The following is a 115000-nucleotide window of genomic DNA, read 5'->3' as shown; positions in this document are numbered from 1 at the left end:
TTTTTCACATGACTGTAAATGACATCTACCCATCCTTGTGTCTGTGTCTAAAATTATCAACCCATTCGACCCTGTTTGTTGATTTTATTTATCCTTTGGAAATGTCCGTTATTAGACTTTACAATGCAACAAGATACACGATTGCAACAAGATTTGTGAATGCAACAATATTCGTGCCTCAGCCAATGGTGAGTGGGAGGGGAGGGATGGAGATGCCATGGCATGTGGTGGGTGCCAGAGACGATAATGGCGAGCGCAACGGGGGGGGGGGGGGTGGGGGTGAGGGAGGGTGTGAAGGAGTAGATGCGCAGATCAACTGAAGAGCACTTTGACCGTGACTGCGCTGCCCTGACGAATCCAGGCAGTAGGGAAGAATGGCGGTAATTTGGCCCCCGACTTGTGTTGGGGGGTATAATCACCGCGAAGAGGTGTCCCCGATAGCTGTCGACCTAAGAGTTGACTACATTGCTGTGTTACGACTTTTCCTGTCTACAACTGTTATGCTTAGATCAGGCCAACTTTTGTCCCAATCGCATGCATTTCGTTTTCACAAACATTTGTCTTGATCTTTTAAGGAAGGAAAATAATATAATAATAATAATAATAATTCTAATAATGTCCAACAAGATGATTCCGTGGGTAGCACACTCGTTCTAGAGCTGTCTAGATTCCCGACTAGACTATAAACGGTCAGATTGGTCCTTCTTGGGCAGGGTGCTGGATCTCCAAGCGCATCGTCCCTCAAATGGATGTTCAGCAGGTCTCTTGTATGCTAGCAGTGATTGGTGGTGGACGTGAAAGATCCAGCAGCAGTGATGAGTGTCTGTATGTTATTGCAGTTATCATCCTGAACAATTTCCAAACAGCTACCCTAAACTGACCTGGAGAGGTCTACTTGCCCCTGGAAACACCAGCAAGGCACTTCCGATCACGTGTGAGGTCCTGGATTGATGATTATGATGATTATTGGCCAAGCTCGTGGGAATGCTCAACAGTTTACAGCATCCTTTGAAAAAACTTTACGAACGCACCGGGTTTGCAAGATCCTCGAGCAAGACCCCTTCTTACCAACCTTCAAGTATCCGAAGTGAACCGTTTCGCCGAGCATTTGTGTGACCACGTGACGTGTGAGCGGAGTGCCCCGTACGGTGCGGCCGTGATGGAATGTGTCGGAACGCACAGGCAAAGGGCCGAGCGATGCAATCATGGCGTAGAGAATCGGAATGGCACCGCCAAGCGTGTTATGAGAGCATGCCGAACAGAGTTCATTTCATATAAACGCGTGGACATTAAACCAAAAACATTTTGCCTGTTTGTTCAGGTGAGCGAAGCAAAAGCAATTATGAGCAGAAATTTTGGAATCGGCAAAACTTTTCATTTTGTGGAAATTGGGTTCAAACCCCCTGCAGCAGTCGTACCAAGGTCCGGCACGAGGCAGTGGGATCTCTATGGACTTTTCTCAGCCTTCTGCCCTCGAACGAACTGAACTTGGACCATATATTACAGTCAATCTCAAGCAGGTGCATCCGATGTTTGGGGCAACAGTGTTTCCTGGATGGGGCAACAGCGTTTCCTGGATGGGGCAACAGTGTTTCCTGGATGGGGCAACAGTGTTCCTGGATGGGGCAACAACGTTTCCTGAATGGGACAACTGTTTCCTGAATGGGGCAACAGTGTTTCCTGTATGGGGCAACAGTGTTTCCTGTATGGGGCGACAGTGTTTCCTGGATGGGGCAACAGTGTTTCCTGGATGGGGCAACAGTGTTCCTGGATGGGGCAACAGCGTTTCCTGAATGGGACAACTGTTTCCTGAATGGGGCAACAGTGTTTCCTGGATGGGGCAACACTGTTTCCTGGATGGGGCAACAGTGTTTCCTGGATGGGGCAACAGTGTTTCCTGGATGGGGCAACAGCGTTTCCTGGATGGGGCAACACTGTTTCCTGGATGGGGCAACACTGTTTCCTGGATGGGGCAACAGTGTTTCCTGGATGGGACAACTGTTTCCTGGATGGGGCAACACTGTTTCCTGGATGGGGCAACAGCGTTTCCTGAATGGGACAACTGTTTCCTGAATGGGGCAACAGTGTTTCCTGTATGGGGCGACAGTGTTTCCTGGATGGGGCAACAGTGTTTCCTGGATGGGGCAACAGTGTTCCTGGATGGGGCAACAGCGTTTCCTGAATGGGACAACTGTTTCCTGAATGGGGCAACAGTGTTTCCTGGATGGGGCAACAGTGTTTCCTGGATGGGGCAACAGTGTTTCCTGGATGGGGCAACAGTGTTTCCTGGATGGGGCAACAGTGTTTCCTGGATGGGGCAACAGCGTTTCCTGGATGGGGCAACACTGTTTCCTGGATGGGGCAACACTGTTTCCTGGATGGGGCAACAGCGTTTCCTGAATGGGACAACAGTGTTTCCTGGATGGGGCAACAGTGTTTCCTGGATGGGGCAACAGTGTTTCCTGGATGGGGCAACAGTGTTTCCTGGATGGGGCAACAGTGTTTCCTGGATGGGGCGACAGTGTTTCCTGGATGGGGCAACAGTGTTTCCTGGATGGGGCAACAGCGTTTCCTGGATGGGGCAACACTGTTTCCTGGATGGGGCAACACTGTTTCCTGGATGGGGCAACAGTGTTTCCTGGATGGGACAACTGTTTCCTGGATGATGTTCATAAAAGGTGGTCGAACACCCCTATTTGGTGTATGCTCACACATTGGAAGCAATAACGAACTGTGTTTCGTACGTAGGTACATAATAAATAGAACCTTTATGATTACAGGCAAACATCACCAACCTGCTGCGAGATATCAATTGAGGGTTTGTTTTTTGGTTTTTTGTTTTTATGGACGCATTTACGGTTTTTTATATAAATATTCATTAAGGTTTTTATGTCACAGTTTACAGTTATATAAATTACAATTTTCAAATGCTAGATATTGATTGAGGTTTGTTTTTTTACCGCCGTCCGCAATGGTGGATGGAGGTTATTTTCACCCGTCTGTTTGTTTGTTTTTGTTACTTACGAAAATCGAAGATTTTTCAAGTATATTGGTTGGTCCTGTGCATTATTTTGTCTGTTTGTCTGTTTGTATGTATGTCAGTCGCCTACAGGTCACAATTTTCACGAAACTTCACCAAATAGTAGAGTTGGTCATAAGCAAGAAGCCTATTGTTTCTGGGGTCAAAAGATCAAAATCGGCCAAAGGTCACCAATTTTGTCAAATTTCTAAAATTATCAATTTTCATCCAATTGACTTGAAATTCAATGAGATTTTCATATCAGTCAACTGAATTCAACCAACAAGTATTTTTGAGGTCAACATAGGTCACAAGATCAACATAGGCCAAAGGTCAACAAGTTTTTTTTTTCAAATTCCTAAAATGCTCAATTTTCATCCGATTGACTTGAAATTTGAAAAGGATTGTCATATCAACTAACTGAATTCAACCACCAAATATTTTTGAGATCAACATTGGCCAAAAGGTCAACATAGGCCAAATTTCTAAAATTGTCAACTTTCATCAGATTAACTTAAACTTTGAAGACGATTTGCATATCAGGTCACTGAATTCAACCACTAATTCTATTTGAGGTCAAAAGGATGCTCTACTGAGTGACATAATACTTTGTTCTGTTTTGCCAAGTGTCGCTCTATGAGTGATTTTTCATTTGTTTGTCTGTCCGTGAACAAGATATCTCAAAACGTTGTTGAAGGATTTCGATGTAATTTGATGGAGATGTTGGGTATGTGACAAGGAAGAAATTATTGGATTTTGGTGAAGATTTGAATCCGGATTCGAATCAGACAATTTTTTTTAGTGATTGGTGGTGGACAGCCCTTTGAGCGACAGAGCAGAGCACAAGATCTCAAAAAGGATGTTGAAGGATTCGGACGAAACTTGGTGGACAGGTTTTGGGTGTGACAAGGATAAGTCCATTTGATTTAGGTGAAAATCCGAACACGGATTGGATACGAGTATTTTTTTTACATTTTAAGTGATTCTTCACGATTGAGATGAAGGGCCAAAACGATATATAGCATGATATTTCACAAGGTTGTGGACAAGGGATGACAAAACTTGGTGAATAAGTTGGATAGGTGACAAGAACAAACTGATTAGATTTTGGTGCAGGTCCGAATCTAGATCTGGCCCATCAATGGGATACAAAACATAAACTGCTCAGCCCGGTGGAGATATGTATGCTCTCGACCGAGCACTGCTCTAATTGTTTTTTTACAGACGCATTTACGGATTTTTTGCGTACATTTTCATTTACAGACACTTTCTGATGGTTCTGTGATTTTTTGTATTCCGGAGTATCGGCTTTGATGTCTGTTGGCACGCCAAATTTCAGCTTTCAACATCACCTGGAAGGTGCCAAACATTAATATCAGTTAGTGAGTGAGTCAATATATATATATACAGTCACGTGAAAAAGTAAGTACACCCCATGTAAAGTTTTGACTTTTTCCAGATATTTCAACATGCAGCTATTTGATCTTCATTTCAACAATATTGACAGATAAAGGTGATATAATATAACAAATATCATGAAACATTTACATTTTGTAGTCCATTGTATAATTTAAACAAACATAAATGCAAATTTCACATGTGGAAAAGGTAAGTACACCCTTGGCTCCAATAGGCGGTATTGCCCCCTCAGGGAGAAACAACCTCAAGTAGGCATTTCTTATTACTGTCGACCAGTCTCTGACATCGACTGGGAGAAATTTTTGCCCACTCCTCCATGCAGAATTCTTTCAGCTGTGCGATGTTTGAGGGGTTTCTTGCATGCACAGCTCGTTTCAAATCCCCCCACAACATCTCGATGGGATTTATATCCGGGCTTTGACTTGGCCATTCCAGAACCCTCCATTTCTTTCTTTTCAGCCATTCCTTGGTGGATTTACTGGTATGTTTAGGGTCATTGTCATGTTGCAAGGTCCACCTTCGGTTGAGCTTCAACTTTCCGACAGATGGCCTCACATTATCCTCAAGCACCCTCTGGTACAATGAAGAATTCATAGTGGATTCTATGATGATGAGCTGCCCAGGCCCTGATGCAGCAAAGCTGCCCCAAACCATAATATTCCCACCACCATGCTTTACAGTTGGTATCAGGTTCTTGTGGTCAAATGCTGTCTTTGGTTTTCGCCAAACATGTCTTCTGGTACTGTGGCCAAATAGCTCTACCTTTGACTCATCTGTCCAGAGCACATTGTTCCAGAAGTGCTGGTCTTTGCCGAGGTGTTCATTGGCAAACTTTAGTCTTGCCCTGATATTCTTTCTGGACAGCAAAATGTTCCCTCCTGGCACACCTCCCATGTAGATCAAATGTGTGCAGCCTCTTTCTAATGGTAGACTCGTGCACTTTGACATCAACAGTGGGAAGAACTACCTGGAGGTCCCGTGATGACATTCTGGGGTTCTCAGAGACTTCTTTCAGCATCTTGCGGTCTGCTCTCGGGCTGAACTTGCTGGGGCGGCCTGGCCTGAACAAGTTGGCAGTTGTTTGGAATCTTCTCCACTTGTAGATGATCATCCGGACAGTCGAATGATTGATTTCAAATTGTTTGGAGAACTTTTTAAATCCCTTCCCAGACTCGTAGGCATCTATAACCTACTTTCTGAAGGCCTCAGAGAGCTCTTTTGATCTAGGCATGTTGACGCCGCACACTTTTTTTTTTTTTTGTATACAGAATCGAGGCTCGTGAAATAGCTAACATTTATCATACAAACAAATCAAACAGACAAACAAAATATATAAAAAGAGGGAGCGGTAGACAAGATGGGGAGAGAAGGGGATGCACACAAACACAACATTTGAGAGCAGGGACATCGGGATATGTGTGGGAGGGAGAGGGCTTGGGGGGAGGAGGCGTGGGAAGGGGGGGGGGGGGAGAAGTATAAAATACAAGAACACCAAGGACTTCCAGGGCAGAAGTTGGTATTTCAAAAAAGTGGATTTGGGGTGAAATTAGCGGGGGTAGAAAAGATCAAGGTTTTGGATGGGGGAAGATAAGAGATGGTGGTGAACAGCTGTTTTAAAGACCTGGAGGGAGGAGTGGGATTGAAGAGAGTGAGGGAGTTTGTTCCAGAGGCAGGAGAAAAGAGGCATGAAGGAGTGAAGGTGGGCAGAGAGTCTTGATTTTGGCAGTTTAACCATAAGAGGGTTGCAGGCAGATCTTGTGCGACCTGTAGGAATATTTGGGGGACAGAGCCCAGAGAAAGCTGGGGGAGGGCGGGGCAAGGCCGGAGAGGAGTCGGTAGAGACGGAACGACCACCAACCTGCCTACGGTGAGTGAGTGAAAGGCCCTTGGAGTTAGCTTCATCGCAGGAGATTCCAATGATTCTGAACGCTTTGGTTTCAACAGCGTGAAGACGAGCTAGGTGTGAGGCAGGAGCACCAGCCCAGAAGGGAGAGCAGTATTCCATTGAGCTACAGATGAAAGCCTTGTATGTGGTGAGGAGCTCAGGTGTGCCAAGGAAGGACTTCGCACGACAGAGGATGCCCAGTCGGCGACTGGCTTTGGAGGCCAGATTTGAAATGTGGTTTTCCCAGGAAAGATCATGGCAGATAGTGAGACCTAAAAGCTTGAGTGACAAAACTTATTGGAGAGGATTATTCAGAAAGTGGATGGGAGGGTTGTCCAGTCGGTCTTTTCGGGGAGACATCGTAAGAGTGTGAGATTTATCAGGATTGAAAGACATGTTCCACTTGTCTGCCCAGTCTGTGATTTTGTCCAGGTCTGCCGAGAGTGAGGAGGCTGCAGACTGCCGATCTGAGGGATGAGGAATGGAGCGACAGAGAGTAGAGTCATCAGCAAAGAGATAGACAGGATTTTCAAGAGAGTCAGAGAGATCATTGATGAAGACCAGAAAAAGCACAGGGCCCAGAACACTGCCTTGGGGAACTCCATCCTGAACAGGAAGAGGAGATGAGAGAAACCCATTCAGGGCCACATGTTGACTACGACTGGAGAGGAAGTCCGCCAGCCATGCATGGAGATTTCCATGGATACCAAAGGAGGAGAGTTTGGTGAGCAGAGCGGGGTGCCAGACGGTATCAAAGACACATGATATGTCAAGGGAGACAGCTCTAATTTCTTGTTTGGCATTGAGGACCTCCATCCATTGTTGAGAAAGCAGAAGCAGCATGTCCAGAGTAGAGTGGCCAGGTCTGAAACCAAATTGATGATCAGAGATCAAGCCATTGGAGAAGAGGAAAGATTTCATATCCGAAGCAATGATGGATTCCATGACTATGCTGATAATTGGGAGAAGGCTGATTGGTCTGTAGTTGCTAGGATCTGTTTTTGCACATTTTCTGTGCAAAGCGGTGATGTTATCTGATTTCCAAGCAGATGGCAGATGACCGTGAGCAAAAGAGAGGGTGTCAAGAACAGAGAGAGGGAGTGAAAGAGCGGAAGAGCAGGATTTTAGGACCCATGGGCTGATGCCGTCAGGTCCAGTTGCAGAATCAGAGTCGAGGGTTGACGGAATCTTTTCCACCTTGTCAGGAGGAAAGGACACGGAGTCCAGGAGCAGCTGGGTACGACTGGGTACGGTGGGTACAGAGAGGGATGGGTTTGGTACACAAGATTTAGAGGCAAACACAGAGATGAGGCATTCAGCTTTTTCACATGCGGAGTCAGCCGTGTGGCCGTTTGAGGTGAGGGAGTGGATGGAGGGGGAACAAACACCAGAAACAGATTTGACTAGATGCCACCGGGATTTGGAAGAGGGAGACAGATAAGAGAGTTCGGTCTTGAGAACGGAGAGATATTGTTTCCTGGCTCTCCTGAGGGTGGACACACACTTGTTTCGGGCTTTGTGAAAGGAAATGAGATTTCCCTCCGTTGGATTTGCTTTCCAGGAGACGAAGGCAAGTTGTTTCTGGGCAACAGCCTCACCACAAGATTCCGTGTACCATGGACGGGAGGAAGGGTATGACAACTGAAGACGAGATGGGATAAATCTGTGCATGAGAGAGAGCAATTTACTTTGGAAGAATTCCCAGGATGAGTTTATGTCAGAGGTGGTAGAGATGGGAGACCAGTCCAGATGATTGATGGCTGCAACAACTTCAATTGATGACTTCAACAACAAAGAGCAAACCAAACTTAATGTCTGAGGTTTCAATAAGACAGGTTCCTCCAAGATCCTCTGTAACGATGTTCTACTCATTTGCACCTGAGCTGGTGCACCTGATTCGAATTTTAGGTATTTGAAGTAGTGATAAATGTAGGGGTGTACTTCCTTTTTCCACATGCGAAATTTGCATTTATGTTTATTTAAATTATACAATGGACTACAAAATGTAAATGTTTCATGATATTTGTTATATTATATCACCTTTATCTATCAATATTATTGAAATGAAGATCAAATAGCTGTATGTTGAAATATGTTGAAAAAGACAAAACTTTACATGGGGTTTACTTAATTTTTCACGTGACTGTAGCTATGCTAATTAGGTCGGGCATAAGGATAAATTCCCAGTGTGTAATTGCCCTTGTGATTTTTCCCTTTGTTCTTATAACATTCACTCAGCCAGTCATGCAAATGGCACATTGCCACCACCACCATAATCGCCGACAGTACTCAGACTATGACCCCACCCAGCCTAACATTATCGATGCGCATCAAGAATGGCCATGAGGCCACATCCCGAATGATGATTGGTTGGGACGATTCGACGGCGCTCGGTGACTGGAGTGAGCGTGACGTCAGAGGGGACCTTCGAGAACAGAGGAAGAAAAAGCGAAGCGACCACCATATTCTCCCTCTCTGTGCTTCATCATGAGCGGTTCCAATTTTCCCTCTCTCTGTTCCGGCGTTCGTGACGAGCGGTCGCAATTTTCCCTCTCTCTGTTCCGGCGTTCGTGACGAGCGGTCGCATTTGCACTTTCTCTTGCTGGCTTCCTAGCGAGCGGCCACATTTGTTCGTTCTCTCTCTCCCTGGGCCTTTGGTGCAAGCAGTCACGCCATTGTTCTCTCTCTCCCTGGGTCATCGAAGGATGAGGGATTTCGGCTGCCTCGCGCTGACCGGCTGGCTGCGGAGTGACTTCGCGCCATCGTGCGTTTTCCCGCCCAGGGCCTGGGACCCATTCGACGACCATCAGGGTTCGAGGGCCGTTTGAGGACGCCAGGGAGTACCGGCCAACGCACCACACCACACTTTATTTGATTTCTTTCTCCCTGTACCTGTATTTGTGTCTGATGGAGGGTCCCTCATTTAGGAATTATAGTTTTTACCGCACCATTCATTTCTTTATTGCCTGCATTTTTTTTCGTCAAAAGTTTTAGAACACCTCAATTTTTCCAGTTTTTATTGAAATTTAAGCAATTCAAGTCCAGTGAATAACCTGAAATGGTACAGCACTAAACTGCTCGAGTTAAACAAAAAAAAAAGGTTTAGGTTAGCAAAAACGGGAAAACAATGTAAATTGCACAGTTATATTATAAAGAAAAGGCCTTCTTCAGGAAACAAGTAATGGGTTAACAACTTACAGCTGTTGTGCAGCAATGTAAGTAAATTAAGCCTTGAAAGTTGATGCAAACAATTCCTACAGGTGTCCCAACCTCTGCTGATTACTTGATTACAAACCCCCTGTCTGTATAAAAGCAGTATTGGAACAGACTGTTATTACACCCTCTGAAGCATTATTTGAACAATATTGCACTGCAGGAAGTAGTATATTGCTGTCATAATGGTGAGAAAAGGCAATTAACAAAGGAAGACAGACAGACCATTATAACCCTTAAAAGTTCCCCAAGGTGGTGTTCTGGGCCCTGTGCTTTTTCTGGTCTTCATCAATGATCTCTCTGACTCTCTTGAAAATCCTCTCTATCTCTTTGCTGACGACTCTACTCTCTGTCGCTCCATTCCTCATCCCTCAGATCGGCAGTCTGCAGCCTCCTCACTCTCTGCAGACCTGGACAAAATCACAGACTGGGCAAACAAATGGAACATGTCTTTCACTCCTGATAAATCTCACACTCTTACGATGTCTCTCCGAAAAGACCGACTGGACAACCCTCCCATCCACTTTCTGAATAATCCTCTCCAAGAAGTTCTGTCACTCAAGCTTTTGGGTCTCACTATTTGCCATGATCTTTCCTGGGAAAACCACATTTCAAATCTGGCCTCCAAAGCCAGTCGCTGACTGGGCATCCTCTGTCATGCGAAGTCCTTCCTTGGCACACCTGAGCTCCTCACCACATACAAGGCTTTCATCCGCAGCTCTATGTAATACTGCTCTCCCCTCTGGTCTGGTGCTCCTGCCTCACACCTAGCTCGTCTTCACGCTGTTGAAACCAAAGCGTTCAGAATCATTGGAATCTCCCGCGATGAAGCTAACTCCAAGGGCCTTTCACTCACTCACCGCAGGCAGGTTGGTGGTCTTTCCGTCTTCTACCGACTCCTCTCTGGCCTTGCCCCCCCAGCTCTCTCTGGGCTCTGTCCCCCAAATATTCCTACAGGTCGCACAAGATCTGCCTGCAACCCTCTTATGGTTAAACTGCCAAAATCAAGACTTTCTGCTCACCTTCACTCCTTCATTCCTCTTTTCTCCCTCACTCTCTTCAATCCCACTCCACCCTCCAGGTCTTTAAAACAGCTGTTCACCACCATCTCTTATCCTCCCCCATCCAAAACCTTGATCTTTTCTACCCCCGCTAATTTCGGTCCCCTTGTGTTTTATACCTCTCCCCCCCCGCACCCCCCTTCCCACGCCTCCTCCCCCCAAGCCCTCTCCCTCCCACACTTCTCCCTGCTCTCAAATGTTGTGGTTGTGTGTTGTGGTGTGCCCCTTCTCTCCCCATCTTGTCTTCCGCTCCCTCTTTTTGTATATTTTGTTTGTCTGGTTGATTGTTTGTGAAATAAATGTTAGCTCTTTCACGAGCCTCGATTCAGTATACAAAAAAAAAGAAAAAAGTGTGGGTCTTTCCTTTAAAGAAATTGCAAAGAAAGCCAAGGTGTTAGTGAGTACAGTTTCCTGCACCATCAAAAGGCACTTGGAAATTGGAGGAAACTCTGACAGGAAGAGGTCTGGCAGACCTGAAGCCACAGAATCCGAAGACAAGTTTCTGAGTCAACAGCTTGCGTGATAGGCGGCTCACAGGGCAACAGCTTCAAGCACAGCTTAACACTGGTCGAAGTAAGCATGTCTCAGTTTCAACTGTGAAGAGAAGACTTCGAGCTGCAGGTTTGACAGGTCGAGTGGCAGTAAGAAAGCCATTGCTAAGATGGCAAAATAAGAAAAAGAGGCTTGCCTGGGCCATTTTGCAAGTATCGTGCTCCGCATGACGTCTTCTTGTTTATTTATTTGTTTTCTTGGTTGTTACCTTTGCCACCAAGGTCATGTTTTCACCCATGTCGGTCTGCCTGTGTGTCTGTTTGTGAGCAAGATATCTCAAAAAGTTATGGACGAATTATGACAAAACTTGATGGAAGATTTGGTTCAGTGACAAGTGGAGTGGATATAAATGGCCAGGGGTGAAATACAAAAAATCTTTACAAATTTAATGCATCCCCCAATATTAATTGGATAAATGAAGCTTCATTAAAATGTGTTAAAATGTGCCCACAATTGTATTTTTGGGTTTTGACCTTTTGACCCCACCCTAAGGCCCCAGCGAGGCGGGGCCAAAAATGATGTCGCTCTCGCACATTCTTTCCACGTGGTGATCATATTGTTACAGACACGACTTTGATGTTAAAGTGGGCCGAGCGGAATGGCCGTCGTGTCCGCACAAATTACCCGACTATACTCGACGTTGACGAAGTCGCGCGATGCTGGCTCAATAAGAAAAAGAAGACACCCGGCTGGATTACAACAACACAATACGACACCAGGGGTTCAGTTCTCAAGACCTCCGGAGGAGGTTATATTAAGGCGGAAGGTTAGATTACAACTACAAGAGGGACAGCATAGAAAGACAAGCACTTAGACACAATCTTATATTATTCCCAACAGACGACAGGTAAACAGGACAACGGCTGACTCACACGGGGATTGATGCAAAGGACAGGCGGGTAGCGATGGCTCCAGGTGCACCTGGGCTCAAAGGTCAGAATCGACTCGGTCCGGTCCAGAGATGCGGGGAGGTCGCAGCGCTCGGATGGCGTCTTGTCTGCTCAAGCTGGGGGCGCATCTGACTCAGCGCTCGCAGGTGGCTTTCCTTCTCCAAGCTGGGTGCGCATCTCACGTCACATCCGGCGCGGGGCCGCGTATATCCGGCGGGGAGTGACACGCCCTCGGCTCGTTAGCTCCGCCTCGTGGAATCGGCACGTTGCTTCTCATTGGGTGCGTGCGGGGGGTTTACCAGGCTCCGCCCTTGACGAGGAGCTGACAAGGAGCCCCTTCGTGGTAACCCCGTGGAGCGCATGGTCTATGGCGCTAATCGAGCCGGTGTGAGGACGCATCCTCCCCCGCTCCGCCGCCATCTCCTCTGTTGTTGTTGTAATTGTTGGGGAAGAAGATGGAAGGAGGTATGGGAAAGGTCCTAAACTCACTACTGATGCCATATAATCACATTCTGGTGCAACGAAGAGTCATAATTAGTGGAAACGAGGCCTTAACTGACATAGAATAAGAATAACTAGGAAGATGTCCGAAAGTTGTCTACGTGTGATGCGGTGGACCTGGGCACGACATTTAATGGGGGAATAAGGGGAAGGTCGGCTCTACTGATTGTTATTTACATGCAATGGGACTAGGGAATGGGGGATTGGGGAAAGTTGGGGAGTATTGGAGAAAATAGGGGAATATTTACAAGCGGATATGGAGGCCAAATTCCATATTCGCAACATTGCACCCTTCTCTACCCTCGGGGCGTCCCGACCCGATAAATTTTTACCTACTTTAGTGTGGCACGCAATGTAGTTCCCTCTACTATTAACTCTACCCTGAGTGCGACAGTTTTACAGATATTCACAAATGAGTAAATATGTCCCCCTGCGACGTTGCACCCTTCTCCTCACAGAAACACACCCACAGGATAACCGAATCCGGAAAGAATTCTCAAACTACACATACAGCCGGTAGGGAGCATTATTTACACGACTACGCTGCTATTTACACTACGATCCAGGACCTGTTTTTGGAGGAACACATGCAGATGTTATGCATAGAGAGAGCACGCTTGCCAGCATCGATACACCAACCCACGAGTGCTCTGTGGCCGACGGCCTTTAATAACGTGCAGAGCACCCTTTCCGAGCATCAAAAGCACCACCCCACCACCAATCGGTGCAGTCACCATTGTTCATTGGAATAAAAATAAATTCGACAACCCCTAACCCTGCAGGTGTCTCTTGCTCTTCTTGTGGTGCACTTGGTGTTAACTAAAAGTGGTTCACCTGTATGGCATAGGTGCCACGTTGACCCATAGGTCCATCCCCGGGTGGTGCTTGGCCGCAAACGAACTGCGGTCCATTGTGGGTGGCCACAAACATTGCGGTCCATATGGTGTATCGATCCCGGCAGCAAACAGCGAAAGTGCAGGCCCACAACTGCGCAGCCAGCACACCTCTCTCCTCTCTCTCTACCCCAAAGCCAGATCCTCGGAGGCGGGAGACAAAAGAAGCAGACAAGTGAGTAAGGTGGTAAGGGCGCAAAAGTGCACGCAATGTAAGGTGATGCACACTGGGGGCACATGGGAACCAGGTGAGACAGGTACGTTCCTATCGTATGCCCCCCCCCCCCCACCAGGTAACCTACATGGCCCCTCCCTTACCCCTTACTGTATCCACAAAACACAACACTACCCATAAACATCTACTTTACAAATCAACAAACATCCCTACTGTCTTCCCCGTTCCTCCCATAAACCAAATTCGTCTTCTCTCCCTCCTAACCAATCAAATTTGCCATTTTCAACTCTCATCAAAATTTGCCATTTTCAACTCAACATCAAAATTTGCCATTACCAATTCATCATCAGTCCCTCCTAGGGAGGGAGAGATGGAATCACCCCAATGTCTCATCCACGTCGTGATGCGTCTCACAAATCCTCACAGCAATCTCATTTCCTGCAACAAAACAAAGAAAACACAGGTGTGGAGTCATCATCATCACCACAGGTAAGTGGCTGCGTATGGTGCGACAGGTTCATCAATCCTAACTATTTCCTAAATGACTTTAACAACTTTACACTACCCGGGGTCTTTCTCCGGCCAAACCATTGGCCCTCTTACACTATGGGTTCTAAAAACCAATTCCCATTGGCCAAACTGTGGTGCTTTTCAATTTGGGGTCTCACTCCCCCGATTCATCTCCCGGTGCCCTCGCACAATTTCTGGGCTGTGGCGTGTACCTCTCCCAGCGGGTCTACCCACCTGCACACCTCCACCACTGCGGTTGCCTCCGAGCTTACCTGCTCCTTACCCTAACCTAACTACCTGGGGAAGGCTCTCTGGCACTCTCCCCACTCGGTGCCCTCTCTGGCACTGGGCTACCCGATCCACACCCGGGATCCTCAGGCACCCACTCACAACTACCGGCTCCCAGAGCCCACCTGCGGCCTCACCTGGCCGACATCCTCACAGTGGTGGAGTGCCCAACCAACTACACACACTAACAGGCTACACGCCCAGCCATTTCCACAACACTAATGCACCCATCCACAACACCATTCTGCAACCGCACCACAAATGCCAATATCCAACCACAATTTACCTGCACCCTCTACCTAACACTTACACTACCCGCCCCGGGTACTCGTGAAAGGGGTCCACTCTTCCCCCATCCACACCTTCGCACCATGCACACCACTCCGTACCACTCACTCCAACTCTCTCCACACACCTGTACCTGCACACCTGTGCTCTCACACCTGGTGCCACCTGCACCCTTCTCTCCCCAAGCGCATTCGCGCTGATCCACACACTCACTACTCATACACTGCTCCACACACCTGTCCAGCTGCACACCTGTGCAATCACACCTGTTCAATTCTTACAAACACGGCATCATCTCAGCTAACTACTCCCTTCTGAAACTTGCGCTTCCCAGTCGTCCCTTTAAACTATTGCGCTCCCACGTCATTATCATCCATACTAATCTACCTGCGTCCCCACTACAGGTATCAGTCACTAACTAATCTTAACGTTACCTACTGTCATCTTCTAGGGCCCTATTGATATAACCTAACCCACCCGGGCTAGTTTTCACTGCCATACACCCCATAAGCTATTGCTCCTTTGCCCCCCCACATGGGAAGGGTGGCAAGGATGCCATCCCACCACATCGGGGGCCTCTCACTACCAATTTTGCACATCAAATTTCAACAAATTAAAAATTTGCCAATCATCTGCCAATCACTGTACCATTACCAATCATCACTCTGCCAATCCTTTGCCAATCATCAAATTTCGCCTTTTTCTAATTTCGGGGCCAAAACACTAACCTCATCACCCAGTCTACTCACTACTGCCTCTCGGTGCGCCAATTCCTGTCCAAAGCCCGGCTTCGTAAAGCCAAGCAATGGATGCTGGTTGTTTTGTGCCAGCGGCTGGATGCGTCCGGCACTCGGTGCAGGGACGGGGGCTTACCCGGGCCGAGATCCCACGCATCACCTCGGCGTGGAGCCATCCAATGTCCCGATCTCGACCTGCCGGAATGCCTCAACAAAAAGTGGTCGCCATGACGACCCTTTCTATCGGGCCGCCCGCTCCGCCTAGTGGAGCAAGGACGCGGCCGTTCAAAGCGAGGCCCAGCACGCACCGAGGGCCCGATTCGGCTAAAAGTCGACCTAACCTCTAACCCGTTTAATGTCGATGCTTCACCTGCATGCTTACACCCCGCAGCCCGTTCCTTGCTCACACATCCAGCTGTGCCCATGCTCCTCGTACCCTTCCTTACACACCCAGGTACCCTCATTCCACTCACAGCCTTGGTCACACACCTGACCACCGAACACTTTGGCACACATTCGTTGGTCGCACACCTCACCAATACACCGCTTCGCACCCCCTCCTCGGTCACCTCCTCTGTGACAATCACAGGTGTGCCCTCATTCGCACACCCAACCACGTGCCTCACCACCAATTCCAGCGTGCATTCCCACTCACGCTCTACCATTCCAGGTGTGCATCCTTCCATCCCAGGTGTACATCCTCGCTCACCTGTCACAACTAACTCACGCTCCATGTCACTCTCACTACTCTCACCTCCATTCTTGACAGCGCACTCACCCTTACTCTTGACAGCGCACTCTTTCCTCGTGCACCTGTCCGTCACACACCTTTCTCGCGCACACTCTCCCGTTACACCCTCTGTAACACTCACCACAGGTGGACACTCTTCCTTACTTCTGACAGCGCACTCTTTCCTCATGCACCTGTCCGTCACACACCTTTCTCGCGCACACTCCTGCGCACACTCTCCCGTCACACCCTCTGTAACACTTACCACACCGCGCTTCCATGTGCTCCCTCGCACACACGCTACGACCGACTCACTCTCGCCAGCACACTCACTCCTTGGCACGCACTTTTTCCTCACACACCCCAGAGTCGGACTTTCTCGCACACCTCCTTTTTCGCACACCAGACCTGTCGCACACTTCACCAACGGCCTCTCACGAACACCCGGGTCTATCTCGACCCCCAAGCTTATTAAATCCCCTGGCGCATCATACGCACGACCATATTGGTCACCACTTACACCGGGTCCTCTTCCTCTTCGCTTCTCCTCCATCACCTGCGAATCCCTCATCCGGTTAATGAGCACATCATCACGATCCAAACACAGACTTTGGACCAATTCTTTTATCTCCTCTTTTATCTCTTTCTTATCCCCTCTCCGTCGCTTCTTAATTTCGCTCATCCCTTCTTCCACTTCTTCTAATTTGTGCTTCACCTCTTTTATTCCCCGGTACGTCTCCTCAAGCTCATCCTCTAAGGCTACCTTGACCGTTTCCATGTGCGTCCTCACCTGCCGGTCCGTCGTCTCCATTACCTCTATCACCTCGTCCAACCTCGTTGTCAGTCCCTCACGTACCATCTGACATTCCCTCTTTGTCGCTATTAAGTCGTTTTTTATGTCGTTTTGTGTCGCTTTCAACCCTCCTAATACCGCAGTGTTCCTTTGAACCTGCTCCGTTAGTCCCTTTTGTCCCTCCGTCAGCTGCTCCACCTCCTGCGTCAGGTCCTCTATGCCCCCTTGTAACTTTACAGTCCCCTTTCTCACCTCCTTCTCCATGTGCTCCTTACAGTGCCTCACCTCCTCGCGCACCCCTCCGACCTCCTCACTCACTCCTCTTCTGATCTCCTCTCCCATCACTTGCATCTCCTGCCCAGATGCCACCCTCATCTGCTCCATTTCCTCCCTGTGAGCATCCAGTTTGGTTTCTACCCCCATTCTGACCCCCTCTATCTGCTGCCCCATTTGGTTAACTTCCCTTTCCGCTTGGTCCCTCATGTCCCTCAATTTGCCTTCCATGGTGTTTTCTAACCCCTCTAACCCATTCTTCACTCCCTCTATTTGATTCTCCTGGGCAGCCATTCTATTTTCTACCCCCTCTAACCCCTTTTGCATCCCTTCCATTTGATTCTCTTGAGCGGCCATTCTGTTTTCTACCCCCATTAACCCATGTTTCACCCCTTCTATCCCATTGTCTAACCCCTCTAATTTCTTGTCTAATCCCTCTATTCTACTCCCTAACCCCCCGATCTGCGCCCCCATGTCCTCCCTCAATTTCTCGCTATTGGACCCCATTTGGCCCTCCAATCGCTCACTATTCTTTTCCATAAGGGCCGTCATTTGTATAAAAAAAAGTTCCAATCTTCCCAGCGGCGCTACTTCGGTCGCGGGCACGGTGACCAGCGAGGCGCCTTTTTGCGCGCCCGCTACTTCGTGCGTGACGGCGCTATTTTGCGAACCTGCCGCCCTAGCTGTTTCGCTCTCCTCATGTCCCTCATGTCCCTCAATTTGGTCCTGGACCGACCCTGCCTCACTCTCCCCTACCGGACCCCAGCCGTGTTGATCCGCCATAGCGCGACTTGCAAAATTCGAGTTTCGTAAAACAAATACAAATTTCGCCGTTATAATTTCGCGCGGGAAACGCGCTCCGAATCGATTCTACTTGTTACCAATTTGGGCCTAATAAATTTAGTCCCGGGTTCGAATTCCACTCCTCGACACCAATTGTTACAGACACGACTTTGATGTTAAAGTGGGCCGAGCGGAATGGCCGTCGTGTCCGCACAAATTACCCGACTATACTCGACGTTGACGAAGTCGCGCGATGCTGGCTCAATAAGAAAAAGAAGACACCCGGCTGGATTACAATAACACAATACGACACCAGGGGTTCAGTTCTCAAGACCTCCGGAGGAGGTTATATTAAGGCGGAAGGTTAGATTACAACTACAAGAGGGACAGCATAGAAAGACAAGCACTTAGACACAATCTTATATTATTCCCAACAGACGACAGGTAAACAGGACAACGGCTGACTCACACGGGGATTGATGCAAAGGACAGGCGGGTAGCGATGGCTCCAGGTGCACCTGGGCTCAAAGGTCAGAATCGACTCGGTCCGGTCCAGAGATGCGGGGAGGTCGCAGCGCTCGGATGGCGTCTTGTCTGCTCAAGCTGGGGGCGCATCTGACTCAGCGCTCGCAGGTGGCTTTCCTTCTCCAAGCTGGGTGCGCATCTCACGTCACATCCGGCGCGGGGCCGCGTATATCCGGCGGGGAGTGACACGCCCTCGGCTCGTTAGCTCCGCCTCGTGGAATCGGCACGTTGCTTCTCATTGGGTGCGTGCGGGGGGTTTACCAGGCTCCGCCCTTGACGAGGAGCTGACAAGGAGCCCCTTCGTGGTAACCCCGTGGAGCGCATGGTCTATGGCGCTAATCGAGCCGGTGTGAGGACGCATCCTCCCCCGCTCCGCCGCCATCTCCTCTGTTGTTGTTGTAATTGTTGGGGAAGAAGATGGAAGGAGGTATGGGAAAGGTCCTAAACTCACTACTGATGCCATATAATCACATTCTGGTGCAACGAAGAGTCATAATTAGTGGAAACGAGGCCTTAACTGACATAGAATAAGAATAACTAGGAAGATGTCCGAAAGTTGTCTACGTGTGGTGCGGTGGACCTGGGCACGACATTTAATGGGGGAATAAGGGGAAGGTCGGCTCTACTGATTGTTATTTACATGCAATGGGACTAGGGAATGGGGGATTGGGGAAAGTTGGGGAGTATTGGAGAAAATAGGGGAATATTTACAAGCGGATATGGAGGCCAAATTCCATATTCGCAACAATATTCATATGTGCCAAGTTCGGTGAAATTCTGTTCAGCTGTTTAGGAGGAGATATCGTGACAGACAGACAGACGCAGCCGATCACAGTAACTCCCCATCATTTTTCTAAAATTGTGGGTATAATGAATCTGTCAAGGTAACAAGTGGGGATGGTTGGCAATGAGCGAGGTGTGGCAGGCTCAGGGATATTACCAGAATGTTGAAAAAGAATGGGTAAAGATATTTTTAATTTATTTATTTTTATCTTAAAAAAAAATTGTGGGGTGCACAACACCAGTATAACACCCATCACACACTATCCACGACCAATCGCAATGATGCCAACCGATGCCAACGTGGCTGTGCCATCTGTGTGGTCTTGACCGGACTCCGGACCGGTTCATTAATCGTTAAGGAAATGCGAATGCTTAAAAGGCGTTGCCCATGGTTAGCCGGAGTATAGTCGTTCAATTCGTGCGGTTGAATCAAAATGAAGGGCATCGCACGTTTCCTACATCAGCAGATGGTCCTGGATGTGCAGCGGCCACGGGGTCAGAGGCAGAGGCAGTTCGCTCAGTTTCTTGGGAATGAGACGAGAAACAGATGTATCAATCTCGATACACATCGTAAATCCATTTTTATTCGCTTGTCTAAACGTTCTGCTTGCACAGGGTCATTAACAAAATGTTCAGAATGAAAAACTTTGCAAATAAACGTTTGATTCTACTAATTACACAACCGTCGTAAAAATGTCCCTGCAATGGAGCGTGCAAATGGTGTTGTCGTCCCATTTCATTTAACCGCACATGCACAAGTTGATGTTAGCACCCTTCGATGATGAGTTACAAAATGCATAGAGTGCATGTTGTTGTTCCTCGATGCGAGGAGTACATCGACAAATGGTGTTTTAGAGATTTGGACGAACGAACACCTTTCCAGGATCAATGGTTTCCAAGAAAGTTTTCGCCTTGATCAGGAAAATCCTTTATCAGGAAGATCAGGAACATCATTGATCAGGAAGATCAGTAACATAATTGATCAGGAAGATCAGGAAAATCCTTGATCAGGAAGATCAGTAACATAATTGATCAGGAAAATCCTTGATCAGGAAGATCAGTAACATAATTGATCAGGAAGATCAGGAAAATCCTTGATCAGGAAGATCAGTAACATAATTGATCAGGAAGATCAGGAAAATCCTTGATCAGGAAGATCAGTAACATAATTGATCAGGAAGATCAGGAAAATCCTTGATCAGGAAGATCAGTAACATAATTGATCAGGAAGATCAGGAAAATCCTTGATCAGGAAGATCAGTAACATAATTGATCAGGAAGATCAGAAAAATCCTTGATCAGGAAGATCAGTAACATAATTGATCAGGAAAATCCTTGATCAGGAAGATCAGCAACATAATTGATCAGGAAGATCAGGAAAATCCTTGATCAGGAAGATCAGTAACATAATTGATCAGGAAGATCAGGAAAATCCTTGATCAGGAAGATCAGTAACATAATTGATCAGGAAGGTCAGGAACATCAGTAACATAATTGATCAAGAAGATCAGAAAAATCCTTGATCAGGAAGATCAGTAACATAATTTGATCAGGAAGATCAGGAACATCCTTCATCAGGAAGATCAGTAACATAATTGATCAGGAAGATCAGGAACATCCTTCATCAGGAAGATCAGTAACATAATTGATCAGGAAGATCAGGAACATCAGTAACATAGTTGATCAGGAAGGTCAGGAACATCATTGATCAGGAAGATCAGTAACATAATTGATCAGGAAGGTCAGGAACATCATTGATCAGGAAGATCAGTAACATAATTGATCAAGAAGATCAGAAAAATCCTTGATCAGGAAGATCAGTAACATAATTTGATCAGGAAGATCAGGAACATCTTTTTTTTTCTTTTTTTTTTTGTATACAAGATCGAGGCTCGTGAAAGAGCGAACATTAATCACACAGAAAGACAAACAGACACATAAAACAAATAACATCGGGAGCGGTAGACAAGATGGGGAGAGAGGGGGAAGGACACAAACACAACATTTGAGAGCAGGGACCGAGAGACATGGAGACATCGAGAGATCTGTGGGAGGGAGAGGGCTTTGGGGGGGAGGCATGTGAAGGGGGGGAGGCATGTGAAGGGGGGGAGGCATGTGAAGGGGGTGGGGGTGGGAGAGGTATAAACATATGGACACTGCCAGGATTTCCAGGAAATAAGTTGGAATTTCAAACAAGGTGGATCTGGGGTGAATTAGTGGGGGTAGAAAAGATCAAGGTTATGGATGGGGGAAGATAAGAGATGGTGGTGAACAGCTGTTTTAAAGACCTGGAGGGAGGAGAGGGATTGAAGGGAGTGTGGGAGTTTGTTCCACAGGCGGGAGAAAAGAGGAATGAAAGAGTGAAGGTGAGCAGAGAGCCGAGATTTCGGCAGTTTAACCATCAGAGGGTTGCTGGCAGATCTTGTGCGACCTGTAGGAATATTTGGGGGACAGAGCACAGAGAGAGCTGGGGGAGCAAGGCCGGAGAGGAGTCGGTAGAAGACAGAAAGACCACCTACCTGCCTGCGGTGAGTGAGTGAAAGGCCCTCAGAGATAGCTTCATCGCAGGAGATTCCAATGATTTTGAAAGCTTTGGATTCAACAGCGTGAAGCCGAGCCAGGTGTGAGGCAGGAGCACCAGCCCATAGGGGAGAACAGTATTCCATTGAGCTGCGGATGAAAGCCTTGTAAGTGGTGAGGAGCTCAGGTGTGCCGAGGAAGGACTTCGCACGACGGAGGATGCCCAGTCGGCGACTGGCTTTGGAGGCCAGCTTGGAAATGTGGTTTTCCCAAGAAAGATCATGGCAGATAGTGAGACCCAAAAGCTTGAGTGACAGAACTTCTTGGAGAGGATTGTTGAGAAAGTAGATGGGAGGGTTGTCCAGTCGATCTTTTCGGAGAGACATAGTAAGAGAGTGAGATTTGGCAGGATTGAAAGACATGTTCCACTTGTTTGACCAGTCTGTGATTTTATCCAGGTCTTCAGAGAGTGAGGAGGCTGCAGACTGCCGATCTGAGGGAAGAGGAATGGAGCGGCAGAGAGTGGAGTCATCAGCAAAGAGATAGAGAGGATTTTCCAGAGAGTCAGAGAGATCATTGATAAAGACCAGAAAAAGCACAGGGCCCAGCACACTTCCTTGGGGAACTCCAGCCTGAACAGGAAGGGGAGATGAGAGAAATCCATTCAGGGCCACACGTTGACTACGACCAGAGAGGAAGTCCGCAAGCCATGCATGGAGATTTCCATGGATACCATAGGAGGAGAGTTTGGTGAGCAGAGCTGGGTGCCAGACCGTATCAAAGGCCCTTGATATGTCAAGGGAGACAGCTCTGATTTCCTGTTTGGCATTGAGGACCTCCATCCATTGTTGAGACAGCAGAAGCAGCATGTCCAGAGTAGAGTGACCTGGTCTGAAACCAAATTGATGATCAGAGATCAAGCCATTGGAGAAGAGGAAAGATTTCATATCCGAAGCAATGATGGATTCCATGACTTTGCTGATAATTGGGAGCAGGCTGATTGGTCTGTAGTTGCAAGGATCTGTTTTTGCACCTTTTTTGTGTAAAGCGGTAATGTTAGCTGATTTCCAGGATGCTGGCAGATGACCTTGAGCAAAAGATAGGGTGAAAAGAACAGAGAGAGGGTGAGATAGAGCGGCAGAGCAGGATTTTAAGACCCGTGGGCTGATGCCGTCTGGTCCAGTTGCAGAATCAGAGTCGAGGTTTGACAAAAACTCCTCCACCTTGTCAGGAGAGAAGGACACAGAGTCCAGGAGCAGTTGGTCAGGAAGATCAGGAAGATTGATCAGGAAGATTGATCAGGAATATCAGTAACATAATTGATCAGGAAGATCAGGAACATCCTTCATCAGGAAGATCAGTAACATAATTGATCAGGAAGATCAGGAACATCAGTAACATAGTTGATCAGGAAGATCAGGAAAATCCTTGATCAGGAAGATCAGTAACATAATTGATCAGGAAGATCAGGAACATCCTTGATCAGGAAGATCAGGAACATCATTGATCAGGAAGATCAGTAACATAGTTGATCAGCAAGATCAGGAACATCATTGATCAGGAAGATCAGGAGCATCATTGATCAGGAAGATCAGGAACATCCTTGATCAGGATGATCAGGAACATCCTTGATCAGGAAGATCAGGATGATCAGGAACATCCTTGATCAGGAAGATCAGGAACATCCTTGATCAGGAAAATCATTGATCAGTAAGATCAGAACATCCTTGATCAGAAAAATCAGAACGTCCTTGATCAGGAAGATAATGAACATCTTTGGTCAGGAAGATCAGCAACCAACAAAGCAATGGAGACAAGATCGAGTCGGTGATCGTTCTTCAAACAAAGGTTCCCGTGATGGACTTGATTAAATGCATCACCTTCTGGAATGACCGAAGGTCTGATGAGATGATCACGTGATGCTCAAAGCTCACCTCTTTGGTAGGGATACTCCATGTATCTTTTTGGCATATTTATTGTTTTTCCCATTTGAGTTAAATCTGAATCACAGCTTATGATGATATTCATGATAATTCAAGCTTCTGTACGCATGATAATTCAAATCTTTGAGGGGCCTATGACGACGTCACACCTGTACGAATGAGGGCAGGAAAGTGACGTCATAAATGTTGATGTCGTGGATTGTCGCAATCAAATCTGTGCCTCCTGAGATTCTTTGAGCAAATTCACAGTGTTGAGGTCAGACTGTTTAACGTTCCTCTCTAAACCATCCTTTCCACCCCCCCCCCCCCCCCTGGCTGATTGTGCAGGTAACCTATCTAAGGGATGTTTTCACCCATGTTCGTCTGTCTGTCTTTCTGTGAGGATATGTCAAAAAGTTATGGATGGATTCTGTCGAAACTTGGTGTACAGGTTGGGTGTGTGACAAGGACGAATGCGGTTCTAGTTTTAATTGCTTTCAGACCCCTCCTCACCATCTTGATTTTACTCCATTCAAGGGTCCCCATCATCATATTGTACTAGTTTGTAACTACCTCATCATCATCAATGTACCTGATTCTTTAAAGATTCTTAACTCTTCACAAAAGGCGATAACTCACCTAACCCTTCACGAAAGACACCGTGACGTTTTTAACGTTTACGAAGGAGCATTGATCCTCCAGCTTAACACCCTCCCGATGTGCATAGTCTCACCAGTCACCATGCATGTGAAACACCAGGATGACAGTTTATAGTTGGATCGAGACTTGATCTGTGGCTAGACATCTCATACGTGTGTGTGCGCGTACATCTAAGCTATCCTTCCAGGCCATTATATCTTTATACAGGTTGCATTTTCAAACGGACTCTGTCCTAGGCATCTTTATTGATCCACCAATAGCACGTACAACTTTTATTACTGTTAAAAAACAGCCTCAGCAGCTCAGGCTTAGTTGTCTACAATGTAGAACTCGATCACAGTAAATAGGAAATGTGATCAGAGCAGAATATCCTCAGGACATCATCTTGGTTTTCATCTTTATTTCTGCTACTCAGGCATATGTGTGAGCACAACGTTCCAGCTTCGAATTAAATAATTATTTTATCGTGGAGCTAGAGACAATGTGGTAGACAAAGTAACCGAGAGTGGAGACAAATCCCAAGAGATGGAAATTTGGCATGCCACCGACCAACCGCCAAATACCTTTTCGAGCCACAAATTGAAGGTCTTCGTCTCAAGATCATTTGGATTCTGTCTCTGAAAGTACTCAGTGAGACAGATCACAGACAAGCGTGGCATTGCTGAGGCTGGCATCTCGAACCGTGTCTCAGATGGACATGTCTTGACACCATGTTGCAGACTTGAGACAGGGGTAGTAGGGGTACGTAACCAGATTGGAGATTGGCTGAAGTTGGCAGTAACTGCAAGCGTTTTAAGTGTTGCATCATGGAACCTCAGAGAGGACACACTGATGTGTAATTGCATTTTATCATGGCCTGATGTACAGGATGTAATGGTACAATGTTCATTCTTACACCGGCCAATGTCTGCCGCAAAAAGTCCGTCCAAAATACACATTGGTTTTAAACAATAGTGCCGAGCGTATCTTGAATTCCTTAGCAGCCCACACATTGTGCACTTATGATCATACATCATGGCCTAAAGCAGCCAGGAACATGCATGATTAATGGATAGCTCTCCTGGCCTTCACTCTGCACAGTTCCAAAGCAAACTCAAATGCCCTGGAAAAGTAGCGAATGCTGAACTCACAGGAGTTAGGAAACAAGCATTTTTAAAAAACAAAAAAACTTTACAATCACTTAGCCTAGTGTATACAAAATGCCTCCAGATTTATTAAAATATAAAAACAAATAATAAATGATGCGAGAACGGTTGTTAGATCCGGAATTACAGAGTACGCAAATATACAGGGACGACGCCGCACGGCAATGCATAATACAATTTTGTGTTTGGGTCGAACGTGGAACTCATGGGACGATAAAAACAACCAAATGGGTGTCGAAAGTAAAACTTATGGTAAAACCACCAACATATAGCAATTATACTTGATAGTTTGAACAAAGTTGCGGACTCCTCAAATTGGGGACTTGAGTACGAGGGGCACTCAAAAAGTTATACGAACGAGAAACTCACAATAGTCCAAAAACACAGCTGAGGTTTCATTATTTCTTTACTTTCAATATAAGTATGCATAATTAGTGTAAAATATGCTGTTACCTATCATGTAGACATATATTGAGTTTACTTGACCGACCTTTTTTAGTCCATTGCAGGAGGACATAGTCCATCCTATTCGATTTGAGGCCGCCATTGTACTGCAGTAAACATTTCGGTTTTATCTGTCCATCGAAATCTTTGGTCTACCTTCCACTTCTTCCTCCTTTATGGGTTGTCAGTTTGCATTTTTTGTTGTCCGCAGGTTGTCCATTCTACTTGCTAGATGTCTGGCCCGGTTCCATTTCAGCTTCTGGATTGTGAGCGGAATGTCATGGAATGGTCTGTCCAGAAAGGTAGTGGCAGTGGACGGAGTGCATAGATTTAAATTGGAATTGGATAGGTACCTGGATGCATTGGAGATGTAGGGGTATTGGGGTATCGGCAGGTCTTGTAGAGAGCTTTGTGTGGATGGGTGACGATACCGGGGTTGGTGCAGCGGAGACATGATCGGACAAACGGCCCCCTCCTATGCCACAGTTCCTCGTGCTTTTCCTTGTGTAATTTTGTTTTATGTCTGATCCTCTCCTTTGGTTGTATTAACATATTTGAAAAATCCCCATAACGTTCAGCGCGTCTCGGACGATTTAGTGCGAGTGTCTCATCCGTACAACTTTTTGAACACGCCTCGTAGTCACTCACTCCAGAGCAGAATCACACAGACCCCTTGTGTTGCAACCATTGTACGCCACCTGTTTATCACCTACTTAGCCATTATGTAATTATTCTTTCTCTGCACACATATCACATACATACATTTGGAAATATTGTCGATTAAGTGTACAACTAGGTTTTATCTGATCGTTAAAGCCACCGGTAAGCACTACATGTTTCAGTTCAATAAAACCTCGAAACAAAAACCTATATAGAAACACTTTTTCTTGCAAGGCTGTCCTATAGTCTGGTCGTTGTCCAAAATTCTTGTGCTGCAGTTGACTTTAGGTCAGGGCAAATACTTGACAATTGTTCACACAAGTCAGGCCTTATAAACAATGTGCCATTCAAAATCAGCCTCATGAAGTCCAGTCATGAGGCTTCTGCCCCGAACAGTACCAACAAAGGCTTAATTAAGCCTCCTGGCCTGCTTAGGCTTGGCCGCCCTAGGAGTCCGGGTACGGTGACGCCTCCTCCTCTTCTTGCTTTCTTGTCCGAGCGCCCACTTTCCACTCGAGCCCTTGCGTCCGGACCTGCCTTTACGGACCCACGCAGCTTTACAGCCAACATTCTGACAGAAATCCTGGAGGTGCTGAGACGTTCCCAGAAGGTGCATGACCCCTTTAAACCATGGCTGTGATACGGGGGCCCGGCCTACCGGCGAGGCAGTGCAGGGCTGCCGAGACGAGGCCACTGCAGAAAAAGCTCTCTCTTTTTTGTCTCCGGTGTGCTCCGTGAGTCCTTCTAAGCGCGCGTTGGTAATGACTTCGAGACGGTAGCGACCGACTGTTTGCGAGAAACCATGCTCGGCAGCATGGCAAGAGTACAGGCCACTGTCGAGGCGATGTAGACTGCGGAACAACAGGCCCAACTCCGTTGCCATGACACGCTCGTCCGTCTTGACCTGCATTGCACGTGGGTGAGAAGGCAAGAATAAAAATAAAATCTGATCGTCTGTTCTGCTTTCATCGTACCTTTCGAAGAACACAAACACGGTAAAGGTGATGGCCGTTAAAGCGGCTGTCTAAAAGAGAAGTAATTTAAATCCGGAGCTCTGGGGTTTTGGAGAAAGCTTGTTGAAATAAGCACTGGATGACGGGAACTGCGATGGGAAAAAAACAAACAAGATCTTAGACGTGCCATTCTTGGGCAAAGGAAAATAGCAAAGGAGATGGAGCAAAGCAGAGAGGTTGCGAAGGGAAAGAAAGGCATTGTGTGCCAGGAGCACCGGTGGTAGCAATGCCGAGGAACTCTCGAAAGCTGCTCATGCTGCCTGGGCCTGCTTCATGTTATCCAAGCAGATGCGAGTTCAGGAACCATGTGTTTAGGAGCCAAAAAGAATAACTCCGGGCACATTGCTTCAAATAAATGCTCCCACTGGTCACGAGTAAATCCCTCAGTACGAATTCCACATTCTGTGAGAAACGATACTTCGGAGAGAACGTCACGATAACAACATACTTTCTGCATGTCTGCATCTGAGGCATCGTTACGTGCCCTCCTGACATTTGTACACAAAAGAGATATTTATTGCTCGGGAGGAGAAAGCAAATCGAGTGAGTTTTGAGTGTATAAAAACCCTTGCCAGCTCAAGGTCACCCAGCTTAAGGTCTTCCGTTGAATGGAGCATCGAGTTTGAGCCCATAGAACCTGCTCACAATGACGTAATCTTGAGAAGTTTTCTTTTTAAACATCACCCTGATACATGCATGTGGGTGGAGCTGGAATGACCAGTTGAACACCGATCCCCACCTCTAGGTTGACCACTCGTTTGCCTCTTGGATTGGCGATACACCTTGTTGGGCCTGGTTGCTGTGCTTGGCAACATTGTTAAGCTGCATTTTGCTGCACCGGCTGTTGCCAAAGGAGCAGTTTTTTTTCTGAGAGGTTGAGCTATGGAGCATGACATTCGAAATGTGTGACATGGGAAGTGATGTGAGCTTGCGCTGTATATGGAATATTCACCTGTTTGTCACGGACCCCTATGTTGGTGAGGGTAAGTTGGTTTCTCCCATCATGTGGCAAGCCTTTAGTGGCTAATCATGACTGACGATTCCCCAGGAAACCAATCGGCTTTCGAGAGTCCCATGGCTGCACACTCACCCACCGGCACTTGACGAGTGTGGCGAGTACGCCAAACACCCCTCAACACTAACCGAGGCAGGCCAATAGACTGAAATAGGCTGTTTATGTTTTTTTTTTTGTATTTTTCTATCTTATAATGACAAGGCCCAACCATTTACCTTGGCATTAAAAAATTGATATTTATTTCCTGAGTTGGTATAGTCAGCTAGAATTACATGATTTCAAAACTATATGTAACCAATAACACATGGTGAGAAGCTGAGTACCATGAAGCACCAAGCACAACTCCAGGTACTCATTTATTCATTCCCAATGTTTGTATATTAGGAATGAATAAATGAGCGAATAAAGATGTCCTTGTCAGAATATGATGATGATATCCTAGTGGCTCCAGTGAGTTGATGGTTATACGTCAAAGGCAACAGCTTAATGGGACTCGTCACTAACTTCTCAGGGAAATTTAGGATTGACACGATAAGCAGCACTTCCGACATCCCATAAAAAGTTTAGGAAAAAAACAACAAAACCATTACACACCAGGAAGGCTCCTAACAAAGCAAGCTTGTGAACCGTACGTATATGGTCAGAAAAACAAATCAAACTTGTTATTAGCCCACCTGCCCACGCCTGCCATTGTGAAAGTGCTGGACGTGCCAAGTGACCGAAGCCTGGAGCGAACGTGGTTCACATTCCAGGAGCGTGCTGTTCCTTTCAACCCCAAATACCAGGTGTTCTGGAAGCCTGCTGGCCAGATCTCCTGGGGGTCAAAGGCATCAATCTCTCAGGAACAACTTGTAATGAACCCTACTCCGAGCGCAATGTATTTCGCACTACAAGCCGTTCCTTGCAGGCAGAGAGAGGGTGAGAGAGAGGGTGAGAGAGAGGGTGAGAGAGAGGGTGAGAGAGAGGGTGAGAGAGAGAGAGAGAGGGAGAGGGAGAGGGAGAGGGACAGAGAGAGGGAGAGGGAAAGGGAGAGGGAGAGAGAGAGAGAGAGAGAGAGTGAGAGAGAGTGAGAGAGAGAGAGAGAGAGAGAGAGAGAGAGCAGTCCGCGATGAAGTAGTCACCGAGTTAGTATAGTTCTCAACTTGTAGAGACATACCGTCCACCTCTCTATATGTTGTCAATCATAAACATATTAGATGTACACTTATGACCGTCTGTAATGACCAATGTTTTGGGAGCGCCATGCAAGATAAAGCGATTCCAAAGACTTCAAAGATAAAAAAATAAATAAACAATCTGTCCAACTCTCTCTTTCATTCTGTCAACAGATGGAAATGTCACTGACTGACCACTAACGCTTGCCAAATTGATCCTATAAACCTGGTTCCTGGATCGTGATTACCGGAGACTCGTAATGGCCGGTGGCTGAAGCCTGCAACATTCTCATCCAAGGATGGTTGTTGATCTAAGTTTTTAAAATCCCACACGAGCACACTGCAGTTTAGGGCGGTGGACCATGACACTGGCAGAGGCAGATTGATCTATCTTTTATGTTTGCCTGTATCTTTTCACTTTTTCTCCTCCAACCTCTCCCAACTCCCCGCACGCACATCCTCCCCCCTCTTGACAATATATCTTCTCGGTACCTCTAAAGTGGCTATGAAAGCAAAACCTTTGCCAGGGTATGGCCTGCAATGAGCGACTCAGCAGGAGGTATCCTGGGATCGACAGATAATGCTCCCAAGCAGATGGTAAATTGTTTCACACCCTTAATGGAAGATGGCGCGCCGTAGGATAGAACGCTTTGCTTTAAGGTTAGGAGATTTTGATCCCACATGGATTTGCGCTCAACAATTACAGCGCAAGCTGCTCTTGCATGTGCTCGTGTGCTGTCAACTAATGTTATGAGAACATACAGCATTTGAGTTGACCTGTTTGGTATTCCCATCTGAGCACTTCACTCGTGACGCAAGGATCCTTGATTCAAATCCCAAATGCTGCATTAATTTGTTCAACGTCTACCAAAGTCCTTGCAAATCATGTGAAATTAAACTGACATCTCCTCATGTATTTGTCCTGTCTGAAAATAGATGTACAAGTTTCTGTATAAGATGGAAAAATACAAATTACAAATTCCCAATATGATTATAGGATTCAGATGATCCTTAAACCAGCTTACCTTGATGGTTCTGATCTAGACATTGCATGAACGGATCTCCATTGCGAACATTTTGTCGTCTGAATCTCCTGTAAGAAAAGTTATATATTTTCAGACACTTATCAGCTGTCTGAAACACAAAGTTAATCGTTAATTTTATTTTTTGAGACTGAACTGCCTTCAAAGCTGCACGAGCTTTGATCTGTTATCTGGAGCACGACTCTTGTGACATCCTCGTCTCTTCCTTTCCTCCCTCGTCCCCCAGCCTCCCTCACTTAACCTACTCGCCATAGTATCTCCTTCTGATATAATAGGTTCCTTTTGATGACTCCAATGCAGTATTTGGTCTTTCATTTGAATATGTCTCACCTTCGAGAAAAGGCCTGGTATGTTGAACAAGCCACACCGTCCCAGGCACAGTAAGGGTCTCGAGCCAAGCAGCACTCTGCACACTCATTTCCATAACGTGCGCACTCGCTCACTGCCACGCGAGCCACACCCCGCGTTGAACCCACAAACAGTTGGCCCTACAGGAGGAGGGCAGGGGGGGCAGCATATCAAGGTAGTCGAGTTCAAGTTATGACCCAAACAGGCTCCGTATCACCAGATGTTCGCACAATACACTTCTCTCATTCCTAGTGTACCCTTTTCCCCATTCAACTGTTGAAATTATCATGATGTGCAAAGCTCAATCTGCAAGTATCTCGGTGTTCGTAAGATCGAAGAATAAAAGATGAACAAACAAGTTGGAAAAGAAAAAAGGCTAATAACAAGATGGTAACAGGAAGTTTTGCAAACATCCTTAAACTGTCAGTGCTGCAAAAAATAGAAATAAAATGCTCACATTAAGAGAACTAGAAAGTTCGTATAACACCTTACTTCATGCAGTTTTGAGAAAAAGGACATGGGCAGGGTCTAAGAGCAGCAAATTTGATTGGTCGAGATGACGTAAAATGCCGTAATATTTTGTCCAAGTACTGATAAACAGAAGGTTTTTGAAAGTGCCAAAAAGGCGGTTCGTGTTCTACAGTGTTCAAGTCTATTATTAAATTGAAATAAAATAAAGATTTCAAAGTTGTATAAAAATACTCTTTTCGGAAGTTTACTGCTGTTGATGCAGCGTCTTTTACACCACCTTATTTAACACGTTATATTAGTTATTCGTGCCTGTTTGAGTCCATTATGACCTAAAAAACAGTAAGTTTCCTGTTTGGAATGATTTTCAATTTTGTTTGACTGCCAGACAGGTGGACAGACTAAATTAATTAATCTCACTCCTCTGCACATGTGTGATCGGGAGAAATGCTGTAAATTTGCCAAATTCAGAGCCAAAGTACTGATAAACTTCAGGTTCATGTGCCAATTAATTTTATGATTCACATTCAAAGTATAACATTCAATTGAATTCAAGTTGTTCCTCGATCATAAACTTATGTCTGTAGACAGCAGACAGACAGACAGAGTGGACCAAATGCTTAACCACGCTTTTCGCTTCGCGCGCCCAGGGTAATGAGGAAGGGAAAAAAATAGGAATTGTGTCATTAGGAATGAGCAGGAGAAACAAAGAAATCTGCAGTAGTTGTAAAAGAGTACATAGAGGGATGGAGAACCTGCAGCTTTTGAAATGGAGGGTACATAGTTTCATGGGATATAAGACTTACCCTTTTAACAGATATTTTCATTGTTGTGATGGGCATGGGAGTCTGAAACAAACATAAAAACACCAATAGTTAGAACATCGGTCGATTCCAAAATGAATACAGAACAGATCGTGTAGTCTTCTCGAAACGATATGGGAAATCATAAATAGTCCGACACATCTTGGGTTTCTTTATGGACTGCTCGAATCAGAGAAGGTTGCCAAAGTTGGGCATGGTAATTTTCCTTTATCGATCGTTGCAATTGGAAGGATTAAAAAAAAACAAAAAAAAAACTCAATAATGTAGCGACCCATGGGTCCCCCAAGCAAGACCGGCATCAGAATCTCCTTGCTCCAGCCGGTGACGTCACCGGCGGGGATCCACGGCGCCAGAGTGGCTGGTCACGTGACCGCCAAAGCGTGCCGCGCGTGCGGGTATAATGAGCTACACCTGTGGATCACGTGACCACCGAAGCACGCCTCGCTTGAGAGGCGTGGCTTTCGGTTTCGGTTTCTGGTTTTGCTTTGTAAGGCAGCCCGATAAACGGGCTTTTTAGTGTTCCCGAGTTGGTTTTACGAATAAACATCTTCTCGGACGAGGTTGTGCCTTGCCATCCTTTTATCCGTATTCTGCTGGAGTCCGGACTCCTTCACTGGTGACCCCGAATTTGCAACACGGCAATGGACACCGCAGTGTCCCTCAAGCTGCCCACCTTCTGGGAAGCACATGCCGCCGTCTGGTTCGCGCAGGCGGACTCCCAGTTCGCCCTGCGTGGCATCACGGAGGACGCCACCCGCTACCATTACGTGGTCGCCGCGCTCGGCTCCGCGACCGCCGCCCGCTGCCTGAGCTTCCGCCAGTACCCGCCCGCTGACGGCAAGTACGACGCCATCAAGGCACTTCTGCTGGGCGCGTTCGCCCTTTCCCCGGCTGAGCGCGCACGACGCCTGCTCGACCTACCGGAGCTCGGCGATACGTGCCCGTCCGAGCGCATGGACTACATGCTCGCATTGCTCGGCGAGCACCCCTCGGATTTCCTGTTTCAGGAGCTCTTTCTTCGCCAGCTCCCGGCCCCGGTACGGGTCGCCCTGGCAGGTACGACCATCGTAAACCCCCGCGACCTCGCCAAGGAGGCCGACAAGATCGCTTAGGCAAGCCAGCTCGCCGGAGCGGCGAGCCAGCTCGTCGGGGTGGCGGCCGGGAGCCTTCCCGCCCAGCCGCCCGATGCCCGCGATGCAGTCTCCTTCCCGGAGACCGCCGGGCCGGCACGACTGGCAGCGGCGACGCCGCGTCGCCCGGTCCCGACACGTCGACCGGAGCCCCCGCCGGACCCGGCCTGGTGCTATTTCCACACCAGGTTCGGGCGGCAGGCCCGATCATGCCGACCCCCGTGCACGTTCGGCAAGTCGGGAAACGGGCGAGCCGGCGTTCCCTCCCAGCAATGAACGCCGGCCGTTCCTGTAAACCTGCTGTTCATCGCGGACCGAGCCTCGGGGCGGCGCTTCCTCTGCGACACCGGCGCCCAGCTGAGCGTCATTCCCGCTTCGGCGGAGGACAGGCGGGCCGCCATCTGCGGCCCACCATTGGGCGCGGCCAACGGCTCCGCCATCCGCACTTTCGGCCCACGCACCGTCGCCCTCCGCTTCGGCAGCCAGCTCTTTCACTGGGAGTTCGTGACGGCGGACATCCCCATGGCTTTGCTCGGGGCCGATTTCTTGTGCGCCCACGGGCTGCTGGTAGACGTGAAACGCCGGCGTCTCGTCAACGCCGAGACTTTCAGCTCCCTGGCGTGCGCCTTGAGCCGGGCCGCACCCACCGAGTTTTCCTGCGCCCTCCCATTGGCGGACGACTTCGCACGTCTCCTCGCGGAGTTCCCGGCCCTCACGCGGCCGACGTTTTCGGCCATCGCGGTGAGGCACGGCATCGAGCATCACATCCCCACTGCGGGCCCGCCGGTGTATGCCCGGGCTCGCCGTCTCGACCCCGCCAAACTCGCCGTCGCCAAGGCCGAGTTCACGGCGCTGGAGCGCCTCGGCATCGTACGGCGCTCCGGCAGCGCCTGGGCCTCGCCGTTGCACATCGTCCCGAAGCCGGGGGGCGGATGGTGGCCATGCGGCGACTACCGCCGCCTCAACGACGCCACTACCCCTGACAGGTACCCCGTCCCGCACATCCAGGATTTTTCCGCCCGGTTGGCGGGGCGGACCATTTTTTCTAAAGTGGACCTGATTCGGGGGTACCACCAGGTGCCCGTCCGCCCGGCCGACATCCCGAAGACGGCCGTGATCACACCTTTCGGCCTCTTCGAGTTCCTCCGGATGCCCTTTGGCCTCAAAAACGCGGCGCAGGTGTTCCAGCGCCTGATGGACGGCGTGCTGCGCGACTTGCCGTTCCTCTTCACCTACCTGGACGACATCCTCGTCGCCAGCACGTCCAGAGCTGAGCATCTCCTCCACCTCCGGACGCTCTTCGGCCGCCTCAGCGAGCACAGCTTGATTGTCAACCCGGCCAAATGTCACTTTGGTGCGGCGACGATCGACGTTTTGGGCCACCGCATCACCCGGAGCGGCGCTGTGCCGCTGCCGGCCAAAGTCGAGGCCATCGCCGCTTTCCCGCGCCCCCGCTCCGTCAAGGCGCTGCAGGAGTTCCCCGGGATGGTGAACTTCTACCACCGCTTCGTGCCCCGAGCGGCGCAACTCATGCGGCCCTTGTACGCCGCCCTCCGCGGCCAGCCGGCGAAGCACGACGTCGTCTGGTCCACGGACATGGACGCGGCTTTTGCCGGCGCGAAACGGGCCCTCGCCAAAGCCACGCTGCTGGCCCACCCGGTACCCCATGCCCCCATCGCCCTCACCACGGACGCCTCCGACTATGCTGTGGGCGCGGTCCATGAACAATGGGTGAACGGGGCCTGGCAGCCGCTCGCGTTCTTCAGCCGGCAACTCCTGCCCAACGAGCTGAAGTACAGCACGTTTGACCGCGAGCTCCTCGGGCTGTACCTGGCCGTCCACCATTTTCGCCACCTCCTGGAGGGCCGCCCATTCACGGCCTTTGTCGACCACAAGCCATTGATTTTTGCAATGGCCAAGGTCACGGAGCCGTGGTCGGCCCGCCAACAGCGCCACCTCTCCACCGTGTCGGAATACACCACAGACATCCGGCACGTTGCCGGGAAAGACAACACCATGGCCGACTGCCTTTCTCGGGCCGGCGCCAACGCCGTCCACCTCGGCGTGGATTTCGCCCTGATGGCGACGGACCAGGCCACCGACGGCAAGGTGCAGACGCTCAGGGTGGCAGACACGGGCCTTCGCTTGGCTGACGTCCCCTTCGCGGGCACGGTCCTGCTTTGCGACGTCTCCCAAGGCCGACCGCGCCCCGTCGTGCCGGTCTCCTGGCGGCGCCGCATTTTCGCTTCCCTCCACGACCTCTCGCACCCAGGCCGGAAGGCGTCCCAGAAGCTGGTGTCGGCACGCTTCATCTGGCACGGGTTGCGACGAGACGTCCGCGACTGGGCCAACGCCTGCACAGCCTGCCAGCGGGCCAAGGTCCACCGTCACACCCTGGCTCTGTTGGCTCCTTTCACCGTGCCCAAGCGGCGTTTTGACCACGTCCACGTGGACCTGGTGGGTCCCCTGCCCCCATCGCGGGGGTTCACCCACCTGCTCACCATGGTGGACAGGACCACCGGGTGGCCGGAGGCCGTGCCCCTCACCTCCACCACCACCGCCGACGTGGCGCAGGCGTTCATCGCCACCTGGGTCGCGCGCTTCGGCGCACTGGCGGACATCTCGTCCGACCGCGGCCCACAGTTCACGTCCGAACTTTGGGGCGCGGTCGCCCGCTCGTTGGGAGTCACTCTGCACCGCACCACGGCCTACCACCCCCAAGCCAACGGGTTGTGTGAGCGGTTTCACCGCTCCATGAAGGCCGCACTCATGGCCGGCCTCCAGGACGACGGGTGGGCCGACCGGCTCCCGTGGGTCCTTTTGGGCCTCCGCACGGCCCCCAAGGAGGACCTCCAGGCGTCCACCGCCGAGCTGGTGTACGGCCAGACTCTCCGCGTCCCGGGCGAGTTCGTGCCCGATGCCACCAGCCCCTGGTCCGCCGCGCGCCAGCGCACGGACTTCCAGGAGGCCGCCCAACGTTTCGCCCCGGTGCCAACGTCCCGCCACGGCGACCCCCACTCCTACGTCCCCCCAGCACTCCGCACGGCGGAGTACGTCTTTGTGCGCCACGACGCGCACCGGGGGCCGCTCCGGCCACCTTACGACGGACCCTTCCGGGTCCTACGTCGGGACAACAAGTCCTTCATCGTCAGCATCGGCGGCCGGGCGGACCGGATCTCGCTGGACCGCCTCAAACCGGCCCACATGGACGTCGGCCAGCCGCCACGGCTGGCTCTGCCACCGCGGTGCGGCCGCCCCCCCATCCACTACATCCCCCGTCCGACCATCCACCACCACACCGGACCCCCCCCCCCCCCCCCCCCGCGACCGGCCAGGGGTCGTTTCGGTCGGGTCATCCGGACCCCCCTCAGGTTGACCTCCCTGGACCAAGTCCATTCTGGGGGGGCGTGTGTAGCGACCCATGGGTCCCCCAAGCAAGACCGGCATCAGAATCTCCTTGCTCCAGCCGGTGACGTCACCGGCGGGGATCCACGGCGCCAGAGTGGCTGGTCACGTGACCGCCAAAGCGTGCCGCGCGTGCGGGTATAATGAGCTACACCTGTGGATCACGTGACCACCGAAGCGAGGCGTGGCTTTCGGTTTCGGTTTCTGGTTTTGCTTTATAAGGCAGCCCGATAAACGGGCTTTTTAGTGTTCCCGAGTTGGTTTTACGAATAAACATCTTCTCGGACGAGTTTGTGCCTCGCCATCCTTTTATCCGTATTCTGCTGGAGTTCAATAACATATTTTCTTTCTCTTCGTGTGCAGTAAATGGCTGCAAGTTGCATTAATAACCTGGGGCGTGGCTGTGCCCCTGATGCAGTGCCCCCTATAGGTTGGAGTAGGAATTTGCAATGTACGCATGGTGCCGGCGATAGCTCACTTGCTTTTCGCGAAGGACACCGTGGGATCTTTAATGTCCACCAACTAATGCCCACACGTGAGACACCCAATTTAACGTCCATCCGAAGGACGGCACACATCGATGCCTCACCCTGCTTGGGATTCGAACACAGGCTACAGAGCAGTGAACCTACCTCTAGGCTATCCTGTCAACCCCCTCGATAAGCCGGAGAAAAGTCTCATGTCTAATAATTTAAAATGTCTTCCAATTGCAGCGATTTTGTTAAGGAAAATTACAATTGTCTTGTCTTGCATGCCGTCACATTTGGGCAACCTTCCCCATACACGTCTGAAATTCCAAAAGTTCCAGGCTTTTGCCGCGAGATTTGATTCGGTGATGTAACAGCAAGAGCCGCACATTATGATGTCACACACAATCTGCTGTTATAAAAAGAGGCACACATGAAGATTCCATTGGAAAAGGCATACTGTCATGCAATATAAAGCCGCACATGATGACGCAATTATAGGAGTCATGGAGAAATTAACTGGAATACTCGTGCATGACAATGCAACAGGAAGAGCTGAGCTCAAATAGGACGATGATGATCAAGAGACTGGAGTTTTGGAATAAGTCAGGGAATGTCAGCCAAGAGAAGGATGCGTTGCTGTTTAAACAATTCTGTTTAAACATTAAATTTTGTTTGACATCCCACAATTTTGTTTAATTATCTTCTGTACTGTGGTCAGGTTTTCTTCCCAATTCCAGTCCCTCCATCTGATAGTGATTTTGTATTTTCGAAACGTCTAAGCGTGCAACCATTTATCCTCCACCTGAGCAGGGATTGTGGAAGGGGGGGGGGGGGGGGGGTGGGGTGTCACCATGGAAGTGATGGGCTAGGGAGATGAAGACAGTGAAGAAGAGGACTCGATAAGGAATCACAGCGTTTGATTACCTTGAATATTTGCATTTCTTCTAGAATGATGGCCTCAGGTTCCCCAGACTCCATCTGATTGATGGAAACCACCTTGAGAACCTTTCCGCAGTCTGCAAGCGACATGCAAAGGTCCATGTCAAGCGCTGTATTCCAAGTGATGTAACATTCTTTTACAATCATATTTTGAACCAAAAGACCGAAAAGTCCCCAAGGACCCAAAAGACCCAGATGACCTAAAAGTCCCTGAGGACCCAAAATACCCAAAAGTCCTACGAGGACCCAAAATACCCTGAGGACCCAAAAGACTCAGATGACCCAAAAGTGCCCAAGGACCCAAAAGACCCAGATGACTCAAACGTCCCCGAGGACCCAAAATAGCACAAGCACCCAAAATACCTAGAAGACCCAAAAGTCACGGATGACCCAAATGACCCAAAATACCCAAAAGTCCCCGAGCACCCAAAATACTCTGAGGAACCAAAAGACCCCCGAGTCCGACAGGCAGGTATGCTACAAGGCGGTGTCCAATGGACCGACGGGCTTCCTAGTATATATAAACAGCTGGTGAATTGCAACATTTCAAGCAACTTTCATATATACAGTCTGACAGCCATTGCAATAACAGAGTTGACGCTATCATCGCCCCACTCTCATAAGGTGTTATAAATAAATCTTAATTTCTCAAAGTAAGAAAACAGTGATAAATTGTGTGAATTGCTTGGCAATGGCGTGAGAACACGTGGAGTTGATTGCGCCAAACAGACTGCATGCAGCCAGTGAGTAAACTGCAGAGCGATTGAATACATGTGCATTTATTTCCCAACATGCCTTGTGCCATTTCCCACACACCAGACACGCGCCGTCCTGAGCTTGCAATCCCGCACGGCTTTCACCCTACATTTGCGTGGCGCAAGGGCCTACCCGAACCCCCGGACACGGTCCAAAGCGCAGGGTCTCTACACAAATATGAGTGGAGTGCGTTCAAACAGAAACAGAGAGCCAAACCTCGACTCCAGAGGAAGTACGCGTTATGACAACTGCGTTATCCCTCCGTCCCGAAACTTTAAAGCAGCAACATTTGGAGCCGTGCCACCAATGGCTTTTCCCCATGGGCCAATTTTCCCGCCATATACTTTTTTTTCTCCTCTATCACTCTATTTATGATAAGACTATAAGAAAGAGAAATACTTGAGCCCTGCCGGTGATAAAATACCCATTAAAACACTGCGCCTGCAGTTTAACCAGCAAGGCGTATGAGATTGTAAAAGGTTTTTGAAAAATGACCGGAGCAAAGAGAAAAAAGAGAAAGTCAAAATTGTTGACGCCTGTGCAGAATCGGGCCAATATCATCATCAAAATTTGGAGATTAAGTAACTTGGGCCAGTACTTTTTAACGGTGATCCAGGGCCCATGGAGGTAGCTTCCACTTACGTTATTTGGAAGGCAAGCACATGGGGAGGAATGTGTATTTTTACAGGGATAGTGCACTTTTACACGAATGGAAAATTAGGTCGACAAATAAACAAAGTACAGTGCGGTACTGTATATGAGATTTGTACTGTTTGGGAGTGTAAGGCAGGAAGATGGAATTTGGCCTGGGTACTAACACACACAATTGCTTACTGTTCTCGAAATGTAGTACGAGAAGGTTCAAATAGGACAGTTGGCTTAGCCTCGCCTCAAAGATGTATGGCATACTCGATGATGCAACACCAGGTTGGCACTTTGTCGTCTGGTCGTATTCCTTTGCGAATGAAACTCAGACGAGACAACTCAAAGGCGAATATGCTACTGCTCAGCTTTCCTGGGAATTCAATTAATTTGTTCACAATTTCGATATCTCAAAGTAACGGAGAAATTTATCGATGGCCTGTCTAAATGTTCCTATGCACAGTGTGTTCAATATCGCTTGTTACCATCATGTGATGTATATTTTTTTATCCCAATGAAATATTATATATATATATATATGTTGGAACCCATCTGTGGATCGGTCCCATCGGCCGATGGGTCTGACCCATCTGTGGATGCACGAGAAATGACAATGCAGACCCATCGGCCGATGGGTCTGCGCCATCTGCGGATGTGTTGTTCACCTTGAAGGAATGTGTTGACAGAATGGTGCTCTTCAATCAGGTACACAGTCATTGGAATTACATGTGGTAGGAATTTAACAGAGATGATTTTTAAATGTTTTATTTAACTTTTATTTTTAAAATTAAAATTTTATTATTTTATTTAATTAAAATTTTATTTAATATAATTTAATATAAAGGAATTTAACATTCCCCTCCGCCATTATCAGAAGAACACCTAATGTTTTGTATGAATGTTGAGTATGTTATGTAAAGCTTTACTAAAACTGCCATGTATCTGTTAATTACAAAATGTATTGACAAAATGTATAAATAGATGGGTAGAAATAGATAATAAAACATTTAAAAATCATCTTTGTTAAATTCCTACCACATGTAATTCCAATGACTGTGTACCTGATTGAAGAGCACCATTCTGTCAACACATTCCTTCAAGGTGAACAACACATCAGCAGATGGCGCAGACCCATCGGCCGATGGGTCTGCATTGTCATTTCTCGTGCATCCACAGATGGGCCAGACCCATCGGCCGATGGGACCGATCCACAGATGGGTTCCAACATATATATATATATATATATATATATATATATATATATATATATATATATATATATATATATATATATATATATATTGTTGCGGATATGGGATTTGGCCTCCATCCATATCCGCTTGTAAATATTCCCCTATTTCCCCAATACTCCCCAACTATCCCCAATCCCCCATTCCCTAGTCCCATTGCCTGTAAATAACACTCTGTAGAACCGACCTTCCCCTTTTTCCCCCATTAAATGTCGTGCCCAGGTCCACCGCATCTCACGTAGACAACTTTCGGACATCTTGCTAGTTATTCTTAGTCTATGTCAGTTAAGGACTCGTTTCCATTAATTCTGACTCTTCGTTGCACCAGAATGTGATTGTATGGCACCAGTAGTGAGTTTAGGACCTCCCCATACCTCCTCCCATCTTCCCCATGAAACAACAACAACAACAACAACTACCACAACAGCGCGCGGGGAGTGTGCGTCCTCACTCCGGCTCGGTTAGCCGCCATTGCCCATGTGCGCCGACGGGGTTACCACGAAGGGGCTGCCTGTCGGCCCCTCGTCAAGGGCGGAGCCCGGTAACCCCCCGCACCCAATAAGAAGCAACGGGCCGATTCCATCTGGGGCGGAGCTAACGAGCCGAGGGCGTGTCACTCCCCGCCGGATATACGCAGCGACTTACCGGACGTGACGAGAGATGCGCCCCGAGCTTGAAGTGAAGAGAACCAGACGCCACCTCCGAGCGCTGAGAGACCTCCCTGCATCTTTTGGGCCGCGCTATCCTGTCCCTGAGCACAAGGTGCACCTTGTGCTGTCCACCGACTACCTGCCCTTCCTTGCCATCAATCCCGGTGTGAGTCAGTCTTGTCCTGTTTATCTGTGGTCTGTCGGGGTTACTATAAGACCGTGATTAAGTGCCTACCTTCCTATGCTGTCCCTCTTGTCCTTGTAATCTCAACGTTCCGAAATATTATAACCTCCTCCGGAGGTCTTGAGAACTGTACCCCTGGTGTCGTGTCATTTAACCCAGCCGTTGTGTCCTTTCCTCAATTGATTTAGCGTAGCGCGACTCGGCCAACGTTCGAGTATAATCGGGTAAACTGTGCAGACGCGGTCATACCAAACCGCTCGGTAAACCAACATCCACAACCGCGTCTGTAACATTTGGTGTCGAGGAGTTGGATTCGGACCTGGGACTAAATTCAGTAAGGCCCAAATTTTGGAACACCAATTGTACCATTAGGGTAACATTTTGGTGTCGGGAAGTGGGATTCGATCCGGAGCGCGTTTCACGCGCTCGAAATTATAACAGCGAAATTTGATTGTGTTTTACAAAAAAAATAAAAACCCGAATTTTGAAAGTCGCGCTATGGCAGACCAAGACGGCTGGGTTCCGGTAGAAGAGAGTGAGGCAGGGTCGATCCAGGACCAAAATGAGGGACAAGAGGAGAGCGAAGCAGTGAGGGTAGCAGATTCGCAAAATAGCGTCGTCACGCACGAGGTGGCGGGCGCGCGAAATGGCGCCTCGCACATGGCCACGGCGACCGCGCCCGCGACCGTGGTAGCGCCGCTGGTGCATTCGAACCTTTTCCTCCTGCAAATGAGGGCCCTTATGGAACAAATTGGAGGTTTGAAAAACAGTATGGGGGTAATGAGGGACGAATTGAGGGCTGATAGTGAGCGATTAGAGGGCCAAATGGGGGTAATGAGGGACGAAGCGAGGGGTACCGGTGAGGGATTAGACAAGAAATTAGAGGGGTTAGACAATGGGATAGAAGGGGTGAAACATGGGTTAGGGAGTAGAATAGAGGGATTAGACAATAGATTAGGGGAAATACAGGAGGGGTTAATGGGGGTAGAAAACAGAATGGCCGCTCAAGAGAATCAAATGGAAGGGATGCAAAAGGGGTTAGAGGGGTTAGAAAACAGGATGGAAGGCAAATTGACGGACATGAGGGACCAAGCGGAAAGGGAAGTTAAACAAATGGGGCAGCAGATAGAGGGGGTCAGAATGGGGGTAGAAACCAAACTGGATGCTCACAGGGAGGAAATGGAGCAGATGAGGGTGGCATCTGGGCAGGAGATGCAAGTGATGGGAGAAGAGATCAGAAGAGGTGTGAGTGAGGAGGTCGGAGGAGTGCGCGAGGAGGTGAGGCACTGTAAGGAGCACATGGAGAAGGAGGTGAGAAAAGGGACTGTAAAGTTACAAGGGGGCATAGAGGACCTGACGCAGGAGGTGGAACAGCTGACGGAGGGACAAAAAGGACTAACGGAGCAGGTTCAAAGGAACACTGCGGTATTAGGAGGGTTAAAAGCGACACAAAACGACATAAAAAACGACTTGATAGCGACAAAGAGGCAATGTCAGATGGTACGTGAGGGACTGACAACGAGGTTGGACGAGGTGATAGAGGTAATGGAGACGAAGGACCGGCAGGTGAGGACGCACATGGAAACGGTCAAGGTAGCCTTGGAGGACGAGCTTGAGGAGACGTACCGGGACATAAAAGAGGTGAAGCAGAAATTAGAAGAAGTGGCAGAAGGGGTGAGCGAAATTAAGAAGCGACGGAGAGAGGATAAGAAAGAGATAAAAGAGGAGGTAAAAGAATTGGTCCAAAGTCTGTGTTTGGATCGTGATGATGTGCTCATTAACCGGATGAGGGATTCGCAGGTGATGGAGGAGAAGCGAAGAGGAAGAGGACCCGGCGTAAGTGGTGACCAATATGGTCGTGCGTATGATGCGCCAGGGGATTTAATAAGCTTGGGGGTCGAGATAGACCCGGGTGTTCGTGAGAGGCCGTTGGTGAAGTGTGCGACAGGTCTGGTGTGCGAAAAAAGAGGTGTGCGAGAAAGTCCGACTCTGGGGTGTGTGAGGAAAAAGTGCGTGCCAAGGAGTGAGGGTGCTGGCGAGAGTGAGTCGGTCGTAGCGCGTGTGCGAGGGAGCACATGGAAGCGCGGTGTGGTAAGTGTTACAGAGGGTGTGACGGGAGAGTGTGCGCAGGAGTGTGCGCGAGAAAGGTGTGTGACGGACAGGTGCATGGGGAAAGAGTGCGCTGTCAAAGGCAAGGAAGAATGCACGCCTGTGGTGAGTGTTACAGAGGGTGTGACGGGAGAGTGTGCGCAAGAGTGTGTGCGAGAGAGGTGTGTAACGGACGGGTGCATGAGGAAAGAGTGCGCTGTCAAGAGTAAGGGTGAGTGCGCTGTCAAGAATGGAGGTGAGAGTAGTGAGAGTGACAAGGAGCGTGAGTTGGTTGTGACAGGTGAGAAAGGATGCACACCTGGAATGGTAGAGCGTGAGTGGGAATGCACGCTGGAATTGGTAGTGAGGCACGTGGTTGGGTGTGCGAATGAGAGCACACCTGTGATTGTCACAGAGGAGGTGACCGAGGAGGGGGCGCGAAGAGGTGTGTTGGTGAGGTGTGCGACCAACGAATGTGTGCCAAAGTGTTCGGTGGTCAGGTGTGTGACCAAGGCTGTGAGTGGAATGAGTGTACCTGGGTGTGTAAGGAAAGGTACGAGGAGCATGGAAACGGCTGGATGTGTGAGCAAGGAACGGGCTGCGGGGTGTAAGCGTCCAGGTGAAGCATCGACGGTAACCGGTTTAGAGGTTAGAACGACTTATAGCCGAATCGGGCCCTCGGTGCGTGCCGGGCCTCGCGTGGAACGGCCGCGTCCAGGCTCCACTAGGTGGAGCGGGCAGCTGGATAGGAAGGGTCGTCATGGCGACCACGTTTTGTTGAGACATGCCGGCAGGTCGAGATCGGGACATTGGATGGCTCCACGCCGAGATGGTGCGTGGGATCTCGGCCCGGGTAAACCTCCTTCCCTGCACCGAATGCGGGACGTATCCAGCCGCTGGCACCAAACAACCCGCATTCATTGCTCGGCTTTACGAAGCCGGGCTTTGGACAGGAATTGGCGCACCGAGAGGCATTAGTAAGTAGACGGGTGACGAGGATAGTGTTTTGGACCCAAAATTAGAGAAAAACAAAATTTGATGATTGGCAAAGGATTGGCAGGAATGATTGGCAGATGATGGGCAGTGATTGGCAAATTTTTGATTTGTTGAAATTTGATGTGCAAAATTGGTAGTGAGCGATGGGCCCGGTGGGTAAGGGTGGCATCCCTGCCACCCTTCCCATGTGGGGCAAATGCGCAATAGCTTATGGGGTGTATGGCAGTGAAAACTAGCCCGGGTGGGTGGGTTAGGATATTGATAGGGCCCTAGAAGATGACAGTAGGTGACGATAAGGTTTAGTTAGTGACTGATACCTGTAGTGGGGACGCAGGTAGTTTAGTGTGGTTGATAATGACGTGAGAGCGCAATAGTTTAAAGGGACGACTGGGAAGCGCAAGTTTCAGAGGGGAGTAGTTAGATGAGATGATGCTGTGTGAGAACTGGACAGGTGTGTGGAGCAGTGGATGAGTAGTGAGTGTTGTGGATCAGCGCGAATGCGCTTGGGGAGAGAAGGGTGCAGGTGGCACCAGTACAGGTGTGTGGAATATATGGAGCAGAGAATGAGTGGTGTGGAGAGAGTTGGAGTAAGTGGTACGGAGTGGTGTGCATGGTGCGAAGGTGTGAATGGGGGAAGAGTGGACCCCCATCACGGATACCCGGGGCGGGTAGTGTAAGTGTTAGGTAGAGGGTATAGGTAAATTGTGGTTGGATATTGGCATTTGTGGTGCGGTTGCAGAATGGTATTGTGGATGGGTGCATTAGTGTTGTGGAAATGGCTGGGCGTGTAGCCTGTTAGTGTGTGTAGTCGATTGGGCACTCCACCACTGTGAGGATGTCGGCCAGGTGAGGCCGCAGGTGGGCTCTGGGAGCCGTTAGTGTCAGTGGGTGCCTGAGGATCCCGGGTGTGGATCGGGTAGCCCAGTGCCAGAGAGGGCACCGAGTGGGGAGAGCGCCAGAGGGCCTTCCCCAGGTAGTTAGGTTAGGGTAAGGAGCAGGTAAGCTCGGAGGCAACTGCAGTGGTGGAGGTGTGCAGGTGGGTAGACCCGCTGGGAGAGGTACACGCCACAGCCCAGAAATTGTGCGAGGGCACCGGGAGATGAATCGGGGGAGTGAGACCCCAAATTGAAAAGCACCACAGTTTGGTCAATGGGAATTGGTTTTTAGAACCCATAGTGTAAGAGGGCCAATGGTTTGGCAGGAGAAAGACCCCGGGTAATGTAAAGTTGTTAAAGTCATTTAGGAAATAGTTAGGATTGATGAACCTGTCGCACCATACGCAGCCACTTACCTGTGGTGATGATGACTCCACACCTGTGTTTTCTTTGTTCTGTGTGCAGGAAATGAGAATTGCTGTGTGGATTGGTGAGACGCATCACGACGTGGATGAGACATTGGGGTGATTCCATCTCTCCCTCCTTAGGAGGGACTGATGATGAATTGGTAATGGCAAATTTTGATGTTCAGTTGGAGATGGCAAATTTTGATGAGAGTTGAAAATGGCAAATTTGATTGGTTAGGAGGGAGAGAAGACGAATTTGGTTTATGGGAGGAACGGGGAAGACAGTAGGGACGTTTGTTGATTTGTAAAATAGATGTTTATGGGTAGTGTTGTGTTTTGTGGATACAGTAAGGGGTAAGGGAGGGGCCATGTAGGTTACCTGGTGGGGGGGGGGGGGGGCGTACGGTAGGAACGTACCTGTCTCACCTGGTTCCCATGTGCCCCTAGTGTGCATTACCTAATGTTGCGTGCACTTTTCCGCCCTTACCACCTTACTCGCTTGTCTTCTTCTTTTGTCTCCCACCTCCGAGGATCTGGCTTTGGGGCAGAGAGAGAGGAGAGAGGGGTGCTGGCTCCGCAGTTGTGGGCCTGCACTTTCGCTGCTCGCTGCCGGGATCGATACACCATATGGACCGCAATGTTTGTGGCCACCCACCATGGACCGCAGTTCTTTTGCGGGCAAGCACCACCCATGGATGGACCTATGGGTCAACGTGGCACCTATGCCCTACAGGTGAACCACTAATAGTTGGCCCCCTGACGGCCACAATAAAGAAATGGACGCGGTTGGCGCCTTTCTTTATTTTTAAAGAAGCCAGAACACCAAGTGCACCACACGAAGGCAAGACCAGCGGCAGAACATCGGCCGGCTGCGACACCACCGGTGATTTATAAACACTTTATTGGTGCACCGGATGGTGCTGATTGTACATGATGGGGTGGTGCTTTTGGTGCTTGGAAGGGGTGCTCTGCACATTATTAAAGGCCATAAGGCCACAGAGCACTCGTGGGTTGGTGTATCGATGCTGGCATGCGTGCTCTCTCTCTATGCATAACATCTGCATGTGTTCCTCCAAAAACAGGTCCTGGATCGTAGTGTAAATATCAGCGTAGTCTTGTGTAAATAATGCTCCCTACCGGCTGTATGTTTAGTTTGAGGATTCTTTCCGCGATTCGGTTATCCTGTGGGTGTGTTTCTGTGAGGAGAAGGGTGCAACGTCGCAGGGGGACATATTTACTCATTTGTGAACATCTGTAAAACTGTCACACTCAGGGTAGAGTTAATAGTAGAGGGAACTACATCTGAGTGCCACACTAACGTAGGTAAAAATTTATCGGGTCGGGACGCCCCGAGGGTAGAGAAGGGTGCAATGTTGCGGATATGGGATTTGGCCTCCATCCATATCCGCTTGTAAATATTCCCCTATTTCCCCAATACTCCCCAACTATCCCCAATCCCCCATTCCCTAGTCCCATTGCCTGTAAATAACACTCTGTAGAACCGACCTTCCCCTTTTTCCCCCATTAAATGTCGTGCCCAGGTCCACCGCATCTCACGTAGACAACTTTCGGACATCTTGCTAGTTATTCTTAGTCTATGTCAGTTAAGGACTCGTTTCCATTAATTCTGACTCTTCGTTGCACCAGAATGTGATTGTATGGCACCAGTAGTGAGTTTAGGACCTCCCCATACCTCCTCCCATCTTCCCCATGAAACAACAACAACAACAACAACTACCACAACAGCGCGCGGGGAGTGTGCGTCCTCACTCCGGCTCGGTTAGCCGCCATTGCCCATGTGCGCCGACGGGGTTACCACGAAGGGGCTGCCTGTCGGCCCCTCGTCAAGGGCGGAGCCCGGTAACCCCCCGCACCCAATAAGAAGCAACAGGCCGATTCCATCTGGGGCGGAGCTAACGAGCCGAGGGCGTGTCACTCCCCGCCGGATATACGCAGCGACTTACCGGACGTGACGAGAGATGCGCCCCGAGCTTGAAGTGAAGAGAACCAGACGCCACCTCCGAGCGCTGAGAGACCTCCCTGCATCTTTTGGGCCGTGCTATCCTGTCCCTGAGCACAAGGTGCACCTTGTGCTGTCCACCGACTACCTGCCCTTCCTTGCCATCAATCCCGGTGTGAGTCAGTCTTGTCCTGTTTATCTGTGGTCTGTCGGGGTTACTATAAGACCGTGATTAAGTGCCTACCTTCCTATGCTGTCCCTCTTGTCCTTGTAATCTCAACGTTCCGAAATATTATAACCTCCTCCGGAGGTCTTGAGAACTGTACCCCTGGTGTCGTGTCATTTAACCCAGCCGTTGTGTCCTTTCCTCAATTGATTTAGCGTAGCGCGACTCGGCCAACGTTCGAGTATAATCGGGTAAACTGTGCAGACGCGGTCATACCAAACCGCTCGGTAAACCAACATCCACAACCGCGTCTGTAACAATATATATATATATATATATATATATATATATATATATATATATATATATATATATATTGACACAATATCCACTGGTGACAAATCCGGAGTAGTTTACCATTCATCATGCAAAGACTGTGACCAATTCTACATTAGTAAAACTGGAAGAAATTTGAAACAAAGGCTCAAAGAACATGATAGAGCAGTTCGGCTGGGAAAGGTGACACGTCAGCCATAGCACGTCATTGACTGCAATCTGGCCACAAATTTGACTTTGATGGGACCCGTGTCCTCGACACGACGTCCAACAAACGACACAGAATGATACTAGAAGCATGGCATGCGAAGAGCCGGGAGGGTGGTCTAACTGGGGAGACAGATGACATACCCACACAATACGCACGTCTCATACAAATGGCGACAACTGGATGGTACAAACAGCTGAATAAGGTGAGCAACAAACAACAACAACACTCAATCCCAAACACCATACTCACGTGTGCACAACACCCAACGGAAACTCCAATTAATCACACAACTCACACCTCATCACATCCAACCCAGACATGAAAGCACCCATGTCCGTGCCCCGGACACACAACAACAACAACAACAAAAACAAGAAGAAGCACGCACACACTCTCATGCACACTCTTGCAACACCAGATCACGTGTAAGTAATAACAAAAAAAAGAGCAGAGCAGCCCATCAATGATGTGCTTTGATTTGCTTGAGGTTTGCAAAAATAAATAAATAAACTCCTCCATCTGACCTCGAGCACCGGCACGTGACCGAAAGCGGCCACATGGTGAATAAAAACCGTGCCGGGGCTCGTGGTCTAGAGGCCTGAGGAAGCCTGCTGTGAAGCGGCTGAAACGTCGCCTGAGACCGGGTCTGCTCTTGATTATTTGCTCAAATTAGTGGAGTAGATCGAGTTTTTGTTTTTTTACTTTCTGGTTGGAAGCGCCTTCTTTCTTTAAAAATGTATAATCCCAACCACCCCAATCTTTTACCATATATACATATATTTAAAATAATACACAAGCATGCACGCACAGACAGACAGACAGACAGACAGACAGACACACACACACTTACAGTATTTAGTTATTCACAACACAAACAAACGTCATGAACAAGAGATTGTTATTTGCTAACAGGTGGGAGAAAGACATATGGACACCCTTTATGTTTCTAAATTTAACATTATTGATATCAGATCATGTGATCAGTCACGTGACATTTGATTTGTGTTAAAGATGAATACCCTTACAATTGTTTTTATCACCCATGTATGAACACGCAGCCCCTACTGACCTGTTCCAAGGAAGATGACGTCATAGACTCCATCCGCAGCTTCCACGAGGTCCACGGTAAAGCTTGTGAAGCGACATTCTGGAGGCCCGGCGCTGTGCCAGACGGGGGCACCGTGAGATGGTAAAACAGCACGTGCCATGAGCGGATGCACACGGGCAAAGTGCAAGACGGCATCGGGGTAAGATCGGGTACCACGGAGGTGGGCACCTGGCCAACTGGTGATCCTGCTCGGACACTGGCACACCGGCATCCAAGATAATCTTAGCGAAAATATTGGCAGAGTGAAGGGTGTTGGGCATCGTATGCAGTAATGTTAACGTTATCGAACATGGTTGAGGAAAGTTTGTGTTGCTTTTCACTCACAAATCCAGGGCGTGGGTAGGGGACCTTTTCTTGACGTGATGCTCCCATGTGTCGATAGCCGGCATGCTGCTGGGCGTACGGCCCGCTAAACGCATCACGCACGTCCACCATGCGGTATACGCACACGGCAAAGCCATGGAACACGTGGCTGAAAATAGGGAAGGGTCGAATAAGGCACCCGTTGGATTGGTTTCATGGGGCATTATGGAGATTTGCTTTGAACGTATTATGTTACAATTGCTTTCTTTCCATTCATTTTGTAAGGGTCATGGCGGAGCTGAACACATTTTACAACAAAGCCGTTTTAGGGCATGATGGATGCTGTGGATTAAGAAGTGAAGATCGTGGATCCAAGATGAAGGCCTGAGTTATTCTCTCTGAGGAATGTGCCGTGTCCCGCTGAGAATCCCTGCCGACTGTCTTTCCTTTCGGAGACCTAAACTCCCAAAAAGTCGTTAAAAATTATGTGCTGGAAAAGAACAAGCAGGAGCACCCGGCGTGGCTAGACACATCCTGATGGGCGGGGGAGACTGACCCACCGATGCGGATGTAGAGATCAATATTATGATAAACAAGTTGGGTCACCCGTTTAAGATTGGATGACTTAGACTTTCGTGAAACATCAAGAAGATTGTTATTTAGAGCTGTTGCAAAAATTAACTCGAGAGTGCAACACGGCAATGATGAGCCAAATGGTGGCATTTCCTTGTGCAAGACCATGCGACCACTCCTTGCACTCAGTGTGGTCCCACGGACCCTTTGTATATTAATTTCCATTCTGAATACGGAATATAAATATTTGAATGCAATTGATTTCATTCCCAATAGAAGATCATTCTTCAAACGCAGGCACCATCGAAGCTCTGCCCTTTTCCACGCCAAATGATGCCCGATCACCCAAAACACCATTATTTCATGTTTTGTCAATGTAATTGAATGCTCATTGTTGATGAATTGAGGAATAGGGAAAATATGGGATCCACTGTGAACATTTGAACACACAACTTGATCTCAAAGGTTGTATCTTGAAGCTTGAAACCTTGCAAGGCCTTAACATCAACGGCACACTCATTCCACAGATCTGTCAACTCTTGTGCCCCAGGAGTGACACTCACAAATCAAATCCTTTTCTCGTGCTTTCAAACAGACCAACGATTATTATAATCGGTGTCAAATTGGTTCTGACTTATTTTCAACTGTTTCTAACTAATTTGGTGCCCACGAATCCGAATCTGACCTTAAAATTTCGCTAACACGTAACCTTGACGTAGTAGTTCATCATAAGTGTGGAAAAAAATCTTTAGAGCATCCAAATTTCTTGCTTAAGTCTCAATAAGTCTATTTATTGTCACAAAAATAATATGAACTTTAAGTTTTTATTTACATCACATAAAAAAATGTAAATCTCCAAAAATAATATGAACTTCATAAAATATCACAAAAAATAATATGAACTTTAAGTTTTTATTTACATCACATAAAAAAATGTAAATCTCCAAAAATAACATGAACTTTATAAGATATCACAAAAAATAATATGAACTTTAAGTTTTTATTTACATCACATTAAAAGTGCTTCTGAACTTTACTTTTGCGTTTGTAGGAGCAATCACTTTCACGCTGTAAATTCCAACCGTAGTCGCCCATCATGTTTGGATTGAATCAGCCTTGATATCGAGTCTCCATGATGGCAATTTCCTGGTGAAACCTTTGTCCATGTTCATCACTGACATCGCCAAGATTTTGTGGAAAGAAGTCCAGATGAGAATGGAAGAAATATATCTTGAGTAACATTCATTCGAGCACCGAGCGCCTGGTAACTCTTCAACATCTTGTCCACAAGCTCTTCATAATTTGGTGCTCGAAAATTTCCAAGGTAATTTTTAGCAAGAGCCACAAAGCTATCCCAAGCAAGGCTTTCCAGCTCAGATAGTCTCGTTACAAAGGCCTGATTAGTGAGTACAAGACGAATTTCGGCTGTGGCTGATATTCCTATGGTATACTGGTTCTCAAAAACTGGATGTGCTAGTGAAAATTGGATGTCATAATCGAAATCTACAGGTTCATGTTGGTTAGAATCACCTCAAAATATACTAGAACCATTAAACTTGTAAAATTTTGTTGACCAGTGTATCTACACTTCCAAAGCAAAAGTCAGGAAGAAAACATATTGCGATAAACCTGTTGTAACATTGTTGGGCAATCTTACTAGTGGTGCTAATAACTCTGTGACATACAGTATCTATCAAAGCAGTCATTCAAGAGCCATGTTCATAGGAAAACCTCACAAAGGTCGGGATCACAATATCTTATGTATTTAAAAACAACAACAATACAGATCATAAAAAAATTAACAAATAGATCACATTACATGCTTGCACACAAATATTTACAAATCCTACCTTACTGTGCTGAACAAGCCGTAGATGATTGGATTCTTTTCATCGCGTTCCGACAGCACGAACACGTCAACTGAGAATGGAGAAATAGTATAGTAAGCACAAGATTGAGATTGACGTAAGCTATAACAATGTGCCAGCCCGAACAGGTACAATACTTACACGTCAACAAACTAGAGAGTTTAAAGAACATGATACCCCACACAATGTTCAAGTCTATACTTCAATTTTAATAAAATAATGATTTTAAACATCATTAAAAATAAATAAGTACATATGTACTTCAATATCCACTAATAAGATGACGTTGAGTCAAAGTTCAGGAGAGGGAGGCATTATTGATCATCATATAACGCAGCTTCAATCGGTATCGTACATAGCCATATCGGCAGCCTCTTCTTCATCCTGATACTGCACCCTCTCACATGCCACGCCCACTTCCCAAGGGCTGCGTTTGACAGCTCCTATTGCATACACCACCCTATAAAACATGTCAAAATACAGTACTGCAAAACTGAGGTTATTGGAAGTATTAGGAAGGTGATTTGTTTTCTACTGTGTTCAATTATATAATTCAATTAAAATAAAGGTTTAAAGAGGTTTAAAGGTATATAAATAAATTTCGCGTTTTACCACCGTTTTCCCCAGGTTTTCCACCATTTTCCCCAGGTTTACCACCATTTTCCCCAGGTTTACCACCGTTTTCCCCAGGTTTACCACCGTTTTCCCCAGGTTTTCCACAGGTCTATCAATTTTGTTTGACTGCCAGGCAGGCACAAGAGTAAAGATGCTACCTCATTTCTTTCTTCGCATGCGCGATCGGGGTGAATTCAGAGCCAAAGTACTGCTAAACTGCAGGTTCATATTCCAATTCCTGTTCAAAATTTAACAATCAATTGAAATAAGTTGTTCCTCGATCATTAACTGATGATCATAAATGGATCAAATGGACAGACAGACAGACAGACAGACATTAACAATGGTTTAATCCCGCTTTTCACGCATGTGAGGTGGTAATAACAACAGAGTCGATGTTTAGCAAACGCGTATCAGTAAGCCTTTGGCTTTGCGAGACATTGAAATGATGCCCCAGAATACTTGGCGCATGCACAGAAACCCCTAGCAACAGCGGTAATCGGGGCAGTGAACGTATATCGTGCGTGCCAAATAAGGATTGTTACCTAAAATGGCTCACGGAGCTTCTAAAATAAGCTGAAAATAATCGGAAAGGTATCCGAGAGCAAGGACTGTGCTTTTGCACAACTAAATATTTGGAGAGCTTTCTGATCAACTCATCCAAAAAATTTATATCTTGAATCTCGTACTGCAAATCTCCCGACGATTCGGCCTGTGCAAGACCTGTGGACAAGCGAGTTCCACCAGACGTCTCCAATCATCAGTCAACGAGTGGACTCTTAACCTTGCAGGATTACCCCATGTGAACGTGGCTGGCTTGGTGAATTATTTAATGGATTTCTGCAATTGGAAAGCCGATGCTGTTATTACCAACATTACCAACCGGCGAGCAGAACCGAGTCGCTGAATACGCACGCACAGCGCATGTGCAGGAGGCCTCATTGGCATTCATACATCATTTTGAAAGTCAGTATTGGATAAGCTCTTTGATTAATTGTGATTATGTTTACATTTTTTCCCAAACAAGGATCATCTCGTGTAGAATTTATTTTACTTTAACATAACTCAGAATTAATAACAGAAAAAAAAAAACTTCTGAGGTTGAAGGAATGAAATTCCGACTTGTAGCCATGCGTCTCCTCTCATAGTTGTCTACGAATGCTTTACCCAGTTAGTGTAAAATGTTAGAGTCAAATGATGAATTAATGAACTCAAATGAAAGCCAAACCCGTGTGGATTTCCCAACATTTCTATGTAATAAAACAATTTATTATCCTGTGGATTTTACAAATATAATCAAATTCATTGTGGCTCTAAAGAAAACAAAGCCATACGCTGCTTACAAATTAAATGACTGATAGATCGAAGCATCCATGCTGCAGTTCATTATGGAGCATGTTCCAAACGTGTGTCGTTGATTTATCGTGAATAAAAACACACATGCTGTGCCTTTGTAAGTTGATTTGCTCAGCTCTTTCGGTTTATTTTTTAAATAAACAAATCCTTCATACTTTCAATATCGAATGGAATTATGGTGCATGTTAAGGAAGCACCATCATCAGTTGAAGAAGAAGGATGTTAAGACCCGCCTGACAGCACCTGTTGTTGGTTGACGTTAAATATCCCAAGGTGTCCAACGATTTACAGAATTCCTGCACTTTCAGTCGCTGGATTGGCGAGCGTCCAGGATTAGTTCTGGCCTTGAAACGTTTCTCGACTTGTCCTGAACACTCTGTCAAGAGTAGGGGCCTCCGTTAATATTAGCATTATGTTACACCTATACCCTCCAACATTGCACTTTTGACCATTTTAAACAGGGCAGCAGCGGCTGTTTTGGATAATCCCAATCATAATGGCTTCCTTGCTTGCAGCAATGAGGATAACCATGAATATGGATCAAAGACCATGTGATGCTTGGCAAGTGACAAATTATGGCAGGTGCTTTTTATCTTCTCTTCTTCCCCATTTATCTTCCACTAACTATATACACTATCATTTGGGGCCTACATTAAAGTTCTAAGCCTCTCCGTCTCGGTACTTTGACATCTTAAATCAAGCCGACCTGTGAAGACAGATGTACAAAGTTTCCACATGATGACCCACCTGGAATTTATGTCAATCATCTCTCTCGCTCATAATTGGATGGAACAACCAATTGCCTCTCAGCTAATCAATTATCTCCAGCTATGGCTAGGAATTTATCATTTCTAACCTCCCTGCCCTTTTAGCCAAAGAAAGCTGCCAAAAGGTGCAGAAAGCTGCCTCATTTGCGATGAGACACCAATGATTCCTAAAGATGCACTCAATGCAGTGGATCAGGTATTGAAAACCTGATGGGATTGCCAGATCCATTTTGAGGGGAAGCTTTCATTCTGGCAGATTCTTCTTGTCGTTCGCAATGGAAGTCGAGCAAGTATTGTGCAGAGATGCATGAAAAGCTCATTTTTGTGGGTCCACTTCTAGCAATTCCACCTCACTCAGAACATGAGGATAATACATGGTGAAGACTTGGAGCACTTTACTGAATGAATGCTCGAAGTAGGAAATGTTTCTTTTCCATTTGTGAATAACACCAACAACACAAACATGCATTTTAAGGCCATTTTCCGTGCTAGAGCGGGGGTTAGCCTTGCGGTCCCCATGACAATCTTCTCCATTTTGCCCTATTTTCTGCATCTCCCCCTGTTAACCCCATTGCCCGCATTTCTTCTTCCACCATCTTTAGCCAAGTCTCTCTCGGTCTTCCCCGTCCTCTACTTCCTTCTACATTCATTTCCATCACTCTTCTCAACCAGTCACTTTCATCCTTCCTCAACACATGACCAAACCATCTCAAACTGTTTCTCTTCACAGCATCCATCACAGGCTCTATTCCCATCATCTTTCGCAATTCATCATTTGTCTTCGTCTCTCTCAACGATACTCCGCACATCCACCGAACCATTCGCATTTCCACCCTTTCCAACCTTCGTTGCTGTTCTACGTTCATTACCCATGTCTCGCTCCCATAAATCATAACACTTCTCACACATGCAGCATACACCTTTCCCTTCAGCTTCAACGACACTCCCATCCTCGTCAGCACGCCATTTGTGAATAACACCGATGAGACTTAATTTCTTGTCGAAGTTCTTATAGATTCTAACAAATTGGAGGACCTCATTTCACATGTTTCCCTCATGGCGAAAGTGCAGACCCAGAGCATATATGGAGAATAACCGACTCCAAAAACATGAGCATTCATATACTATAAACAGCCTCGTTTTGCAACAATTACCAAGTCCATGGACAACTTATCTCAGCGTTGATTGCATCGTTTCTGATGATCCACAAGAAGCTGCTGCATATTCAATGGAGTTTCTGAACCAGCATCATTTCATCTGGATCGCCCCTCCACAACCTTGAGCTCATATAATGGGAAACTATTATCCTGTTGCTAAATTTGAATCCAAAGAAAGGAAAATGTAATGACACGAGTCTCATGGTTGGAGAATTTCTGCCTCATCTCATGAAAATGGAGATCCTTTCAAGCCAACTCAGAGGAGCAATTGCACCAACACCAAGTCTTGTGTTGACACCATTTGAAACAAGCTTTCCATTCACTCTCAAAGGATGAAATTTCCAGCAAGGCTTGTCTATTGTTTGACCATCAAAATGCACAAGGTCAATCATTAGAGTGCACCGGGTTGGATCTCCCTCAACACGTTTTTAGTCAGGGCCAACTTCTTGTTGCTTATCCCGTGCAATGTCTTTGAGGGGCATTAAAGTCCTGATTCCAGATGGTAGACAAAAAAAGAGAAAAAAGTTGGCTACCCAGAAATATTTTCAAGTTAAAAATTATTTTCTAATATAATGGAAGCAGATACTTTTTAAAGATACTACCGGCACACTTTTCTTCGATGTGGAGTTTTTCTTTTTCCATTTTTGCACTCATCCAAATCATCATGCCTCCGCAGCTGCCACATATTTAACTACAACGGCACTCGATCAGTAGAGAGCATACCTCCACCAGGCTGGACAGTTTACGTTTTATATCCCACTGATGACGTTTTCGTTTTGAATCCCACTGAAAGGCCGGATCTCGATTCGGACCTAAACCAAAATTGAATTGGCTTGTTCTTGTCGTCTAACCACCTCATCCACCTAGTTTTGTCATAATCCGTCCAAACCTCTCTGAAATATCATCCTATATATCGTTTATGGCCAGCCCTCAATAGTGAAGTGAAGAATCACTCAAAAAAATTCTCGTATTCAGATCCGGGTTTGGATTTTCACCAAAATCAAATAAACTTGTCCTTGTCACACACACAACCTGTCCACCAAATTCCGTCCGAATTATACCTTTGTCTGTTTGTCTGTCTGTGAGCAGGATATCTCACAGACAGACAGACAGGGGTGAAAACATAACCTCTGTCCTCTGAAGTAAAGAACAGTATAAACAAGAGGCAGTAAACACAGCACACATCCCCTATCGTGTAAATGAAAAAATGAATGAATGAATGATCGTTTTAAGGCCATTTTCCCTGCCAGAGCAGGGGTTAGCCTTGCGGGCCCCATGACAATCATGGTTCCCTGTTTGAGGCAATGTTTTTATGGCCGGATGCCCTTCCTGGCACCAACCCTTAGTCGCCTCTTACGATGCGCAGGGATACGGTGTACCTATTCCCAACTGGGGTACACACCTTATCGTGTAAATACATCCCCTTATTTGAGCCGTGTATGTACAATGCTGCATTTGGTGCCGAAAATAATACAAATAACTTGATTGACATATATGAAGCAAAAACATGCGTATGAGCATATATAATACATCGTGGTTATATACCTGGGATCATTCCAATTGCACTGGGCCATGGACTAACACCAAAGGCCTATGGCCTGAGGCCTTCCCATATGTGCTGCTTCATGGAATGGTGGCGCATGATTTTAATTGGGGTGGAGTCAGGCCAGCTGTCCAGCCAATGGGTGAAAAGCAGTGGGGTGGAGTCAGGGCAGCTGAAAACTGACCCATGTACAATATGATATTTTCTAAGTTCAAAAATGGCATAACTCTTTGAAAAACTGGGGAAACACCCCGAAACTCAAACTTTCTCTGCAACTTGTAATAAAGCCATGTACCAAGTTTCAGTTTAATATGTTAAAGGTAATGGCGGAAAGTCTCGAAAACCACAGGTGGAGCAGACAGACGGACAACAAACCTATCGTTTAGTTTGTGGCAAATGTTAGGGGGGGAAGAGGGGTGGGGAGAGGGAGGTTCAACAGCAGTACAGAGGGGGAAAAAGAGGGAGAATAGAAGAATGAGAGCAAGGGGAGAACACGGGATGAACAATTATGGATACAGCCGCCAACTCTCAATCACAGATGTGGAAGGAAATTGGAAACCCAGAAAGAAGTGGGCTTGGAGAAGGTGAATGGGGTAAAAATAACATGGTTGTGGATGGGGCATGGCCTGAGATGGTGGTGAACAGCATGCCAATAATATATATATATATATATATAAAATTTGTGAGATTTTTTATTTATTGGTGGTGACCATGCCTTTACATGTTAATACAATAATTATTTACTATCTCCATTTTCTTAGAATATTAAAATGTAAAATATGAGAGCAACAAAGAACTACAACAAAAAGTGTGACCACCAATTGGCTTGCTAGTAATGTTTGTGTGTTTGTGTGTGTGTGTCTAAATATATATATATATATATATATATATATATATATATATATATATATATATATATATATATATATATATGTATGTATATATATATATATATATATATATATATATATATATATATACATATATATATATATATATATATATTAAGGCTCAGTGTGCATTTACTTTCCATGTAATAAGTCTCCTGAGCTGCCTATTTTTAGTTATTTACATTGCAAGGATTAAAACTGGGTGCTTGGGTGTGTTATAAACCCTTTTTGAAGATGATTAACGCAGTGCTCACAAGAAAGAAAAAAAACCCAATGTGGTAGCTTACCAATATGGCGGCCCACAATATTGGTCAGCCCACTGCACCTCACTCGGTTCTTAAGCCGCCATTTTGTTTCAGGCTACTCAAACGTGCCTTGCCTTGGAAACACGATCGATGATATCATTACATCATTGAAGCATATAATCAAAATCTGGATTCGGATATGAGGATTGGATGCTGGAGACTAAGTAATGTCCAAATCTGGAGTGAAATCTGACAAAATTTACCATATCTAGCTATTCGTGAATGCTATTCAGGCTGCTTTTGCAAGCCATGGCGTTACAGTGGACAGAGCTGCCTTTTAGTTTTCACGTACCCATTTTTTCATTGACTACCATTTTTGTGCGATATGGACAGCCCCCTCCCCTCCCCCGGCTTCCTCACTCCACCCTCCTTCCCTTCTCTCTCTCTCTTCTCCATGCTCCTCCTCACTCCCCCACCCCTCTGCACCCCCCCCCTCCTCTCTCACCCTTTCCCCCTCCAACCTCCCTTCTTCTCTCCTCTCTCATTTCTCTTTCTCCCCCTCCATTCCCTTTCCTTCCCCCTCCCTTCCCTTCCCTTTTCCTCACCGTTTCCCTTCCTCCCTTCCCCACCCCTCCTATCCCCCTTTCCCACTGTCCCCTCCCCTCTTCCCTCCCTCCTCCTTTCCCTCCTCCTCTCCGCACCCATTCCCCCTCCCCCCTTCCCCTCTCCTCCCCCCTTCCCCTCTCCTCCCCCCTTCCCCTCTCCTCCCCCTTCCCCTCTCCTCCCCTCCCCCCTTCCCCTCTCCTCCCCCCTTCCCCTCTCCTCCTCCCCATCCCCTCCCATTTCCTCCCTCCCCCTTCCTTCCCCCTCCCCACCCTCCCCCCTTCCCCTGCTTCCCCCCCTTTCCCCTCCTACTCCATCCTCTCCTGCCCTCATTCATATTCCTGTCAGGAAGCGACTCATTGTTACCCAGCAACGCCAGGTACTTTTGCTAGTATATATACATATAATATACATATACATATACATATACATATAAGTATACATGTAAATATACATATACATATAAATAGAAATATAGATATAAATATCATACTAAAATACGCCATTTGTGTTTGTCCGTCTGTCTGATGATTTTTTGACGCCAATACATTCCGTCCTTACTTATCCAATCTCAACCAAACCTGACAGGATGACCAAGGGTTACATAATGAAGGTTGTAGCGCATTAATTTGCCCCCCTCCCCAAGGGGGGTTTCTCCCCCGAGCGGAGTTTCCTCGCCATTGCCGTCAATGGGGTTAAGTGTTGAGGTGTATATCAATGTAAAATTAGCTTTATCGTGGCATTTTTCCAAATAAGAAGATTTATCGTGGCGTTTTTCCAAAGACGCTTTGAATAACAAAATTAATGATAATCGCATATTGTTAATGTTATTACGAAACAATATTAATACTAATAATGTCCCACTTCCCCAAGTCGTTTTTCCTGCAGTGATAACGTGTATAAATAGCTTAGAGTTATAATGGCGTTTCCGTGTGAGCAACAGCTTCTACAACAACAAAACAACAACATGCATTTTAAAGGCCATTTTCCCTGCTAGAGCGGGGGTTAGCCTTGCGGGCCCCATGACAATCTTCTCCATCTTGCCCTATTTTCTGCATTGTTATAACATGTTATAACTGCATGTTATAACAGCTTCTACAGGAAGTAAAAATATTATAAACCACAAACACGTATGATTTGCTTTTTAAACAGTCGCTAATGCTGTTTATAACACCAAATGAAGAAATTTGGAGGAATCCCGACATCCATGAAGTAAGGTTTACTTGCAGAACTGAGCGAAGATCTATGATACTCTATATACCCCACAAATGTTGAGTTAATATCATGGCCCTTTCTGCCACTACCGTGGCATTTTTTGTAGCGAACTTTTGAAACTCGCTCCTGCTGTTTCATACGAAACTGAAAGGGAGAAGCTCGGGTTGTGCTCCTTTACCAAGCAGCTAGCTAGCGATTGTCAAGCCAGCCGTTCCTTAACGGTTTCGAATGCAATGCTTGCTCGAATGCTTAAACCACTTGGCGATCTCTTCACAAGAAACTTGGTAAATGAACACACACCCAATGTTCTTGAGACCCGACCATAGATCGACTGTAATCTATATACCCCAAAGAGGAATGACCCTTCCTGTCCCTCCCGGAGTCTGCGGGTGTACTAGTACATATAAATATACATATAAATATACATATAAATATATATGTAAATATACATGTAAATATACATGTAAATATACATTATAAATATACATATAAATATACATGTAAATATACATGTAAATATACATGTAAATATACATATAAATATACATATACATATAAATATACATATACATATACATATAAATATACAATATATACATAAACTACAAACATAAACTTCGCCATAAAAATGGAACACGTAGAATTGACAATATAATCATTGAAGGACAGTTCCAGCATTCAATCAAAGTGCCTTTTTGGCATGAGAGACGTGTAGAACTCCTCATTGCAAGTTTCCACATAATGTAATTGTCTCACACAATCATCAATCAGCAAGTGCAACTCATATACCCTTAGGTTTTCAGAGGTGACACGAGGAATTCTGAGCAAATTTGTGACATTCTTTCCGAGACACCAGTGGGTGGTTCATTGAAAAACACACTGATGACATTCTTTAACAACCAATTACAATACCACGTCTGTCAGAAAATGAGACAAATCAAATTGTTGGACACCTTCAAGCAGGTTCTTCCATTAGACATGTCGCAAGACCCTTTGACATGAGGAGAGGAACTGTTTATGACCTAAGAAGAGGTTATCAAGTCACTGGATCAACAAGAGTTATGCCAAGAAGTGTATGCCCCATGATAAAGACTCTCACTCAGGACTAATACATTCGCATGACCCATCTATGCAATCGTTTCCAAATAGGCCAGAGTATTTTTTCAGCAGAAAACACAACTCGAAACCCCCAAAACACATCTTGATAAGAATTGTATTCCATGAACAGTACGACTGAAAGTTCTAAAACCGAATGGCTCGACCTCTGATTGTAAAGTGACCGCACACATTCCTCAGACTTGGCAGGGACTTGTTAAACTTGGTGAAAACAAAAATACCCAGACTCACCTAGCTCGTCAAAGTGTGTGTCAATGCCGTCTGGGCCAGGTACGGAGCATACAAGACGAGTCTTGGTAAACGTCGTCCACTTGTTCACCAGTACACGTTCACCTCCAGCGTCGTTCTGCACAACATGTACAAAAGATAAATGATTCGTGCAGTCTCTCTACATGAGCAATCAGTGGAAGATCCTGTATCTGATTTCAAATGCAGAACATGAACATGAGATAATTTTGCAAATAATGTTGTGGTGAACATCAACACACATATTTCACATTTATGAAAAATATATAATTGGTTTTAAGTTTCAAACATCTCCCCCTTCTCTAACACTTGGTGGCACTGTGCTAAGTTTGTCTCTGGTGTATGCTCCCCTTACATCCCCTCCCATATTTCAAATGCCTCAAATCTATGTTTGCTTGCAAATCTTGTGTCCTTAACCCCTCACTCTCCGTCCCCACCCATCCCTGTCGTACCCAACTGCTCCCGGATTCAATGTCTTCTGTACCTGAGAAAGTGGAGAAGGTTCTTTCAACCCTATACTCTGACTCTGCAACTGGACCGGATGGCATCAGCTCGTGTGTCCTAAACGTCTGCTCTGCTGCTCTTGTATATCCTCTCTTGGCTATTTTCACCCTGCCATTTGACCTATGTCATCTTGCATCTGCTTGGATGTCAGTCAACATAAACAAGGTGCAAAAAACCGATCCCCTTAACTACAGACCTATTATCTCACTTCAAATCATCAGCAAGGTCATGGAATCCATCATCGCAGTTGAATTCTCCAACAGTTTCATCTCAGATCAACAATTTGGTTCAGACCAGGCCACTCAACCTTGGACATACTGCTACGACTCTCCCAAACATGGATGGAGGCCCTCAATGCCAGGTATGAGATGAGGGCCATCTCTCTGGACATGTCTCGTGCTTTTGATACAGTCTGGCATCCTGCCTTACTCTCCAAAATATCTGCCTCTGGAATCCAAGGCCAACTCCACACATGGCTTACCGACGTCCTCCACTCTCGTAGCCAATGTGCGGCTCTCAACACAATCCTTTCATCTCCTCTCCCTGTCAAGGCTGCAGTGCCCTTATGCATTGTTTTGGGCCGAGTCCTATTCCTAAGCTTCATCAACAATCTCTTCTACTCTGGAAAATATTCCTTATTTAGTTGTTGATGACGCCACCTTCTGCCATGACATCCCTCATCCTTCAGATAGACAGGCGGCAGCCTCTTCCTTTCTTACTTGATGGAATCACAAGCTAGTCAAATAATATGCGACTTTTGATATGATGTATGAATGCGAAATTAGGCCTTGTGTGCATGTTGATGTGTGTGTGTGTGTGTGTGTGTGTGTGGGTGTGTGTTTCAGTGATTCACTTCTGTTCACTGGGCACTTTTAACCTGCCATTGCTAGCGCAAAATCTGCGATTCAAATAGATTTTTCAACACAGTTTTCAGCATTTAGAGGAAAGAGTGGCAATATCAGTATGGTTATCCATAATTGTTCTGTTTATGAATGCAATTTGGACTCGCGCGCGCGCACACACACACACACACACACACACTTCTCTCACCAACAGATGCAAAGATCGAGTACAATTTCTCTTGTGGCCCCGGAACCAACCGAAAAATATATATCTATCATGGCACATATATCCCAAACAACTCCCACTCCCACCTCCCCTCCCCGTCCTGCCAAACATAATTAATAGTAAATTTCATCCTTTTAAACTTACTTGTGCATTAACAAGCCCCAAATATGACCATCAGTTTTAAGAAGGACGAAGGTTTGGTTAGAACGCACCTGTCTACGAACCTTCGGGCCAGGCCGTTCATGGCCCACATAGCCAGGGTTTTTTGCATACAGTACAGACTGCAAGATATCAACTTTTTGGACGAGTTGATCAGAAAGTTCACCAAATCTTTTGTTGTGCAAAGGCACACCCCTTTCACACAGGTACGTTTCCAAGTATTTTTGGTTTCTTTAAAAGCTTGGTCAGCCATTTCTTGCTACAATCCTTATCTCACATATATGATACACGTCCAGGCCACCCTAGGGGTTTCTGTGCTTGTGTACCAAGCAATCTGGAGCAGAGTACATTATTTTGAAAGTCGCGTGTTGGAATAATTATGTTTTTCAATCCTGACAAAGCTCACACTCTCACTCCAAAAGGACCATCTGGCAAACCCTCCCATCTACTTTTTTTAACAATCCACTTCAAGAAGTTCAACCACTCAAACTCTTGGGTCTCACTATCAGCCATGACCTTTCATAGACAAACCACATATCTAAGTTGGCCTCCAAAGCTAGTCCCCAACTGGGTATCATCCATTATGCAAAGTCCTTCCTTGGCACACCCAAATTCTTATCCAACTACAAGGCCTTCATCCACAGCTTGATGGAGTACTGCTCTCCCCTCTGGGCCGGCACCGCTACCTCACATCTTGCTCAGATTGATGCCGTGGAAACCAAGTCCTTCAAAATCATTGGAATCTCCCGCGATGAAGCTAACTCCAAGGGCCTCTCACTCACTCACCGCAGGCAGGTTGGTGGTCTTTCCGTCTTCTACCGACTCCTCTCTGGCCTTGCCCCCCCAGCTCTCTCTGGGCTCTGTCCCGCAAATATTCCTACAGGTCGCACAAGATCTGCCTGCAACCCTCTTATGGGCAAACTGCCAAAATCAAGACTCTCTGCTCACCTTCACTCCTTCATTCCTCTTTTCTCCCACCTCTGGAACAAACTCCCTCACTCTCTTCAATCCCACTCCACCCTCCAAGTCTTTAAAACAGCTGTTCACCACCATCTCTTATCTTCCCCCATCCAAAACTTTGATCTTTTCTACCCCCGCTAATTTCACCCCAATTCCCCTTTTTGAAATACCAACTTCTGTCCTGGAAGTCCTTGGTGTCCTTGTGCTTTATACTTCTCCCTCCACCCCCCCCCCTTCCCATGCCTCCTCCCCCCGGGCCCTCTCCCTTCCACACATCTCCCTGCTCTCGGATGTTGTGTTTGTGTGCTTCCCCTTTTCTCCCCATCTTGTCTTCCGCTCCCTCTTTTTGTGTATTTTGTTTGTCTGGTCGATTTGTTTGTGAAGTAAATGTTAGCTCTTTCACGAGCCTCGATTCAGTATACAAAAAAACAAAAAAAACAACTCACTCCCTCATTCTAGCTATTGAAGGTATTACACAATTAATCTCTGAAGGTATTTTCGGTTTGGTTCAATATCAATTACGAGTCTGACGTACAGCTGGGTCTGCTTTCAAGCAATGAGTGCACCCACTCCGAACAAGAGCGGCAGGAAGGGTGTGCGGCTTCATGGCTGTCTTAGCTGTCCTCGATCTACTGTAATCTAAATACCCCACAGAGGATAATGTTATTATCCTCTGTGGGGTATTTAGATTACAGTAGATCTAGGATAAGGCTGCAAAATGTCAGATTCAATTAGCAAGTTTCCACCCTCTTGCTCTCTCTGTTGTAATAAACCTTTTGTTCATAAAAACCTATACGTGGTCATTTTAGGTTCAGTACGTTCTCATTAAGCGTGTCGGAAATGGTTTAAAAAACCCAGCAACTGGCCAATTGGGAAATGCGCATATTAAATATATTATATATTACATATTACGCCATTCAAAAATTACATAACGCTATTTTTTTAGTGAGGAGCGTACAGGCTAGATTAAACCTTACAAATAATTTAACATTTAACCCAAACAAAACCAATGGAAATCTGACGCAAGAAAGCCAGACAGTGTGTATTATAATCAGCAGAGGCCTAAGTAAACCTAATGTGCTGGGTCCCAGAATCATGATACCAACACAACAACATGCATTTTAAGGCCATTTTCCCTGCTGGAGCGGGGGTTAGCCCAGAATCATGATAGCGGTTATATAATTCGGTCTCGGCACTATGGTGGGTGCAGTGCAGTTAAATGACACATGTGTGTGTGGTCTTGCAGCTGTCTGACCAATGGGTGCACATTTCAAAAAACGACCACTAACAAGAACCCCAACAACAACAACAGCAGCAACAACAGCAACAACAAAAACAGCAACACAAATCTCTTTTAGACCTGCAACAACATTGGTTACATATCAATTGTATTATCATAGTCTATGAAGAGTGCTTGTATCATATAAAAGTGTTTTTAAAACTTTTTTTAAACCTGTTGCTATCTCTGGAGGTTTGTTGAAAAATTTATTATTAGTGCAAGACCTGCAACATGGATTGAACAAAAGGTTTATTACAACAGAGAGAGCAAGAGGGTGGAAACTTGCTAATTGAATCTGACATTTTGCAGCCTTATCCTAGATCTACTGTAATTCATAAGACAGCCATGTTTGTAATCACATCCATGTTTCTTTATTTATTTACCATTTGAGCTTCAGTCAGTCGAGGCAATATCTTTATAACCATTTGAGTTTTTGTCATCAAATTTTCAACACACCTTTATTATGACAATACGAAGATAAATTAATATTTATTTACTTTTATGCTGCTGTATATATATATATATATATAATATGTATAACAACAACAGCCATTTTAAGGCCATATTCCCTGCTAGAGCGGGGACATAATATATAATATACACATAAATCATAATATATAATATGGAATATATAATATATATATATACAGTATATTTTTGTTACTATTATTATTTCTTATTTTGTGTATATGAGTGAGTGGGTGAGGGTGTGTGTTTTTGCATGAATGAATTTTTGCATGAGTGTGTGTTTTTGTATGTTGAGTGGTGTATGTTGTAAGGGTAGGTGGTTGGTTGGTTGGTGTTGTGTGTGTGTATGTGTGTGTATGAATGATCTGGTGTGTTTTGTTGGTGAGTGGTGAAGGGTATAAAGGTGGGTGTTTGAGTGTTCCACCATGTTTACTTGTTTGGTGCTGTGGATTCTGGATGTGGAGGTGTTGTTGTTGTTGTTGTTGTTGTAGTCTGCGTTCGCACTGGTTGGGGGTGGGGTATGTACGCATCCAGGTGTAGTTGCTGCATGTGGATGTGTATGTGCCCCTGCTGGCCCACCTTAGCTGACCGTATCGAGGTTGAAGGGCCGAAACGGGATGATGCTGAGGACCTCGACTGAGGAGCCGGTCAGTGCGGCACACTTGTGACCAGGTGTGTTTTGAACTTACGTCACAGCAATACCTATTAATAAAATGAACTGACTGAAGCACTAAATATAATCTGAATAATTTAATTTGTACAAGTTTTTCTTATTCTCCTTACCAGTTGACAGTACATTTGAAACGATCATGATTTCATTGGAATTACCCGAATGAGAAGTTTAATGGATACACTGAAGTTCGTTTCTACAAGATATAATGACTGAACCTCCTAAAGCTTTTCATTGGACTCCATCACAGACGTCACAAAGACCTCTGAACCGCCAGTTGCATGTGACAATCACCGTGACGCAATCTTCCTTCAGCTACGGAAGCAACTTCATTTAGGAGGATTTGGTGCAGAGCGTCTCGGCTTGCAGTGGGACATTTCCCCTTCCGCTCAGCTGTTCGGACACTCATTTGGTATTACATTTCAAATCACGCGATCCTTATTGCAATAATACATGAAACAGATGTTCAATGCACGTGAACGCGAGGCACTCTACGAGTAGGCCTATGAGTGTCATCTGGCCACAGATGGAAATCCATGTTTATTTCATGCTGTGAGCCATGAACAAGCTACACAAGCAGCACACCATGACAAATGTTCTGTTTAGAAATAAGTCAAACTCGTTTTCAACATCGAAGAAGGACCCGTAAAACATGCAATGCGCAGGACTTGAATGTTCGCCGTAAGGAAATGAAAGAGGAAGAATGGGGGGACGAAGCGAGGCAGTGTGAAATAGCTGTTTGCGGGAAACAGAAGCGGGTAAAAATTATCTGCTGCCATGTTTTTAATCCCACAGCTAACGGGTGTATTTTAGGATAAGTAGAGCAAGATTCCCTTGGTAAGAACGTTGGGGGCAAGATTGCACCCTTGGCAGAATTCGTTTTTGTTGATATTATTGTGATCTACGACTCATCATGGAGGTTGAACATAGATCATATGGAGGATCACCTGAGATTGGGTATTGAACATAAAAAAATATTATTATTCTAAAAAAATAACTATTATTCTACAATGGTAAAACGTATATGCATGGACATACCAATATATAAATCTGACCTTCTGTCTGTACTTTTGCCTCATATTTATCTTTTGATCTCAAATCCTAATTTCTTGAGTTGTTCTCCTCCTTTTCCCTTTATAAGGTGTGAGGTCCGATGGCACCAAGTTTCTGCCTTGCCTTGACCACGGTCCTCCTCCGCTCCCCTCTGTCCTCAGCCAACTTTCTCCACTCTCCCACCACCCCTACCTTACTTATGTCCCTCCGCACACAATCCTCCCATCTCAACCACAGTCTACCATTTTTCCTCCTAACTTGTTCCCTCAATCTATCCGCTCTCTTTGCCATTCTCTCTTCCCCCATCCACACCAAGTGTCCAGCCCATCTCAGCCGGCATTTCACCAATCTCCCCATCAAGCCCCATCTGCACACCAACCTCCTCCCTCAGTTCATCCATTCTCCTTCTATCCACCCTCTTCACCCCCACAATTCTTCTGACCCAGTTGATCTCACAAAGCTGCAGCCTCTGTTGTTGTCTCTCTGTCGGTGCCACCGTCTCCAGACTGTAAAGGTAGGCCGGCATTACACAAGACGTCAGAACCTTCCCTTTCAATCTCCTTGAAAACTTTGTCTGCCATTAAACCCTCCACCCTCCTCCAGGCATTCACACCCACCTGAATCCTTCTCCACACCTCTTCCTCTGACTTACCTTCCTCGGTCACTGTTTCATCCCAGATACTCAAACCTATTTCCTTGTCTGATGTCCTTTCCCTCTAGCCTAATATTCATTTGTTTTCTCTGCTGCCCAACCCACATCACCTCCATGCTCATTTTCAGCCCATGTTTCGCAAATGCCTCCTTCCACTCCCCCAGTACTTCCTGCATCTCCCACCCACTCTCCACCACAACAGCCAGATTGTCCACATACAATATCCTCCCCAGAATATCTTTCATGTTTACCTTCCTGCTTACCAGCTCTATCACCATGATAAAAATGAGTGGGCCCAGAGCGCTTCCTTGCCTCAAACCGTTGTTCACATTTAACTCCTCCGACATCCCAGGACCAACCAAATCTCTTCCCTTTATTCCATTGTACATCCCTTCCACCAACCTAACTTCTACCACCCACCACTCGCATGCATCAATTGATTTAAACAATATGTGAATATGTGCATGTAGTATGTTTATATACAGTATTTATGCGTGCTCTTGTTGAGGGAGATGAGAGCCGTTACGGAACCTCTATCCTTTCGGTGTATATTTTATTTATGCATCAATATCGCACCATTATCTTATCAATTATCCTCAATATCAACGCCAGACGTTTGTCCGAATACAGATTGTCCTGAAACTACGTCCGTAACTAGTTCAATTCTTCCACTTATATATTTTATACAGATGAGGCACCCTGCCCAGTGTGGAGTTTCTGCTAATATATATATGTATATATATATATATATGTATATATATATATATATATATATATATATATATATATATATATATATATATATATATACATACATATATATATATATATATATATACATACATGTATATATATATATATATGTATCTATATATATATATTTTTATATATATATATATATATATATATATATATATATATATATATATATATATATATATATATATATATATATATATATATATATATATATATATATATATGCATGGGAGGGTGGGGCCCCCCTTTTTCATTGTTTAATACAAATCAAAGCACCAAGCTACCATGTTGTGCTGTGTGAATATAGACATATGGAGTCAGTCATTGATCAACTATAATTCCACAGAGACATTCCATTGGCCTGGCTCCCCCTATGCTCCCGCTCCCCTTCTCATTCATGATTATCATTTCCTCTAATTGCCTTTACTGCTGCAAGATGATGCCATTCTGTGCACCTGAGATCATCAACCCGAATTGGCTCGGGACTACTCGTGAGGCGAGAAGGAATATATTGTCGTGTGGGATATGCAACACATCAAGCGGGATTGAATAGAAAAAGGCGTGCTGCAAGTGAGCGTGTTACGAGTTACTCCAGTCATTTTTGGGATAGAGTACAGTTGGTACGTCACGCTAAGAGAGAGTCGAGTCCTGTTCAGTTGGAAATCAGCAGTGCAAGAAGGGTACGGGGAGACTGGTCGAACCACAAGGATGAGACAGCTCTCTTCTGCAATTCACACCAGGTACACCATGTGGGCCGCCAATAACCATGCATCACTGGGCTTCATCTCCCACCACTATGTAGTTCTGTGAGCCACAAGGCACGCTGCCATATTCCTTCCGCATTATCTCCCAGTTAATCTGTCAAATCTGGCTTTCAAGTTTATTTTTTTTCATTATATTTCCTGCCATTCCAACTAAATCGGTTTTTTGTGCAGACTTGTGGATATAATTTAGTGTGGTTTCAAAATCGTTAAGTACGTGTTCTGTGTTGTCACATTGAAATCCATCATAACATATAGAAGAAGAAGAAGAAGAAGAAGAAGAAGAAGCAGAAGAAGAAGAAGAAGAGGAAGAAGCACCATTTATTTAGTATCTTCAGACACAGGGCTGCCGAGGCAGATTTTCCTTGGCTCGGGGTACAATCCTGAACAGTTGCCACGCCGTACGTAGAATACTCAATTGGCTCTTGGTACTCATTTTGCTAACCTCGGAAGGATGGCAGACTGGGCTCAAAATTAGTACCCGAAGATGCCAGCCACCTTAACTGTTAAGCCAATCCCAAGGTTCACGATCTATACCCTCGTCATTATTGTGTTTTTAGAAAATTATTGTTTACATCATTGTCATTAAACTTTATTTGTGAGTGTGCAGACATCTTCTCTTGCTGTCATCGTCCCGGTACAAAGGAGAAGCACTTATTTTTAACATGCAAAATATCATCAATGGCTTAAAATGCTGCCAAGCTCCCTTAGGCTATTTTGGGGCAATTGCCCACACGTTTGTGGTGTTGTCAAATAGTAATCTTCTCCACCCTTCCCCACCCCCCTATTTACACAGACTATGTATATACAGTCACGTGAAAAAGTAAGTACACCCCATGTAAAGTTTTGACTTTTTCAACATATTTCAACATACAGCTATTTGATCTTCATTTCAACAATATTGATAGATAAAGGTGATATAATATAACAAATATCATGAAACATTTACATTTTGTACTCCATTGTATAATTTAAATAAACATAAATGCAAATTTCGTATGTGGAAAAAGTAAGTACACCCTTGGCTCCAATAGGTGGAATTGCCCCCTTTAAATGATACAATGGACTACAAAATGTAAATGTTTCATGATATTTGTTGTATGATATCAGCTTTATCTATCAATATTGTTGAAATGAAGATCAAATAGCTGTATGTTGAAATATGTTGAAAAAGTCAAAACTTTACATGGGGTGTACTTACTTTTTCACGTGACTGTATGTATGTATGTATATATATATACATACTAATACTATGTATATAATATGTATAATGTATATACTATGTATGTATGTATATATATATACACATATGTATATGTATATATGTTAAAGCACTTCCTGAAGGCATTTTCCAACCAAACCCTGTGACCGTGGAAACCTTTTTCTTCATTTGAAGGAATTGCAACAGCTGGTAAATGGCAAAACACACCATTTGATTAAAAACAATTGCTATTGTTGGAGTGTAGAGAACACGAGGCAAACAGTGCAACTCTGTTTGCTCGGCTCATGGAAGAGCGAGGTTACAGCAAAAAAAGTAACAAACTGACAGGGGGAAAAGAAAAAGGTTTCCACAGTCACAGGGTTTAATTGGAAAATGCCTTCAGGAAGTGCTTTAACAAGGGTACACATACTGCCACAAATACTTGCTTTGGGGATGATTTAAAATTTTCCAATCATACAGTTTGTAATGTCTCTCATTCTGATCAAATTTCCCCTCGCATGACGTTTCCGGGAATCTCTGTGGTTTGGAAGACCCTGCCTGACATGGTCTTGTTTGTCCTTTCCAAGCAGCGATGGAACCGGCACAAACCAAACTCGGAACAGCGAACAGAACGGTTTGTGGTCACGGGATCACGAGCAAAATGTGGCAGTGGCTGTTTTGTTGTTTATTTATTTAGCCAAACCGTTTCAAGTCCTCTCAGCTGCTCATTGTTACGGGCTCTGCTCTTTGGGAGGGGATCATTGTGTTGACTCCACTGTCTAACCAGTCTGTAGGATTAACCTCTGCTTTTGTTTTGGCCAAGGCGAAACCTCAGGGGTCTTTCGAACCCCCTACCGCAAACAGCCCCCACACAACGACGGCAATTTCCCTGGCACGCAGAAATATAAAGATGGACCAAATCATTGTAGCTTAAATCATGAGTCGGCAGTGTAAAACTTTCACAAAAGCTTACATCAACAGCCAGTCTTGGAAGGGTAAAAGAGAGACAGAAACACACAAACAACAGTTACTGCTCTGGCCTCAGAGAACAGGAATTTCAGACGCAAAGCCAGCTCCACCCTTAACCACAGCAGGAGAGAACTCGCTGCCAGTACGTCCTGCAAACCTCTCAAGTAGAACAAACTTCGAGTAAATGAGCCTGCGGATCAAACGGGAACTCGCCAACATGCCTTGTTATTTGAAACCTCGCGATATGATGTTCACTCGACTTTGTCGTAAATCCAGCGGACCCCTTTATGCTCTAAGCTGATGATACATGAGCTCAGTGACCTCATGAGCGATGGCTTTCCAAAAAAAAAAAAATCACTTATTATAATTACGCTGTTATTATTATCACATGTGCAGAAAATGTGTGGGACATGGGCATCCTTTGCATGTTGAAACCTAAATCCAGTTTACAAAACGTGACAAGGGTCAAAATGCACGACGCTGTACACAACAGCCCAAATGGAGTGGAAGGATGGGTTGATTGTAGAATCCTCACTGCGGAGTAGTTTAACTGCCGTAAAGCAAATGCTTTGGAGATTGAACATGACAGACAGTTATACTGGTGCTAAAGATCACAAGGTCTCACAAAAAAATTGTGGCAAAGGTAAGGGCCATGTGGCCCATCATGCCTGTGGCGAATCGATGTCCTAGCAGTCCAACTGCAGCAGGTAGAGTAAATTATACAGCTAGCCGCAAGCAGGGTGGCTTCGTTGACCTTTTTATAATTTTAAGTAATTAAATTTTTATAATAAATAAATAAAAATTATTTATTATATATAATTATAAATTTTTTTTTTATAATATCATTTATTTATAAATATATTATATAAAATATATTATATAATAAATTATATAAATTAATAAAATAAATAAAATATATATTATAGAAATAAATATATTATATAATATAGTTCATATTATATAAAAATAATAAATAAAAAATAAATTATAATTATAAACATAATTTATTTTTTATAATAAATATTTTAAATAAATAAAATAATTTTTTATAATTTAAATTAAAAATAAAAAAAAATTCAAATAAAACCTTCTCCTTCACAAGGTTATTGGAGGATCTTTATCATTTGCATCCCAACTTAAGACGGAACAGCTGGCTTTACATCACCAACCAAAGACGGCATGCTCCGTGATGCAGCACCCCCGTTTGGCAGTAAATCAGAACAACAGTTTTGTCATAAGGTGAAGCAGCACAAAGGATCAAAACCAGACTAGAAAACTCATCAGTCATCAGTGACAACGCTCCCAACCCGTACGTTGGAACCATGACCAAACCGCAAAGCCATTGCATTTTACGGCCCAATCATATAAACCAAGTGTGCAGGCGACGTTGTGGAAATCACGTTGTTGATCGGTTTGATTTGCATGCTCTTCTTCACATCGCCCAACATCATAATGCGGTCCAGTATGATGTTTTTTTTAGGAGCTAAACATTGTAATCATGTAAAGGATCGATTTTCTTCGACAAAATGATTATTCGGTGCGCAAGCGAGGTTCCACCGGATGCATGATGTACCAGCACTTGTTCAAATTACTTTGCAGGAAGATTGGCATCAGTACGTAGCCGTCGAATTTTATCGGCTTCCTGGACAGGACATACTCAGTTGGTCATGTGAGGAACCTCTCTGGGTTGAGTACCAAACCGCATTAGATGCTCCGTCTGCTTTGAATCCACATTGAATTTGTGTGCTGTCTAGCATTGAGCAGTTAACATGGACCTCAAGTTAGTCCTTCATCGGCATTCATCCTCCAGCTGGTGTTGCTGCACTCGCTCATTAAACCCCATCCTCGTCTCAAGATCCAAAGATCTCAAAGAGAAGGATTAGCGACAAAGAACAATATCCTTTCTGTTCCCGTGATGCATGTATCTCTTCTCCACGGGCCTTTGTCAGACTAGAAAGACGAAAAAAAGAAGAAAAAAAGAACCACACATGATGTAGAGATGTTATTGCAAAAGAAACTGCAGTTTCCAAATAGGCCTCAAGCTGTGGACCGGCAGCTGTGGTAGTGTGACTGTGATGTCATCAATCAGATGGAATCCAAAGAATGAGGTTTTTGTAAAACAAGGTCTGAATTAGAGAGGTATTTTGTAAACCTAATGCGGTTTCTTTGCTTTTAGTAATCTTCTTTTTTTTTTTGGGGAATGAAAACATTATATTCCGCACAACCTCAGTGAAAATAAATCTCAGCCAGAGAAAGCGGTGCAGTGGTGCTGGAGAAGCTAGGTTTACGTGAGCGACGAAAGAATAACTCAGGAAAAGCAAAATCCCACCTGGAGCCCATGGAAAAGGGATTGTGCTCGATCTTAAAACCATAAAAGCAAGCTCATTTACAAGCTCACCTTATTCCCGTGAGCGCGCCGACCGTGACTGATGTTTATATTCAACGGTATCCAATGAAGGCGGCGAGTGTAGGTGAGGGGGTGGCGTTCGACGCATTTTACACATTTCTCCCGTCTCTCCGTACAACGGTGAGGCCATCCGGGCCGCCACGGTTTAAAGTGACACGCTGAGGAGGAGAGGTTTCTGTTTCTGGAAAACTGCAGAGTCACTTAAATCCTTTCACGCAATATTAAACACCCCTTTCCTTTAGACAAAAGCCGTGTAAGTTGCCCGGGTACACTGTGACCTCGACGTTACCCTGGTATCCCACAAGTTGGAGAATTAAGCTCGAAGAGCGAATGTTTAGTTGGGTTTCGACCCTATAAGCTAGTAGCCAGAGTGATGCAGAACCCGAGCGTAACGCGTGTGCTGTCTGTGGCAGCGGAGTCGAGTGAAGTGACATTGTGCGGAACCGACACTCACAGCCTTACTTTCTATGGTTTAAGGATAACTGTGTAGCTAGTAGTTAATATCTGAAAAAATGTTTACTGCACCACACCAAGCTATGATATATATATATATATACATATATATATATAAAGGTAAAGACATTTTGTGTGATTTGAAATAGGTAGTGCCCAACACGCACGCACACACACACACTCGCCATTTACACACCCCGTCGTCCTCTCACCATCTACATTTTATCGATGTACGCACCACGCAAACACGTGCGACGCGTGCCCTCCGCGCCTTGCTCCTGCCATCAGAGCCGGTGGTCGTCTCGCTGAAGAAGAAGTACACCTTGTCATCATCAGGATCGTCCGTCTCTGGGATGAGGCGTGAGTACACGAATCGCGGCTCTGAGAGAGAAAAAAAAGGAATGGAAAAGACACGGACACAACACAGCTTGTGATTTCAGCACATCCCAAATCTCTGTCCTTATTCATTTACCTGTGATGTGCATGTCCCGGTATTGAGACAACTTTAAATCCATAAACTCAATTTTAGACTTGATTTTATTTTGAAATGTCTTTATCAATTTGCCAAGACTTGGCAGTTTAGGATCGAAGAGGGAATGTTGAGTGGTGATTAGACCCTATAAGTCTCTGTTGTAGAGCCAGACGTTTGCTGCATGGGGACATTTTTGTTTACATTGTTGAGGCTTGTGGAAGGTCTACAACGAGTACACAGAATGGATCAGGACACAACAGGACAAAAGGAACAGTTGAGAGAGGGGGGAAACACCAACAACAGAGCTTGAAGGTCAAGATGGAGGCAGACTTGGACAAACAATGGGTGCAGGAGAGGATGCATGGGGTGGACAAGATGGATACAGAAGAAAACTGTCAGGAGGGAAAACTGGGAATATGAAAGGAGGAGGGAGTGGGGTCGGAGGGTGGGAGGCGAGTTAACAAGGGTAGAAAAGATCATGGTTTTGATTTGGGGGCAATCTGAGATGGTGGGGAACAGCTGTCTTGAAAACCTGGATGGAAGAATGAGATTGAAGAAAATGTGGAAGTTGGTTCCACAGGCGGGGGAAAAAAGGAACTAAGGAGTGGAAGTGAACAGTGATCCTGGATTTTGGGAGTTTCACTATACCGTGGTCGAATGTGAACTGCGTGCACCCTACAGAAACCTTGGGTCGAGGGGGGGGGGGGGAGGTAGCAGGGGGTCAAAGCATGGAAAGAGCACAGGGTGCAAGACCCGAAAGGAGGTGGTAGAAGACAGAGACCACCGACCTGTCTGCTCAGGCGAATTGATAGGAGAAAGGGAGGAAATAAATGAAGAAATGGAGTAAATAAATGAAGGAGTAAAAGAGAAAGGGAGTAAAGGAGAAAGGGAGTAAAAGATGAAGGGAATAAATGAAGGAAGTATAAAAATCTCGAGAGAGAAAGTCTGGAGCAAGAAGAATGAATTGTAATAAAAAAAAAACACAGACCATGCAGCAGGTGCTGGTCAGCATGCTCTGTTCTCATCGTCTGCTGGTGCTCGCCACAGCTGGAGCGCAGGATTGCTGAATCCTCCCCGAAGAAGTCAGCGAAGAGTCCGGTGAACAGCTGTTGTCCTGAAATAAGGCAGACACGTTGTTCGGACGTCCGACTTTCAGCACTTATCTAATGGCTTTGCATTTTTCACGACAATGGTTAAACAGGACATTAGCCATTTGTTCATCTTCTGCCCAATATTTTAAGACAGGAACAACCCTTGTGGCACGACGGTCGCAATTTTGCTGACAGTTTGCTTCTCTGCAGATTAAAATCCAAAAACTTTAACCCCCAAACGTCCAAAAACTCAGTGCAGCATCCTCATCAACAGCCCACCACTGGATCAAAATAATTGAGAATGAGGTAACATTGTTCATAGATTTTAACCAAAACCATTATCATAATCATCATAATTGCAATCATTATCATCATCTCACCGGCCACAGTAGACGTGAAGGGTTGGTTCGTGTCAAAAGGACATTTACCTCGACCACTCTCAATGCTCTGCGTCTCCAGCCTGAATTCGTGTTCCTGTGAAGAATATGAGATGAGAATATGAGATGATGAGTACACGGGACAAACTCACTATATTCTTGAGAATATGGTAAACCTATGTGGAACCTCACAGTGCAACCTTCTGAAAATTACTCTGCTATAGTATAGGCCTCAAAATATTACTCTGCTATAGTATAGGCCTCAAAATATTACTCTGCTATAGTATAGGCCTCAAAATATTACTCTGCTATAGTATAGGCCTCAAAATATTACTCTGCTATAGTATAGGCCTCAAAATATTACTCTGCTATAGTATAGGCCTCAAAATATTACTCTGCTATAGTATAGGCCTCAAAATATTACTCTGCTATAGTATAGGCCTCAAAATATTACTCTGCTATAGTATAGGCCTCAAAATATTACTCTGCTATCGTATAGGCCTCAAAATATTACTCTGCTATAGTATAGGCCTCAAAATATTACTCTGCTATAGTATAGGCCTCAAAATATTACTCTGCTCTAGTATAGGCCTCAAAATATTACTCTGCTATAGTATAGGCCTCAAAATATTACTCTGCTATAGTATAGGCCTCAAAATATTACTCTGCTATAGTATAGGCCTCAAAATATTACTCTGCTATAGTATAGGCCTCAAAATATTACTCTGCTATAGTATAGGCCTCAAAATATTACTCTGCTATAGTATAGGCCTCAAAATATTACTCTGCTATAGTATAGGCCTCAAAATATTACTCTGCTATAGTATAGGCCTCAAAATATTACTCTGCTATAGTATAGGCCTCAAAATATTACTGTGCTATAGTATAGGCCTCAAAATATTACTCTGCTATAGTATAGGCCTCAAAATTTTACTCTGCTATAGTATAGGCCTCAAAATATTACTCTGCTATAGTATAGGCCTCAAAATATTACTCTGCTATAGTATAGGCCTCAAAATTTTACTCTGCTATAGTATAGGCCTCAAAATATTACTCTGCTATAGTATAGGCCTCAAAATATTACTCTGCTATAGTATAGGCCTCAAAATATTACTCTGCTATAGTATAGGCCTCAAAATTTTACTCTGCTATGGTATAGGCCTCAAAATATTACTCTGCTATAGTATAGGCCTCAAAATATTACTCTGCTATGGTATAGGCCTCAAAATATTACTCTGCTATAGTATAGGCCTCAAAATTTTACTCTGCTATGGTATAGGCCTCAAATATTTATGCAATAAAAATTCTAGGACTTGTCTGATATTGAAGACATTCCTGTGATTCTTGCAATTACAGGATTATTCTTGTTTTGTTGAAACAGTCAACAGATGCCATGAAGTAAATGTCATACGGTCTCCTGAGCTAACAGCCATCTGACCAGGCCGGGCTAGACTAAGGTAGTCTTGACACGTGGTTTTCTTACCCGGGCCTTGTGCCCGACGTAGATGAAGGCACAGATGGGCTGAAAGGCACCGGTGCCACAAGCAAGCAAGTGTGTCTGGTTGAACTGATGGAGGACACGAACCAGGTTCGAGCAATCCGTCTGTCGCAGGTTTTGGGGGTCGCATGACGTGCATAATAAATTAATCATTCTAAACATGCCATCCATCACTGTGGCACAAGAATAGGTGTGTGTGTGTGTGTGTGTGTGTGTGTGTGTGTGTGTGTGTTTTTCTTACCAGCGGATCCTTTCTTTGCACAATGCACAGTTCCTTTTGCATGGGCGCCACCGGCCAGCTGATCTGAACAATCACAAAGGCACAAAGGGGAAGGTCAGGGAAGGAGGGCTGAGGGTGAAACAGGAGCAACCCTCGTCCCTCGCTAATGATTTGCCAAATTACATTTCAGTGAATCAATCCCCAAGAAACGCAAAGGGATCTGATGGCACCCCGAAATATCTTTCAAATAAGCTTCACCGCACATAGTACCCTCGGCTGGCACAAAATATATCTCTTCCTTCTGATTTGTGATCGTGGGACAGGGCGAGAGAGGAATAGATAGACATCACAGGCAGGCACCGATTGCAGCGCCGTCGAGGACGGGTCAGGAGGCATCACAATCTCACATCCGATCTGGATGTTGATAATAACAAACAAAGACAGTCCTTCATGTAGGAAATACGTCAAAGGTAAAGCTACAAGCGTGTCTAGACTCCCGGCCAAGGTTGGACGGAGGCCGGAGCAGTGTGCCCACAATATATGACCAAATAGATGCTAGGCTAAAACTATTTGCCTTTATATAACCACGTTTAGAGGCCATTTTTCCCCGCAAAGCAGGGGTTGGCCTTTTTCGGGAACCGTGGTTGTTGTTGTTGTTTTTTTTTGGTCCCCTTTTTGAAGCAATGTTTTACGGCCGGATGTTAACCTTTATACTATTGATTATTTTAAACCTTGTTCTTGGGTAGGGGGTGGGGGTGGGGGGTGGCGGGGGGAGCGAAGTCGCTGACTGGATATTCCGCCTTGGTGGATTTCCCTTTACATCGGCTACATCAACTAGGTACGAGTACAACATTTTTATTTTTTTATTATTATTTTTGTTGTATACAAGATCGATGCTCGTGAAAGAGCGAACATTAATCACAAAAAGTCAAACCGACACATAAAACACAAAATAAGGGGAGCGGTAGACAAGATGGGGAGAGAGGGGGAAGGACACAAACACAACATTTGAGAGCAGGGACATCGGGAGAAATGTGGGAGGGAGAGGGCTAGGGGGGAGGTGGGAGAGGTATAAAACATATGGACACTGCAAGGTCTTCCAGAAAGAAGTTGGAATTTCAAAAAAGTGTATCTGGGGTGAATTAGCGGGGGTAGAAAAGATCAAGGTTTTGGATGGGGGAAGATAAGAGGCCTATTTTACTGGTTTATTTTATATTTATGTTATATTTGAGGCCTATTTTACTGGTTTATTTTATATTTATGTTATATTTGAGGCCTATTTTACTGGTTTATTTTATATTTATGTTATATTTGAGGCCTATTTTACTGGTTTATTTTATATTTATGTTATATTTGAGGCCTATTTTACTGGTTTATTTTATATTTATGTTATATTTGAGGCCTATTTTACTGGTTTATTTTATATTTATTTTATATTTGAGGCCTATTTTACTGGTTTATTTTATATTTATTTTATATTTGAGGCCTATTTTACTGGTTTATTTTATATTTATTTTATATTTGAGGCCTATTTTACTGGTTTATTTTATATTTATTTTATATTTGAGGCCTATTTTACTGGTTTATTTTATATTTATTTTATATTTGAGGCCTATTTTACTGGTTTATTTTATATTTATTTTATATTTGAGGCCTATTTTACTGGTTTATTTTATATTTATTTTATATTTGAGGCCTATTTTACCTGTTTATTTTATATTTATTTCATATTTGAGGCCTATTTTACCTGTTTATTTTATATTTATTTCATATTTGAGGCCTATTTTACTGGTTTATTCTATATTTATTTCATATTTGAGGCCTATTTTACTGGTTTATTTTATATTTATTTTATATTTGAGGCCTATTTTACTGGTTTATTTTATATTTATTTCATATTTGAGGCCTATTTTACTGGTTTATTTTGTATTTATTTTATATTTGAGGCCTATTTTACCTGTTTATTTTATATTTATTTCATATTTGAGGCCTATTTTACTGGTTTATTTTATATTTATTTCATATTTGAGGCCTATTTTACTGGTTTATTTTGTATTTATTTTATATTTGAGGCCTATTTTACTGGTTTATTTTATATTTATTTCATATTTGAGGCCTATTTTACTGGTTTATTTTGTATTTATTTCATATTTGAGGCCTATTTTACTGGTTTATTTTATATTTATTTCATATTTGAGGCCTATTTTACTGGTTTATTTTGTATTTATTTTATATTTGAGGCCTATTTTACTGGTTTATTTTATATTTATTTTATATTTGAGGCCTATTTTACTGGTTTATTTTATATTTATTTCATATTTGAGGCCTATTTTACTGGTTTATTTTGTATTTATTTTATATTTGAGGCCTATTTTACTGGTTTATTTTATATTTATGTTATATTTGAGGCCTATTTTACTGGTTTATTTTATATTTATGTTATATTTGAGGCCTATTTTACTGGTTTATTTTATATTTATGTTATATTTGAGGCCTATTTTACTGGTTTATTTTATATTTATGTTATATTTGAGGCCTATTTTACTGGTTTATTTTATATTTATGTTATATTTGAGGCCTATTTTACTGGTTTATTTTATATTTATGTTATATTTGAGGCCTATTTTACTGGTTTATTTTATATTTATTTTATATTTGAGGCCTATTTTACTGGTTTATTTTATATTTATTTTATATTTGAGGCCTATTTTACTGGTTTATTTTATATTTATTTTATATTTGAGGCCTATTTTACTGGTTTATTTTATATTTATTATATATTTGAGGCCTATTTTACTGGTTTATTTTATATTTATTTTATATTTGAGGCCTATTTTACTGGTTTATTTTATATTTATTTCATATTTGAGGCCTATTTTACCTGTTTATTTTATATTTATTTCATATTTGAGGCCTATTTTACCTGTTTATTTTATATTTATTTCATATTTGAGGCCTATTTTACCTCTTTATTTTATATTTATTTCATATTTGAGGCCTATTTTACTGGTTTATTCTATATTTATTTCATATTTGAGGCCTATTTTACTGGTTTATTTTATATTTATTTTATATTTGAGGCCTATTTTACTGGTTTATTTTATATTTATTTCATATTTGAGGCCTATTTTACTGGTTTATTTTGTATTTATTTTATATTTGAGGCCTATTTTACCTGTTTATTTTATATTTATTTCATATTTGAGGCCTATTTTACTGGTTTATTTTATATTTATTTCATATTTGAGGCCTATTTTACTGGTTTATTTTGTATTTATTTTATATTTGAGGCCTATTTTACTGGTTTATTTTATATTTATTTCATATTTGAGGCCTATTTTACTGGTTTATTTTGTATTTATTTCATATTTGAGGCCTATTTTACTGGTTTATTTTATATTTATTTCATATTTGAGGCCTATTTTACTGGTTTATTTTGTATTTATTTTATATTTGAGGCCTATTTTACTGGTTTATTTTATATTTATTTTATATTTGAGGCCTATTTTACTGGTTTATTTTATATTTATTTCATATTTGAGGCCTATTTTACTGGTTTATTTTGTATTTATTTTATATTTGAGGCCTATTTTACTGGTTTATTTTATATTTATTTTATATTTGAGGCCTATTTTACTGGTTTATTTTATATTTATTTTATATTTGAGGCCTATTTTACTGGTTTATTTTGTATTTATTTTATATTTGAGGCCTATTTTACCTGTTTATTTTATATTTATTTCATATTTGAGGCCTATTTTACTGGTATATTTTATATTTATTTCATATTTGAGGCCTATTTTACTGGTTTATTCTATATTTATTTCATATTTGAGGCCTATTTTACTGGTTTATTTTATATTTATTTCATATTTGAGGCCTATTTTACTGGTATATTTTATATTTATTTCATATTTGAGGCCTATTTTACTGGTATATTTTATATTTATTTCATATTTGAGGCCTATTTTACTGGTTTATTTTATATTTATTTCATATTTGAGGCCTATTTTACTGGTTTATTTTATATTTATTTCATATTTGAGGCCTATTTTACTGGTATATTTTATATTTATTTCATATTTGAGGCCTATTTTACTGGTTTATTTTATATTTATTTCATATTTGAGGCCTATTTTACTGGTTTATTTTGTATTTATTTTATATTTGAGGCCTATTTTACTGGTTTATTTTATATTTATTTTATATTTGAGGCCTATTTTACCTGTTTATTTTATATTTATTTTATATTTGAGGCCTATTTTACTGGTATATTTTATATTTATTTCATATTTGAGGCCTATTTTACTGGTTTATTTTATATTTATTTCATATTTGAGGCCTATTTTACTGGTATATTTTATATTTATTTCATATTTGAGGCCTATTTTACTGGTTTATTTTATATTTATTTTATATTTGAGGCCTATTTTACTGGTTTATTTTATATTTATTTTATATTTGAGGCCTATTTTACTGGTTTATTTTATATTTATTTCATATTTGAGGCCTATTTTACTGGTTTATTTTGTATTTATTTTATATTTGAGGCCTATTTTACTGGTATATTTTATATTTATTTCATATTTGAGGCCTATTTTACTGGTATATTTTATATTTATTTCATATTTGAGGCCTATTTTACTGGTATATTTTATATTTATTTCATATTTGAGGCCTATTTTACTGGTTTATTTTATATTTATTTTATATTTGAGGCCTATTTTACTGGTTTATTTTATATTTATTTTATATTTGAGGCCTATTTTACTGGTTTATTTTATATTTATTTTATATTTGAGGCCTATTTTACTGGTTTATTTTGTATTTATTTTATATTTGAGGCCTATTTTACTGGTTTATTTTATATTTATTTTATATTTGAGGCCTATTTTACTGGTTTATTTTATATTTATTTTATATTTGAGGCCTATTTTACTGGTTTATTTTATATTTATTTTATATTTGAGGCCTATTTTACTGGTTTATTTTATATTTATTTCATATTTGAGGCCTATTTTACTGGTATATTTTATATTTATTTCATATTTGAGGCCTATTTTACTGGTTTATTTTATATTTATTTTATATTTGAGGCCTATTTTACTGGTTTATTTTATATTTATTTCATATTTGAGGCCTATTTTACTGGTTTATTTTATATTTATTTCATATTTGAGGCCTATTTTACTGGTTTATTTTATATTTATTCTATATTTGAGGCCTATTTTACTGGTTTAATAGCCAAGCTTGCCAGGATAGAATGTTGGTGTTGGGTTCTGTGGGTTAAAGGTTTAACATCTGAGCTGGTCAGTTTATTATGAGGTGTAAAGGCCTTCATACCAATTTTTCGCGAGGATTAACCACAGAACAGATGTTTGGATTCCATTCAGACAATTACAGTGATGGGAACACCAGATTATATCGGTGGTGCCTGGTCCTACGAAGCAGATGTATCTATCGCCAATCAGTGTACCTTGTCTAAGTAAACAGACATGTTTAGGCCCAGAGATCGAGAAACGCCTTTCGCTCGTCCCTTTTGTGCAAACACTTTGCTTTTAGGTGAAAGCCACGGAAAACTGTCCGTTGTGCTCCTGGAGTTGAGAAATTAGACACGGTGACATGTAAGAATGCTGCGGTAAGGTGTTTTCTCCAGTAAAAAAAAGAAATAAGGCATGTGCTGTTATGATTGTAATTTCATTAAGAGGGTTTGCATGCCTGGTGCTAGAAAAATATTAGCACTAGGGTTCCAAAGCCTGACACAATGTGTAGCAAGATGGCTACCATTTCAGCAGCAACTGATGGAGTTTCAGAATTCACCAATGACCTCGTGCCTGGTTGATACGGTACTCAGACGTCTGTTTGTGCACATGTGCACTTTCATGCTTGTTCATTTCCCTGTTCATCTGTGCCTGCCGAGCTATCTATCTGCTAAGAGCAAATTGACCTAGGTTCAATTACGAACTCATTACGCTGGATTGTGTCAGTGCTGAGGTTCAGCTATATGCGACACCGATGCGGTGCCGCCATTGATTAGGGCAGGAATTTGGTCAGGGAACCGGCACACATGGTGGTTCACTCTTTTCAAAATGTAGCGTGGGACCGATAATGTTCAAACGAAAATACTTCCAGGTGGGAAAGTTGACTTAATTATCCCTTTAAAGGATGAGAGTTTAGAGCTGGCCATGAAATTGAACCTAGATAATGATAATAAACTAGTAAGCATGTGAAAATGCAAAGCCCATCTGCGTCTGTTTGTATTCAGTCATCTTCTTCTTCTCCTTTTTCTTCTTCCTCTTCTTCTTCTTCTGTATGCCCAAAATAACGAAAACAGTTTTAAAAAAATACAAAATGAAAATTGATGATTTTATGCAGCCTGACCTTTGAGCTTTAGATCTAAAAAAATTATCACTTTCTCGCCCTTGTTGGGTGAACCAATTCTGTGACCAAATATGCAAATTCTTAAAGTTTCAGGTCAATTGGACAAAAATTGACGATTTTATGCAACCTTGACCTTTGACCTTTTGATCTAAAAAAAACAATCGAAGCCTACCTTTTGATGAGTGAACCAATTGAGTGACCCAATATGCAAATTCCTGAAATTTCAGGTCAAGCGGGTGTAAATTGGTGATTTTACGTAACCTTGACCTTTTGACCTTTTGATTAAAAAAAAACAATTGGCTTGTAGCTTTTGATTGGTGACCCAACTCAGTGACCCAATATGCAAATTCTTAAAATTTCTGGTCAATTGGATGAAAATTTAAGATTTTATGTGACGCTGACCTTTAACCCTTTGACCTTCTGACAAAATTATTAATTTGACTTCTCGATATTATCAAAATAAAGCTTTGTAGAACATTTGATGACAAAACTCTAATGGTAAATTGAAATTTCAGGTCAATTGGATGAAAAAACTGATCTCCCAGACTCAGAGCAGACTCTAACCATGACACCACACGGGGCTATAGGTGAGCATGCTACCAATGATACCTCATTATCCCTTATTGCCAATAAGTGTCAACGATACAAAACTTCAATCACCCATACCCACCGAACCAATCAGATGTGTTGTAGAGTGGCTGGCTATAAACGTGACAAAGAGTGGTTTAGAGCTTGTGCGCACATTTTACCTTGCGAGCATCTCCCAGATCATCGAGTCTGAGCGAGTAGAGTGTGTCACGTGTTCCGAGGAATAGCCTTTCGTGGTACTCATCCAGGAGTAGTGCGCCCAGCCAAAGCTTGGAACCATCACTAGAAGTTGCACCACTGTCTCCAACCTCACCATAGAAGCTGGAAGTTCGGTTCCATTCCACTAGATCTGCAGCCAGCAAGTCAAGTCAATGGAAGTCCTTTATTTATGCACAATCTGATGTTTGTCTTCATCAAAACAAATTAGGACAAGCATTAAATAATTTCTTTTCTCAGCCCAAGTTGGAAAATGGAAGCAAACACAGAAGAATTCCTGCTCACAGATGAGTGATTTTACTGAAAAACTCGAGTGTGGGGCATTTTATACCTCAGAAGAAAGTGTGTGTACTGCACACCATATTGGGTATGACAATTATACCAAAATTTATACCATGTAATATGAGAGGTCTTCGAGAGGCTTACATGAAAAATGCATTTAAACAATTGTTACACTTTTCATAATCAAACATCACACTGTTGTATTGTTACGAAGGCCAATCGGATCACAGCAATCCAAGACGTGTGTGTGTGTGTGTGTGTGTGTGTGTGTGTGTGTGTGTGTGTGTGTGTGTGTGTGTGTGTGTGTGTGTGTATGTGGTTTCGATTTACCGGCCTCGCCCTTTGACCCATGGGGCTCAAAATTGGCATGTCGAGGGTCTATTCCCCAAGGATGGTTTTGCGCTACCACCTGCCCCTCCCTCCCCCTCGTCCCATGCTCAGCATCTGCGCATGCACACACCTAACTCCCTGACGTTTTGACCTCGACCGGGTGGAAATTGGGTAATAAAAAAGGGAACACTGCAACAATCCACAATTAATAGTTCGGCGACATCAAACATTTAAAATACCTTGATCTGATTGCTTCATTGCTTTACCTTGATTGGTTATCATTCCGGTGACGTTGGTAAATCTATATATTCAGGTATATTTTAAGAAGAAATATTGAACTATACATATATACGAGTATATATATATATATATGTATATATACAGTCACGTGAAAAAGTAAGTACACCCCATGTAAAGTTTTGACTTTTTCAACATATTTCAACATACAGCTATTTGATCTTCATTTCAACAATATTGATAGATAAAGGTGATATAATATAACAAATATCATGAAACATTTACATTTTGTAGTCCATTGTATAATTTAAATAAACATAAATGCAAATTTCGCATGTGGAAAAAGTAAGTACACCCTTGACTCTAATAGGTGGTATTGCCGCCTTAGGCAGAAACAACCTCAAGTAGGCGTTTCTTATAACTGTCTACCAGTCTCTGACATCGACTGGGAGAAATTTTTGCCCACTCCTCCATGCAGAATTCTTTCAGCTGTGCGATGTTTGAGGGGTTTCTTGCATGCACAGCTCGTTTCAAATCCCCCCACAACATCTCGATGGGATTTAGATCCGGGCTTTGACTTGGCCATTCCAGAACCCTCCATTTCTTTCTTTTCAGCCATTCCTTGGTGGATTTACTGGTATGTAAATACCAGTGCAAGGTCATTGTCATGTTGCAAGATCCACCTTCGTTTGAGCTTCAACTTTCTGACAGATGGCCTCACATTATCCTCAAGCACCCTCTGGTACAATGAAGAATTCATAGTGGATTCAATGATGGTGAGCTGCCCCGGCCCTGATGCAGCAAAGCTGCCGCAAAGCATAATATTTCCACCACCATGCTTTACAGTTGGTATCAGGTTCTTGTGGTCAAATGCTGTCTTTGGTTTTCGCCAAACATGTCTTCTGGTACTGTGGCCAAATAGCTCTACCTTTGACTCATCTGTCCAGAGCACATTGTTCCAGAAGTGCTGGTCTTTGCCCAGGTGTTCATTGGCAAATTTTAGTCTTGCCCTGATGTTCTTTCTGGACAGCAAAGGTTTCCTCCTGGCACTCCTCCCATGTAGATAAAATTTTTGCAGCCTCTTTATGATGGTAGACTCGTGCACTTTGACATCAACAGTGGCAAGAGCTACCTGTAGGTCCCGTGATAACATTCTGGGGTTCTTCGAGACTTCGTTCAGCATCTTGCGGTCTGCTCTCGGGCTGAACTTTCTGGGGCGGCCTGGCCTGAACAAGATGGCAGTTGTTTGGAATCTTCTCCACTTGTACATGATCTTCCGGACAGTCGAATGATTGATTTCAAATTGTTTGGAGAGCTTTTTAAATCCCTTCCCAGTCTCGTAGGCATCCATAACCTTATTTTTGAAGGCCTCAGAGAGCTCTTTTGATCTCGGCATGGTGACGCCGCACACTTCAACAACAAAGAGCAAACCAAACTAAATGTCTGAGGTTTATATAAGACAGGTTCCTCCAAGATCCTCTCTAACGATGTTCTAATCATTTGCACCTGAGCTGGTGCACCTCATTCTAATTTTAGGTATTTGCAGTAGTGATAAATGTAGGGGTGTACTTACTTTTTCCACATGCGAAATTTGCATTTATGTTCGTTTAAATTATACAATGGACTACAAAATCTAAATGTTTCATGATATTTGTTATATTATATCACCTTTATCTATCAATATTGTTGAAATGAAGATCAAATAGCTGTATGTTGAAATATGTTGAAAAAGTCAAAACATTACATGGGGTGTACTTACTTTTTCACGTGACTGTATATATATCATTATTCTTGGACACACTTACCTCTAAGTTGACTAACCAGGGTTTGAATCCAGACCCAGCCATAAACTGTCATCCAAGTGTTTCACAGGCAGAGTGATTCATCAATGTACTGTATGTGCCATCTTTCGGATGGACGTTAAACGGACGTCCTGTCTGCTAGGATTCGTTGATGGACGATAAAGATCCCATGGTGTCCTTCGCGAAGAGTAGGCAAGCTATCACCGGCACCAGCAGAGGGCCCTGCATCAGTGGCACAGCCGCACCCTCAGCCAATGAAGCTACTCTACAGCCTTGTGCTGCATTCGAACGAAGAAGAAGAAGATTGTCATGGGAAAACTCAGCCAACAGATATTGGTTCAGGGCCAAACATGAATTACAACTACCACATCTTCAATGAGGCGCTTATCCATCTGCCAGACATTGTGGAGCTATTGGGAGGCCAGGCGCTGGATGTGGAAGGATTGACAATTCCATAATATTAACCGGGTCGCACTTCTTAATCACATTCAACAAACAGAGCCACAGCTTACGGACGACCAAATGGTAGTTTATGACAGGGTGATGGTACACATTGATTAATTCTGGGTTAGGAGGATTGATATTCCTTGATGCTCCTGGAGGCACAGGGAAGACATTTCTCAGAAACGTCATTCTCGCAAATGCTTGTTTCAGTGGTCATGTCACATTGGGAGCTTCAAGGTGTGAGGTTGCTGCCCAACTTCAAGGTGGACTACCAACCCATTCTACATTTAAGATCCCACTCAACATGGCAAGCACAGAAATGACAATGTGTGCCATAAAACGAAGCTCAGCTTTGGCATCCTTCCTCAATGAGTACAAAGTCATCTTCTGGGATGAAGCTACATCGTCACATCGACTGGCAGTGGAAGCTCTCGATCGAACACGAAAGGCATCCTCAAAGGCAGCGACCTCATGGGTTGTCAGGATTTTGTTGGTGTTGTCAGGATATTTCCACCAATTCAAAGCATAAAAACACTTTGTATGACAACAAACATGTGATCATTCCTTAGAGATAATCACAATGCAGGTCAATTTGCAAAGCTGCTGTTGAGGATCAGAGATGGTCAGGTGCCTCAAGTTAGTGACGGATATTTCATCAGTATACCACACAAATTGGGGACCATGATATCTTCAGCCAAATATCTCCAGGCAAAGTGTACCAAAATGCACTGCAACACGACAAAGACGTGGAGAGGCTGTGTGAGCATGCAAACCTTGCTCCACACAAAGATTCAGTAAAAACAATCATCTGGGAACTTGTGCAAAGCTTCTCGGGGAAGGACACTTCCTATAAAACAGTGGACAAAGCCATGAGTGACAATGAAGCAGTTACATATCCCATAGGGTTCCTGAACAGCCTGGAGACCTCAGGCATGCCACTTAACCATCTCCTTCTGAAAATAGGAGTGTCGGTCATGCTCTTACGCAACCTCGACCCACCAAAGCTTTGCAACGTAACTCGAGTAATCAAACAGTTGCTGCCGAATTGCATAAATGTCACCATCCTGAATGCACCAAATAAGGGAGAGCAAGCCATGACTCCAAGGATACCAATCCTCCCACCAGACAAAGGCTTGCCTTCTGCCTTTCAGCAAATTTAGTTTCCAGTCAGTCTGCTTCAGCATGACCATTAACAAGTCCCAAGGACAAAGTTTCAAGGTTGTCGACCTAAGTCTTCAAGAGCTCACATTTACATTTGGCCGACTGTATGTGGCGGCAAGCAGAGTGGGAAGCCCCAAAGGAGTTTTTATACTGTCTGGCCACAGATGCTATCACATTTATCAAGATACATTGTGATGAAAAAACTTGGAATATAGTTTACCAGGAAATTCTTCAGTGATATGAAGTCAGTTGCACCTCATCCTCAGTTCACAATTGTCAGTCATTGTTATTACCCTCGCCAGAGGAGAGGGTATTGCATTTGAGTCCGTTTGTCTGTCTGTTTGTTTGTCCGCACATAATAAATATAATTTCTCTGCAACCGTTTGTCCGATTGACAGGAAATTTTCACCATAGGTGCCTCCTCCTGTAGAATTTTTAAATGATAATTCGACGTCATATGTCACGTGGTACAGGCGCCATCTTGGAAAAACCGAAAAAAATTGTGCCTCGATATCTCCGAAAGCGTTGCATAGAAAAAAATTGAAACGTGGCTCATTTTAAAGAACTCTCCAAGGGGAATAACAATGATGATATCATAGGTTTATGATGATATCATAGGTGCCTCCATTTATGATGTCATAATTCGACAAGTACAAAGCTTCATCCAATCAAGATTTCTTGAGCGTCATCTAGGGATACATTGGTGGAGAAAAAAAGAAAGAATTATGACGTCATCGGTCACGTGGTTCGGCCGCCATATTTGTTTTAACACAAAAACCTTTGAAAAAACACTAAAAACACATCCTGGCAAGGGTCTGCAATCTCTGATTGCTCTTTCTTGTTGTTATTGTGATATATAAAATAAATTTTTTTAATTCAAGATAAGCTTTAGCCAGGTGAAGAATGGGTATCTCAGCTAGTGTTTCTATATATATATATATATATATATATATATATATATATATATATAGTATATATATATATATATATATATATATATATATATATATACTGTATATATATATATGAGGATGAGAGGAGGATGAGCGCACATCTGAGCAGGAGTTGACTTTTAGATCCTGCAAAGACCTTTCTGTTATAAAATCTGTAGCTTCTTAAAGCTCCTTCCTGAATATCCCCCCTTCGTCTGACCTTCACTCTTCAACACGAGGTCTCCTAATGAAAAGAAACCGAGCTGACGTTGCATTTTGAGCATTATACTCTGGACATTAAACACTCAGAAGGTCAAGTCAATTAAATTCAGTCAATTTGTGGAGAAAGACAAGTGAGCCATCTATATATACACCATTAAGATTTCGCCTAATTCTACACATAAATTGTTCCTTCTGAGGTTCCATTTTGCTAAAAATCTCATTTTCTCAAAACTAATAAAATCAAATTGATCACACCGATTGTCACAGTATCTTTTAAAAGCTAAAAGACTTCCAATTCTCATTACAACATCTATGGGCTCTGCCCTTACAGACTCGGCTTCAAAGCACGAGGCCCGTGGTGATTACCGTGCAAGTAAGGTAATTAAAGCAAAAATACTTGAATTATTTTTTTATTTAAACCTACAAACATTCTGTATTCAGTGAGCCGGTTACTCAGATGTTTTATTATGGTGAGTGACACAAAAACATTTTTGAATTTCAGTGAGGTGATCACCTGATGTGCCACCATCGATCAAAACTGCTTAATCAGTAAGGTTATCTCAGTGGCTTTATAGTGGTCTTGTCGAAATACGATGCAATTGCTATCACATTTATCAAGAACTGTGTGGATGGGTGATCCAGATCCTGTGACGATTTATGGGTTTGGTGTAGAGCAGGCATGATGGGCCGAAGCCCCCCTTCCTGCACCAAATTTCCTTGTGTATGGTTATGTGAATTTACTTGCAAATCGAACGTTGTATATTTTTCACTACAATATCGAGGCATGTGGAAGAGCTTGGTGATGGAGGGTAAAATTATAATGAATTGACAGGGCCAAAGTTGGACACAACAAGCAAGAGAATGAATGAACAGGGAAAGAGAGGGCGGAGGGGAGGACACCCGAACCTACATGGAGGAAGGTTCGGGTTAGGTTGGGTTAATTGAGGGTAGAAAAGATCATGGGTAGGGATAGGGGATGGCACGATATGGTGGTACACCACCTACTTGAAGACTTGGAGACAAGAGATGTGATTGAACATTGATTGATTGAAGTGGTATTGGATGGAACGGTGGGATTTAACAATGTTATAACAATCAACCATCAGATAACGTAGCCATGGCCAAATATAATAGACTCACCCCTTGGAAAATAATTATGAGAAGTTTTCACAACATCAATGTGAGGAATGTCTTGGAATAACGTATCTTGATGATGAGGATAATCATGTTGATGATGGAATAAAAATAACATGGAGCTCAAGAAGTGAGACTTCAAAAAGATCCTAACATTACCTCATCAAAAGTTTCACTTGTCACTTCTCGAATCACTTTGTTTTTTAGTTTATTCAAGTCTCGGTTTTCAACGTCGAGTTTCAAGTCAACCCTGACACCTCATGAATCAAGCCACAAGTTCGCATGAAAACATTTTTCTCTCTGTAATGCAATAAGTCTATATATCAGACGACGTCACTGTGACATCATCAGCGGTGATGGCGCCGTGGCAGGCAGGCGTATTATATTCAATTGTCTCAGCGCTTTCCTCAAAACTTACATCCAAAATAAAACTCGCTAGCAACTTGGTCAAGTCACAGTATTTAAGGCTCGAGTGTGAAAAATGTACTTGAAAGCCATATCAAGTCCTCAGCTGGAAGGTCTTTCATCATGAAGGCCTGAAAAATACAACTCGATTCCTACAGCCGCGGCATTCGCAGGATGTAACGCCCATGGAAAAAAAAAAAAAAAAAAAAAAAAAAAACAAGCGCATCCATCACCAAAGGTGCAAGGCGTGCATTAGGGTGTTTATGTGGTTTTTGTGGAGTTAAATTCGAAATTCCAACCAAAGTGACGTGAGCACCAATGTGCAACGGGGAATAATGATCATTCGAACAGTCGTCAGGATAGACATGACAAACTTTCTTTTCCTTCTTTCTTCCTGCCTCCCTGCAAATATGTCAACGAAATGACCTCCAGTCGCGTCCCAGAGACCCTGCCATCGGATCACTGGTAGGAGAAGCTGTCGGCGGGCAAGAAATCCACACGCACTTTCACCTTTATGGGTGCTTGCAGGTTTGTGAATCGGTAAGCGCTTTTTAATTCCACGAGCCTAACCGGTCAAAGAGAAAATGAAGACTTGCGTTGGAGTTCAGTCGGTGTTTGTTGTTACGGCTGACAAATGGCAGTAGTTCGTCGCAACAGCAGCGATAGATCATTGTGACTTAACAGCAGCCGTAAGGCAAGCGACGTAAAAACGGCACAATGCGAAGAACGACCAGAACACCGGGAGCTGGCTGAGGGACACGGAAACGGCCGCCGCGAGCCGAGGACGCCGATCTGGCTCCCGGCCGAGTGTACACCCAGCAGCCATTGCTTATGCTCTACAACACATCCTGCGAGACCTTTTGTCGTGAAGAACTCCTCGTAAAACTGCTTTATGGTATTCTAAATTATTTCCTGATGGATTTTCGAACGAATATCTTGCACCGAGAGGTCAGGGCCTTCCACTTCGATTGTATGCGACTCCACTTGCCAAGATCTTGCCTCGGCAGTCAAACAAGATACACAATACAACTTGCGTGGTTTGCTTTACGAGGACGGTTAAAGAGAAGCCTTTCCTTTTTGTGCTGCAAAAACGATATTGCATGGCACTTGCAGGAAATATGTGGAAAAATAAAAACATTCTCGGCTTAGCATTCCTTCAACCAGTAATGCTTTTCTTACCGATTAAAAAAATCTTTACTTCTGCTTATATGCGTGATAAATCCACTTACATCTTCAGGCAGAATAATCTAACAGCATATGAAATAGAAGGCCGATAGCAATCCGCCAGCGAGAAACCCTGCAAAAGAATGCAGATGCTTCATGGTCTAGGAAGGACTTGTTTGTGTGCATGGGTTCAAGGGGGAATTCTGTCAAGAACATGATAAACTTCTGCCTTTCTGATGGCCTGAGACTGATGGACATGGGGTATGGAGGACCTACGAAGGCTTTATCATGGCTCCAGACCAAATGCCTACAGAGCATTCTCCTACTGCATTGATGAACGCACACCAGCTCATTCAAAGGATCTATTATCCCACAGCGGCGGGAAAGAAACCCGAGCAAGGGGTAAGTTTATATAACATTTTTTTCCCCACCAAAAAAGTTTGTTGCCGACGTCACTCGTCGGGCCTCCTATGTGGGCCCACGGGAGAACCACCGGGGGCAGCAGCTTGTTTATCCAAATTATGTGCACGGTCTTGGGGTTGCAAGTTCCGAGGCTGCGACAAGCGTCATGTCGTGGGTTTAACAAGCACAGAGCCAGACAGGACGTGCAAGATGGATGCGGACTTTGGGGGTATCATGTCAAGAATTGTGGGGTGTGCTTGTGGTTTGGGGGAGATGGGTGGGGGGTGGAGAGGATGGTATCTACTACCACTTCTAATAAGTACATCCCGGTCGGGAGTTTGCCAAAAAAACTGATGTCATATCTGATAAGTGCTTGCCAGAGTATGAATGAGAAAGGGTACGCCTAATTGAAGCACCTTTCATTAAAAAAAAAAGCAGATGATCCGAAAATTATGGAAAAACATTTTTTAAATAAAGTGAAATTGCCACTTATTTATCATTTTCGTTTGGGGAACGGGGGTTGAACCGTTGAGGCATATATAGTGCGTATAGTGGGGTTATGGAAGGCGGATGGAGGGGGGGAGAATGGTTTCAATATTTACACCATAGATACATACACCACCAAAGGTGGATGGAGGTTAATTTTTCACCCCTGTCCATCTTTGTTTGTTTGTCTGTTTGTGAACAAGATATCTGAAAAAGTTGTGGATGGATTTAGACAAAACCTGGCGGATAGGTTGGGTGTCCGACAAGGAAAAATTGATTCAATTTTGGCGAAGATTCGAATCCGCATCCGGATCGATAATTTGTTAAGTGATTCTTCACCATTAAGTGATAGGGCTAAAACCAATATATAACACGACATCTGAATAAGTCGTGGACGGATTCAGATGAAACTTGGTGAACGAGTTGGTTAGGTGACAAGAACAAGCGATTAGATTTTGGTTCAGATCCGGATCCAGATATCGCCAATCAATGGGATACAAAACCTAACCTGTTAAGCCTAGCAGAGGTATGCTCGGATCTTCGTGAAATTATTGAGCTTTCCCGAGTACCTATTCTAGTTGTGTATGTAATAAATATATGGCACCAACATCTACATTCTTTCTCGACGCAAACACTCATGCCTCACTTCTACGCGCAAGCTGTGGTCCCCGATTGGTAAGGAGCGCACTCACAGAGGGTGCTGTCCTAATGCTGTAAGCGGAGACACCAGTGCGCAATTACGTCTTGCTAAGCACACCTTAGGGTGGGGCTGGAGGAGTTGATCAAAACCAAGCTAAAGAGTGAAATTATTGAGCTTTTCCCACAAATCTCGTTTGTTCAAACACCTGACATCGCTTCGCTGTTTGCACTCATTGCTATTTTACCTCTATATGGAAGAGAAACGTTTCATGTGTTAGTGACGTGGTGCATTTTTTTCAATGATTATTTATGCATCATATTTGTGGCATCAATTGACTTGTAATTATTGGGTTTAAGGGTCCCTGCCAACAATGGCATTCCTTTGCGAGATATACATGGACGGAAACAGACGGAACATCCGAGTAGGTATTCACGCAAAACTCCTGCGTGCTCTGCGATGCAGCACACCCCTTCTACACCACCATGCCAATATGTAGCAGAACTCAACACTTGGGGAATCTAATTTAGTATAGGTACAGCGTGTTGCCGTGAACACAAGGCTCATCCCAATCACGGGTCACACCTTTGTAGTTGAGGCGGAGGCGAGGCAATGGAGCACCGTGTCCCGCTGCACCGAGAGAGCCAAGGAGGAGCAGCAAGGCTGGAGTGAGACAGCGCCCTGTGCCCTCCATGACTGGAGCAAGACCCGAGCACCTGTGCGCATGGAACACGAGAAACCATGTTGTCTGCCGTTACACAACCAAGACGTCACCTGCTCTACCTCGTACACCGTGGTCTATCTAACAAAATGTCAACTTCAATTACCTTAAAGACCACACAAACATGCGAATGGTAGACCGTGCAAGACCAAGAGATAAGAGACAAACTACAAACCTCGAAGTTTAACATAAACCGTCCAATCATATAAATTCACCGGATTAAAAAAGGAATCTGCATTCAATTGGTGGTCAGGTCGATCCTTCATCCAGATTCAGATTCTGGTTCAAACACAGCGAAGTTTGATTCAGTAAACACCATTAACATAGGCTTTGATGGTGTTACACTGGATCATTGAACGGACAGCCCAGCCGGACCAGGTATACCTATGGTAGCGTCGCACAGACCCAAGGACTCACCACGCTGGTCGAGCCCTCGCACCTTCCGCTCGAGATGATCACAACAGCGGGATATTTGCAGGATCGGCACAAAAGTGTCAATTTCCAGCCACGCAGGTTCACGGACACAGCAGCAGCTCTCGGTGCAGACACTAAGCCGCGACTCGTGCAGTTATAACCCAGAATCCAAAGCCAATGTTCCAGATGTCAGTCCTAACCCCGAGCCCTCAGTCCCACCTCGATGTCCTCCATAGAGCGGGGCTCGTGTGCGGTGCTCAGAACTGAGGGGTGAAGCGCGCAATCGGTGCGCCCTGATGAAAGGGCGGGGCCTAGAGAAGGACCTGGGTGTGGCTGGGAAAGGGGAGGAGCCGAGCAGGCAAGGCAGAGAGAGGAGCGCCCAGAAGGGTACATTAATGGCATGGGGTTAGGGAAGGGACCGTAGTGCACTGCTGCACTACCTGGCCCGACCTGCTAGAGGGCGCCTTGTGTACTCATCAACATGTGCACTGCGGCCAAAGTCGTGCAGCCGTAAATCTCCCGCCAAACGAACTGATTGTTTCAATGTAAATGAAGATTTGTAAATACGTTGGATGTGAGTTCAATAGAAGATTCACAAACAACACCAGCGATAATTATATTAATTTATCATTTTCATCCTTAGATTATTATTTGTTACAGAATAGTGTACATTTTACAAGTGGTGCCCCCAAGGTCCTGTTGGGACCATGGTGGTGGTGTTCTTAGAGATTCATATATATACATATATATATGTATATACATATATATATATATATATATATATATATATATATATATATATATATATATATATATATATATATAAAATATATATATAGTGAGTGTTGCGGTTTTGAGAACCCACACAGATAACATCATTAAAGGTTAAAGGTTGCACCCCATAGATAGGCCACAAGCAACACGTAGGTCACCATAGGACGTCAGTTATTTCATAGTCTGTGTTTAGATAAGGCCATTTTCCAATAGTTGCATCTGCGTTGTGTTAATCAAATAAGAGTAGGCCCTTCCGTTCATTTTGGCAGCCTCCCTTCCAAGTGAGGCCATTAAGCGCTAGCCAGTCTGTACTCGCCCTCGTCCTTTAGATTGCCAGCAGCGTTCGCCACCTCGCTGGGCTTCCGCCCAAACCAACCCAGAAACCCATGAGGTAAGGCCCGAAAAGGGGGCGGAGCGCCAGGATGAAGGTGCGGCCACGTCAACCAGTCATCAAGGCGGAGCCAGTAAGCCATAACCAGCCAACCAGGGCTGGAGTGAGATCACCTGACAGGCATGGCTTTGGGCTTCGAGAGCGTTCGCTGGCTTGGGTTATAAAAGCGCGAACACAAAGCCCTTGAACAGGACTTATGCAGCGGTGCTCGTTGAACAGGACTGTGCACAGAAGACCTATCGTGGTTGGAAGGACTTGTTGGGAGGTTGGCTTGTGATAAGAACTTACAGAGCAGCGCTCATTACCGAAGACTGAAGCCAAGCATTGGTATTACAAAGGACGCGCTGTGGCAACCCGCTGTACTAAGGGCGAGCACGCGGCACGCATTGCCAAGAACCGCAGCGTGCAGGACATTGGGGAGGGGGCGCTTGGGGCGAGTAAGACCGGTAGCGCCAGTACAAAAGCGCCGGTACACGAATTACGTACGCCGATAGCCCAAGTTTACCTTCCCCCGTCATTATAATTGTCCGCTCGCATTAAACTACGTGGAGAGCTGCCTGCCGGGTTTCGTCTGCTGGACACCATCGCCGGACCTTCCACCCTACCATCTGCATCCCCATGTGAGTCTGGAGTCTGAGACCGAATCTGAGAGCGAGCGGGCCCGAGTCCAGGGAATAAGTTAAGACTGTAGTTAAGACTGCCCTGTGTACTTTTCCTTCCTCTTTCTTTCTTGTACATTCTTTCGTTTCCTCTTCTTCTTTGTACATAATTAATAAATCAATCTGTTCTTCCTATTTTCCTGGTTTCCTCTCAATCCGATCGTCCTAGTCTTTTCTCCATTGGGTAAACGTGGCACGATTAGGAACCGCTACAATCGGGTCTAGCCATTGTTAACAGCTCGGATCGCGGATCGCTATCTGCTCGGCGTTTCCACCTGATATCCGTGATTCGAGTGGGAGTTATTCCCTTGCTTCACGGTCGGTGGTAGTACTTAGGTAATAGGACTAAAACTCGACCAACAACCCTATTTACCACCGACCGGAAGGAACGTTTTAACCCCCAGGGTCGCGTCGGCCAGATAAAAGACAAGGGGATTAACCCCCTTTTGATAAGGGGAGAGCTGACGTTTGAGATCCGTAACAAATGGTGTCTGGAAGTGGGATTTGGAACCCGAACCAATTTTTTTTTAAAATCTTTTGGACAAATTTGGTCCAAATTACGAGCGACCCAAATTTTTTTTTTTTTTTTTTTGTATAAAAGATCGAGGCTCGTGAAAGAGCGAACATTTATCACACAGAAAGACAAACCGACAAACCGACACATAACCGACAAACCGACACATAGAACAAATAACATCGGGAGCGGTAGACAAGATGGGGAGAGAGGGGGAAGGACACAAACACAACACAACACAACACAACACAACATTTTAGAGCAGGAACCGAGAGACATGGAGACATCGAGAGATCTGTGGGAGGGAGATGGCTTTGGGGGGGAGGCATGGGAAAGGGGGTGGGAGAGGCATAAAACATATGGACACTGCCAGGACTACCAGGAAAGAAGTTGGAATTACAAACAAGGTGGATCTGGGGTGAATTAGTGGGGGTAGAAAAGATCAAGGTTTTGGATGGGGGAAGATAGGAGATGGTGGTGAACAGCTGTTTTAAAGACCTGGAGGGAGGAGTGGGATTGAAGGGAGTGTGGGAGTTTGTTCCAGAGGTGGGAGAAAAGAGGAATGAAGGAGTGAAGGTGAGCAGAGAGCCGAGATTTCGGCAGTTTAACCATCAGAGGCTTGCTGGCAGATCTTGTGCGACCTGTAGGAATATTTGGGGGACAGAGCACAGAGAGAGCTGGGGGAGCAAGGCCGGAGAGGAGTCGGTAGAAGACGGAAAGACCACCAACCTGCCTGCGGTGAGTGAGTGAGAGGCCCTTGGAGTTAGCTTCATCACGGGAGATTCCAATGATTCTGAATGCTTTGCTTTCAACAGCGTGAAGACGAGCTAGGTGTGAGGCAGGAGCACCAGCCCAGAGGGGAGAGCAGTATTCCATTGAGCTGCGGATGAAAGCCTTGTACGTGGTGAGGAGCTCAGGTGTGCCAAGGAAGGACTTCGCACGACGGAGGATGCCCAGTCGGCGACTGGCTTTGCAGGCCAGCTTGGAAATGTGGTTTTCCCAAGAAAGATCATGGCAGATAGTGAGACCCAAAAGCTGCAGCGACAGAACTTCTTGGAGAGGATTGTTGAGAAAGTAGATGGGAGGGTTGTCCAGTCGATCTTTTCGGAGAGACATAGTAAGAGTGTGAGATTTGTCAGGATTGAAAGACATGTTCCACTTGTTTGACCAGTCTGTGATTTTGTCCAGGTCTTCAGAGAGTGAGGAGGCTGCAGACTGCCGATCTGAGGGAAGAGGAATGGAGCGGCAGAGAGTGGAGTCATCAGCAAAGAGATAGAGAGGATTTTCCAGAGAGTCGGAGAGATCATTGATAAAGACCAGAAAAAGCAGAGGGCCCAGCACACTGCCTTGGGGAACTCCAGCCTGAACAGGAAGGGGAGATGAGAGAAATCCATTCAGGGCCACACGTTGACTACGACCAGAGAGGAAGTCCGCAAGCCATGCATGGAGATTTCCATGGATACCATAGGAGTAGAGTTTGGTGAGCAGAGCTGGGTGCCAGACCGTATCGAAGGCACGTGATATGTCGAGGGAGACAGCTCTGATTTCCTGTTTGGCATTGAGGACCTCCATCCATTGTTGAGACAGGAGAAGCAGCATGTCCAGAGTAGAGTGACCTGGTCTGAATCCAAATTGATGATCAGAGATCAAGCCATTGGAGAAGAGGAAAGATTTCATATCCGAAGCAATGATGGATTCCATGACTTTGCTGATAATTGGGAGCAGGCTGATTGGTCTGTAGTTAAAAGGATCTGTTTTTGCACCTTTTTTGTGTAAAGCGGTAATGTTTGCTGATTTCCAGGATGCTGGCAGATGACCTTGAGCAAAAGATAGGGTGAAAAGAACAGAGAGAGGGTGAGATAGAGCGGCAGAGCAGGATTTTAGGACCCGTGGGCTGATGCCGTCTGGTCCAGTTGCAGAATCAGAGTCGAGGTTAGACAAAAACTCCTCCACCTTGTCAGGAGAGAAGGACACAGAGTCCAGGAGCAGTTGGGTTCGACTGGGAAAGGTGGGAACAGAGAGAGATGGGTTTGGGACTAAAGATTTTGAGGCAAACACAGAGTTGAGGCATTCGGCTTTGTCACGTGCGATGTCAACTGTGTGGCCATTTGAGGTAAGGGAGGGGATGGAGGGGGAACAAACACCAGAAACGGGGTATACTTGCCGGTCGTAATGTCTGGGTACTGTTGGCGATTATGGTTGTTGGTGTACTGGCAGCCCTTTTTAGATGAAATAAAACATAAGGGAAAATCACAGGGGCAATTACACACTGGGGATTATTCTTAAGCTCTACCTAATTAGCATAGCTCCACCCCTCGTATGGAGACACATATACGATCTTACCGGACAGTCGGCTTAACTTAGATGCATGAAATTTAGCATTAACATCTAAATTAAATCGTGCCATGGATAGCCAAGGCGGTCGGATGCCGGTGGGGGTAGATGAGGAGGAGTTAGAATCGACCCAGGACCCCTGGGAAGAATTGGGACAATTGGCAATGGATGAGAACATTAATGAGGGGCAGGTAGCAGGCGAACAAAATGGCGGCGCCTCGCACATGGCGACGAGAGCCGCGCCCGCAGCGCCAATAGATATGCAATCCTATATGGGCACTTTCATGGCACAACTCATGAAAGAAATAGGGGAAATAAAAAACGAAAAGCAGGAAATGAAATTTGGGGCGGGGCCTCTCGGCCTGCTTGACGCCCAATGACGAAGCTCGGGGCGTGGCCTGTGAATTACAAACCTTCGAGGCGGAGTCTAGCCGTCCTTCGGGAATGTTCGGCTGGGCGGGGTATACTTGCCGGTCGTAATGTCTGGGTACTGTTGGCGATTATGGTTGTTGGTGTACTGGCAGCCCTTTTTAGATGAAATAAAACATAAGGGAAAATCACAGGGCAAATACACACTGGGGATTATTCTTAAGCTCTACCTAATTAGCATAGCTCCACCCCTCGTATGGAGACACATATACGATCTTACCGGACAGTCGGCTTAACTTAGATGCATGAAGGTTTCTTCTTCGTGACATTCGGAACACGCTAATCTATACAATTCTATCTAGACCAAGGTATTTCATTACCTACCCCCACACATGTAACAATATATATATATATATATATATATATATATATATATATATATATATATATATATATATATATATATATACATACATACATACAGTATTTGCTATACCACCTGTTTGCTATATCATATATATATATATATATATAGATATATATATATATATAGATATATATATATATTGTTGCGGACACGACTTAAGATGTTGCTTGACCGAGCGGAATGGCCGCCGTGTTCGCACAGTTTACCCGATTACACTCGAACGTTGGCCAAATCGCGCTATGCTAAATCAATGAAGGAAAGGACACAACGGCTGGATAAATGCAACGACACAAGGGGTACAGTTCTCAAGACCTCCGGAGGAGGATATAATATTTGTGATGCAGAAACGGGTAGATTACACGGTAAGAGGTAAAGCACAGAAAAGATGGGCACTTAGACACAGTCTTATCTTATCCCTGACAGACCACAGACAAACGGGACAAGACTGACTTACACAGGGATTGATGGCAAGGAAGGGCAGGCAGTCGATAGCACAAGGTGCACCTTGGCTCAGGGGCAGAATCAAACGCGGTCCGGTCCAGAGATGCGGGGAGGTATTCAGCGCTTGGAGGTGGCGTCTTCTCTCTCCGTGGTGTGGGCGCATCTGACGTCACCTCCCTCTTCCTGCGCATGCCCAGCGGGGGAGTGACACGCCCTCGGCTCGTTAGCTCCGCCCCAGATGGAATCGGTCCGCCGCTTCTATTGGGTGCGGGGGGTTACCGGGCTCCGCCCTTGACGAGGAGCTGACAGCGAGCCCCTGCGTGGTAACCCCGTCGGAGCACATGTTCAATGGCGGCTAACCAAGCCGGAGTGAGGACGCACACTCCCCGCGCCGCCGCCGCTGTTGTTGTTGTTGTTGTTGTACCATGAGGAAGAGCTGCGGGGAGGTATTGGGAGGTCCTAAACTTTCTAACGGTGCCATACAATCACATTCTGGTGCAACGAAGAGTCAGAATTAATGGAAACGAGTCCTTAACTGACATAGACTAAGAATAACTAGCAAGATGTCCTATAGTTGTCTTACATGAGATGCGGTGAACCTGGGCACGACAGTTAAGGGGGGAAATAGGGGAAGGTCGGGGCTACAGAGTGTTGTTTACAGAAAATGGGACTAGGGAATGGGGGATTTGGGGGATTGGGGGATAGTTGGGAAGTATTGGGGAAATAGGGGAATATTTACAAGCGGATATGGATGGATCCAAATCCCATATCCGCAACATTGCACCCTTCTCTACCTCGGGGCGTCCCGATCCGATAAATTTTTACCTACGTTAGTGTGGCACTCAGATGTAGTTCCCTCTACTATTAACTCAACCCTGAGTGCGACAGTTTTACAGATGTTCACAAATGAGTAAATATGTCTCCCTGCGACGTTGCACCCTTCTCCTCACAGAACCACACCCACAGGATAACCGAATCGCGGAAAGAATCCTCAAACTAAACATACAGCCGGTAGGGAGCATCATTTATACAAGACTACACTGATATTTACACTACGATCCAGGACCTGTTTTTGGAGGAACACATGCAGATGTTATGCATAGAGAGAGCACGCATGCCAGCATCGATACACCAACCCACGAGTGCCCTGTGGCCTTACGGCCTTTAATAATGTGCAGAGCACCTCGTTCAAGCACCAAAAGCACCACCCCATCATGTACAGTCAGCACCATCCGGTGCACCAATAAAGTGTTCATAGTCACCGGTGGTGTCGCAGCCGGCCGATGTTCTGCCGCTGGTCTTGCCTTCTTGAAGCACTTGGCCTTCTGGCTTCTTTCAAAAATAAAGAAAGGCGCCAACCGCGTCCATTTCTAAATTGTGGCCGTCAGGGGGCCAACTATAGTGGTTCACCTCTATGGCATAGGTGCCACGTTGACCCAGAGGTCCATCCACGGGTGGTGCTTGCCCGCAAAAGACTGCGGTCCATAGTGGGCGGCCACAAAAATTGCGGTCCATATGGTGTATCGATCCCGGCAGCAAGCAGCGAAAGTGCAGGCCCACAACTGCAGAGCCAGCACCTCTCTCTCCTCTCTCTCTGCCCCAAAGCCAGATCCTCGGAGGTGGGAGACAAAAGAAGACAATTGAGTAAGGTGGTTAGGGCGCAAAAGTGCACGCAATACAAGGTAATGCACACTGGGGGCACATGGGAACCAGGTGAGACAGGTACGTTCCTACCGTACGCCCCCCCCCCCCCACCAGGTAACCTACATGGCCCCTCCCTTACCCCTTACTGTATCCACAAAACACAACACTACCCATAAACATCTACTTTACAAATCAACAAACGTCCCTACTGTCTTCCCCGTTCCTCCCATAAACCAAATTCGTCTTCTCTCCCTCCTAACCAATCAAATTTGCCATTTCCAACTCTCATCAAAATTTGCCATCTCCAACTCAACATCAAAATTTGCCATCACCAATTCATCATCAGTCCCTCCTAAGGAGGGAGAGATGGAATCACCCCAATGTCTCATCCACGTCGTGATGCGTCTCACAAATCCAACAGCAATTCTCATTTCCTGCAACACAGAACAAAGAAAACACAGGTGTGGAGTCATCATCATCACCTCAGGTAAGTGGCTGCGTATGGTGCGACAGGTTCATCAATCCTAACTATTTCCTAAATGACTTTAACAACTTTACATTACCCGGGGTCTTTCCCTGCCAATCCATTGGCCAACTTACACTATGGGTTCTAAAAACCAATTCCCATTGACCAAACTGTGGTGCTTCTCAATTTGGGGTCTCACTCCCCCGATTCAACACTCGGTGCTCTCGCACAATTTCTGGGCTGTGACGTGTAGCTCTCCCAGCAGGTCTACCCACCTGCACACCTCCACCACTGTAGTTGCCACCCGAGCTTACCTGCTCCTCACCCTAACCTAACTAACTGGGGAAGGCCCTCTCCTGGCTCTGTCACCCCTTGGTGCCCTCTGGCACTGGGCTACCCGGGTCCGTCCTCCAGATCCTCGGGCCCCATCCACAACTACCGGCTCCCAGAGCCCACCTGCGGCCTCACCTGGCCGACATCCTCACAGTGGTGGAGCGCCCAACCAACTACACACACTAACAGGCTACACGCCCAGCCATTTCCACAACACTAATGCACCCATCCACAATACCATTCTGCAACCGCACCACAAATGCCAATATCCAACCACAATTTACCTATACCCTCTACCTAACACTTACACTACCCGCCCCGGGTACTCGTGAAAGGGGTCCACTCTTCCCCCATCCACACCTTCGCACCATGCACACCACTCCGTACCACTTACTCCAACTCTCTCCACACCACCTGTACTTGCACACCTGTGCTCTCACACCTGGTGCCACCTGCACCCTTCTCTCCCCAAGCGCATTCGCGCTGATCCACAACACTCACTACTCATACACTGCTCCACACACCTGTCCAGTTCTCACACAGCATCATCTCATCTAACTACTCCCCTCTGAAACTTGCGCTTCCCAGTCGTCCCTTTAACTATTGCGCTCCCTCGTCATTATCATCCGCTCTAATCTACCTGCGTCCCCACTACAGGTATCCTTGTCACTAACTAAACCTTAACGTTACCTAATGTCATTCTCTAGATCCCTAACAATATAACCTAACCCACCCGGGCTAGTTTTCACTGCCATACACCCCATAAACTATAGCGCATTTGCCCGCCCCATGGGAAGGGTGGCAGGGATGCCACCCTTACCCACCGGGCCCATCGCTCATCAATCCCCCAGTCCTCTGGCACTAATAAGCCCCCCTTATTCAGAGGTACTGGGTCCCGCCTCGGCATCTAAAGCCGAGGCAATCCACGGGGGCGCCTGCTCGCCGGTGTAAGGCCTTCTAGTTTCCCGGGGTCTGGCGGGGGGGTGTCTGGGGTCGGCTAACCCGCTCCCCCCTGGGCGGAGTTAAGGACCTCAACCGCCGGGGATCATCCCGGCGCGTGGCTCGACAGTGCCGCGCCAGGTGACCCAGACGGTTGCAGGTATAGCACCTCACCTGATAAGGTGCTTGTCTCCGGAATTCCAAATTTTCCCCCCTGAAGGTCCGAATTGGATTACCCGCTCGTGGTCCACCGCGGGCCACCTCCGGGGCCACCTGCCATGGTCCAGGTCCCGCCAGGCGCTGGTCCACCAGCCTCCGGACCATGCCCGCCAGGTCAGGACTCACGTCGGGGGCGGGCCCCCTAAGGGGTCCGCCCCCCATCGGGGGTCCCACCTGGCGGACCGCCATTGCGTGACGCTCGCTCCCCCGGGCCAGGGGCCTCGCTGCTTCCCAACGGGCCGCAGCGTCAGCCGCCTGGCTCAGAGTCTGCGGGCGCCACATGGCGAGCTGTTGCCGGAGCTCAATATCCGGGAGGGCCTGGATAAAATGGTCCAGCGCCAGGCTTTCCCGGGAATCCGCTGCCATGCTAGCATGTGCGATCCCCACTGCGCGGCGAATGTCGTGGGCAAGTTCCCCGATGGCTTCCTGGGGCTTGCGTTTTCGCAGCGCGAGCTGAGCTTTAACAAGCTCGCTCTGCTGTTCAATGCCGAATCGATTAATTAGGGCGTCGCGGAGGGCTGGCAGGGTGAGAGCACCCGCTGGTAATGCCGTCAGCACCTCCGCCGCCGCGCCGCGCAATGCGGCCACCAGGTGTACTCCACCTTCATCCTCACCCCAACCGTTGCCCTTACACACACAGTCAAACTGCGCCAGGTACGCGCGTAGATCACTCTTGCCGTCATACGGCGCGAGTGGGACCTTGTGGGACCACCTCGTATGCGAGTCGTTGCCCGCCTGCCGGACCCCGTGCGTCGCCCCTTGCGGGGTCAGCGCGGGGCCGAACGGGCCGGGCCCCCACAGTACATTACCCCCAAGGGGCTCTCGCGCCTCCCCTGTCCCTCTAACAACTACCCCTGTTGGTGTCGATGCATGGGTCACACTTCCGCAACCCGCTACCCATTCCATACCACCACAACCTTGCTCACCCACACCTCGCACCTCTCGTTCCATACCCTCCGGACCAGCCATACACCTCACTCTTGGCCTCTCACGAACATCCGGGTCTATCTCGACCCCCAAGCTTATTAAATCACCTGGCGCATCATACGCACGACCATATTGGTCACCACTTACACCGGGTCCTCTTTCTCTTCGCTTCTCCTCCATCACCTGCGAATCCCTCATCCGGTTAATGAGCACATCATCACGATCCGAACACAGACTTTGGACCAATTCTTTTACTTCCTCCTTTATCTCTTTCTTATCCTCTCTCCATCGCTTCTTAATTTCGCTCACCCCTTCTTCCACTTCTTCTAATTTCTGCTTCACCTCCTTCATCTCCTCGTGCGCCCCTTTAAGTTCTTCCTCTAACTCCACTTTATTTTTTTCTATGTGCTCCCGCACCTCCCGCTCTTTAACCTCCATCACCTCTACCACCTTGTTCATTTTCCTCGTCAGGTCCTCGTGTACCGTCTGACACTCTTTTTTAATTACCCCTACGTCCTTTTTCATCTCCTTCTGTGTCGATTTTAAACCCTCTATTACCGCTGTGTTCTTCTTTACCTGGTCCCCCAACTCCTTTTGTCCCACTGTCAGTTGTTCTACTCCCAGCGTCAACTCCTCTATACCACCTTGCAATTTTACAGTCCCCTTTCTCACCTCCTTCTCCATGCGCTCCTTACAGTGCCTCACCTCCTCCGACCTCCTCACTCACCCCTCTTCTGATCTCTTCTCCCATCACTTGCATCTCCTGCCCAGATGCCACCCTCATCTGCTCCATTTCCTCCCTGTGAGCATCCAATTTAGTTTCTACCCCCATTCTGACCCCCTCTATCTGCTGCCCCATTTTTTTAACTTCCCTTTCCGCTTGGTCCCTCATGTCCCTCAATTTGCCTTCCATACTGTTTTCTAACCCCTCTAACCCATTTTTCACTCCCTCTATCTGATTCTCCTGGGCAGCCATTCTATTTTCCACCCCCATTAACCCATGTTTCACCCCTTCTATCCCATTGTCTAACCCCTCTAATTTCTTGTCTAATCCCTTAAAATTATTGTCTAACCCCTCACCGGTACCCCTCGCTTCGTCCCTCATTACCCCCATTTGGCCCTCCAATCGCTCACCCAATCGCTCACTATCAGCCCTCATTTGCTCACTATCAGCCCTCATTTGCTCACTCTGAGCATCCATCCGATTCCCCATTTGTCCCATAAGGGCCCCCATCATTCTGTTTTCCATTTCTTCATTATTCTTGTCCATAAGGGCCTTCATTTGCATAAAAAAAAGGTTCAAATCCACCGGTGGCGCTACTACGGTCGCGGGCGCGGTCGCCGTGGCCATGTGCGAGGCGCCATTTTGCGCGCTCCGTAACCTCGTGCGCGACGACGCTATTTTGCGAACCTGCCAACCTCACTGCTTCGCTCTCCTCTTGTCCCTCAATTTGGTCCTGGATCGAACCTGCCTCACTCTCCTCTACCGGAACCCAGCCGTCTTGATCTGCCATAGCGCGACTTTCAAAATTCGGGTTTTTATTTTTGTAAAACACAATCAAATTTCGCCGTTAATAATTTTGAGCGCGTGAAGCGCGCTTCGGGTCCGATCCCACTCCTGACACCAATTGTTGCGGACACGACTTAAGATGTTGCTTGACCGAGCGGAATGGCCGCCGTGTTCGCACAGTTTACCCGATTACACTCAAACGTTGGCCAAATCGCGCTATGCTAAATAGGCTGGGCCAAATCAGGGGTGATTTTCAATTTTTCATACTACAAGGTTGTAATTTACCTAAAAGTTGTGGCTGGGTAACAGAAACAAAACCATGAAATTTTTTTTCAAAAATATTGACGTCTTACGGTAAAACAGCCCGTTACCATAGCAACCGTTACAGACGACTCAAAAAATTCTTAAAATCGATGATTTCTCAGGCTGTGTGTGACCCCCAGAGTTGATTCTGGTACCAAAAGATTCAGAATTGAAAGCCAAGGATGATTGGATAGCTTAACAATGTCTGTGACACAATTCAATACAACTTTTATCCCCAAAACTCATTTTTATCTCAAATTTAAGGCATTTGTTTGAAAAAAAAATGAAAATTTTGCTTTTTAATCATAGGATAATCATTAATCAGAGCTATAGTCAAATTAAATGTACTTTAAATTAACTTTTGTCATTGATTAAGCTTTTTTGTCTCAAATTTAAGGTCTGACATTGAACATTGATAACAAAATAAAAAACCTAGTCCCAATTGTAATCAATGGAGGCCAATGACTTCTTAGTCACAACCTCAGTGGATGTTGCCAGTCCATGCAGCTTCTCCCTGACGCCCTTCACAACCCTGTATAGAGCCTGGAGCTGCGCCTCAGATTTGGGGGCCTTGTTAGTGTTCAAATCTGTGGCGAGTCCAAGTGTCCGCTCTGCTGCGTCATTGACAACTGGGAGTTTGGCCACAACTTCCTTGCCATGACGATAGCTGTCTGAGGTGGGCCACTGTGCAACGGGGAGCTTGACAAAACTGGAGTCAATACCCAAGAGTTCAAACATGCTCCAAGAGTCGTAACCAACAAAGTCTTTGAGGGCTTTACTCCCCAATTGCTGTGAGGCTGGCATCTCCTGTATCATGTTATGTGCAGTCCCATGGTACCTGAGCATAGCCCTTCTCATAGTCTGCTTGTCAGATGACGTTCTGTCCGAGAAGAGTGCCAAAGAGACCAATCTCTCTGAGACGTACCACAAATGGTTTTGTAGCTTCTCTCGGGCTACAGTCACAAAGGACAGAAATTTGGCAGGCCACTTTGTTGGATTCTTTGCGATACTGGCCTCAGCCTTGAGGAGGTTCTTCATCAGGTACATGTCGTTAGATGGTGCATCTGCAGCACTGGTACATGTCAACCACGCTTTAGTGTAGAAGACTGACATGAATGCAGCGAGACTGGTTATGTCTTCCAGCTCTTCGGGTGTGTAGATATCTCCCAGCTGCCAACGGAAGAGTGCCACCTTTATAGTGTATAAAGTCTTGCTCATCCAACGGGCGTGGTGGAATGCCCCAGGAGCTTTGATAGTGATGGTCCTCATACCATCAGGGACAGTCCCTCCAAGAAACAGCAGTGTGAGGTGTGCCAGCTCCAGGTAGTCGTGTCGAAGAGTCTCCTTTGTGCTATTGTCCATCCACGTCTGAAGGAAGGTGATGGTGGCATGTACATGGCCAGCCAGCTCTCTCTGTTGAGCAGACACCTCGACCAATGTGTAGTTGCCCTGGTCCAATTCACTCCAAGTGTTGAGCAGTCGCTTGAACAGCTGTTCATTAGGTCCTGTGGTGGGGCCATACACTATTGAGCAAGACGCCCCTCCAACCAATTCGTGGATGTGGTGCCGACACGCCAGTTGCAGAAGACTCCTGCCAAACTCAGTCTCCAGTCTTACTACGACTCCACTCTTGACCCCAGAGTTCACTGCCGTTGTATCGAAGACAAGAGCGCCTATCCTTGATGTGTGCAAGAGCGCCTTGAACGCCCTGATGAATGGTTACAGTAACAACCGAAAGCAGGCATTAAAATTAATGATCGTAAGCTGCTTTTGTTAACTTTTTTTTATTGAAATGAAGATGGCCAAATTTAAACAACGTTATAACAGTTATAAAAACTGGACAATACAAGGTTGTAAAAGACAATTTAAAGTAAATTTAATCTGATTAATGGTTATCCTATGATTAAAAAGCAAAATTTTCAATTTTTTTCCATAAATATGCTTGAAATTTCAGACAAAAATCAGTTTTTTGGATAAAAGTGGTATTGAATTGTGTCACAGACATTGTTAAGCTATCCAATCATCCTTGGCTTTCAATTCTGCATCTTTTGGTACCAGAATCAACTCTGGGGGTCAAACACAGCTTGAGAAATCGTCAATTTAGGCATTTTTTGAGTCGTCTGTAACTGTTGCTATGGTAACGGGCTGTCTGACCGTAAAACGTCAATATTTTTGAATTTTTTTTTCATGATTTTGTTCCTGATACTCACTCACAACTTTTAGGTAAATTACATTGAATTAGGAAAATCACCTCCGATTTGGCCCAGCCTAAATTGCTAAATCAATGAAGGAAAGGACACAACGGCTGGGATAAATGCAACGACACAAGGGGTACAGTTCTCAAGACCTCCGGAGGAGGATATAATATTTGTGATGCAGAAACGGGTAGATTACACGGTAAGAGGTAAAGCACAGAAAAGATGGGCACTTAGACACAGTCTTATCTTATCCCTGACAGACCACAGACAAACGGGACAAGACTGACTTACACAGGGATTGATGGCAAGGAAGGGCAGGCAGTCGATAGCACAAGGTGCACCTTGGCTCAGGGGCAGAATCAAACTCGGTCCGGTCCAGAGATGCGGGGAGGAGGTATTCAGCGCTTGGAGGTGGCGTCTTCTCTCTCCGTGGTGTGGGCGCATCTGACGTCACCTCCCTCTTCCTGCGCATGCCCAGCGGGGAGTGACACGCCCTCGGCTCGTTAGCTCCGCCCCAGATGGAATCGGTCCGCCACTTCTATTGGGTGCGGGGGGTTACCGGGCTCCGCCCTTGACGAGGAGCTGACAGCGAGCCCCTGCGTGGTAACCCCGTCGGAGCACATGTTCAATGGCGGCTAACCAAGCCGGAGTGAGGACCCACACTCCCCGCGCCGCCGCCGCTGTTGTTGTTGTTGTTGTACCATGAGGAAGAGCTGCGGGGAGGTATTGGGAGGTCCTAAACTTTCTAACGGTGCCATACAATCACATTCTGGTGCAACGAAGAGTCAGAATTAATGGAAACGAGTCCTTAACTGACATAGACTAAGAATAACTAGCAAGATGTCCTATAGTTGTCTTACATGAGATGCGGTGAACCTGGGCACGACAGTTAAGGGGGGAAATAGGGGAAGGTCGGGGCTACAGAGTGTTGTTTACAGAAAATGGGAATGGGGGATTGGGGATAGTTGGGAAGTATTGGGGAAATAGGGGAATATTTACAAGCGGATATGGATGGATCCAAATCCCATATCCGCAACAATATATATATATATATATATATATATATATATATATATATATATATATATATATATATATATATATATATATATATATATATATACATATAAATATATATATATATATATAACTAGTGCTGTGCCGATTAGGAAATTTAACAATAACCGATAACCAATTGGAAAAAAAAATCAAAATAAAATCTGTCGATTCCGATTATAAAATAATTAAATAATGACGTCATTTCGCACACATCACAAGAAGCAGGTATATTATTATTATTATGCTGGATCGGTGCCATGTTGCGATGGATGTATTGACGTTATTGAATGGCTGTAAATCGATAAATCGATACATTTTAAATCCCTTCTCTAATCAATTGGTTAATCAAACAGAACAGCATTCTCTCATTTTTAAAACGACCAATGAGGTACCGGGTGAGCCGTGAGGTAATGTTCATTCTGATTAAGCAGGGGAAGGGAAGGGAAGGGTAGGGAAGGGAAGGGAAGGGAGGGAGGAAGGAAGGGAGGAAGGGAGGAAGGGAGGAAGGACGAACATTCGATCAGTTGACGGAAATAAAATGAAGCGTTTCCTGTTCGTCTCGTCGTGTGAAAATCAAGTTTAACACAAAATATGAAAATGCAGGAACAGGGAATCCCCGAGAACGGATTACGTTCCGAACAATTATTAATTAATTAAATTAATCGATCACCTGTTCACTCAGTGTTATAAATGGTGTTACCAGCGCAGGAGTGGAGGTACTGGTGATTTCACAAGGTTAGCGTGAGAAGAACCAAAACTAGGAAAATCAGCATCCATGGAACTTGTAGGCTACCCCAAGGTAGCCCCACCAGCACCGCTCAATATTGGCATTGGGCTCTTTATGGTCCAGTTCAAATCACGAATGGAGTTGATGAGAGAATGAGCAGCGAAATGCAAGTGATGAGCACTAGAATGGACCCGATGAGCGGGGAAATCAAACGTGAGATGGGCAACAAAATGGCGGCTGTTCGGGAAAAGATAAGGGGGTGTAGGATCGGTGTCCGGAAAAAGTTCGAGAGCGAGGCCAGATTGGCGGGAGAGATAAAGAATGTAAATAAGGGGGAAGGACAGCCAGAATACTGTCAGTACAACTTAAAAATGTGGAAAATTAATTTAACACTAACAGTCACTTAACTTTAATGCGCACCTGGAACGTATGACGTCAAGACGTACTCTGCCAGGAATGTACAGTACGAGCGATAGCGTTTTTCTTTAACTCGTGCCTGTTTGCTGAAGCAATATATTGTTTTTACATGAGGGGTGCATTCTTTAAAGGTATGTTGTTTCTCATTGTGAGTTTGGAAGCAAAACAAATTCGATAACACGCGATTCCAAGCCATTCGCCGAATTAATATGTTATATAAATTTCTCGTTCGCAGAGCCCAATTTTTCTCCCCGTCTGTTACAGTGTTCATATGTTGTACAGTCCATGAGGCCGGTGCGCATGCGCGGATCCTCACTGGCGGGAATGGCGATGCTTGAGAATGGTGGCCGATCGTGATTACCACTGCCCCATAAGAAGGCCTAAGATCCGGTGTGCTAAGTGCCGACTGCCGAGAATTGTGCACGGAGACGAGTTGTTTGTCCATCAAGCCAGCTGACTTCGCCGAATCTGCTGTGAGTTCCTTATACTATTACGTGGGACCTCGGTTTGAGTTTGAACCGTCTAAGTCAGTTTGCAAAAGATGTCTGAGGGGCAGACACGACAGCACGGCCTGTGGAGGCGACACCAATAGAATAATGGGATCAGCTACAAATACACGAGCAGCGATGACAATGATTATGAATATACAACCGCCGGGCAAACTGGATTTCCATGCAGCCAAATTGCCGCAGACGTGGAGACGCTGGAAGGAGGGGTTGGAATTGTACTTGGACCTTGCAATGCATGATCAATCCAGTGAATCAGA

General features: G+C 45.2%; 1 protein-coding gene across 1 annotated transcript; it reads right to left on the bottom strand.

The window, feature by feature from the left end:
- Positions 1–24805: 24805 nt before the first annotated feature.
- On the bottom strand, positions 24806–97881 carry LOC137425561 (semaphorin-3G). The gene is made up of 18 exons (XM_068114114.2): positions 97587–97881; positions 97034–97164; positions 86756–86943; positions 79647–79709; positions 79391–79510; positions 77911–78004; positions 77428–77553; positions 76206–76348; positions 62590–62704; positions 52834–52903; positions 50432–50579; positions 50069–50303; positions 38464–38555; positions 32517–32558; positions 31225–31382; positions 30877–30944; positions 29372–29511; positions 24806–27573 (listed from the first exon to the last, which is right to left on the bottom strand). The coding sequence occupies exons 2-18, from the start codon at positions 97140–97142 to the stop codon at positions 27079–27081; spliced, it is 2406 nt and encodes an 801-aa protein (XP_067970215.1). The 5' UTR covers positions 97143–97164; positions 97587–97881; the 3' UTR covers positions 24806–27078.
- Positions 97882–115000: the final 17119 nt, after the last annotated feature.

The sequence above is a fragment of the Myxine glutinosa genome, chromosome 4 (assembly GCF_964187855.1).
Source record: "Myxine glutinosa chromosome 4, kmMyxGlut1.1, whole genome shotgun sequence".
Lineage (NCBI taxonomy): Eukaryota > Metazoa > Chordata > Myxini > Myxiniformes > Myxinidae > Myxine > Myxine glutinosa.
This window is presented reverse-complemented; position numbering and strand designations above follow the sequence as displayed.

Excerpts from the sequence above, each read along its gene's own strand:
- LOC137425561 (XM_068114114.2), bottom strand. The coding sequence starts at position 97,142 with ATGGAGGGCACAGGGCGCTGTCTCACTCCAGCCTTGCTGCTCCTCCTT. Across the intron at positions 50,580-52,833 it reads GGCTTGTTCAGCACAGTAAG|CCACGTGTTCCATGGCTTTG; the intron begins GTAGGATTTGTA and ends CCCTATTTTCAG. Across the intron at positions 32,559-38,463 it reads AAGAAATGCAAATATTCAAG|ACTCCCATGCCCATCACAAC; the intron begins GTAATCAAACGC and ends TGTTTGTTTCAG.